At 37.6% G+C, this 141,539-nt stretch overlaps 1 protein-coding gene and 1 long non-coding RNA gene across 15 annotated transcripts; one reads left to right on the top strand and one right to left on the bottom strand.

The window, feature by feature from the left end:
* The first annotated feature begins 24,707 nt into the window (after positions 1 to 24,707).
* On the top strand, positions 24,708 to 126,174 carry EPB41L2 (erythrocyte membrane protein band 4.1 like 2). 14 transcript variants are annotated; one of them, XM_042815248.1, is made up of 24 exons: positions 24,708 to 24,795; positions 28,294 to 28,376; positions 66,658 to 67,130; positions 68,300 to 68,488; positions 78,147 to 78,251; positions 83,544 to 83,586; positions 91,464 to 91,539; positions 93,027 to 93,245; positions 93,669 to 93,756; positions 94,511 to 94,663; positions 96,240 to 96,337; positions 102,467 to 102,639; positions 103,040 to 103,218; positions 107,569 to 107,631; positions 109,780 to 109,926; positions 111,013 to 111,117; positions 113,672 to 113,815; positions 114,776 to 114,829; positions 115,026 to 115,586; positions 116,908 to 117,030; positions 117,535 to 117,633; positions 118,770 to 118,850; positions 120,690 to 120,828; positions 124,908 to 126,174. In XM_042815248.1, exons 3-23 carry the CDS (start codon positions 66,672 to 66,674, stop codon positions 120,795 to 120,797), a joined length of 3,267 nt encoding a protein of 1,088 aa, XP_042671182.1. In that variant the 5' UTR covers positions 24,708 to 24,795; positions 28,294 to 28,376; positions 66,658 to 66,671; the 3' UTR covers positions 120,798 to 120,828; positions 124,908 to 126,174. The 14 variants fall into 14 exon arrangements, with proteins under 14 accessions (XP_042671182.1, XP_042671085.1, XP_042671077.1 ...); XM_042815151.1 differs by lacking the exon at positions 113,672 to 113,815 and adding an exon at positions 40,413 to 40,580; XM_042815143.1 differs by lacking the exon at positions 113,672 to 113,815.
* Positions 126,175 to 131,236: 5,062 nt separating this feature from the next.
* Positions 131,237 to 135,032, bottom strand: LOC122158521. Its single transcript, XR_006168253.1, has 2 exons — positions 134,744 to 135,032; positions 131,237 to 132,035 (listed from the first exon to the last, which is right to left on the bottom strand). It is a non-coding gene; the product is annotated as an uncharacterized LOC122158521 (long non-coding RNA).
* Between the last annotated feature and the right edge of the window lie 6,507 nt (positions 135,033 to 141,539).

Genomic DNA, 141,539 nt, shown 5'->3' with positions numbered 1-141,539 from the left:
TGGCACACGCAGGATGGTGTGCTGGCAAAGGCTGTCCCTCTCTGCCTGAGAAAGCAGCGTGTGTGAAGCTCTAGCACTCAGAGCTGGGAGAGACCAGCTGGAGGTCTGGCACACATCTGGGAGGACCTCAGCTGGCTGGAGAAGTGGGACAACAGGTGCTTCTTGAAGTTAAACAAGGACAAATGTAAGATCTTGCATCTAGGTCAGATGTTTCTGGCAAAAGCATCTGGATGCATTTCTGCATTAGTTTAGGTCCCTGACATTTTTTACACGCTTGGATGAGCTCTGCACTGAATATTATTATTAGGGTGTAAACTCTAGCCTGAGCTCCTTCAACCAGATTGCCTTGCTGTAGCGTATTTCTGAAAGTAGCTATGCTTTACAGATTTAGTCTTACACAAAATTTCTTTACAACTTCAATCAGACCCTTTTTCTGTATAAAGATTACAGTGTTGTACTTGCCTACACATCTTCCCAGCACAGCTCCAAACAGCCAAAAGAGAGGAAATCCTTCTGAGGCCTTTAGGGCTTTGCAATAACAAAAGCAGCAGGAAGAACATCTCCAAGTAGCAAAAATAAATTTGTATTAGATATGTCTATTTAGGAGCTGACTAAAATATTTGTTTAATTTTGCTTTGCTGGATCAGACTGAAATGACAGGGTCATTTGCAGGAAGACATATACCCCTTAATGCAAGTGGAAGAAGATACATACCTCTGAGAGAACTAAGACTGCTGGATTACAGAATCACAGAACCACAGAATCACAGAACGGCCAGGGTTGGAAGGGACCTCAAGGATCATGAATCTCCAACCCCCCTGCCACAGGCAGGGCCACCAACCTCCCCATTTCATACTAGACCAGGCTGCCCAGGGCCCCATCCAATCTGGCCTTGAACACCTCCAGAGACGGGGCATCCACAACCTCACTGGGCAGCCTCACCACCCTCCAGCACCTCACCACTCTCTCTGTAAAGAACTTCCCCCGACATCCAACCTAAATCTTCCCTCCCTCAACTTAAAACCATTTCCCATTAGTTGTAGTGCAGAGAAACTGGCTTAGGACATAATTAACCTCACAAGCACATAGATATCTTACAGATCTCTTTCAGGATTCTATTACATCATTTTCAGTTTGCTTATGAATTGCATTCCTTCATGGATGGGGAATTGGGTGGGGATGCAGAGAAGACTAATAGCCCCTGTTAAAAGGCTACCAGTTGCTAAGCAATTCTAGTTATCCTTGTTCCTTCTACAGCTCTTGTTCCCTGAAAAAAAATGCAGTTGTATTTTTGTATATTGTTCCCTGGAAAAAAAAAAAAAAAAGAAGTCAGTTGTTTATCCATTTGCCCTGCTCATTGTATCTCACTGGCTAGTTTTAATGTTTCCTCTTAAATACTTGAAGCAGAGAGTACATGCTTTCCTAATCTAATTCTTCTTTCACTCCTCAGCACAAAATAAAATCCACAAGGAGTCATCTGAATAAACTCTCATTCTGCAGCAGACCTGTCATGCTATTGCTGACAAAACCAGTTTTCCCTGCATTGCTCCAGCGTCAGGTTGGAAGAAGCTGTTCTTTTCTTTACCTGTTTCAGAAGTACAAATTCTGTCACACAATTAAATATATAGAAGTTTAGTTTCAAAAATACAAGGTAACCATAATATAAACAATGTTATGGAATGCGTCTACTGATTTATATTTTACTATCATTAAATATTTATGCACCCACAGATGTAACTATAAAACATAAAATCAATGATTTTGATAGCTACGATCTTGTTTCTCTTATTCTTCACATGTACCATTCAGATTTATGCAAAAGGTTTTGTGCAATGGAGACCACTAATGACAGTCTGCAAAGTGAAGACAACATTCAGTTTGATAGGAAACTTCCACACAGTGTACATTGAAATCAAAACACATTTCTCTTTTAGAGCCTTTAATAAACCTAGTGGACTTTTTAACTCCAGAGGTCAAGTTAAGTTTGGTCTGAAGTCTCTGGAGTTGCTCTTATTTTCTGACTGAAATAGAAACTTAGGAAAAGTGTGTGGACAGAAAATTTAATCTAAAAAAAGAAGACACTGCCCACAGTTTTAAAAGTTTGATTTTAAATGCAGTGAATATTGCCAAAAGCCATGCGGAAGTCACGCAGCCGAGACACTAGATCCTGCATTCCTTGAGCAAAAGACACTTTACTGGGAGTCTTAGGCAAGTAAAGAATGCAGTTCTGAATCCAAAATGCATATTATTCCAAATGTGGGTGGGGGAAATATGTATTTACTGACTAAACTGAAAAATCTTGATTCTCAGCTGCCTATCTATTGTGTTTCTTTCTCTCTTCTCCCTTCTTGCTCATCTGTCTGTCCCTCTCTTCAGCCACAAAATTCTCCTTCAGCCCTGACTTCTTTACCTTCCCAGGCTCCAAGTATTACACAAACACCCTATGTATTTGTCACCACTGTGCAGGCTTTGTGAGTGGCATTGTATCTTTTTTCTCTTATTATCTGTAGACTTTTTATAAGGTTAGGGTGTCTGTGGAATAGAGGCAGTATCTTTCATGCATGTTTACTGAGCACAAAGTCCAATTTAAAAAAAAAAAAAATGAGCTTCTTGTTGCCAGCACATAGTGCAGCCCCTTGTGACGTAGAGATCATCACTCTTAGTCCAGAGGCATTTCTGGTGCATGCCTAAGAGCTGTTCTAGAGACACTCTTCTTTCTCCACAGATGGCACAGATGGCCAGAACAACTAGGAAGGCATCCTGCTGAGCATATCAGTTAAAAGGCACGAGTTGGGTGTAATGAATCCAGACCTACAGTTTGTGATAGGCTGGTTTAGAATGAGGAAAAAATCTTTGTGCTTTGGCTTTGTATTTCAGTCCCTGGCAAAGCCTCTTGGAGCCCAGACAATCAAATTCAGCATTTACTTTCTAAGTGGAAACACTCATGTCAAAGCAAATGTTTTTGGGATGTGACACTAAGCCTGGCTCAGTTGGAAGAACCCGATAAAGACTACTGCCAATGTTGCAAAGCTCAAGCACTCTGAAAACTTCAGGCAGTGTAGGCTTTGGGACTCGTCCAAGTCAGAGCCTATGTAGGAAGAAATAATTGAGTAGTGTTGTTTTGTATTTCATGCGAATTTTGAAATTGATTTACCCCTGGTGTGGCTGGGGCTAGCTGCACAAAAAAATCCCACCCACTGCTTTCACATCAGCAGTCTCTTAAGATGTTTGTTTATATTTAACTAGAAGAATTAAAAAAAAAAGAAAAAGAAAGAAAAAAACCCACAAAACAACTGTTGTTCAAAATACCTTTCCTGTGAGCTATTCAGGGAAACAGTAACTTACTGTCAGAAAGAGAAAAGGGTCCCTGACCTAAGAAGTGAGAGGGCTCAGTTCTAACGTTGTTTTAGCTGCCGTTCACACCTGGACCTGGCATCCAGTTTCTGTCACTGAACTCCCTGGCAGTTACTGGATGTACTCCTCCCCGGGTGACTGCCAGCTCTTTGCTAATGACGAGAGTTACTGATCCTCTACTGGAGGCTGAAGGTTTAATGCACAATTTGCAAAGGTGAACCAATTCAGAGCTCCCACATTTTACAGTCATTATTTTAAATTAGCTTAAGTGAAAGACTTAACTCATCTAGTGTTATGAAAAAGCCTGAAAAACATTTAAGGGGAAAAAACAAAAAAACAAAACAAAACAAAACAAAAAAACCCACCTATGTGCATTCTAGGTAATAGGAAAATAATGGATTTTAATTTTCCACCTTGAGCGTTAAATCTCCTACAATCTTGTTCAATCCCACAGCCTTTGCTGAGTCACTTTGAATTCTTATTCCCCATACTAAAATGCATTGCAAGATCTGAAAGTGTATGGAAACTATCAAATTTTCTCTGGTAAATCTGGCTTTGAGTCCAAACCAGAGCAGTATTTTCAACATGCCTATGCCCAGGACCAGATCTGGGTCTCTTTATCAGGTATACAATCTCACCCCGTAAGTCAGTACCGTGTCCTTTTGCATGTGTCTGTGAAAGTGAGTTCACGATTGTTTGATAGAGTTAGTATCTGGTGAAGAAAGTATGAGGAAAAATATCTCCTCAGCCTCCTTAAAAGCTGTATTTCCTGTAGTCTGATCACAACAGCTATTTGGTCATATTACAAGAACTTGTACCCATGAAGAAGGGAAAGAAAGCCTAATTTTAATCAGTTTCATTTCAAGAGCGGAATTTGCCAAACTCAATTCTATGCATGAAAATCAGTGTACAACTTAAAAATCACGAAACGTGGCTTACGTATCTATTTTGAATACTGAAAGGCAAGAGCTCAAGCATACATTCAAATGCATCCTGTCAAGACCCCTGCCTTTGGTGGATAGCCAGAGAAACAATGCAATCTCACACATAATTTGTACTCAGCTCGACGTTTTTCCATATGAGCTATTCATCCATTCAGTTTTGATCAAATGTATGATAAATTACCATACAAGAAAGCATTGCAGTATGGCTGCTCTCTCTCTGGCTTCTGCTGGTTCCTGAAAGCTTTGTAATCATTCTGAGCAAAACAGGTAAGCATCAATGTTGCAAATAATATGTACATTTAAAATAACAAACAAATAATACTATGAACAAGAAGTTGTGTCCTGGTGCAACAGTGGTGCTGTGGTTTAACTCCCCCAGGCAGCTCAGCACCACAAAGCCACTCACTTTCCCCATGTGGGATGGAAGAGAGTACCAGAAAGGTGAAAGTGAGAAAACTCATAGACTGAGATGAAGGCAGTTTACCAGGTAAAGCAAAGCTGCACACACAAACAAAGCAAGATAAGGAATTCATTCTTTACTCCCTGTCAGCAGGTGGGGGTTCAGTCACTCCAAGGAAAGCAGGAGCCATCAGGCCTGGCCATTACTAGGAAGACAGCATCACTCTGACAGTCCCCTCCCTCCCATCTTCATTTCCCCCAGCTTTTCTTGTGAAGCACATCACACGGCAGGGAATGTCCCTTTGGTTCTTGCTGTGCCTCTTTTCCAGTTCTTGTGTGCTCTGAGCCTCATCACTGGCAGAGCAGTGGGAAGCAGCAAAGACCTTGGCTCTGTGTTAGCAACAAATAAAACACTGGTGTGTTATCAACACTGTTCTTCATCAGAAATCCAATATGTAGCACTATGTGAGCCACTCTGAAAAAAAAAATTAACTGTCCCATCCAAAACCGGTATAAACAGTGCCTACAGTATTAGGAAGAGCATTCCTCACGTTGTGGCTAACTGAGACACGTCAGCTGCATTTGCAAACTGAGTAAAATCTACCTAGAAAAATTTGCATTATGCTTTTGGGGCAATTTAGAAGGCAATGATGGGATCCCTCACTTGAGGATCATTCAGTGGAAGAAATCTTGTTTTCTGTTGAGGCATAATACAGCCAGGACGTGTTCCTTCATGTGAAGAAGAGCAGGACCAGTAGAAGAACATGGAGGGAAAAAGGCAAGCTGAACTGACAAAGGAAAAGTTGAGTTGTGCATTAGTGAAATCTACGTGTGGATGTAGAGCATATGTTCCCAATTATGTGCTGTATTTGGAAGACTCCAAAGACTCATGGGAATTACCACTAATGACAGTTGACTTGTCATATCTATGTCATTAGAAGGATAAATTGGGAGTTTTCAGAGCAAGAGAGAGCAAGTGGATACAGCCTACTGACTTCCTCTGAGAACCCTTAGCCTCAGGGTCTTTGTCCCTTTGAAAATAAGTCAGTGTGTTTTTGTGTTCCTAGATGTGTTTTACTCATTCAGCTCTGGTCTCAGCTAACATGCTGTTTACATTCACCATCTGAATTTTGCTAAAATTGCATGTTGTACAGTTCAGTTTCTGCCATACGGCTAAAAACGTTTTCACCCAATTCTCAAATGCAATTCTCGAAGTTGCAGAGACAAGAGCCCATCATTATCCTCAGTGGCTTGCTGACTCCTTTCAAATCATGCAGCCAGACTTCTGCTGAAGTCTTGTCTCGCTTTTCACAACAACATTCCCTCACAATTCCCCGCTTTTTTTCAGCATTACCTTTGGGGGATTTATCTTACTCCTCTGTACCTCTGTGTCTACCCTTCACCTTTGCCTTCCTTCATCTAAAGCACAAGTTACCATTTTTATTGAAGTCCCTCCCCAGTCTTTTGCTTCTTCATGTGTGTTGTTTCTTTCTAAGGAAGAAAACAAAGGATCAAATTGAGGTCTCAGCCTGTCTTTGACATCTCCCTGTTAATGTCTGGATTTCAGCCCAGGTGCAACATCATTAAAGAGAGTTAGTTTTTCCACCCTCTTTATACTCTTATTTTTTCTCAGTCACCAGGGGCCACAGTTTCCTGCCTGTCAGTTAGTTCCTAACAAATAGGCTATATGTTTGTCTCAAGACTCTCCCTCAAAGCTTTTACATCAATCTGTGTTGTAGGATGTGTTATGCAGAAATTAACATTTTACCTAAGGTAGAGTCTTGTTATTGTACACTATGATACTTACTGTTTAAATTCTTGTCCAGATCTTCAACTTATGTGTCAGTAGTGGTACAAAATCTTTATTGCCATGACAAATGCAATTTAGTTTCCCTGTGTAGTCATCTAAAAAGTCTTCAGAAAGGTACTTCTTTTAGAATTTCAATATCAGTAATGTCACCTATCTTTTCAGATATATCTACAGCTTACTCATCTATATATTAGCAAATGAGATTTGGGTGTTGTGATTGTCACTTCTGATGTTTGACAATCACATTAATTATCTTTTATTTAATACTGACAAAGTTGATTTCTTTTTCTGAAAGGGTTGGAACTTAATTTCTGGACAGGACTTTCCAGTAATACCTGTATAGCTCATGAGAAATACAGCCTAGATCTTAACAACTGGCATTGGGTGCTGGAAGTTGCACAGCTGGGTTATTGCGTCTGTACATCTGGATGAATGTGTTGTGCTTCCTAGCAGGGTACAAATATGTTCCCTCTTACATACTGGAAAACTTTGCTGCCAAAAACAGCAAAACTACTTTGCTGTTCTCCTTTAAGCTGTTATTTGCTATTGATGTCACCAGAAAAAAAAAAAAAAAAACAACAAAAAACCTGAACAACAGCAACAATAATCCTTACAACTGCTGAGCTAGTAATACTAAGACAATCTTCTAAGCTGTTTAACACTTGTCTTACAGCTCGCCTGTATATGTCCTGGTCTATCTCAGATGGAGTTTGTTTGCTTTAAAAATAAAATGAAAACTCCAGAACTTTCTGGAATGAAAGAGATGGACAAGAAACTTCTCATGTGATAGTTACCATCTGTTCAAGACTCGACAGAAAAGATAATATCATTGTGTAAAAATTCATTTTAAAATCTAATTTTGAATTATTAGCACAGCACTTCAAAAAGAATCTGCAAGAATCTGAGTTTGTCACAAAACGCACATATTTCTAGAAAAGCATATTTCTGAATCTTTAGAATTATTATTGCCTGAGAAATTTTCTTTTCTCTATTATATTTGCTAATATTGATTTCTGAGTGAATCATTGCATCTTGTAGTGTTAAGAATTATATTGTTTAATTGCGCAAGATAACACATATGACAGCTATGTTAGTGGAAGCCCAGGATGAAAAGATATATGAAATACATACATAATATAATACATATATCAGAAGGTATTATGTAGATAATATATTTTTTATTTTCTTTGAGTTTGCTTTTTTTGAAAGCAACAATTTTATATTCTTTTTCTGATTTCTACCATTAAAAAAAAAGAAAAAGAGAAAAAAAGAAAAAAAGAAAAAAAGAAAAAAAGAAAATGTGTCTATTCCCTGTACTGCGAGTACACTGGAATACTTAATCAGTTCTTTGAAGATCAAAGGGGTGTACGCTGACAGTGATTCTGCTGGGCACAAATATTTTTCTGTGATTCCCTTCTTGCTGGAAAAGAGTAGTTAAATACCCCTGCTCCTTGCTGAAGTGTTCCTCTGAGGCAACCAGCACAGCGAGCAGACGTGGTAGCTTTTGGAATAGCCAAAAATACTGTTCCCCTTACATTCAGAAAGAAAAAAAAAAAAAAAAGAAAAAAAAAAAAAGAAAACACTGTTGCTGCTGTGTTCCTGCTTTCAGCCATATACTGTATGTATCCAGCAACAAATAAATGTTTAGCACAAATGCATTTAACTCAGCTTATTATAGTTTCTTGTCTGAGTGTCTGGGTATAAATCAGAAGACAAAATGACAGAATACATTGTTAGGAAAATGTATTTTTCCTTATCAAAAGCTGTATTATGCTTTTACATTACACTGCATTTACACTGTTACCAAGTTTTCATGGCAACTGATGGCTCATGGTGTACTTTCTCAGGGAAGAGGAATTTTTGTCAGAATAAGGTCTTGATGAACAGGTCCTGTACATTATGAACTGGCACACAGAAGGTCAGTGGGAACTGGCTGAACACTGAGCACTGACGCTGACAATTATCCTTCTCTCTCTGTATATCCTGCCAGATCCTCCTCTTTTTTCTCAGATATCTGAAAATTATATTTTTAACACTGCCGAACTGTATGAAATTCCAGGTTTCTTACCTCTCTGCACTGCTAATATTAAAATTTTGTAAAGCAGATCACAAACTGTGTTCATTAACACTGGTTTAAAAAAATCTCACCATAAAAATTTAAATACTTACGTAAAATAGTTGGATAAACTACGAGTGGAAGTATAGGCATAGTAAAATTAAAAGTCATTTGTATCCTTACTCATTTTCTACAAGTTCAGAACAACTAAGTCTGGGGCAATATTAAGTTTGTATTTTTGTCCTTTAGTAGTCTTTTTTGCTTAGTTATGATTGGAATTTGTGGTGGCAGGAGAGATACTGCCCACGGATAATGTTTCACAGGTTTTGCTGCTTCTCTAGCACAAAAAGAGTCACAGATTTTAGAGTTTAATCAGTGCCAAGACGTTGAATTCATTGGATATTTCACTCCTGATGTCGGTAGGGCCTGGATACTTGCCCTTGCCCTGTGGCTGCACAAGATGAAATTCTATCTGTTTGGCAATACAAGACAAACTTTCTAGTATCTTCAAGCCAGGACGGAATTTCACACTTCAGGGGTATCCCAGAATTACTTGCCTTTTGGTGGCAGACCCAGTTTAAAGCTGATCTCCTACCTCCTTTCCACACTGCAGCTGTGCACGTTTGTCCCTGAACCACTGAAGAGATGAGTAGGAAAACATTGGAATAATTTAGATTAACAATACCTTAAAGGATTTGATCTTTTTTTAGTTTTATTTTTTCCAGTTCTGGTAATTTCAGCAAGCCACCTGGCACCAGGTTTTGCAGCCACCTCTGTTGACACAGCTGATGTGGATGCAAAACACAGGGTGGAGCTGATCTGATCAGGAGCAGGCATGTTGGATGGAGCAGATAAATTATCTTGATTGGAGCTGTCTTTACTGCCCAAAGGCAACAGTATGTGGATCCACAGCTTTCATGTGTAATGTTGCTTGTATACAATGGGAAAAAATGCTGTATTCTTCTCATGGTATATTGAGAAGAAAGAGAGGTGGGCATTTTGGATAAGGAGATGATGCTTGTTAGCTTTTTGCTTATTACACTCCTTGTCTGTTCTGGGCAACACCAGAGAATTGTGGATGTTTTGAGGTCAAAAGTGCTGAGAATATAAGATATAAAAAAAAAACACTCATTGGAAGGGGTTTGTTTGCCCAGTTTCCTTAGGCTTCTGTCACTGAACTGCCAGCCATGCCCTTTAGCTTTTGAAGTCAGTGACAAATTTCAGCCATATGTGCAAGAGGATAGTGATCTTAAAGACAATTAACGTCTTACAAGCTTTGCAAAACAACAACAACAACAACAAAACAAAAACCAGTCAGCTAGAGGAGAAAGGGGAACGATTCTCCAGCAAGGGGGAAGGTGGGCAAATCAGCTGCCTGCCTTCCCCAGTCAGCCACAGCCTGTGCCCCCCTCCCAGAGGCACCCGAGATCACTGCCGCAGGGAAGCAGCTTTAGGGAACAAAAGACACAGGTCTTTGCTGGACCAGAATCTATTGCTTGTGCTGCTCAGCAGTGTTTGTTGTTTTCCTGTTAGCAGCTACTGAGCTTTTCTGACAGACAGCTGAGAGCTCGCTAGCTCAGAATTTTCTGGCAATGCCACGAATCTATTTGGTTTTCATTATGAGGTCAAAATAAAGCAATTGAGAAAGAAATTGAGCAATAATTTCCTAAATAGCTTGAAGGAAACAGGAGAAAAGAACTCTCCGTTTTCCCTCTTCAGCGGATATCAGGCTCCCAGTACCCTGGAGCACAACACCTATGAATGGATGGAACATGATAGCCTATTTTTAATTACCTCCTTTATTTGCAGTTCTGCAAAACAAAGGAATTTGAAAGCCTAAAGCCAAGCTTGCAAAAGGAAAACCTAGGTGTTCTCACAGCTGAATTCTCCACTCTTCATCCTCTCTCTGCGCTGGTTCCCTTTTTCATTCTGACTTTTGAATCTGCCCTGATGCCCTCATCTGACACAGCAACTACATCAGGGAGAGAGAAAACAGGATAGGCTTTCACTTTTGTCTGGCAGCACAAGCTTGCATTCTGTGCTTCGGAGGTTTTCAGAGGCTCTTTATTCCATGTAATGCTCCTGGAGTGGAGAAGCGTATCTTTTGTTCTTCCTTATAAAGGGATATTTTTATACACAAAGATATACAGTACACTGAATTACAAGAGTTTTTTATGTTCTGAATTGTGAGGCTTTAACGTAGAAATTTGTTGCCATTCTATAATGTAGCTTTATCCAAAGCGTTTAACTTCAAAACCTTTAAAGCACAGATGAATCAAAGCCTCAAAATCCATCCAACACATCAAGTAATTGTAGTGGCATCGAAAACATGGTGAGACTCTTAATTTAAACAGATTTCACTCCCAGCATGTTAAACATGCTGCCTGCGTCTATATGCTAAGCTGTATTATCTTGGCTTGTGTATGTATGGCTATATATACTTGGAAGTTATTAAGCTGAAGGAGAGCAGTTGTGTAGTTTCCCTGCAAATAGGAATAAATATTTTATGTTTCAGAGTATCTCTTGTTTTAAATGCCTTTTTGCTCTGAAGCACTTTCTGCCCAAAGTGTTGAAGCATCTGTAAATCTTCTGATTCCTTTAATATCGTTTCCACGTTAGATAGCCAGATGGCGGACAGCGATAATACGCTGTACTAATCACTTAGGAAGTCTACAGATTGGTGCTTTGAGATTTAGACCCACAGCTACTGCCATCTCTCTTTTGATGGGAAGCGGCAGATACTATTCCAACCAATTGAGTGTTTTAAAACATATAAACACTGAACAAATGATCTAAACAGGAAAAGGGCTGATAAATACCATTCAGTGCTAATGAACAGAAGGTTTTGTCCAGAGGAAATAATTCCTTTTACAATTATCGGAGATCAACATAAGCTTATGCAGTAGTGTATATAGAAACCTAAATACAGATTCTTGCTTCTCTATAACTGTCACAGAAAAGCGGGAAACGAAAACAACTGAGTTACTCTACAAAGAAAAAAGGAGTCTAAGAAGTAGACTAATTATCTCAATGAGTTGCTTAGTGTTTGATTTTTAATTCCATACCAATCTTCTGCCAAATTTAAGATTTTCTCAATCCAGCGGATGAATCAGCAGAAACTTATTTCCTATATCAAACTGGCATATTTTGGGGAATGTTTTTATACCTTGAAAACACTTGGTTTCCTCTCTGAACAATGCACTGTTAAACTATTGGATGCATTTCACAAAAACAAGATGTCAGATGTGCCCATTCCTAACATCATGGATTTTCATGAGTTTTTTTCAAAAGCTTTATTCTTACAATTTCTACATTAAAAGTAGTAGAAAAAAAGAACATTTCTCTGTGGTTTTTACTTTTATCAGGCTATTATAAGAAGCCACAGTGTGCTCCAGGCTGTCAATTGAGACTCTGGAAAAAGAGACTGAGGCAGCATTCAAATACGATAAGCAAGCAGACAAATCATGTAAACAAGTGCTATGGGGAGTGCTTTGTTTTGATAGCACTGATTGTCATTTCAGTAGAGGAACAAACAATCCACTTCAGCTTTTCTGGCTTATTAATTGTAGAACACTTCAAATAGTAAAGACAAAACACACAATCATGTGAAGCAGGAAGGTTCGTAATCCCTTTCTTAGAACTGGAGTGCTCTACCATCAGTTTTCAAACAGCAGCAATGTTTTATTTGAACCTTAGGGAAAAGTGAGCATCTTCATTGTCCTAATATTTGCACAGCATTGTACTAATATGGCAAAGATGGTAGCCTTCATAGATCTTACCAATTCAGGATTATTTTTGCAGTATTACTGAACCAATTTTTGGGAATCAGACTGTCTAACATTTCAGAATAGAAGACTGCAGATATAGTCATTATTTTAAAAATAACAAAGTGTCTTTTTAATTCAATATGTATTCTTCCTCCTAGTATGCTCAGTGAAAACAAGATAATCTTTTGGATGCTACTGTTAAATTGATAACTAGAGTAAAATTTTTCTCCTATCCTAAATCACTTGTGCTGCATCATAGGAGGAGCTATGAGATATGGCTTAGTGGCTTGTGGTAGCAATGGTAATGGAAGGACAGTTGGACTAGATGATCTTGTAGGTCCTTTCCAACTCTGTGATTCTATGATTCTATGATTCTATATCATTGTAGATTCATTAGTTACATTACCATGCAACGCGGTATTTCATGCTGCTGCCCAGTCAGCTGCAGCCAGAAGGCTTGATTTTAACCTTGGATGACTTCACAGAGTTATTCCTAATATACACCAGGATATTGAAAAACAAACATTAGGTCATCAATTGTAAAATAACAGCATTCAGCACGTACTGCTGTTGCAGCATGCATTTGTGAGTTATGCATTAGGAATATGAAAACTGTTTTTTCTTAAGAATGACAATGGCACATGCACATAAGAAAGAGGGACATGTAAACAAGCTGTGGAAAAGAACAGATGTGTGCTGTTTGGACACACAGGCAACTTGCCTGAGGGAAGTTTGGGTTATTGAGCTAACATGTCAAAGATACATAGTCTGTTCATGTCATAATTCTCTGTGTGCTGTGTGAAGAGTTCCTGCTATGCCTCTGAAGTAGTCTATGATTTCTTAGAGCTTGCCATAGTCATACACGCAGCTGATTTACAGTTCCATTTGTGTGGGTATTTACTCAGAAACACCAATACAAAATTTAACAGGCTGTTTATTTAGAGTTGCAAGTCACAGAAGCCTCTCTGAGATTACTTCAAGTCAGTAGCAAAAATGCTTCAACAAGTACAAAGATTTCAAAAGGCAAAAGCTTCAGATGGGGTAGGTGACTCTGAGCGAGTTGTAATGGGAACAGTGTTTCACAGGGGTGGTTGCCCTGGTTGGGCCCCAGAAGAGCAGATGGATGTGTTCTCCCCCAACAGCACCCACTGTAATATTTTCTCCTCTTAAGGGAGATTTATGATACAAGTGTTCATGACACACACAGGAAAATTTGCGTGCGTCTCTACATGTTGTTACCAGTTTAGTTACCCTTATTCCATGGCATAGGTGCTCTCCCATCCCATGGGATCCTGTCATCCAGTCAGGATTATTCAGGGCCACCTGTTAACAGCCACACTTGACACAAGACAATTTGTAGACCTTATAAAACCAAGGTGACTGAAGCTTGAGGAGAGGAGGCAAAAACTGCCAAGTCTCCTGTGGAACAGAGACTTGCTGGTCTTGTTCAAAGAGACAGAATGACTCACTTTGCTCAGCTGGTGCCAAGAAACTAGAAAAGGCCAAAGGGGACACCAGGCAAGTCCCTGAGTACCTCCCATTCAATTTGTGAGAGGTTGCCAGCATGCAAAGCTACAAATGAATATGCCATGAGACACTGGGTCTTCCTTTTGTAAGCTTATGAAAAATTTTGGCAAAAAGGTATGCATGCAGTATGCTGTGTAAAACTCTGCTGTAAAGCAGTAGACACCTATTTTCACACCTGTATTTTTTATAACTGTACTAAAGAAAGGTGATAGCACATGAGGTTGTGGTCTGTAATGCTTTATGTAATGCTATGGATTGTATTCCATAGGCTCTGCAAACAATGCACAGATGCTATATGATACAGCAGAACTTCACTAATCCACAATAATGCAGGGTGGCTCCAGTGCAGATTAGTTGATTTTGTGGATTAGGGACCAGGAGGGCATCCAAGGAGAATCCCTTGCTCTAGGGCTGTACCTCACTGTGGGCTCATCTGCTCCCTTCTCAGTAGGGAGAGTCCCTGCCAGGAGCATCTGAAGCTGCATACAGGGTGACCACATCTCCCACTAATGATCACACTAGGCACATCAGTTTTTAGAATCATAGCATCATAAAATTGTTTCAGTTGGAAGGGACCCTTAAAGGCCACCTAGTCCAATCCCCCTGCAGTGAACAAGTACACCTACAGCTCAGTCAGGTTGCTCAGAGCCCCATCCATCCTGACCTTGAATGTCTCCAGGGATGGGGCATCCACCATATCTCTGGGCAACCTTTTTCAGTGCCTTATCATCCTTACTGTAAAAAACTTCTTCTTTATATCTAGTCTAAATCTCCTCTCCTTTAGTTTGAAACCATTTCCCATTGTCCTGTCACCACAGATCCTGCTAAACAGTCTGTATCCTTCTTTCTTATAGCCCCCCTTCAGATACTGAAAGACTGCTCTCAGGTCTCCCCAGAGCCTTTTTTTTTTTTTTCTTTAGACTGAAAAGCCCCAGCTCTCTCTCTCTCTCTGCCTGTCCTCATAGGAGAGGTGCTCCATCCCTTGGAACATTTTTGTGGCCCTCCTTTGGATGCTCTCCAATAGGTCTATGTCTCTCTTCTACTGTGTACTCCACATTTGGTTGCAGTGCTCCAGGTGAGGCCTTTTCAGTGTAAAGCAGAGGGGCAGGATCACCTCCTTCACTATGCTGGCCGCACTTGTTTTGGTGCAGCCCAGGATGTGGTTGGCTTTCTGGGCTGGGAGGGCACATTGCTGGCTCATGTCCAGCTGCCATCCACCAGTACCCCAAATTCTTTTCAGCAGAGCTGTACTCTCTCTATTCTTATATCACTCAGCTTGTACTAATAGGGTGCACTCAATCCCACATCAACAATGTAGGGTGCTTTTACTTGTATGAAACTTAAGTAGTGCTAAATGTAACATAGATAACAGTCAAAATTAGTGTCATGACAAAATATTACTGTAGTAACTATTCTAATTAAACACTATAAAAGTGCAATATTAAAGAATTTGAATCTGAATAACCGGTCCCAGTATTGTTATTAGGTGACATTTTTTTCTTTTGAGAAACAAAACAAATAAATCATATTGGAAAATAAAAGAGTATGAGACTTTTGACTTTATATCAAGCAGGTTTTAAATTCACTGAAAATCAAAGTGTTCATTATTTTTGATGCAAGATATAACAGACGTCTCAGCAAGGGCATGACTACACATGGTAGGATTATTTTATGCCAAAAAATGGCCTGAGGCAAACACTTGAGATAGATGATTTTAAAGAGGTTAGCTCTCTCTGATGCATATGTTCCCCTCAGAACTCTGTAGGTTCAAACAATGAGTCTGTGCATTTTGAGTATATTGACCTTTGTGAATCTGATAACAGATTTCTTTGAAAATCAATGTCAATTGCAACGCTCTTTGTTTTCATTTTTTTTTCCTTGATTAAAAAAAAAAAAATCACGTAAAAGTGTAAAATAAAAATGTCTAAGAATGGAATTAGGAATTAGGAATGCCCATTCTTAATGGGCAGAGCAAAATGTGAAAGAGCTGGATGATATAACTGGATCTCTTTCAGACATACATGCTAATATTACTCAGCGCAGATCAATATAAAACTTATAATCAAACCTGCTCTTTCTGTGAGAAAAGATTGTATGAAAGATTCATGATACAAATAAACACCTACATACTACTAAGAAATATATAGCAATATCTTGCTCAACTTTTGATCTGAGTTCTCACAAATAAGAGTTCATTCATCCCCCTGGGCCATATTTTGATTTTAAAACAGACAAGACAAAATTCAGGTCTTGTGGCTGAGAATACAGGTTATTTTTCAGTGATGTGGCAGAGATTTGACCTTTGGTTCTCTTACAACACTAGGGTCTTATGTGGAATAGCAAGAATTAGACACACTGACGTAAGTAACAATTTTTCTTTTAAACATGCTTTTTTTTCTGACAACTTTGCTGACAACAGCATGCATGGGCTTTTCTTAAGGACTTTCCTATAGTGGAAACTATAGTAACTGCTGAATCTCTTGTGGGCAAACCTAGTTTCTAGCTCTGCAAAGCTACAAAACGTGAATAATGTACCTAAAAGGTATACATACATAGGCAGGACTGTGAGGTCTCAGCAGCCCCATCAGTACAAATCTGAAAACACAGTTATAGGATAACTTGTCAACAACCAGGTTCCCCGGATCAGATGTGGTTGTAATGTAGATGGGATCGTACAAGATACTCAAAGAAAACATTGCAAAAGCTGCTTGCCATTTCATGATTACATTAGAACCATTGTTTACTACCTAATCGATGCTGTGATTGACAGCTTTGCAAATCAGATTAGCTTTTAGCCTGTGTGTAAGAGTAGCATAGATGGCTAGGAATGGAAAATTTTGTGGGTCCTAGTTAATGGCAGATGAACAAGAGTTGGAGATATAAAACAGAAAGTTACCGATGTTGCAAACAAGTTGTACCAACTAAAAGCTGTAATATATTCAAACTGTCCCTGAGATTTATTCACATCTAACATTGCATCCCTCCCATGCTGCTTGCGTACAGTGAGGGGAAGTTCCCACCCAATGACATCATGGTCTGTCTTCGGCTACAGCCAGCTGCATATTTCTAAAGGAGTCCTGTTTGTTTCATAACTGAACTCTTCACCTTTTGATTGTATGTTTTGTTGGGGGGTTAAAGGGAAAAAGCCTGCTAGTAAAATTACTTAACTTGGCACTCAGAGGCTGACTTGGGTGGGCTGCATTCCCTCTTCTGGTCACACCCTACCTGAACCCATGTGTGTGTTAAACCGCTTGACCAGTTCAGCCTTAACATTGGGTCATATCCTGGTAAGCAAGTTCAGAGATACTGGAAGTGTGTGCTTACAAAAACACACATAATTGTACAAAAATATGTGGATAAACTACGGGAGGAACATTAGGACTTCACTGAGAAAAAGGCAGTAACTTGGAAGAAAAAAAATACGTATCTTGATTGTGATGAAATGCCTCAAAATGCATATAACATGCTGTGCTTTGAGTCACTTATTTTTAAGAAAATAAAAACAATAAAACCTTGCTAATCAGGAAAGTTGAAATCATTTTTATGTGCTAACACCAATCTGAATACTAGTTTCTTCTTCATCTGCTACAAATGCATTCCCTGCTGATTAGATTTTCTTGGCCCTGTGAAAGGCTTACACAAATGTGGGAACACTGTCACATCATGAGGGCTACAGTGCAAGGAACTGTGCTTCCACACCAGTAGTGATGTGAGAAAAAGATATTCCTGGAAGTATCTGGGTCTTCGTAGCAGTGGAGCTTGAAGTATTGGAGAAGCATTATTTCATGGTCAAGCGAAGTGGACTTGCAGAAACCCAACTTCACTGTGTTTCCCAACATAGCAGTCTCCGAGATGGAATGTGCAGACAATTTTCTGACCTGCAGTAGATAATTGATAGGATGCATAAGGCTGTCTTCTTGATTCCTGATATTTTGAGGAGAAGCCAGGAAAAGTCAGGGATATTGTTCAAGTGCTTGGAATGGGACAGAAATAAGTATCTTAGCTGCCTCTTGTATGCACTGTTCTCTCACATCAAGTAAAGGCCAGAACCACAGCTGGAGCAGTTAGAAATGACTCAATATTTTCTTAAAGTTACTATTCCATTGGAGCAGTTATGTGGTTGTTCCACAAATGAAATGGAAGATGACCCACACCAATAAACTATGTGGTCCTCACTATGGCTTGGGAAAACTTACTGTATAAGACTCACAGCATACCTCCTGAAGAAAGAAGTGTAGTAGCTGCATATGTTTTTTGATGTAAATTTTTGAAAAGCTTTAGCTTTCAGGATACAGGTAAGTGCTTGGATATGGTATCAAGTCTGTCTTTTTCTCTCTTTAAATGCATGAGGAGAAGAAATGGACGAGTACTTTTGTTATTTTTTTTCATGATTTTTGTTTTATTTTCCTTTTTTTAAGGAGAGTGTATTTGACTTTGATTTTGCCTGTGCCTGTGTTGTGAATTCCTGTTTTTAACTTTTTGCCTATGGAAAGTTTCAAAAATTTCACACAAAAATAAAGTCAGTAAGTTGTAAGAAACAGTTTAGAAAGCAGTAGAAAATGTAAATAAATTTTCTATTCAAAGTTCTTTCAGGAATTTGACTTTATTCATGTACAAATATTGTGGTACATATTCTAATTTGTCTTGTTGTTGAGGCCAATAACGAGGCCAAAACTCCTATGAGGAGTTGCAGGGTAAACGTTTAACTCATCTGATTAAGCAATGCACCCTTCGCTCATGCTGTGATGTACACTGCAATACCAAATGCATTCATAGTGGTTTGCCTTTCTACCATAAGAAACTGTGCTCAAGATCGTCTTTAAAGACTGTTAGGCAAACTGTTCCTCTGAATTGTTTGATGATTTGTATGAAATACAGCCACACTCTGTTTCTTCAAACTTAGTTGAGAGTTAAGATTGGTTGCTTCTTGGTTTAGCTGGGTGATTCTAGAACTAGGTATGAGAGATACTAAGCCGGTGAGATAAATATCCTTTTTACCATTGGAGTGGGACCTGAGCTAATTGGTATAGCTCTCATGGGGCTCCAATATAAATAAAAAAACATCCCTTCCAAAGTATAATTTTTCCAAGATTCTATTTATCAGCTGCATGAAATTTTCTTACAGTAGTGAAAATTATCCATAGCTTTGTCAGCCAAGTGGAAGATCTCTCACACAATCCCATCTGCTCACTCTGAAATTGCAAGGTAGAAGTCAAAACAAGAAAATCTTTACCGTCAGGAGGAGCAGATATTAGTGCGGTCTGCTGGCTTTTTTTGGTAACTACTCTTAAAGCAGGAGTGGAGATCAGAGTCCAAACAGGCACATAGAGATCTCCTGATGAGACAATAGCAACTATGCAGATCTCTACACAAAAAACATGGAGACTAATTCCTTCTATTATCTTAATGAGATAGCTGGAGGATGTGCCTCTGCAAGTTGTTATTATTGATGAATGTGCATCCATTTCATCTAATCTGACGTGGATGTCGCAAGCAGATAGCATTTTCTTCCAGTACTCTCTTTTTTCCAGTCCAGGATTGAGCCAGCTCTTCTGCCCTCTTTTTAAGGTGGCCTTTCTCTCATGCCAAATGACTTTCACCTTATGGCTTCATGCCTAAAAGTTGCAGCTAGTGTGTATGTGCCAAACATATCTATCTATCACAGTTTTTGATGTGCTGAGGACAAGCTCTGTCTCACCAGAGTCCAGAAGTTTTTGTAAGTAAATACTTAATAAAATTAGGTACAATCAGAAAAAGAACAGAGAGATGTTAAAAGACTATATTTAAATTCAGAATTATCAGCTTTGTCATAGAAACACCAGATATGCAACAATGATGCTGTTACTGAGTTAGAACAGACACATCCCTTGCTTTGTCAATGTATTTATTTTCTGGAGTCTCCAGTGAATGTTCAGCTATGAAATAAGTAAATTATTTTCTTTATTAACGGCTTCCATCCTGTCCCTCATTACCACACAACAGTGTTCCAACTACATTTCATTTTTCATAATTGGCTTTGAGGCCTGGTTGGTCTGCTAGGCTGGGTCTTTCTGTGTGTTGTGGATGTTTGCTCTACAAACAAAATCTAGGTCTTCAGCAACACTTGCCACTTACCCATGCCAATATGTGTTATCCGCTTCACTACCCTGTCTGTAGCAACGCCAAGCAGCAACATCGAGAGAACACAGGCTTTTCACATCAGCAGTCACTTTGTACTGCTTGCTTTTTGTGATCAGTGGAATTCATGTAGCGGGGCAGATTTTGACCATTAACAACAGCTGAGTAAAGGGATTAAACGAATTACGTTTACCCTACAATGCATAATGCTCATCTTCTGAGTTTTCTGTTATTTTGGAGGTGTTTTTTTTTTTCCCCCTCGCATGTAATACACACAGCTCTACAACTTCCATTGCTGTGAAAGATGCAGAAGCCATTAAGGTGTGCCTTTTTGTCCAGAGATAAAAGCAAGCTTCTTTTCTTTAACAATTTGATCTGCCAGTCAACATCTCCTTTGACAGAAGTGACTTGTACTAACTTGAGGTCCATCCTCAAGGGAGGGTAGCAGTAACCCAAAAGAATCTTAGCAATTCAAAAGCTGCGCTCACAGCGAAGAGGGCAGCAGTAGTGACTGCAGTATTGGAATCTTAATAATTTAACAACCCCACAATTAAGTTTATCAGCTTATAATCATCATGTAAAAACTGTCAGAGTGGGATTGTTGCATTTGTCCTTCCTGTCAGCACCACAGCTGGGCAATAAGAAAAGTCACGCCTTCAAACCACAGCAATGTAACCTGTCTCTTGTTTGGGGCATTATCTGATGCGTCAAAATGCAAGGCGGGAAGGAATCTGGCACTATTCTACTGCCACAAAGGCAAAGCAGAATCACACATTTGGAAATGACATTCCTTGATCAGCAATCGATAGCAACACCTTTTCCTGTGATGCTTGGGTACCTTTCCCATCCCATACTTTGTGTATGTGTGTAGATTGTGTAACCCTGAGACACTGAATGCAAGTTGTGCTGTTGCACATACGAAGACTCATGCCAATAGACAGAAAAGACTGTTACAGAATCACAGAATCACTGAATCAGACAGGGTTGGAAAACACCTCTGGAGATCATTTAATACAACCCCATGCAGAGGATTGGTAACACAGGTTTATCACAGAAAAGTTTCAAGTACAATGAACCTCTTTTCTTAGTGTGCATTTTCTATGCTGCAGCATATTCTCTAATAATTGTGAAAGATATTCTCATTGACTTTTCCTTGGAGCCTTGCTGAACACCAGCAGACATGAAAGCAGATTTGTCAGCAGACTCTGGCACGTCTATGAACAAAAAAGAAGAGATACACTTCCCTACCAGAGAGCAAAAGCTTATTCCCTCCTAAGATCCCCATCTATAAGAATACTTTGTGGAAGAAGAGAGAGATACTCTTTCAGAACCAGCTTTAAACCACTCAGGATTTTACTCAATAAAATCCACAATGGTGAGGCTTAGTAATTAAGTTTAAAATAACTAAAAATTAACAGTATTTACAATATTAAACCAGGAATAAGTTATGTGGTTTTATTACTACTGTGTTTACTTACTTCAGCCATTACTTGGAATTTTTTAAAATTTGTTTCTTCTTCAAAACCTTCAAGATGGAGAAATACTTCCATGCAACAAAGGTAATGTGTGTATTTATCCTTATGCCTTTCTTTCTTTTAACATTGAATAATTTATGGTTTGAAATTAATGTTATTTTCTCATTTATTTTATTTTATTGTTAATGACTATGTTGCCAGACTAACACGGAGTCTTTGCAGGACAAATATTATAAAGGAAAAGTTAAATTAATATTGTCTCGATAAAGCTAAGAAGCCAACTTGAACAAGCAGCCTTTTTGAGTTCTCATCTGTACAGACAGCTCCAGTATGATGTTCAAAATTTGCTGTTTACATTCAGCTATATTGCTGCAATCTCTATTTCTGTTAAACAGTATTTTGGTTGCATCAGCGCGTTCAAGAAATTTGGCAAATTGAATGCAACAAGAGAGTGCTCTTATCAATTCAGTCTCTAGATAAAATATAACTACAAATTTGGAAGAGTGAAAAGATGCTAGAAGAGAATACTTGAAACTGTATTAATGATATTACTCAGGTGCAAGTGCAGTAGAATACATCCAAAAATGAGCAGCCCAAGGAAAATGGCCACCTGTCATGCTGTAGATGGAATGGCATTTGGCAATCTGGATGCTTCATTACTGTCACTATGAAATTATCTGCACCCTTCTATTCCTTAGGCCATGTAAACCACATAAAAAAAGAGCGTACACCAAAAATGATATTAAATTTTATTTTCTATGTGTTTTAAAGAAAAGGAACATCACATTTTAAGCCAATGTCACTCTTAGGCTATTTACTTTCCTAAAATTATGTGCCAGAGAAGAAGGAAAGTTTGTTATACGGCTGCAGATTTTTCCAGAAACAAATGGCCTAAAACCAGCATGAGAAGAAACATCGGAGTGCACAAACCTCTCTGGGGGGAACACTACTAACTGGGCTTCTCAAGAGTTATGTCTGAGGCTGTCTGAGGAAAGATGCAGAAGGGTGAAAGTCAGTTGCTGTCTCTGTTACAATTTTTCTGACTTTTCTAATCTATGTAAACTTCACTACAGGCATTTCCATTGGTTTTAGCAACACTGGGAACCTTACTGAAAATAAGACTGTTAGAGGCACAGCTGCTTTTTTTTTTTTTTGTGTGTTGTGCCAATTAAACTTGCTCAGGCCAATGGCATTAAATACTGGCAGCCAGATTGTTGCTAGCAGTAATAAACAGCAAATGGGAGAGTAGAAATTCAGGTAGCATTAAAAGCTGCACAGACCAAGTGTCTCCCATTGTGTCGGTAAATTAAACCCTTAGGGATAGTTGCTCCTAGCTTTTTTTGTTTTGTTTTGTTTTGTTTGTTTGTTTGTTTCTGAAAGCATCAGAAGCAGCTGTATTATTTTCTCATGGAACTGAAGAATGTTTGGCTGTCTTTCCCTCATGTTAAAGCCCCTGAAGAATAAGGCAGAGAAGATGATAAATACAGCTTTGGAGATTGTTGTGTATATAAAAACTGTCCAGAAGTACAATCCTAAACCAGGCTGTGCTGTGATAACTGTAACATCTGCTATATCAAAGAAATAACCACACTGATGGATTCTCTTGAAAAAGAAAAGTGGTACTCCGTCCCCTCTTTATAAGAGTCAAAGGCTTTATTAAAAAAAATATGTTTTTGAATATAGATGGAGTCATACTGAAAAATCTTTAGTTAGATTTATTGAAATTATTTGCTATAATGAAACATGAAGATTACAACATCAAGTAATATTCCTAGTAAATACCAGAATTAAAACTGCCTGTGCACATGCATTATAACTCACTCTTTAATTACTGGTCTTCTTGACTGTGTGTAGAATGAACAATGCTGAATTAAGCATACGTATCAAATTTTACTTACACTCTGGTCATTGCTGGTGGCCTGTTGCTCTTGGGTGCTCACATTAATTTCCTTTAATAGCACTCCCATTTCTGAAGCATCAAACAGGACTTGATTCCTCCACTTTAAATATTATGAAATACTTACAGTATGAATATGGAAGTATTTATGGCATATTGCCTGTTGACTTCATTTCCAGTAGTAAGCTGTTATAATTGAGAACCTGGCGTGCTAAAAGTGTCACTGTGAAGGCATATCCCTCCACTTCCTCAAAAAACGTGGCTCAAGTGATGCATGGCGCATAGCACTACGCAGAAACTTTTGACAAAGAATGTTTAGAAATCTAAGGATTTTTTTTCCCTAGAATTCTCTAAAGAACACTCAGAGCCTTAGTCATAATACTTCTCTTTCTCTTCTTTTTATCTTTTTATTCCAGTTTTCTCTATCATGACACAGAGGTTACCCAGAAAACTGCTTACTTTACTGCACAGCTTGCTGCAAACCAGAAAATCTACTCTGTGTTCTTAGGGAGGTGAGGTGAGAAGCTTTTGGTTAACTTCAGGTCATAATAGGATGAATGGGAATGGCCTTAGGTTGCATCAGGGGAAGTTCAGGTTGGGAATTAGGAAAAAATTCATCTCTGAAATAGAAGCATGGCATTGGAAGTGGCTGCTCAGGGAGGTGGTGGAATCCCTGGAGTTCAAGACAGGTGTGGATGTGGCTTTTGAGTTACTGGGCATGGTGGCGATGGGCAGATGGTTTGGACTGGGCGATCTTAGAGGTCTTTTCCAACTGTAATGATTCTGTGATTTTGTGACAACGCATAAAAATGATGAAGTTGTACAGGCAGCAGACACTGCGTTCTCGGCTTTGTAAATTCAGTGTGACTGTGTGGTGCAAATAATTTTCTTAACGAGCAAAACAAAAAAGACCAAAGTTAGGAGAGGCCTTGTCTACTTCACAGATTTTATACACCTGTTACTGCTATGTTTCTCTCAGCCTCGTCTTTCTTGTACACACATGCACCAAGCGCAGGCCTGAGCATTACCTCTCTGCCCAAAGCTTAACTCGCCTTTCCTATGCTGGGAGAAAGCTGGAACGGAAAGATTAACACAGGCAATCAAACAACCACCGACCGGACAAGGCCTGGCAGCGAACACCGAACCCCCCCCCAGCCCAGACGTGCAGCAGCCGTGGCGGCAGCGCAGGAGGGGCCGTAGCGGAGCACCCGTTCTGATGATCGACGGGCGCTTCAGCCAATGGCGGCGGGGTGAGGGGCGCGGGGCGGGGCCCGACTCGGGGGCGGGGCCGAGGGGTTGGAAGGAGGCGGGGCGCGGGGACGGGCGGGGCGCGGATTGGCCGGGAGGCGGGGCCGGCGGGGGTTTCTCCCGGGCTGGGCTGACGACTGCGGTTGGGAACTTGGATTTCGTACGTGAGCGGCGGGCGCGCGGCGGCCGTTTGGCCGACAGGTACCGGTGGGGAGCCGCTGTGGGTCGACGCCTTCAGCTGGCGGTGGGGAGCGGAGCCGGGGAGGGATGGAGACGGGGGGAACGCGGAGCGGTCGCGGCGCCGTGTGCGGGCTGTGGACGCGGCCGGGGGCCGCCGAGCCCCGGACCCGCCGGCGCTCTCTCCCCGCTCCTCCCGCCGCGGGACGCGGAGGCCGCGGGCGGGGCCGGGCCGGCTGCTCGCCTCGGGGGCAGCGCTGCCTGTTTCCTCTCTCCTCGCTTCGCTCTCGGCGCCGGGCGTCGGCTGGGAGGCGGGAGGTCGGGGGCTGTCAGAGCGGGGCCCGGCAGGGGTGGAGCGGGGACGGCAGGGGGCGGCAGCGGCTCCGAGGAAGCGTGTCCGGCGCGGTGGCTGCTGCCCGGGGCTCGCCGAGCCCCCCGGCCCCTGTGGCGGCCGCTCGGACGCCGTTAACGCTCTTTCGGAGATTGGTTTCGAATCTCCCTCGCGGCGCCGCCGCTGCCTCCGGCCTCCCTGCCGGGTCCTGGGAGCCCGTCCCACCGCCGGCGGCCGGCTGGGGCTGGCCGTGCTGCCCTCCCGGCCCAGGCTGCGAGGCGGGGAAGGGGATCGGGTGTCGTCCCCAGATGTGTCCTCATCTCCATTAGTTGAGCTTCCACCCAGCCAGGGCTGCACGTAATGCGGGCATCTGGTGTGGATATGAAAGGGTAGGTGTGTGTGACTAGAACGGGCTGAGGAGCCGGTGTTCTGCAAGTGACTGCTGAGACGTAAAGGAGGTCTGTAAAAGGAGGTGGTTTGAGATTTTGGTCATCTTAATGATTATGATTTTCAGAAAGAGCTTCTGAAATAAAACCGTTGGTTGGGAATAAGCGACAGCTCGCCAGTGAATAAACTGGTGTTGAGGTGCTTTGATAATAGGAATGGCTAGTAAACAGGGCGCTTAAGATGGCTTTGCTTCTTGTAAAGCTGCCCAAGACCCGTTCTTAATTAAAAACATATCACTTATAGCTCTTTCATTGACATGTAGTGCTTTACTTAGCTTTTCTGCCTCATTTTCTTGTCTGCTAGCATGTGCGCTACCAGAGCATTAGTAATGCTATATGCCCGTAGCTCTGCAGAACAGCCTTCAGGAAATTCTCACAGGCTTGTATATTTCTAGACCTGGAGAGTTTGAAATGATGTATTTCTGTAATAGGAAATACTCAAAAAGCCCAGCTGCATCCTTTGGCGCGAAGTTTTAAAGTTTTGAGTAGGAAATGAGCTCTGTCCTTAAACTCCAGAGCCAACCTGTTGCTGGGCAGACGCTCCTTTGTGCCATCCTGTGTTACATGAAAGGGTATTCTGCAGAAGTGTATTGCTTCAGCTGCTGCTCTCCTTCTTCCAACATTTCCATTTCTGCTTACTGTGCTGTTTTCTCTATGGTGAGAAGTTGAGCTGCTCTCTTGCATGAATTACAACTTTCTGCTGAGTTGAGTTCCCTTTGAGCTTAGAATAGGCCTTTCCTTCCTGGTTTTCGGAGGCTGTGGATCTCAGAACTTGTATTGACAGCTTGTACCCGTGGCAGAGGATTTTGCACTGTAATAATGCATCTTGTAATGATCTAGACAGGACTTGCAGAAGTACATATCCCATGTGTGCATTTTGAAGTCAGAAAAGAGGGAGAGTTTAGATTTAACATCTAGGGCTGCACAGCGTAGACTTACAAGTTTCATTTCTTCAGAAATATACTTTTTGTTCCACCTCTGATTTGGTAAGTCCTCAGCAATTGCAGTTAATCCATAAGAAATATAATTCTTATTATCACTTTTTTATTATGGCTTTAATTGTAGGAGCAAATAATGGTTTTTCTCTGAAACCAGTCTGACCTGTTGGTGTCTTACTGGGATCTCAGTGGCAATACTGTAGTCTTAAATCACTCTCATTTGGGGATGCAACCTGAAGAATAACTTCATTTATTAATATATAACTTCATAGTATTAATTACTACATTCAGTATGATTTGACTCATTTAGTGAGTATAGATATAGGTAAAAATGTCCATTTTTTTTAAAATGTGGCCTCTTCCTGAGTCATGTATTTAAGAATGAGGAGCATGGATCATAGGGAAGTGTTCTGGGCATGTTTTAAGACATTTAAAGGAGGTATTGCTATAAGTTCTTATTCAAATAATTTCAAACTAGTTTTATACGCAGCATATAAAATGTGCCAAGGTCATATCATTCTATTCTGAATTTGGTCCTTACAGGATTCCATTATATATATATATATATTTTTGAATTCTGCTTTTACTTTTGTCAATGAGATATTACTCTTAGAATATCATTTTTGTATATAATTGGGAATACTTTAAAGAATTGCAAGAACTAGGAAATGTGTCAATCTGTTCAACTACGAAAAGGGGAGGAAGTAGAGTAAAGAATGATAGGTCATAGAAACACAGACTATCCTGATTTGGAAGAGACTCACAGGGATCAACAAGTCCAATTCTGAGCTCCACTCAGCAATCAAATAGTGTTTCTAAGAGCTGTGTCCAAATACTCCATCGACTCTGACACCTGGGGCCGTGCCCAGCGCCCTGGGCAGCCTGTTCCATGCCTGCTGCCCTCTGCTGAAGAACCATTTCCTGACACCCAAACTAACCCCCCAACCCAACACAATGTCACAGCTTTCCTTTGGGCCCTGTCACTGTCAGCAGAGATAGATGATGTACCTGTAACATGGGCAAGCTTGGGTAATGTGGCTATGAAATGGTTCACTGACTAGAAAACAAATCTAATCAGTTTGTGCTGCTTAGCTGTAGTACACAATACCACCCTCATAATTGAAAGAATGTGAGATTATTACTCAGTTTAGTGTATCTTAGTTTATCACTTGTAGATTTCAGTAGGGTAAAAATGTTATCAAAGATTGTATTATATAGTGTATATGATGTTTTTAGATATTTTTAAAGTAAAATCAAGTGCTTTCTAGAAAAAGATGCACTAATTCAAATGGTAGTTTTGTTCTGGAGCTGATTATATGCTTTTGGGGGAGATGAAGAGGGAGAGGTGAGTTTTCTTCCCTATAGAAGGCAGAATGAACCCAAGAAAAGCAAAGCTGAAAAGTTGCTCATTGTATGCTAGACATAAGGAAAGATGTGGAAGTAGGAAAGGGGCCTGTGGGAGTGTGTGACTGTGTTATGGCCAGCATTGTACACGTAATCAAACTGCATTTCGATTATTTGAAATTGTGAGGGGTTAGTTCTTTCTCTGTAGAAAAAGTCTCTTTTTGACTGAAGGAGTTAAACTGCCATGCAGTTTTTGAAGAGACTTTAAAAATGAAACTGCAAGTTAAATTTGTGGTTGTCACCTCCTTAGTATTTGCAGGGTGTTGAAGTGCTTAAATGAAAAATATCTTTTTTTTTTTTTTTTTTTTTTTAAAACAAGTTAACTCTTATGTTTTTCCAAATCAGTTGGTTGGTGGGAAGATGATTACTCTGACTAGAAATTTAAGTCTGTATTCTGTTTTAGATCAAGAAGACATCAGGCTGTTATCCAGTTGTCATAGTTGGATCGCATTCTACAAGTCTTCAAGACTTCCAGTGGTGTTAAAGGTAACTTGTGACTTTTGTTGTCTTTATTTTTAATACCAGAAAATTATCTGAGTAAAAACATTCTGAATAACAGCAGTTCTGTGGGCTGTTTAAACTTCTTATGAACTTGTTTGCTTTTAATGTGTAAAACTTAAACTGTTGAATGTGGCAGTACTGTAATATTTCACAGAAAGCAGCATATTAACAGTACAGTGAGTATTTTTTCTTCTAGCAAATATTGATTTCTGAATTACAGTGTTTGTGTTATGAACTACTGTGTGAAAGTAACTCTGCTAGCAACTGATTTCCATATTAATGCTCACTATGTGTTTGAGTACGTTGTGAAGATTTACAGGATGTGTGAAAGTCATATCAACAGAACATAGATTACTAACTACAGAGTAGTCAAAAAATAGCCATTCTGTCCTGTGCTTTGTGTTTGTTTTGTTTTTTTTTTTTGTCCCCTAGTTTTTGGAGCAGTGCTGGGTCTGGATCTTATCAGAGCACATCACTTGATTGTAGGGAGCCTTTGAGGTTGTCTGAGAAGTTCAGGTGCCTACCCTCTGCTCTGCACATCAGTTTTCTTTGGGGGTCGATAACAGATGATACCTGGACTCAATTATATGAGATGCTATGAAGGCCTGACTTATTAAGTTGACCTCTTGAGTAAATACTGATTGACTGTCTCTTAATATTCTCCAAAGCAGATAGATGTTTGTTTTTTTTAATTTTGGTTTCTTAGTTCTCTTTTTAGTAGAGGTAAGATAATGCTGTTCATTAACAGTAGCCTGGCTCTTCAGAGATCTTGTAAAGGAGCATTGCAGGAGTATTTCAGTAAAACTAGAGACTGTCAGTGTCTGTGGGGTTGTGTGTTTTACTTGATATAATAGCTACAGTGGTGCTCATTCTTCTGTGTTTTTGTTTCTTCCCAGAATTTTATTTCTTTCTGAAGAATGCTGTGATATAACTTTAATTTACCTAATTGTTATGAAGCGACGTAGCCTGTGTGCTCTGTAAGGTCACTGTTAGACTTTGGTGTTGAGTAGTAAAGTAGGGTTAGCTAAGGACAGTTCAAAAGCAACTATGAATTGCCTTGCTGCTCTAGTTTTGAATCTTCCATTTTGCTTCTGACATTGTCACTGTGGTTTTCTGTTTGCAAAGCACTGTTTCTAGAGAAATGTTCTATAGGAGAAGACTTTCAGTTACCAGAAAATAAAAATAGTCTCTAAAAGAGGAGTTTGGATTCTCTGGGTGATCAATTTCAGCTAAATTACTTGCACTGATGACAAAGCAGAGTGTAACCAAATATTTGTTGTTGAAATTACCCTGTGATTAGTAGTGTAATACAGCTAAATGTAACACCAAATTTTACTGGAAATCATGGCTATGCCATGACTGTGGCTTGAGAAGTACAGGGTATAAATGTGGTATTCTTTTTAGTGGGCTGGATAAGAATTTGACTACAACATTTTAAAAACATAGTTTTTGTATTCTTAATAACATTCTTTAGTGCATATTTAAAATCTATGATGTGATCTCTTACCACAATGGAAAACTACAACAGCTTTTTCCAATTTGAAATGCTCTGTTATCCTGTCTATGGGATTTAAAATAGATATTCTTGCAAGCTTCTGAATTGGATAATTGGGGGACCTTTACTCTGACTCTTGACTCAGTACGTGTCCTACTTCTGAAAACGAAAACAACTAAGATCTGAGGATAAAAATAAGCACTTGTTTCACATTTGTTCAAAAGCTTATTACTTTCAGTTACTCACAAGAGCAAGCATTCACTAACAGAATATTTTAGAATATAGGAAGTTTTTCTCACAAGTACGAAAAACACAGCAAACTCATTTCAGAATGAAAATTTCAGTTTTAAGATCTGAAATGTCATGTTCAGTTTTCAAATAGTGTTTTCTACTTTTTAAACACTGCTTGGAAATTACCTATTTGCTTCCTTTGAGAAATGACTTTTCTGCCCTTTTATCCTCTGCTTAACTTCCTTTTGAAGCTTTACTTAATACTGTAATTGCTGCTATTCTGTTGTCTTTCAGTTAGAAATGGCAAAATATTAAGCCTGAGTATCATTTATCTTCTCTTAGAGGACTGGATACATTTTTTGTATGGTGTTTTGGGTCTTTTTCCTGGTCGTATGTTGCATTATTAGGCCATGAATCTGAAGCAAATCCCACTTCAGAAGAGGGAGCAGGGCTGAAACCACAAGGAATGTCCGCACAAGCTTTATGGTCAAGTTATGATTTGGTCTTAAGGCTGCTTTGTCCTCTTTATAGTCAATGCTGCTGTGTTGCAGCAGTCTTTGACAAGAGGTTAGCTACATAATGGTCCAAGGCAGCTGCTTGGGTCAAGCTTGAGGTTCCTACAAATCAATACTACTATTTCATCCACTCCTTTCCAAAAAAAAAAAAAACCAAAACCAACAAACAAAAAAAGCCAGAAACAAAACAGAAAGGCAAGTTGCAAGTGATTTTAGTATTAAACCTTTTGTGGACCTCTAATCTCTCATGCTGATTAACTTAAGATGTTGGAAGTTTAGACTTGCTTTCAGAGAATACTTTCTTCTTTGTGTTGGGGAGGATGTGTTTTATAGAATGCAGTTATCATTTGTGGAGGTGGTTAAGAGCTGTGCACTGACAGATCTTTCTTTTTCTCCTATCCTCTTCCCACAACCTCCCCTCTGCACCTAAGTATGCTGTTTGTGCAGTGTATGACAAGATCGTAACTCTTTCCAAATGTTGCCAAGCATTGTCGTATTTTTAATTTGAAAGGGGAAAACGTGTCAATCTTTATTTCATGATTCCATGCTGTAGAAAAGATAAAACATCTAGCCATGCTAAAAGATTACTTTTTTCAGTCATGGTTGAATTTAGTTGTCGTTCCAGAAAGAAAGAAGTTAAGTTTCTTGGAATAACTGCAGAATAATGACCTGCAACATCACAAGGTGGCTAGAGTTGGAAGGGACCTCAAGGATCATGAATCTCCAACCCCCCTGCCACAGGCAGGGCCACCATCCTCCCCATTTAATACTACACCAGGCTGCCCAGAGCCCCGTCCAATCTGGCCTTGAGCACCTGCCGGGACAGGGCATCCACAACCTCACTGGGCAGCCTGTTCCAGCACCTCACCACTCTCTCTGTAAAGAACTTCCCCTTGACATCCAGCCTAAATCTTCCCTCCCTCAACTTAAAACCATTTCCCCTTGTCCTGACCTGACATAGACTGAATGCTCCAGGGAAAACATGTTTCTACTGTAGTAGAAATGACACTACAGAGGTGAATTTGGAAGTACTTCAGTGTTGTGTTGAAAATGAGAAAACACTTGTGGGAAAAAAAGGTGCATTCTCTATTATTAAAAAAAAGAAAGAGAGCTCTGAAGAAGGGCTTATATAGTACCAGAAGGGATTTATTCTTGAAAATGTAATACAAATAGAAAATGAAATCTAACTATGAAACAGTGTAGTAGACCACAATGTTTTGACTTGGAGAGGGCATTAATGTGATGTATCAAGTTTTAAGAATTGATGTGTAACAGGTAACTTGATACTGCATCTTCTTGAATTGTAAGACCTGATTGGGCTAAGGCCAGAGCTTATTTAGCACTGCACATGCATACTTGTTTTAGCAAGTTAACTAAGAGATGTGTAACTGTGCATCCTACTTTCATCCTTTGACCACTGTAAGCTCAGTAATTCTGACAGAAATGTTCAGTCTCAGCTAGAGGCTGGGTATTAAACATCAGGCAAGTCTTTCTGAGGAAAAAGCTTATATACAAAGGATGATGCCAGACGCTGCTTTAGTTCTGGTCTCCATATGTATCGTGACTTTCCACTGCTTGTATTTTAGAATGCCTAACGAAGCTCTAGTGGAAAATAAATGTATATTAGCTGAAGTATATCTTGTGGTGCTGACTTGTGGAAATCTTAAGTGATTTGATTACTGAGACATTGTGAGACTTTGAGTATTGTGCTGAGAATGAAAAGTGTTTTCACTTATTGCCAGTGAATGTGTTTTTGTTTTTTGAAAGGCTATGTGAAAAACAAAACGTGCCTGATGTGTTGGCAGCAGAACCACTTTTTGTCAGCTTCTTTGCATCTTTCAGACCTCTTGTTCAGTTTTCTCTAGTTTTCAGGGTTTCTTTCCATTATCGAGCAATCCCTGCTATGAAGATAGCTGGTATGCTGTAGAATTCACCATCTGTTGCTGCTGTTTACAGCATGTCTTAGATAATAGGCAGGACGTAACTTATGCAGCATCAAAAATTAGGAATGGGACCAGGTGGAAGTAGATGTTTGCTGAACTACTTAGTCTCTGAGCCCTAATTATCTCACTTGAAACACCAATGTCTGTATAAACGGTTGAGTGAGTGAGAAGATTAATTTCCCTAGCAAAAGTTTACTTTAAGACTAATATGTTGTCCTTTAAGATATTAAGTTATTGAAATTGAAATCAATTTGCTTTCTTTTACTTCTGAAGCATCTTTGCTTGCAGAGGAAAATGCATGAATCCTTTCTGTTGAAAAGTTCACAAGGATGTTCTTGTTTGACTGCTTTTAAAAAGGAGTCAGGTTTTTGAGTTTGAGTTTCTTGAGTTTCTTGTTAAGTATTTGATGACTCCATTTATGTAGTTATCTTAAAGATACTTTTCTGTAAGTGTTAGTTTTCAAATTCTAAATGGGTTTTTATTTGTACAGCTCCCAAGGTTAACAGCAGCAGAGGATGCTGGCCAAAAGGATCAGTATATAAGCTGATTTTTTTCTGTGCAGGACACTTAAAAAAAGGTGTATTCTGACCTTTGGTTATGTCAAGAAGGTAAAAGCATGGGCACTTGTGAAAGAATGCTCCTTTCCTCTGGTGATTTTCACTTTTTTTCTTGACTGAAGCTTTGTTTCAGGTAACTCTGTCAATGTGACTGTAGATGTCTTTTGTAAAAAAAAAGGACTCTGTCACTCTGATTGCAATTCAAATTTAAGAAACTTAACATTTACATTCTCTGAAATCCCATTCAATACAACTTTTTTTCTTTGTTTGAATCCAAACAAACAAAAACCACTTAGCTTCATTTAGAGCTACAGTGAAGTGAGGACAAGCTGTTCCTGCCTACTGGTTTTCTAGCAGGCAGTATTCTTGAGATTGACTTTTTGAAACTTTGTGAGAGATATCCGGACTCAGGGTTTCAAGAAGTTTGTGTTTCGGGAACATCTGTAGTGGAAAACAAATGTCATCAAGACGTAGGGTGGACAAACTACCTGGAGTTCAGAGTGAATAGGAACTTAAGGAAAATTGTCTGATTGACGTACTGTAAATGTACTGTTTGCTTATTTCATGGGTCACCACTGGAAGAGATGGCTAATATGTATATATAAGAATTGTTTAATGTGAAGCTGGTTTTGATTTAAAAACTTGTTATAGAAGATACAGGAAGCTGTATGCATATTCATATTGGAGGTCAGTTCCCCGTTCTGACCATGTTCTTTATATCGAGCTGTGCTTTTGAGCTAGCACTTCAGGGTTGAAGGAACAATATTTTGATAGATGATAAAAAATTAGAGCTGGACTGAAGTTGCTTGAGTGTTAGGATTTGTACGATTCCAACTTTTATAACAGGGGAAATACTTTGTTTTATTTATCAGAAACTAGTGCTAGAGAGTGGGACAGCACTGTGTGGGCAGTGCATTAGCCTGCTGTCAGATGGCTCTTCAGTTCTTGAAAGTAACTCATCCTGTTTTGAGGAGGAGGGCTTCTATATATTTAGGCATTTATGCAAGGGTGTTTCATGATATTACTCTTCAAGTTGTCAGATTTTGTTACACAGATACAGGAATTCCTAATTTCATGCATTTGATTTTTTTTTTTGTTGTTTGTTTTTTTCCTAGATGTGTTCAGTTAAAAGTTGTTCTCTGATAGTCGAAGAACGTAACTGGTACTTGAATAATTGTGTGGAAATTCTTTTCTTTAGGTTTCTTGGTGTTCTGGTGTTTTGAAGTTTGCCACACAAACAGAACAGTGTTTACTTGATTTTCTTCTGCAAACTGGAAGCTGCTTTTGCAGCATGTGTTTTGCTGGGCTTTTTTTGTAAAACGTAGGAGAAACAACCATTAAATAACTTTGCCTGTCAAAACAAAGCTTCATAAGTACTTAATACTCTTATTAAAACAGCAAGATGCTGCTGTAATGGAAATTCTGCATGTATCGTTTTTTCTAGTTGTTTGTTTGCTGTTGCTTGAGTAATGAGTCTTCTATTTTGTGTAAGACCAACTATATTTTGCCATGTTTTTTTTTTTTTTTTTTTTTTAAGGCATGAAGTTGTAGTTATTTCTACTTCTCAGTAGAATAAAATCAAATTGCAGCCTTTTTTGTTTAAGCGTATTTTTGCTGTGTGCTATCAGTCTCAAATGATGGATGAATTGTTTTGGCACAGAGGAAGTAGCCTTCTGTAGAAATGAGTTGGACCTGGAGTTGCTTGAGATGCTCCTGACTAGAATTCATTGCTCCTTACGTCTGACGTAATGTGTAGAGTTGTCTCTTCTGCAGTTTTAATCACTGTTTGTCTTGCGTATGAAAACACTGAAACAGCAAATTTGCCTGCTAACTGAATTGTAATTTTTTATCAATGCTGATTTTTAGCTTCGAGTAGTGATACGAGCCATCCGTGGATGGTTCAAGTACTGTGGTCTTGCTATTGGGTGACCTTGAAAATAAGAATAAAGCCTTAAAAATAGAAGGCTGAATATCTGTAGTGTATATGGAGGTTATGCAGGAGGTCTTTAAGTAACTGGCCTTTCATTTGCAGCAATTAGGTGTGTTGTTTCGAGTTGAATTTCTTTTCCTGCCCTTTTACTTCAGCTTAACCTGCAAAGGACTGGTTCTCTGTGTTTTCTCTTCATCCTTTCAGCTCCCAGCCTTTCATAACCCTCTTCTCCCCACTTCATTTTCCTTTGTTCGCTAGTCTTTCTTGTTGTTGTTTTTTTTTTTTTTTTTCATCCCTAGTGTTAACTCTGAAGTAAACATTACTACTGTTTGCTAAGTCCAAAGCAGCTGAAGAACTCAAGACAACTTTTTATCTTCTAGTTGTAGCTAAAGAAACACTTGTAATGAATTGAGTGGTCTGATGGTTATACACTGCAAAGGTTTGTGTAACTTTATGTCTCTGCTGTGAGCAGTAGTAGTTACCCGATTCACAGTTGCGATTTTCAAATGCTACACCACTCATGAATGAAAAACTGCTTGTTGCTTTACCTGAAGGTGATAACTTTCAGGTCTGAAAGTGTAGCAGCCAGCTCTGAATTCTTTTGTTTTGAAATAGGCAACATAATATTGCTGCAAATGAGGTGAGATAATCTGAAGTAGGTCTTTCATCAACAAGATGACAATTAAGATTCTTCTTTTGCAACACCAAGTGAAGATGAATGTGCTCTGGTCCAACACTTCTGATGTTTTGAAAACAGTCGTTCCCTTTACCTTACAAGAAGAAAGGAAGGCACCTTGTATGAGGTATGTTCTCCTTGCAGTTTACTGACCTGTCTCTTTGCTTGGAAAGCACTGCCATAGGCTATGCGTACTTCTCAAGAGTAAGCAGTTGTTCACATGACAAAACTGTTTGCCATGCCAATACCCTGAAGGGCTGGCAATTCTGCAAAGGGCTATAATATTCTGAAAGAGGTTTCTCAGCAGCTCAGTGCTTTTCAACCAAGAGAGCATATGTTCTATATTTAGTTCACTAGTTTAATATACTGATTGGGTTGTAATTACTTGTTTGAATCAGTTGTATGCTCTGTTGATTTGATATGATTTTTCTAAATGCACTTGCAAGCTTTTGTGTGGAAGTCTGATCCTCAAAACTTGTCTATGTAACGTGCTGCTGCAGGGGGATCAGTGATAGCATAGACTTCCACTAGCTTTCTATTTCTGACTGCCCTCTACCCTCCAGTCACATTTCCTGAGTAGATGCTGCTAGATCAGTTAGGAAACATCCTTGCTCGCTGTTGCTACTGATTTAGAGAATGCACAAGAGCTGCTTCAAAAGGCGACTTGGTGGTGTGGCAGTGGAGGTTGAACCTTCCCACCGTTACTCCATTAAATGTTGTTGCTGTGTGACAGATAGCAGCAGAGGGGCAGATGTGGAAGTGCATGTGAAACAAAGGTGTGTCATTGAGTCTCTCCATGTGGAAAAAACAGTAGCAGTTGACATTCACTGATGCTTGCTGAATGCTGATGGAAACTAAAGAGTGCATGTGAGCACGGTGTGGTGGCGGGTGGTGCATTTCAACACCATTGGGTCACCTCTGCTGGTACAGATTTTTACAAGCGTAGCATGCAGGCTCTTTTTCATTGCTGGTAAAAGTGCATAACTGATGGTGACTATGGTGAAAGCTAATGTTTTATAGCTGAGAACTTGTTTATCAAATAATGTTACTGTGCTCTTTATCTCTTGTAGTTTGCATAGAAATAAATAAGAGGCATAATATTTGGAGCAACCTATGTATAAGAAAAAAAGATTACTAACGAGCAGAACTAATCTTTCTTATTGTACCCTTATACTGTTTGACTTCTCAATTTAAGGAAGTTGTCTCATCATAGTGGTTTAGTGACTTGATAAAATCTTCTCAGCAGTTCATGTGTGAGAATGTTTGAAATACAGCAGTTGACAGGCAGGTAGAAGGTAATATTCTGGGGAGGAATTTCTTGCTGTGAAAACTGATATATTTTTTTTCCCCACATAAATGCAGAGACTGATGCATTAAAAGATTTTTTTTTGATGCTCTTCTCTGGTGTTATGACTATTTTATCTTTTTTTTCCATAGCTTATGTAAGCATTAGAGTAGTGTGTCGTTAAATATGAGGCATCTCCTGACCTTTCGGAAAAGGTTGAGATGCCATTATGAGTGTCCTAAATCAGATCTGCTGAGTTCTTGTAATAGGATGCCAAAGACTTTACTTTTTCTCTCTTCCTTGTAGAAAGTCAGGAGAATTTTGTTTGAAGCTCTTTTGTTTTCTTCTAAGGCAAGAAACTGAATTAAGCAACTAAAGACCTAGATAGGCTTCAAATGGACTTTTCTGAAGTGCTTTATAGTAGAAATCTCTAACATAGCCTACTGAACTTTATATGTTCAAGATAAAAATATTTAGAAGTTGGTATAGTCAGTCCCCTGGGCAGGGCTGAAGTGTTCACACTGTCTGCATGTGAACATACACATATGCCTAAACTATTGTTGCAGATTTTTAAACGGTCTGTTTGTGCTCAGATTAGAAGTTGATGGGCTGCCCAGCTGTGGGTAAAGGTCACCCTTTGATTCAGAATATGACACTTTATTGTTTCCATACACAGTGGTTATGATCTCTACTTCTGATCTCTGTGACACCATGCCCAATAAAGTGAACTGCAACAAATTCTCTTGCCCTCGTGTTGGGTAGGATAGAAATTATGCCATGGGTTATTTGTAGTCCGAGGAATTGCTGCCAAAATACCAGTGTGACCATCTGAAGTTGTCTCAGCTGCGGCAGCCGAGGTACACAGATAATCAGTATGAATTGATTCAGCCCATGTATTTGCAAAAACATCACCAATGTCTACCTAAATTATCAAGCTAGCATCTCAAGATTGTAATTTTTTACATATCTTTTTGTGTTATCAGTTCAACACCTGCAGCAATCAGGACTTTACAGCCTTCCATTCTTGGTCCTATATTCCCTTGTCTGTATACTTGAATTAGAAAGATTCTTGAGTTAAATGCACAGAACGGCATTTGTGCACTTTGTATTTTGAGTGTAACAGTGGTGGGATGAGGAGGAGAGCCAGAAGGCAAAACTCATGATGAGTCATTCAAGCTGAATAACTGGATTTAGAGGTCCTGTCTCTCTAATATCAGCTGAAATTGACTTACGTAGTTAGGTTTGTTTCTGCAAACTTCAACAGTTTTCAAATAAACTTCATAATGTGATAAAAGCAGAATCTGATGGTTGGGGTATCATGGTCTCAGTTTGCTTTGGTTATTAGCTGTTTTGAGGTATAGATTCTGATTTTATTTTTGTAGTAGATTTGGCATTTGTCTTAGGAGAACATAAGAGCATTCATTATTAACTTCACGTATTCTTTTCTTGCTTTCCTTAGAGAACCAGATTAGTCATTTTCATCTGTGCCAGGAATTATAGAATCATTGGAGTTGGAAGAGACTTCTGGAGATTTTTCAGCCCAACGTTTCTTCCAATTCCTGTGATCCCTAAAGTGGGGTCAGAGACGCTTGTCCTCTCAGATTTAACACTTCTGAGGAAAAAGGCTGTGCAACTTTTCTTGGCATCCTGTTCTCAGTCTGTGATGACTGTCAAATTTTAGGGGGGAAATGCCCATTGTCTCTTTTTTTTTCTTTTTTTTTTTTTCTTTTTTTTTCCCCACTAGGTATCACTGAACAGATCCTGGCTCTGTTTTCTCTACTAACCATGTCAAATAGTAATGCATTCTAATAACATTCTCTGCTCTGAGCCTTCTCATTCCCAGGCTAAACAATTCCAGCTTTTTCAGCCTTTCTTGATGTCAGGTGCTTTAGGTGCAACTATCTTTGCTGGGCTTGCTCCAGTAGCTCTACATCTCTTCTGTACGAAGAGCAATAAAGCTGAATGGACCTGCAAGTTATGTGCTCATAGACATGAGCCAGAACATAATGGCACAGAGTAATAATGGTAAAGAGACTCCAGAGGTGTCTGTTAAGAATAGGAGAGGATCCAACAATTTGGTTTAATGCTCTGCCATGTATGGTCTGTGTACATTTTGCCAATGATTACCTTGGCACTCCTTATAAGAACATAAGAGTTTATATTTGGTTCTAAAGTCCAGCTTGCAGGTTTTGTATAAGATTTTGCAGATGGTAGTAATAGGGTAGGGAAAGATTAGTCAGAAGAGAACCAGTGCAGAAAATGGGGTTTGCTTTTGTATGTGTGTACAAAGTTTACCTAGCTCACAACTTGCAAATCAATGGTTAAAAGAACTTACACAACTTAGCTGTTAAAGCCAAAGCAAAGGCAATATTTCTTCTATTTTGTTTTACTTTGATTGTTATTGGTACAGATCTGTCTTGAGCAGATGTCAGGTGGAGTTTAAACTCTGTGTGTGAGGCACTGTAGTTAAACTTGTGGCAGTTATAGACTGGGAGATGTTAATTTTTCCAGTTTCAGCTGAGGTTTCTGAATTACTTTACCACTTTTCCCCTTCAGTGAAATGGTTTATCCATTTGTCTGCTTTATCTTCCTCCAAGAATGGTTATGCTTTTATTAAAGCTGAGTATTGTAGACCTCATTTTGCTATCAGGCAAATATTGTTGCAATATGAACTTTGTGCATTGTTGACTTCTGTAAGCTTCTAAGTTTACTCAACAGAATATATCTTGTTTAGCAACTGAAATTTGTGACAGCTTGTCATGACTAAGAAGTCTTGTTTCCTCCTTTTTCTCCCTAATAGGAGAAGGTGTTAGCACTAAAAGGATGTTGCAAGATAGGGAAAATGCAGTCGTGATTATTGCCTTAGTAACACTTAAGCTGTGCATGTTTCAGTATGTGGACAAGTCTTCTGTCAGACCTAGATATCAATTGTTTTTCTTCTGTAGAAGCCAGTTAATTATTTTGAGAGGATTTTCAAGTCTAAGTTTTGACATGGCTATTGATATCCCTTTCATAGTTGTTCTTCAGTAAGATTTCTGAATTTATCATTACTTACCTTTGGGATTTCCTCAGATGTAGTTTATTTAGAATGTGAATGTTGCTCATAAGACATTAGATATTTTTCTAGAACACTGCCATGGCATAGTAATGAAGCAAAGTAAGTGCCTCAGGGCTATCCTATAATGCTGCATACTGTTTGGTTCCTAGAGCCACATGTTCTGCTTAGTATCTGTGTTATCTTTTCAAGCATTAGAAGAAATTCACCATCCTGCATGTATCCAGTTATTTAGTTAAACTTTCTCTTAACAGAGATTTTATAGTAAACCAAGTGCATGCTGTGACTCAAGTACGAAACTCAGTCCTTCACAGGTATTTCTTTTCTCTTCTAGATGAAGAGAGGGCCTACTAATAGATCACAAAGCAGAGTGAACCAGGCGACAGCTGAGGCTGTATTCACCAAATAAACTTAGCTGTCAAATGTTTTTGGGAGTGTTTCATGAACAGTGGGAGACAGAGGCTCTTTAGGAACCAAGGCCTGGTGGTGGTCATCTGAATTGGTAAGAAAATATGGAATATGATTGATCAAATGAAACTGAGTGTTCCATGCAGAGAACTGACTGAGCTTCTTTTAAGTGTGGAAGTGGTGCTATTTCTTCTTCTCTGCCTGTAAGTGTGTGGGAAAGAAGACTGTTTCTAAGCAAAGGGAAGAGGAAACTGTCCCATATTTATTAAGCTGGTTTCCTATCAGGAAGTATGCATTGAGATTATATGTTTGGCAAGCAGGAGTACATATTTTGGCACATACTTCTCACTCTGTAACTTTAACAGCTTGCCAACATTGCAGGCAACATTAGCAGCAGCCTGTGTCCCAGACAGTTTGGATTATAAATCCCAGTGTCTGCCTGCAGTCAGGGAGAAGGTTCTGTGGGGTTGGATAATACTTGGTGTCCTTGGTTCTTTTTCTGTTTCTAGTGCACAGGAGAGAGGGTGAGGAACAGTTGGAGGAGTGAAGGAAATGGTTACAGTGATAATAAACCTCTCTGTATCCTAGTTGAATATCCTATGAACATTTACCTAAATTTGAGCATGTTCCAAGCCAGTTGCAATGGAACCAGTCATCTGCAATCAAATTGTATCTGAAAGCTACTCTTTAAACCATTGTTTGAGTGCGCCAGCCTCCAGAAGTACAAATGACATTGCCCACACAAGCATTCCAGAAATTTTGTATGCTGTCTATTCTTGCTTATCAAATGCAAAATTTATCCCTATTTTTTCCACAAAAATACTAATCATATGCCTAAAACTTCTATAGAGCCAAACATCATGCCATGAACTTCAGATTTCAATTTTAAGGTGCGTATTTATAACTCATTTGACAAGAACAGGGATGAAAATGCAGTTAAGCGTAGGAATGTTTTTTGTTTTGACTTTGTGTGATAGTGATGAATGTGCTATTAAAGTAGGTGAGATATTTTAAAGAAAATAAAACTTCTGAAGTTTAAAGAAAAGAATCATAGAATTATTGAATGCCTTGGGTTGGGAGAAACTTTAAAGCTCACCCAGTTCCAACACCCTGCTGCGGGCAGGGTTGTCACCTGCCGGATCAGGCTGCCCAACCTTTATCCAGCCTGGCCTTGAACACCTCCAAGGATGAGGTAACCACAGCTTCTCTGGGCAACCTGTGCAAGCAGGTGAAAAGAACTGATAGAACTGCATGGAAAAGATTCAGAGGGAAGGACTGGATTCCAGTATCCTTTTGGTTTTTAGGAGAGTTTTCAGGAGAACTTAGTACCTCTTCAGCAGTTTCTGAAAACTCTAAATTGTGAATTTATGTTGAAAGCTTTAGGAGTTGGGGTAATTGCTACGGAGACAGGTTATTTTATGTAAACTGATGTACTCAGGTTTCTGAAGTTGCATAAAATATTCAAACTGCATTAAAGTGATCTTGTTCACTTCCTAAATTAGTTGAATACAGTTCTGAGGTTTTTCAAGAGTATTCAATTTACAGAACTGTTCTTTCTGTAAATAGAATGTTTTAAAAACTCAGATGCGTTTTATTATCCTTCAGTGGAATGAAGAGTACCAGATCATGGAATTGCACGCATCTTTCCAACTTCTATTTTTAAGCACTACTTTTTTTTAAACTCTTTATAAAATTTTTGATTGTTCCTTTTAATGTTAAGGATATGTACTGTCTTTCAAGTTAATTCTTTAGGAATACTGGAGACAAACGTGTAAGGAACGCTTATTTGGCTGTAGCAGTTAAATGGACTTTCTCTTTTTTTATTAGAATGTGGTGTTTGTGTTTAAGGCAGAAATTTTTTTAAAAGCCAGGAAGATTCATCGAATACTAGGAATATGTTTAGGATAGATTTGTGTCTTGAAATGAAAAGGAAACTTGTCTACTGATATTCTTTTTATAATACATGGCTAATATGAAATTGTATTTTTTTGACATGTAAATTCCCCTGTTTTCATATACGGTTGTGTGAAGTGTCTGACAGTAACAAATTATGGGTGCTCTTAGCTCAATTAGCTCAATCATGTCTGTTAGTCTGCAATTTGTTGTAAGATGTAGCTTTTTAAGTTTGCAATGAAGAAAGCTGCAGCTGCAAAGAGAAAAAAATTGATGACTGTGCATATAGGAGCTACTTGCTATCCTTCGAAGGAACTGGATTAATAGAATAATTTGTTTGTTTTTCTTCAGAGAGAGCACTGAAGTGCTGCCAGCAGGACTGCTGGAATAACTGCATAGTATTCTGTAGACTTGATTATATCTATCATATGTAAAGTGTTTCATATCCTATAAGAGTCAGGGTTTTGAATACTGCTTAGTCATTAAAGATAAAGAGGTGTTTCTTTTCATCTAGCATGAAGCCTGAAAACTAGCTTAACATCTCTGCTGTGTCTGTGCTGCTTCCTGAACACGTTCATAAGTCTAGACTTCCTCCACGTAGGGAGTCAAAAAGCTTATGAAGCTTGATGTTGATACCTGTAGCTGTCTCTTGAATTAAGGAATCTGAATCTTATTCCTGAGGACTCAGTAAGGAACAGTGTGCTGAAGCCATAGTTGAAGACAAAAAGTATATCACTGTGATACAGCTTCAAGTAGTAATATAGTTCATTCTTTTAAATTGATGTTAATTAGCAGGAAATGACATTATTTTCATGCTATAAAGGCAATACAGACTTAATCTGCAAAAACACGAACAGAAAGGCTATCAAAATGATAGGTGTGGAGCTCTTAGCTGAGAGCGCTCGTTTTGGTTACACTCCTTGAAGTAATGACAAAATGTTATGATGTTCTATTTTAATTGCAGATCTGTATTTCTTTGTTTTGATTTGTACGATGGTCTTGCTGGCTGCAAAAAGCCACTTTCCGAAGTGGCAACTCAAACCAAGAACAGCAATATTACATATCAGCCTCTGGGAGTTGTGCTGTGATTGCTGACCCTAGCTGTAAACAGGGTATTCGCGTTTTTTCCTCTGAAGGAAAGAAGCTTTAGCTCAACATATTTACTTCACCTGTTATTTACTTGAAGAAACACAGCTGGCAATCTAAAGAAACTGTTAGTTCTGTTAGGAGCAAATCTGTTGCACACTTGAAAGCTTTTATTTCTTAATAGTCAGGAGTTCATGAGAGTACAAAGGGTAGAACTTCTACAACAGGGTTCTATTAAGACAGTTCCTATAAATCTTTTGTTGAATCTTTGTCTGGGAGAAACTAGTACTTGTAAATACAGTGAATGTTAATGGGGAGAGTTTATTTTTTCCATCTTCCTTATGATCATGTGCAAGTTAGTTGCTTTAAACACTGTTTGGATGAAGTTGAGTTTTTGTGTAAATTGTGAAGCTAGTAATGACTGTTAGATTGTAGAGAATAGTTCTTAGACACTTAAGAATGAGCCTCTGGCTGAAAACTGCTGGCAACTTGCAGGTATTGCAGATACCAAGTGTGCTACTGAAGATGTCATACATGCAGATTTCATAAAATAACTTAAATATATTTATATTTATAGCCTAAGTGTCTGTAGAATGCAAGTAGCTGATGGCAGCTGTTCAGTCAAATGAAGTGTAACTGTAAACAGACAGCTGTAAAGGGATGAAGAATTTAAAGTGTAGGCTTGTATAGTAATTCCAAGCCAAACAGGAATGCTTCCTGAGGCACTTCTCTGAATTATCTTACTGGAGCCTCCTGAATTGAGCTGTAACTGGAAACAAACTTGTTTTATTTCAGAAGTAGTATTATACTGATTTTATTTTTTTATTTTATTTTTTTTTTTTCTTCTCTACTTCCCGTGGGGAAAAACAAAGTTCTACTTAAATACTTAATGTAAATCCCCTAGTGAAAGCTGATAGAAATGATTATACAAAAGTTTGCCAGACAGCTGCTTTTTTTTTTTTTTTTTTTTTTTTTTTTTTTTTTTTTAAGTGTCTTACATTAATACTGCAGACAAAGTCATGTCTTTGTTTATTTGAACGGAGAAGGTACAGACCAAGATTGCCTTTGTTGTATGCTTTTCTTGAGTGTCTTTTGTCCAGGAATTGATTTATAGGTTGGAGGGCTGGTAAGGTCAGTTAAGCTGCAGCCTGGAATGGAAGGAAGTTTATTGGGGTAGAGATTCTGTGCCGTGCCAGCTTTAATGGCTCAGAGTGCTGAGACTGATATTTGTAGCCTATTCTGCCTACCTATCTTGCCCCATCTTGTGCTTGCATTTATGATGGTAGCAGAGAGTAAGGTAGTAGCATGTCTTTGCAATAGATCTGTATTGAGAGGTGGAGGCAAGCTAGAAAAGCTTGGTTCCTGTAGTGTCATCACCTGCTTATTATTCTCCTGGCTGAAAATGGGTGGACTTCTGTGGTAGGTTGGAAATTGGAGCAGAGAGGAACCAGGAGCATGGTCTGAAGGCAGCAGGACAAGGGTCACTGTGCAGTGAAGCTAGGAAAGTCACCGGGGCTCCTCAACTGTGGGATGAAGGATGGAAGTGAGAGCGTGTGCTGTTGCTGTGGTGAAAAGAAATTGGACTGGAAAAAGTTGCACCTTATCAGTCCTGCTGAGTCCCTAAATTGTTCTGGTCTCCCTCTTGTCCCTTTGTGTGCTGCTCTGTCCCAATGAATGGTTAATAGTCTTACTCATGTGACTGGCAAATCTTAAAAATCTACGTATCCGCTATATTTAAATCTTTGTGACTTGCTTCTAGGAAATGTATTCATAGTAAGTAATATCATGCACCTCTTCTGATAGGTTTGTTTTTCTTTATATGCCAAGAATTAATAGGAAACAAAGATGCTAGAAATGGGAGTAAAGGTAGAAAGAATATTGAAAAGGCTTGATGCTTCAATAATGTGTACAAAACTTAAAGCTAAGGTAATTTGAGAAATGTGGTGTTTGACCTGTGAAAGTGTTCTAGCTTGCTGTTGAAATCAGATGAACTAGCCAAACCAGTAAATCAAGTGTGCAGAAAATGCACTATTTTGAAAAGTCCCCATTCAATACATACTTCATAAATCAAATAAATATGTTAACTGGCACAAACTTTAATTTTTAAAAAAGTAAAAGCAGAATTTGTTTAATACTGGAATGATGGGAGAGTCTTGACAGCAGAAAACTTACCTGCTATTAAAAATTCTACTTGTTAAACTTGTCTTTCCCAGTACTTTTGGAGAGCCTGAATGATTATCTTTTAAAAGTTTGAAGCTTTCTACTCATTCTGTAGTATAACAATTGAGATTTTTTTTAATGTTTGTGATGTTGCAAGTATGAAAGTTTTAAGGTTGTCCTGATAATGAATTCTGAAAAGTAACTGTAACTTCTAGTGTGTGCAGTGCCATAAAAAGATACCTCTCAGTTTTAACAACACCACATACCTGAAACTTTAGTTATATTTACTTCAGTATGTTTCAAAGGCAACCTCAGGTTAGACGTGTTCTCAGTGAAGTAAGGTGCTGTGTGATCCAAGATAGACTGCAATTTTCTTGAGTGCTCTGCTACTATGAAATGTTTTCACTGCCTTGCACAGTCCAATACAAAGGAGGTGTATTTGCTGTAGTTGCCTGTGACCATGTTGCACTGCTCAAATAGTGCAGTGGAGTTGGGCTTTTAGAAGTCTTATAAAAACTGTAGATTTTGACTTAAGTTTGACAGAGGCATTTCTGAAAAATCACTACAAATCGATGATTTTAATTCTGAGACTTACGACTACAGAAGTAAAAACTAGGAGTTTATAGTTGATATATGAAATAGGAGGTATATAGTGAGGTACAGAGTCTGGCTACTAGTGTTCCTTTCTAACGCAAAATGACCTTCTGGATCAGAGAAGTAGCAGTAATGCAAAATCAAGGTTTTCATTTTTATTTATTTATTTATTTATTTTTTGAAACACTGTTTTAGAAGAGAAACCTGAGAGCTTAATTTTGTGGATATTTGCTGCTTGCTTTTGTTTGACTTTTTTCTCTCATTCTTTCGTTTTCTTCAGAATTCAAATCTATTAGTCCAGAAAGTGGCAGAATTGCACTTTCAATGCATTAGTCCCAAATGTGTGCTGAATTAGAGATTCTAACCATGACAGTCTTATTGTATTTGCTAGTGTTTGCTTTTTGAGGCGCTAGCGTGGCTGACCTAATTGGATAGTAAGCTCCTGCTTTTGTTTGTAGTCTTTCAAGTTCTCATCAGACTTTAAAATTGAATGCTGATTGAGAAATTACTTCTCACTGACTTATTTCAAAAAAAAAAAAAAATAAATAAAAAAATAAAAAAAAAAATTAACAACAGTAACCCTTGGAGCCTGAAAAATTTCGCTGTAAAAAGCATTGGCTTGAATTAAAACAACTTCAGATAGTTGTTACTGCTTTGAAACCTGAAGATTGAATAGTATTTGTAGCTGTGTTTGTTGTCTTTTTGTATTAGTCTTTTTTACTTACAGAGAAATAACTTCTTTCAATTAACTGAAAGTAATATACTTTAAGTTATTTCATGATATCAAACACTTCTCAAGGATAAACCAAAATATCTTTAAATGCAGGAATAAATGTGATGCTACGGTTATCTGCATATGCGATTTGTTAGGCATCTTCTGGAAGTCCTTTAATTACTTTCACAAAAAAGTTTATAAGTTAAAAGCAGTATAGTTTTTTTTTCCTCATAGTCACAAATATACTTCAAGAATAAAATTAGCTAAATAGCTACCTACTATGTTGGATCTATTATTTAACTGTATTGTTTTAAGTGATTATCCTTCCATGTTAATTGTACTCTAGCTCACATTCATACCTTATTGCTCTAAACAAGGAACTTCCGTAGTATTTCTGTAAGGTATTTCTACAATCCCTGTGTGTTGTGAGAACTGCATTGCTGTTTTCATCTGATAAATTGTAGAGAAAAATCTCCTTTTAAAAATGGACAGTGGAACTGTAAGGAGTGGGATACTGCATGGGTGTTATGCATATGGCATATGTGACATATGATGTGCATATGATCAGAATTATTTCTTCTTTAATATTTGCTATAGTAGACAAAAATTTGTATGAAATCTTATGTAGGAGGCTATTTCCCATGAAGCCATTGGGTGGATGAGAGATAATGCAGCAGTATGCGTATGTGCAAGTCCTCTTGCGTATTTTAATTTAAAAGATGTGTGTGGATGTTGCTTTCACGTATACGGAGGATATGGAAATCTTCAATCTTTTGGTCACTGTTCGTACGTGAAGTTTTCTTGATTAGCCAAGTCTCAGTCTTTTCGTGCTATCTCACAGCTACTACTGATATTACTTGCATGTGTTCACTAACTTGATTCTGTAGGTAGGGTTTGTGAAATGCATGTAGTTGTATTGATTTGGCTTGCTATTTTGCAGCTTCTGACAGTTGTATAGCCTTGTAACTTCCGGGCCTTATTGTAGCTTCTGTCTCCCAACAACTCTTACGCTTCCAATGACTTCTGGTCTTCTAGTGTGGGCAGCTGTGCTGCTTCTATTAGTTGTCCTGCCTACTGTGAGCTGCTGTGATGATATCAAGATGTCGTTTTCTTCCATGACCACCTGACTTGAAGGATGCTGTTACTGTTATTGTAATTCAAGTTTTAACATTAAATTATGAGTTAACTTACTGGCTAAGTATATGTAAAGGCTTAAAGGCTTCCCTTCGTTTCTCCTTTGAAAATAGCATGAAGGATTGAGACTTGTAGACTCAGTCTATGGATAACTGGGGAAAAAAGCAACTTGGTTGTGAGACAAACTTTCCAACAGCTCTGTAATGGATCTCTCATGGCTGATGCATGTGACTGTGTTGCTCATAAATTGACCATGCCTGAGTGCACTGATGATAAAATAAATGAGTGGATTATTTTTTCACAATAGGCTATTATGACAGACAGTGATTAAATTATGAGAGATTGCAGAACACATTCTTTGAATGGCTACAGAGTTGTCTGTTCAAAGCTGCAGAGAGAGTACATTAAGTTTTTGTGCTCCTATTCTAAAAGAGTCAAAGGAGATGTTGAGTAATAGTGACAGCAGTGCAGGCTGACAGAGTGCTACTTTCAGTTTTGGTGGGAGTTATGATGTCTGAATTGTTAGCTGCTAAGATTGAAATAAATTCCTGGGTCATCAAGTATTTAAACACATTGGTTTCTCAAGGCCTTTGCAAGAGCCACTGTAAGTTGGGTTTAGTTTTCCATCTTAGTACTCATCTTGGAAAGTGGCTTCAAAATCTCATTTGTTATATGGGAAAACATTCTATTTCTGGTTTGACTGTATTAAATACGAGTTCATACCCATTCATCCACGCATCAGAATTTCTCACTTAAGCCTTTTACAACATCTTTCCACTGTTAGTGTTCTACTATGTTACTGTATATTTTCAGAGGGCATGTGGGAGAGAAGGCTTATCCAATGGTATGAGAATCTGAGCCATTTCTAGTTCTAAAGTTTATTTTGTACAAATAATGTTTGTATTTCAGTTAAAATAAAAATTGGAAAAGCTGGTATTACTTTTGTGACAGCTAGTGAAAAAGAAACTGTAACTTACAGGTTTCTAGAGGCCTTTTTTGTATTTTAATTTACAGGATATGGCAGACATTTATTTAATGCCCAAGATTTCTATGTAACTTATGCTATTCTTTAACAACGAATGTTTTATCAATAAATTGTGATTGACTTGATCTTGCTATTAAAATTTTTCATGATGAAATTAAACACCAAAGAAGTGGAGCCTACCAGTCTTGCTACGTAAAACCAGGCATTCTCCAAAATGTTTATATCTCTACGTAGCCTCATCCTCTGAATGCATATAGCCAAAGATTAGCCTGGACTACATAACAAACATCTTTGAATATTTTTAACATTCACTATTGCAGTATGTAGCAGCCTTAGTTTTGTTTCAACAGAAGCATGATAGATACCATTAATTCTTTTCTTTCTAGGTTTTTGTTCTTTTTGCCATCAACTTATGAATACATGGCAAATGGAATTCTGTGCAAAGTTAAATAATAATAGTAAATATTGTATTTTCTTAGTACTGAGTATGGGAGTGAGGGTGTAGTCATCTCAGTTGTCTGATACTTAGAGCAGTGTTATCAGCACAGATGTGACTTAGATGTTTTTCTCAATAGGCATTTATAAATTCCTATCTTTTTATCTGTTCTCCTATTGGTCTTTTTTAACTTAAGAAAATGGAGAGAGGGAAAAATGAAACAATGTCTGAATGAATGCATTTCTGTCCAAAAGTGATGCAGATATTGAAAGGACACTTTCCTTAATCTTTTTTTCCATTGTATTTTCTGTCAGGGTGGATCTTTGTTACATGCTGCTCACTTTTTCGCAGGCCTATAGCTGCCATCCTTGTAGATCTACTTACGTGTCAGGTTTAATGTGTTTACTAAACTTTGTGTGTTATTATTTTCACATACTCTATCTTATGCAGACTGACCTGAGATCTCCCTCCTAAAATGTTTACATTTTATGGCTATATATTAAATTCAGACAAAGGCAAATAATGTGGCTCATGGAAGCATGCAATACAAAACAATATTGCTGGTTGCTGCTTGAGTTCAGCCTATTTGGTCTGGCACAGTACCCCATGCACTAGCTTGTCTGCATGCCAGCCTCCGTTCCCTTGGGCCACTTGGCCTTTCACTTCCTGCAGTAAAAATGAAGCACTGAAGTAGAGAACTTTGGTCTGCCAGTCTTGTGAATTGTTTTATTAGAGTCAGTATGTCAAGATACTGAGGGAGGAAAGATACAGTAAAGAGAAAAGTTGCACCTTGTCTCATACATCTTTGTTTAATGTCATTGTTCTGGTGGTCTTGAGGTATACTTTGATACGGCAGATGAGAGGTATTTATGTTTTGCACACTGCTAGTAAACAAGGAATGATGTGTAGTAATCTGTGCTGTGCAGGGTACTGGAATGGCTAGGTTGGCTCTTTTAGCTGTTATCTGTTTTGTAGGGGAAAAATAAATCTTCATGGGTGGTACAATGTTGAGAAAACACTGACTCATAGTAAAGAGTTGTTTGGTCTTCATTCAAGTTCGTCCAATATAATGGGGTGTCTCCTGGTTGTGAAGTCTGTTGGTAGGATGGAAGTATCACATGCATTTTGAAATGCTCGGGGATGAAATTGTTCCTGTCTTACTCGTATGCTATTCAACTGCAGGCTTTGTATGAAAAGCTTCTTTGGAGGACTCAATATCCTGAAATGAGATTTGCAAGAAGGATACAGACTAGGGAATAAGAGTAAAAAACTTCATTGACACTCTAGCCTACTAATTTTCAGAATTGAAAACCTAAATTCACAAGACCAATAGCTTAGAGTTATGTTAGTGCATCTGTACTAGTGAATTTATCCTGTGTCAAACTTCTAGCAATCCTGGTAGAATCTGTAACAATACATCTTCTTAACCTTCATAATGGGGTGACCTTCTGATAGAGTAGCATCAAAGCAGGAGGGAATCAATGGAATTGTCTAATGGAGTGCAAGAGACTAGGGAGTAGAAGGGAAAAGAATTTTCAGCTTTGTTTACTGAAAATGGCTGTCTATTAAAATACCATCAGCATTTTCAGTGTTGATATTGTAAAAGTATGCTGAGAAGTGCAAGGAAGACAATTTTAAAGCTGTTACATAACAGTTTAAGGCTTCTGATCTGTGACTTTTCTCAAAAACTCGTTAATTCATCTTGACTTAATCTCTTGTTGGTTAATATGCAAGCATGTTAACTGATCGTGTGGACCAATGTGTTGCCAATTCATGGGAAGGAATGCTGTCCTCATCCTGGCAAACAGCTGGGCCTCTTAAATTAAAAAGTTTTGTACCTAGGACTGTTACTTTCAAAATCAGGTTTGAGGATAGTAATCCACTTTCTGTGCACTTTCTAAACAAACCATGTCTTCCCAAAACTGTTACCTCAGTGGTGTAGTTCTCATGTTCTATGTTATACTTTGAAAACAAATTTCAACTTCAGTCTTAATAGTAGGAGACAATCCCAAATGAAAGATCATCATCATTGAACATTAAGTGAAATGAATCCAAAATTAATGTGTAGAATAACTTGAATATATGTGAATAATTGATAATCACAAAAGGAATACCAAAACTAATGCTGATGTTGTGTTCTGCTGAAATCTGCTGATGTCATTGAGAAGGAATAAAATCTTACAACACTTATGCAGGCGTTTGTACACGTTTGATTGGAGCATTACTGCCAACCCATTGAAATCAAGGGGCAGGCTTTTATTTTTTTTTTGGCCTTACAAGCTGCAGCAATTTAAAAGGTGTGTTTAGCCAGTCCTGAGGGATAATGCTCTTTCACAGAATATACTCACTTTCAATGATGGATGTAGTCAATGAATGCTGGCTACGGGGCTATTAGTTGAAAAATAAAGTTGAAAAATAAAGTTGAAAAACTAACATATTGTAATACCTGTCTTTAAGAAATACAACAATAAATTGTTTCAGCTGATGAAAGTAGTCCTACTTCTATTTAAAAAATAAAGTTGGTGTCTAACCTTGAAGTTTTTGTTGCTTTGCCATGTATTGAACTTCATGGGTTTTGGTTATCCTTTATGGGATGGGATCAAAAACCAACAAACCTTTAGTCTTGAAAGATTAGACTGCAATACTTTGGAAAGGCTTTCTAGATACGTTACATGACAACTCTACACTTTTCCTTTGGAAAGTGGCTTTACAGAAGTTTTTGTTCACTTCATTAATAAATTTGGAGATAACTTAAAATCAGCTGTCAGATCTCTTGAGGTTGCCACAAGAGCAGCCTAAAAATTAAGTGATAAGCAGTTTTGTGAAGAAATAACACTGTTTTCTTTATAAACAGCTTAGGAACTTATAAATAGTAGCTATTTTCCCATCTACTTAATTTTTAAACATTAGGAGTTTTTCTTGGATTGCTGTCTACAGAGTGCTAGAAACTAGAGGAAGAAAAACTTGCTCCAGCACATCTTCTTAAAATTTGTTTGCATTCCTCTTCTTCTTGCTGAGTTTCCTGGAGGGATTAAATGCTAAGATGTAGAAATATTGCAGCTTCCAAGTGACTTCAGTATTCTTTCTTTTTTCACAGTCTTGTAATAGTAAGAATCAGTGAAAAGACAAATGGCATCTCTTCTGTTAGTGGTTTTTTTTTTTATTTTTTTTTTTTTAATTGATTTTCATTCCTGCTGGGTTTATTTTCTTTTACTAAAGGATATGCTAAAGATTAGTCAGAGCCAATTCTTAAGATAGACTCATAGTCAAAACGGAGAGAGAAAGAATGTGATATTTCTAGTATCTCTGCATGAGGTCTGCAAACAAAGCCAGCACTGTGTTGAATAATACAATGTATATTTTCCCTGAAACTTCTGGATTTGTTCTTTGAACTGGAAGTGTTCCTCCTTGAAGGTAGTCCTTGATTTTCATGAAGCTCAGGACTATTCTTTGTTGACAGGCAGGAGCAGATACAGCTCTATGTGTTTTGGTTAATAGACAGATTAATGTAGCCTGTGCAGCACAGTGTGCTGCTTAAAACCTGGCTCAGATTGAGCAGTCAAAATGGATTGGTGACTTTTGCTATTCATCCCATCCGAGACAGTTTAAAGGAGGTCACTGACAGTGCTGACAGAGCGTAGAATTCTTTTTCTTCTAGATACGCCTTGCCTTGGATTTTTTTTGTCAGGCAGGTTCTTTCAGAGGTAATTAGGCCTTCCATTTTCATCTCTATTCATCAGGGGATGATGCTGGAGGAGATTACCTAAAAAAAAAAAAAAAAAAAGGAATCCAACATTGGATTTTCATGCAGCCTCTTCAGTTATGGAACTCAGAGGGCTTCTCAAATATTAATCAAGAACATAATCTATCCACGTTTTTCAGAGCGAGAGACTTGGGAGTGTAGAGCAGAGAAATTTGGCAACTTATACCATTCTCATATTTGATTATCTGTTTTAAGTGGATTTATGTTATTTTCTTCTAACTATTGAATGCATTGAGAACATCAATAGGGATGTATGTCAAGATGCACAGAAAAAGAACAAAATTCACTTTGCTTCAGCCTCACTGAAAATATGTATAGTAAATTAGTTATGTTGATTTCCAGTTGATTTGGGTGGGAACAAGATCCCTATACAGGACTGTAGTGTAATTCTCTTTGGAAAAATTAGCTCTGGAAATGCATTCTGTATTTCTGAAACTCTGATTGATATTGAATACTTAGCTATGACATAACTTAAGATTACTTGGATAGTTTTTCAAGTACTGTGTGTGGATTTACTTATTTTAATCCCTGTGACTTAGCAAATAAAGATATTCATATAATTTCATAAATAGCTTTGCTTGCTCTCTTGTGAATGTATTTCAAATAAAATCTACTTTGCAAATTGAATCACTTATTTTCTTACTGTTCAAGTGAGATTCTAAACTGTCTGGGTGCAACCCAGTCTTGATACAGTTAGGCACCCTGACTTTCTAGTAATGTTTATGGAATTAAGAGGGGAAAGCATGGTGCTTAATTGATAATTGGGAAGATATTAAAAAAAAAATAAGATTAAGTTGAGAAGAGGATGGCAGGTGTGTGTGTGTAAAACTGAAGTGAGAAGAGTGTTGCAAATGGTGAAGATTAGATATCACAGCTTAAAACATCACTGTTGCTTTGCCTTGAAAATTTTAAGGAATCCATTTCCCATGGCAGTATTGTAGAACTTTGTACTAAAATATAATTATGGTTTCTCATTTCCATCTGAATGTTTTTATGATATGTCTTTCTTCTATGTAGACTTAAGAGCATCTTAGCATAGGGTAATACAAGATGGTAATACTTATTTTGCTTCTTCACAATCTTTTCCCAGGTGTTACAGTGTATTTTCTAGATGCACGCAGTGTAAAATCCTTTCTTCTCTTTTAACTGGCATAAGAAATGCAGTGTTTTGATTTGCAGAAAAACTACATTCATTTTGCTTCAAGCATTGAGTAGTATGTAAATGTAGTGATTTGTGAGACTGCAAGAAAATGCTTAATGATGGTAGTACCCCATCAACAGCATCTGCCAACACAATTTTTTTCACCTGATGTTGCTGGGAATTTTGGTTCACTCTGTCCCAGCTGCAGCAGCTGATGTTTCCCTTTGAATATCATTTCGTGTTTCAAACCATTTATGTTTGCTCAGTGCTCCAATCTATCCAGATCTCTACAAGGCCTGTTTCTCCCTCCAGAATGAATAGTGTCTCCCAGTGTAAGTAGACAAAAGAAAACTAATGAAAAATTCTGTCATTTCAGAGATGTCAAGGTATAACTCTTTTTTTCACCTAACCCGTGTGTCCAATCTTTTGGCTTGCCTAGGTCATGTGGAGTGCAAAGGAATTGTCTTGAGCCACATTATAACACAGTTAACGTATATGGGTAACCAAGCTTCCTTTGTTTTATTAGAAGTATTTAAAAAAGGATTATGAAAAACAAAAGCACAAAAAAATCTAGTGGTATTTGACTTTGCTTCTGTGAAGCTAATGTGTCAGTCTGATGCAGTGTAAGTGGCTGCAATTCTTTGCAATTCTTAGTGTGTTCTCATGGTGTTAATCGGATACTTTTTTGATGAAATTTTACTTATCCTGTTCTTCATTCTTAAAATAGTTGTTCACAAGTATACATACTGCCAAAAAGCAATGACACAAATAAGGTGTGACTGAAGTGAGGGACGTCTCTTTGGTAACACTATAATATGATGGAAAATATAGCAATAATGGCAGAGTGGCGAAGTCTTTAGTTGCACCAAATGAGAACAATCCCAAATGCAGCAGCTGTGGATGCAGGAATGAAGGAAGAAAATTTCTTTACCTTTAGAAGGCCTCCGTTAGGCAGGGATCTCCAGCAAGATACCCTTTCCTCCACTGCCCACCTTTAACTGAGGTCTGGGAAGGTGTGGATGTTGGCTCTTCCCTTTCCAGTCACTCAGGTGCATTGCATGCAGATGAGTAACCCTGGGTTGGCCCTGCCTTCTTACCAGGTGCTCAATCACTGCTTCAGGTTGTGACTATTTCTGCTACACCAAGATATCAAAATGCATATAATTATTTGCCATAACTTGAGCTTTCCATAATTCAATTTTCATTTTGAATACTGTTATTATTTGAAGCATAGCACAGGTAACTTGTGAAGACATGTGTTTACCTCATTCAAAAGAGCAGTCAAATCTAACAGAACTGCTAAATTTGTGACTCATTTTTAATCTTCATATTCTAGCACAAATGTTCATTTTGATTCTGTGAGCAACTTGATTTCATCTTGCAAGTTATATCTTTTTTGCATTTTTAACCTGACTTATCCATCTTCCTCCAGAAAAGTAGATGACAACCACATAATCAGCATACATACTTTTGAAGAACTCCTGGAATTGGGGGTGATTCACTCCCTTGGACTTCATGAAATTCACAGCTTTGACGATTTCAATAATACCCAGTTCTAAAGCTTGATGTGCAATGCAGATTTTTTTATCAAATGTGAATTGCTGGCAACAATTGCATTTTCTATTAATTTTATACTTACCTCTTTTTTGCCAACCATCTCTGGGGCACCATCAGTAGCTATAGCAGATATGTTGACAAAGGCTGAACAAAATCGCTTTAATGTAATTTTTATGACTTCAATAGAAATCTAATTTTACTTATCTTTTAATGATACCAAAGAAGCCATTTCTTCAATGACAGCACATTCATTTTCAATATAGCTAATAAAAATGGTAAGTTGAATCATATATGTAGCATCAGTACTTTCACCTATTGTCAATGTCTAAAATCTGAAATTAGCAGCCTTACTCTCCAAATATCACTTGATATTTTTTTCAATTGTTTCTTCAATTTGCTGGGTCACAGGCTGCTGAGACTGATTTTAGTTTTTTTTTTTTTTAGAAGAATCTGTTATTTTATCAGGACAAATTTTATCTGCCATACTTTCCATATGTTGCTTAATATGCTTACCATAAGTAAATGGTTTTAATTTTTTTGCAGTCAGATTTGCTACCACATTACTAGCTTTTTATAATAAAACATTTGAGCTATAACTTAAAAAAAAATAAAAATAAAAATAAAGTGATGACGAACTTTCAGTTCTGCTATTTTGTCTTTACAAAACATTTCCTTGATGTACATCAAATTTGGCAGCATGCTTTTACAATTTGAGAAGACATTACTAGGTTCTGTTTTCTTTTGATACTACATTAAGTAGGTTGAAATATTACTGGTAACCAGCAATGTTTTACTCACCAAGTGGCGCAAGTGCACGTAACACGTAAACGTGCAGATTTCCATTAGACTGAGTGTATATGGCAGACATGAGAGGTGGAGTTAGCACTTGTGCTGGCTTCAACAGAGACAGTAAAAGCCAGTGAAAAGCATGCATTCCCTATTTGTAAACAAATGATATTAAGAGTGTGAGGGAAGGATCAGTCTATTTACATCTTATGCTACTGGAACAAGTCATGAAATAAGATGAAAAAAATAATAATGGAGGGGGCAGTATTAATGTACTGGCTTTTTAAGAGGCATTTGATTGTACACTATTTCAGGCACGCAACAAACTTGTTCTGTGCGAGCTGTATCATGAGGGTGCAGAATCTTAAATCTTTGCTTTTCCAAGCCCTTCATACATTTGCCCTTTTTTACATGAACTTCATGTTAAAACTTTAACTGGGCAATGTCTGTGCAAGGATGAAGTTGCAGTTGCTGTATCCACTGTGAGCATTCTCTCTAGAAGTTGCAGGACCTGCATTTGGAGATGTTGTGTTCTATCCGCTCGCTGACCATACACTGTAACCTCACCCATATCAGGATTTGTGTCTTTCCCACCCTGCCCCCCTTTCTGGCCTCACTGTAGTTTTTTGGCTATTGCACAAACATGACCTTTTTTCCTGTTTTGTCTTCAGCGGCTGTTTCCTGTTTTCTTTCCCTCTCCCACCCCATTTTTTACTCCTGACTTTCTCTTGTCTTTACTTTTTTTTTCAACATTTACTTTTTCCCAATTATTTCTTCTTTGTAATAAAAAGAGAGAATAGCAGCATTCCTCTACTGTGTTTCTGTATCCAGGCTTCTTGCTGAATTTGTGTTCAGTGTCAATTAGGCATCATTCATTCTGCATCCCAAAAGTCAAATCTGTTGCATGCGTTTCCTATCCTAAGAGATACGGATGTACATGCTTGAAGTGCTAAAAGCTTAGATTTGTTGATGGTATGCTTTCATAGCCTTTTTGAGGCTAGTTTGTGCCAGGTTCATCTGGATCTGAACTTCAGTTCTTAATCTTGCTTATCTTGTTTCAGGATCTGCTGTTCAAGTGAACTGATCTGTATTGCAGTCACTATTGTCTTTTTTATTTGTTGCTTTGTACTTAAGTTTTATGGAAGTTAAGGATTGGTTAAAAAGGATGGAGCACCCAACCGAGAAAGGATATGGAATTTTTGGAGAAGGTTCAGAGGAGGGCCACAAAGATGATCAGAGGGCTGGAGCACCTCCACTATGAGGACAGTCTGGGAGAGCTGGGTTCTTTAGCCTGGAGAAGAGAAGGCTCTTGAGGAGGCCTTATAGTGGCCTTCCAGTACCTGAAGGGGGCCTGCAGGAAAGCTGGGGAGGTACTTCTTTTTCTTTATAGGGGCAGATAGTGACAGGAGAAGGAGAAATAGTTTTAAACTGGATGAAGGTAGGTTTTTAGACTAGATATTAGGAAGAAATTCTTTACTGTGAAACTGGTGAGACGCTGGAACAGGTTACCCAACGAGGTTGTCAATGTCCCCTCCCTGGCAGCATTCAAGACCAGGCTGGATGCGGCTTTGAACAACTTGGTCTAAATGGAGGTGTCCCTGCCTATAGTAGGGGGGTTGGAACTAGACGATCTTAAAGCTCTCTTCCAACCCATACTGCTATATGATTCTATAATGGGAGAGATCTGCAACTGTGCGCTTAAATATGGACTTAGATCCGAGATTAAATTCAAAATGAGCTGCATACTGGAAGCTGAAAAACAAACAAACAAAAAAAACTTTTGAAACATGCGTTCTGTCAGCATCTACACTGTTGAGCCTCAAAGGAGGAAGAGAAACCCTCCAGATCTATACAGACTGGGACTTCCATTCGACTAAATCTGTCTTCTGGTGTGTACCTCAGAATGTTTTGCTATGTGCTTTTGTAATGAAACTATTAGTTAAGTTGCTGTCAGCTCGGGTTTGTGTGTGCTTACAATTGTTCCCAAACTTTCAAAGTTATCTTGCTGTATAAGATCACTGTTCACAACACACCATCTGCATTTGTATATGTTCATTAAAAACCTTTCTGCAGTGTCTGCTCTAGTAAACTGTACTTTGTGATACATATTTATATGTAAATGTCATTGCAAGTCACTAGCTTTTTTTTCCTTGTCTGCAGGACAGTCATGAATATTTCTCTCTATTTCTTGATGTGTAGGGATTATTTTTTATCTTTTGCTAATTCTCCAAAAAAACCCCTTTGTTTAAATAGTTGCTCCCTTGGGGATTTCCTGCACATCCTGTTATCTGTTTTATATTACAGTCTTTCAAGCTGGGAATGTCCTTCCAGAAAGCACAAAATGACTGAAGCACTTAGATGACTAACAAATGCAGTAAGTGCTGAAGTATGGACTCAAACACAGCACTATTTGGGTTAAATTCTTTTTTGCATTTTTTTTTGTTAGTGTCGTTAGCTTTATTTTGACCTCTAGAGAATCGTTTCAGTTTATCTAGCTGAGATGTTGTAGTGGTTGAAATACTGTTAGTGGGGAAGCCATTGCCACGAGAAGTGGAAGCCTTTTAGAAAACTGCTGATATTTTTGCTCTGCTAATCAAATACCAGCGTTCAGAAGAGCCTATGGGACTGAAGTTTTGGCTGCTGGTATCGTTTGCTCAGCTAAGAGGCATCTTTCTCTCTTTTACTGTTTTTTTGTTGCTTTGGAGTTGGATGTGTTATGCTCCCAAAGGAGCAGTAGATGCATGCTTTCTTAAAAAGCAATACTATCGGCTAGTTGTTATTTACTACAGTAAATGTAAGTATGTAAGAGAAAGTTTGCTGTATCCTGCTTTATGGATATCACTTTATGTGCATTGTAAGTATTCAGGGGGAAAGAAAGTAGTGCAGAGTAGTTCTGCTCTTCCGAGAGAGCACTTGTGTTCTGGCAGCACATGAAAGATGCGTTGGGTTTGTTCTGGCTGCAAAATAAAAATGCCATTGCAGGACATCTCAGGTGACTTGCTTGTGAAACTTGAGGAATATAGGATAGCTGGGAGAGGTTTGGAATAGTATTTTACTCATTGCAGCAGCAATGGTTTTAACTATTGTTTATATCTGTAGTCAGTTCTGATTTGTTGTATCTTTAGTATGTGTCAAGATCTCTGAAGGTTCTTCAGCAGTTAATTCACATAATGGCAGCGGCACGGCAGCTGCAATATACCTACAGAAATCTATAATTACTTCACTGTGAAGCTCAGATTAAGATTACTGGAGGTTAATTATCAGAGATGCTGAGTATTAACCAAGTATTTCAAACTGTGTTCACTATTGGTAGGAAGTGGTGCTAGTATCAGTTCTGTATTTCGATTTGCATCCTGATTCAGGAAAAAAAAATGCTGAAAAAATAGCAGGAGAATCTTACATCTGTCATCTATATAAAGTCATTTATAATTTAAACGTCACTTTTTTTATTTCCTTCGCTAACATCAATATGAACATCCATGAGTGTTATTGAACCAGCTTGCTAAAGAGCTGTGTAATGTATATATTGACAGTGGCAAAAATTTTGAAGTGTACATTCTATCTGAAATACAGAACTGCTGCCATAGAAAAAGCACTTCTGTGGTGTTTATGACCCGAAGTTTTGTGAACGATGTATGTTGTATTTCATTCTCACACATGGCAGAGCAGACCATGTTAATGCATTCTCAGAAGGTTCCTACTGCTGCTTCTAAACTAGATTACCTGAAATAAGAAGCTAACAGGCCATATTAGTGTGATCTCAGAGGTGTCTGTATCTGTGATACTCAGTCTTTATGTAGTGATGAAATAAAGTTAATGGCTGCATCTGCTCGTGAAAGTTACTTGCAAATCTGTTCTGCTTGTGAGATCTGTCACTAGCACTATACCAAAAGCACCAATTAGTCACTTGTCATTTCTTTTTCCTGAGTTTGAGTACTGGTATTGTGGTTATTTCCCTTTTTTTCATGGTCTTGTACATTTCCTAAACATTTGAAATGGTAATAATTCACTCTGTGGTTTCCAGTTAGGAGGAAATAGGTAATTGTCAAAATAATCATATGTTTGGAATTCAAGCACCTAGGGGTGTTACTGCACTAAGGCTTCTCAATGTGCTTGAGGGGAAAAAAAAAAAGATCTCAGGTATGAGTAAAGCAATTAATAATTTTGTGAATCGGGCAATGCTTTGATTAATGAAGGTACTGTAAGTGTCCTGAAAGCATACTCACAACAAGAGTAAAATTAATGTTGCAAGTGTAAAAAATAAACTGTTTTTAATCTTGCTAATGCATTAGAAACTGACTTGTGTTGTAGTGAATGTGTGCCACTCACAGAAATTAATTGGTGGTGTGGAATGAGGCTGAAGGAAGGGAATGGAGATTGGAGAGAAAGCATTCCTCAGAGTGAACAGCGTTAATTTCAAAGATAGGGAGAGATTTCTCTTAAATTGTTGTTCTTAGTTTGTTGGACAGATAACTGGAAAACAGAGCTGTCTCTTGACCCGTGAGCATTTTCTGGCTGCTGGAATGAAAAGACTTGGAACTAAGTCCTGGTTTTTCCACTGAGCGTGCCCTTCTCTAGCAATGTCAGGGCTTGGGTGGGGTCACTCTTATTCAATAACTCTTTTCAAAAAGACTACTGGATTCTCCTCAGCTTGCAACATGTTTTTTAGTGCTAGGGAAAAGCACAATGCTAGCTTGATAAGCAGATTCTGTATGCACATATGTATTCTGGCAAAGAAATGTCCTGATTCACATTCAGGACCTCTTCTTGAAACTTGTAGCCTTGATATATTGCACTATTTGTAGATAGTAAATACAGGCGTGAGAGACTCGTGTTGCCTCTGGGTATGGTATGGATAGCATTGGGATGAATGAAAGATGTTCATTTGCTGAAGTTTAATTCCAAAAGCATTTCAGTGTTGGCTTCACAACTTGCCTTTTTATAGCACTTCAGAGATGTTTAAATTCTTGTTTGTTGAAAGCTTTTGTATAGTTTGTGATGCAAATGATGCAGTCTTCAGTGCTTTTCATTTAATTTAAGAAACTGTGTTTCTAAATAGTTTCTATTATATGCTTTTAAGACTGTTATCTGGTGTCAGTAGTCCAACTTTAGCAAAACAGCTTGCGTTATAGTAATCTTTGCTTTCTGAGGAGTTGCATCTCAATACTATTGGCTTTAAAGGGTAATTCAGTTTGGGTTGTACATGGATTGCAATAGTAAGTTACTCACCAGAAAAATGTGAGCTGATGGCCTGCAACAGGTGCGTTTCGAAAAGATGGGACACCAAAGTGATTGGGAATAAACTTGGTCTCTCGGAGTGAGAGAGAAGACACTGAGAAATAGTGTGATAGCTGAATCTATTTTGACTTCACAAACAGGAATTGAAGTAACTTTTTTTGAGTTGCTTTGGGTCAGAAACTTGTCAGCATGAGTTTTATTGTGAAAGTATTCTATCTAGACAGTAGGTACACATTGTGCAATTTTTGCCAGAAATAGCTTTCTCTCTCATTTCATTTACTGTCTACATCCTTGATGGTTCTGTGCCAATGGTTTACAGGCTGGTTCAGCCCGGTTCCGTGACCAGCGGGGCGGAGGGATCCACGCCTCCAGAAAAGGGAAACAGGAGACCCCAAAATAATTGAAAACAGCAGCAACGATCTGAGGTGGAACAAACTAATTTGCTAAATATACTGTCGGCAAAATATAATGAGACAGAGAGCGTGTCTGAAAGGTGGATCGGCCTCACCGCAGCACTGAGGTGAGAAGTGCAGTCCAGTTGAGCAGGCGGAGAAGAGCAGGTGAAGAGAGCATCAGGTGACCTTGCCGGGAGTTACATCTCCTTGCTGACAGCAAAACCCCCTGGGGAAATGTTGTTCTTCTTCTCCTTCAGACAGGCACTCGGAACTTGAGCATCAGCAGTCAAAGCCCCAGTGCATTACATGATGTTATGGTGTGGAATACTGATAACCAAAATCATAAAACCATGATGTTCTGTCTTCAGTGGTTTTCGGAACTACTATAGCACTTGTGTAAATAATAGATTCAGAAGTGTCTTTTAAGCTCACAGCATCTTCTGTAAGGACTTCTCAGTTTTCCTGATGAGTTCTGAGTATTCTATGAATATGTTTGCAGTATTTTTCCTATACTATACCACTTGGTTCTGCAGACTTAAACATTTTTATCCCAACATAAGTATTTCCTGGTAATTCAGGTGTTTGCTATATTTGAAAGGAGAGCATTGTATGCATGCAGGTAGCTGTACGATGAAATGGATTTTAACATGAAGAGTAACAGGGCACCTGTTATTTTGAATAGTGACCTCAGCAAGAATTCTTGCAGTATTATTCCTGTTAATTTAGGACTGATAGCCACTATGCATGTGTCTGGAGTTCTTTGGAAACTGGCTTTCGTAGAAGACCTAATATCCTTTGGGGAGATGCTCTTCTGTGCTTTTTCTGATCTTGGAGATGCGTATGCACATAGCTTCCACATGTGTATACTTAAACATCCACCTGCTCATGTGCACAGGTAAATAATTCTTAGCATCACCAAGTGTAACGCACTGTGTGCATCTCTGAAATGCTGTGTATTAAAAACAGTTCATGTTAAGACTTATATGAAAACATACAATTTCTTGCCACAACTCATGAACCATACTTGAAACTGGAATATCGTTGCTGTTTTCAGTTGGACCTGTGAATTGTTCTACTGATTTTTAGAACTATTATGGCACCATCTGCTGACCAATATAAAGACTGGCAATGAGGGTTTTCCACACCTGGCTACTGCACTGAAAATGAGCTGACAGTATTGAATTTGAAGGCAGTTTGGGTGGAATCGTAAGGATAAAGGTTGATTATTATTATTTTTTTTTTTTCCCAGTTGGCTCATGTTTCTAAGAAGTATTTTCAGCAGGGGATATCATTACAGAGGCTAAATCATAACATAGTTGTAATTGTCTAATCACCAGGGCTATTACAGAAAGTTTTTCTGTAAACTGTTACGCTTTCAAATTATTTCTTTTTTTTTTTTTTTTGTCTGTAAGATGGAGGGTTGTTCTTATTATTCTGCCCATCAGTACTTTATCTTCTAGGCTTACGAAGGAAAGAGTTAACAGCTTAAGATCAGTTTAGCCCCAGTACTCTAGTGGTCTTGTTGTGGCATAGGAAGTGTTTGACTCAAAGAACTCAGAGTTCTATGTCATGGGACTGTTGCTGAGACAAAAAAGTAGAATCTGCAGCAGTCTGTCCCTTTAGTCTGTACAGTTAACCTCTTGCCACCTGCAGTATGTGAAGGCTGAGGTTTTGGCCCAATTGCTAAAAATAGTCTAAATTGTTTGAAAATAAGTAGCTGGATTTCATACATGTGGGCATTTTCATGTGGCTTATTTGCTCAGAACTTTAAAGAAAAATTGTTCAGTAGTTCTCCATGTTCTCCATCTTTAATTTCCAATATCACCAATTTCTGTGGGAGTGTTTTTAAAAATGAAGTCAATCTGAGCTTTTTAGATTCAGTAATCAAAGTACATCTGTTTATATGTACAGTCTTCTATATGTGTAAATACAGAGAGATACAGATTTCAACAGGATAACTGTTTTGTTGCTGGTTTTTGGTTTTTTTTTTTTTGAGGAGTTGTTTTACTACAGATGAGTGCTTTATTGGAAGCTGCATAACATAAATGCTATGTGATGTAATTAAAAAGATTTTAGGGATATTTTTGCTTTCCTAAGGATCGTAGAATTAAACAATGAAATGGCATTCTCTGGTTCCTGATTTCTTTGAGTTCAAAGAATTCTTTTAGTTTTTACAATTATTGTTAAACTATGCTAACAGTGACTGAAAGTGTATCATCTCCTGAGATTCTCTTGTTCTTCAGACCTCAGTAATCTTTCCACTTGACTGGCTGCCTAAGATTCTACTTTCCCTTCTTGCTGCAAGACTCTTAAGCTCATTCATATTGGTTATTTCAAAATAAAGTATATATTTAACATTACCTTGTGGTACGAAGGTGGTATGTTAGGGAGAAATCTGCATCTTATGCGGCTTTATGATTAGGGAGGGGAAAATATTTAGTGCAGTTGTGTTATTTAGTAAGAGCAAATGCAAGTTCACAATGCCTCTTTGGGAACAGGAGGGAAGAAAAGATGCAGTTGATGTTCAGACAGGTGAATTTTGAGCATAAATGGGTTCATTTTTTTCAGATCGTACTTCTGAGAGAAATGCTGTCTGGCTCTTATCTCTGTTTTCTCCAGATACATTGTTAGCCATTAAGAAACAGGGCTAGATGTGATCTTGTAAGTTCTTCCCTCTCAGAACAGGGAGGGTATGAAGAATAAGCAGTTACTAAATAGTGGTTGCTTGCACTGCTTGATTGTAGCAAAGGTAACATCAGAGGTTTCACAACCTGCAGCACTAGACTTCAGCTGCAGATCTTCAGAATTCTTGGAAAAACATTTTAGCTGTTTTCTTAAAAGAAATTTCACCATTCTTAATCAGAAATGCACAGAGAAGAAAAATAATAATCACCACGTCTACTAACAATGAAACCTCTGATTTGACTTCTGTAAGTACAGTGGTTTATTCTATGACTTTTATTCTTTCAGGAAAGTTGCTTTGTTTTATATTTGGAAAATAATAAATTTGGAAAACTAATTATGTACAAGCTTATTATATGATCAAGATTGATACCTGTCAGTTTTCTATAAGATCTGAAGGTATAAGCAAAATGTAATTTGGCTAGTACCGACTAGCATACCAATATGTAGTTTTAAATAGCAAATCCTTTGATCTCTATGGATAATCAAATGGAAATTTACCTTTTAGAGACCTGTTACCGCTGAGAAATAATAGAGTGCGTAAATATTAAAACTTTAATGCTATTTATAAGCTCTGTTACAATAAAAGATGAAGTGTTTCATAATAAGTAAACAGCTGTGTAAATAATACTAACACTTGAATTATATTCAGAAGTCTCTAATGTAGCAGTAGAGATACTAAATCTTCTTTTGATTTTCCTAATGGTGATTATTTTTGTTTTAGATATTGAAGCTGATTAAAGTAATGAATAAGAAAACACTTTTTCCATATAGTTAAACTTCTGGTCTTGAGATGCTTGCTTCGTATGAATCTGCCTGTGGATAGTTCAGAGCTCCTATCTCTAAGCTTCTTAGTGCAGTAACCATCGGGTTTGCTTCCTTTGACTAAATGTTGCCCAGCTCATCTGCCAAAAGGGCTTCTCTTAGGTATGTTCAGGCATCTATTAACTTCTGTATCTTTCATTAAGGGTGGTCTGAATTAGACTTCATTTTTGACTACTTATGAATGTTTGAATGTTCTTTAGGAGTCTGGAGGTACTGTGTCTGCTTTCTTGTGACCTTACTGGTTTCTAATTGGCTTCCATTGCAATTTGTAGTTGTCTCCTCACTAGTAGCCAGTATTTATGGAAGTTGATTTTAATGCAGAGCATTCAAGTTATAAATATGATTGTAACTAATTTGCTAACTCTCAGAGAAATGAACAGAACGTTAATTTTGAAAGAATAGTTTGAAGAAGGTTGTGAATCAGTCAATGATTTCTAATAGGATCTAGTTATTTTGATCTGATCTTGTTAGGTCCTTTGGGGCTTATTTTTGTTGGTTTACTTCAAAAAATTAGAGGGAAAAAATGATCATGTTACACTTTCAGAGTAGCAAAGCAGCAAAATCTAGTACTACACACCAAGGGACAAGAGTGTTGATTTTAGCTGATTTTTGGAGAAATAACAAATGTTAATAATAAAGATTATTTTCATGTTCTACTACAGTATTGTTTGTTTTCAATTTCATCTGTTGGCAGACTATTGCTACAAGTTACTGTAAGTCAGTAAAAGTAGTGATGCTACATAGTGCTATTCTTATTGTTGCACTTTTATTTGTTTTTTAGTGTAAGCTGTGACAATGACAACTGAAGTTGGCTCAGAGACTGAAGTAAAGAAAGATTCTGAGCAGGTGGGACCAGACAAAGCCAAAGGCAAGCCTGAAGAAGCCTCAGAAACTCCAGGAAATGATAAGTCCAGGAAAGCATCCTCCGAAGAAACTCAAGATTCACCGGTCCCAGCACCAACTAGCCCTACTAGCCCAAGGAGCCAGAAAAAGGAAAAAGATTCATCTGAAAGCAAGGGTATTTCTCGCTTCCTTCCTCCCTGGCTTAAGAAACAAAAATCCTATACATTGGCAGAGCCCAAAGATGAGGCCAAGAAAAGAGTAACAGGGGAAGAACACGTAGCTGAAGAAAGTGAAAGCCATCCATCCGAGGGGATGGCTCAACCAAAAAGGAGTTTAGAAATAGTGGCTGAAAATAATGCTAAAGGAGATGACAAAGAAGAAAAACATTCTGTTAGTAGTGCAGAAACACAGGTAAGTGTGTATGAATGTTTTGGAGCAATTCTGAGGGGGTGGGGAACTACTTCATGATGTATATAAGCCGTGTAAGACTTTGTTGGTATCACATAAGGAAAAAATGGCAGTTACAGTCACTTTGTGAAATTGGGTTGATATGAGTAAGCTCTTCAGCACAATAGTTACTTATTTGTCTCAAGCTGCTTTAGCTGTAACTTTAGCATAATATCATCCTTTGGCATAGTCCAAAGGGATATGAACTGACTGTTACAGTAGCAATGAGAAGGGATAAGAGGAGAAGCTTCTTAACCAGATTTGCCTCGGAAGCCTTTGTATTGCACAAATAGCTCCTTAGTGAATTAACTCCATTTGTTATCTGTTGTAGTTATCAAAGAGTCCTTAGATGTCAATCTTTTGTTATACTTAACCTTAAACCATGCTTGTAGCTATTGCTCTTATTGATTGGCTCTAGGAATCTGGTACTGAGTTTGAAAGCAAGCACCATATTCTGCAGTGTTTCTGAGTCCTAATGTACACAAGTTATGTTTCAGTTCTTAAACCTCAAATCTCACATTCTCTAGGGCCACAGTGGTGATTAAGGACATAAAGAATCTTTCATAGGAGGAGATGCTGAAAGAGCTGGAATGCTTCAGCATGCAAAGGAGAAGAGTAGGGGAAATCAATGTATCTGAAGGGAGGAAACGAAGGGGCAAGACTCTTCTCTGTGGTGTGCAGAGAAATGGCAAGAGGCAATAGGTGCAAATTGGCTGTAGTAGTGGTCTGTCAGTGAAAATACTGAAAACCTACCTGGAAGCACTCCTGGGCAAACTACTGTAGCTCACTCTGCTTGAGCAGGAAGATTGGACTAGATCACAAGTTACTTTCTAACCTGGAGTTTAAAAAGAAACTTTTTTAGTTTAAAAGAAACAAAAAACCCTAGTGTATTAAAAAAGGAAAAAAGGCATGTTCTATGATTTCAGAACAGGAGCAGAAAACCTTTTTTCAGTGTCTGGCCCCCAAATAGACCTCAATGCTTACTCAGGTTGTGGTTCTTCTAATATATGCATAAATTTTATTAAAGCTTAATTTGCAAATTAGTGGCTTCTAAAAGAAATGAACAGGATTAAAAAAGGTCCTCTTTCATGAGCTTGAATTATCACAGAATTGTTTAACTGTATTTTATATAGCCTGCCAAAGAAGATGGGAAAGAAGTTGAAGTAGAAAAGGTTGCAGAAGAAAAAGAAGAGAAGGAAAAAAGGGAGACAAAAGAAGTGCAGACAGCTGAAAGTATTCCCCAGAAGCCTCCTAAGAAAATTAAAACCGTGCAGTGTAAAGTGGTGCTCCTGGATGGCACAGAATACAGCTGTGATCTAGAGGTGAGGTATTAAGTCTTTTATATAGAGCTCTCTTTCTTTATAGAGAAAAAGAAAATGCTTTCATTTCATTCTGAGTTTAGCAAGTATATTTTTGTGTGTCTAATTAGCACATTACAAGGTTGCGTTCCTGTTGCTATCACTAAGGCTCAGTTACCTGTTCCTTTTTGAACTTAATCTCTATTTTGTCATTAAAAAATGTACACTGTGTTATACTAGCAAAGATAAAGTGCAATTAATAAAACAATTTGAACTGCCCAGAGATCACCTCTGAGCAGTTGTGTTTTCTGTTGTATTTGTGTTTTGCAAAGGTTGAAGTTTTTCCACAATGTGATGCCACATATATTAGTAAAGTTGCCTTGAGTTCATTAGTTTCAATTCAAATAATAATCTCAGCTGGATATATATATGTATTAAAAAAATTTGGTTCAAAAGAGAATTCTGTTGTAAGTTTAAAATACATGCTTTTTTATTTAAAATTTTTCTAGTACCAAATCTTCACAGCTGCATGGACTATTTACAAATATAAATTGCTGGATTAGACGTTGTGTACATTTGTCTGTTAAATCTGACTGAAGATCACTGACAGAAAGAGTAAGCTTACTGGAAAACAGCTTCTTGCTTTTTATAGCTTTGACATCCTCTGAATATTCTTTCAGTCTGATCATAGTGTGCGAAATTTTAAGTCCAACAGAAGTTGTTTAATATTTTAGATTGAAGTTTAGTTGCGAAACATAAAATTATATGAAAGGAAGAACAAAGTTACACTCCAAATTTTCTGTCAGTGAGATAATTTGAAGTGTATAGTGTATAATTTGAAGTGTCCAGGTGTGGAGCCCTCAGTACAAGAAAGACATTGAGATTTTGGAAAGGGTCCAGAGGAGGGCAACTAAGATGATCAGGGGGCTGGAGCACCTCCCCTATGAGGACAGGCTGAGGGAGTTGGGCTTGTTCAGCCTGGAGAAGAGAAGGCTGCGTGGTGACCTCATTGCAGCCTATCAATACCTGAAGGGAACCTACACCCACGAGGGGAGTAAACTCTTCAAAAGGGCTGACAACAGCAGGACTAGGGGAAATGGATCGAAGTTGAAGGAGGGAAGATTTAGGTTGGATGTTAGGGGGAAGTTCTATACAAGGAGAGTGGTTAGGCCCTGGAACGGGCTGCCCAGGGAGGTTGTGGATGCCCCGTCCTTGGATGTGTTTAAGGCCAGGTTGGACAGGGTCCTGGGCAACCTGATCTGAATGTGTGTGTTTGGTGGCCCTGCTAGGCAGGGGGGTTGGAACTACATGATCCTTGAGGTCCCTTCCAACCCGGGTGATTCTGTGATTCTGTGATTCTGTATACTTTCAAATTTAACAGACCTTAAAATTTTAAAGATAAAAATGGCTATCTATGACTGGGTTCAGAGAATGTGAATTCAGAAAATAATTTTTTCCCCTCAGTGCATGACTAAGATTGCAGATGCTTGATCTGTTTATTTCCTTTTTGCTCTGTGTATTTAGTTTTACTGTTCTTCATTCTACACTATGATTATTTAGAATGCCTCAAATCAGTCACTTTTTCCCTTTTGTTTCTTTCCACTCAATACTCATTTTGGTCTGCAGTGCCAGAGTCCAGTCAAATTTTCTTCATTTTATCACTGTTTTATTGCTGCCTTACCATAACTAGCTGTAAGTCTTACTCTTTAAAAAATAGCTTACACGTGTGCTTTGGTGATTGATAACATGACAGTGCTGTTCTGTTTACCTTTCTTCACTTTAAGTGGTAAAGGAAAGGATGCCATTTATACTCATGTTGATAATTATCATATGCTCATACTTGATTCTTTTGAATATACCAGTTTTCTCTTTAATTCCTTGAACTTGTTTTAGTGTTGAGCAGATGTTATTAGTTTCTCATAGTTGTTGAAATATCAGCAGTGACTGAATCTCCAGATCTATAAGCAGCAGTACATGCATTCAAGAATTAACAGGGCAAAAAGCTCCTATGTGTATGAAAAACAGAACTTGCAAAGGCAGAGGGAATGACAAAGATTTTAAGAGCAAATCTTCTCTGGAGCAAGTTGTTGGGTTCACCTCCCACTTTCTTCTTCACGGTGGCTTAAGGACAATGGATAGAATGATCAACAGGATAGTAGATGCACTCCTAATATTTCTAAGGGGGAATTCCTCCGTGGAATTTATAGTAACTTGTGCCTCCTATACTAGTTAGAATAGTTCCTCTCAGTTATGTTCTTCTAGAGTTTCCTTAGGTTGTGGCTTAAAGAACATGTTTGCTTTAAAAACACTCTGGCTTTAAGAACTGTTAAACTGTCAGTGCAGGGTGTGTGTGTTTATTGTTTTCTGCCTGAAGGGATGGAAATTCACACTTAAATTTCTGTACGGAAATAGCTACTTTTGAAGCAGGCAACAACTATTACAAACATGTTCCCAGAGCAAACAATGTTTTTATTCAGAAAAATTCATCAGTAAGTCTGTAGTTCATATTTGGTGCAGCAATGCTCATGGCTAAGTCTAGTAGGTTTTCCAACTTTTCCAGCTTGTTCCTTACTTCTTCACTTTATTAGTGGGCAAATTATGGATGCTATTGATGGTTTGATTTAAGGGGCAGATTCAAACTAAAATGCTTGTTTTTACACTAACATAGATGCTGTAAAATGCATTTGTATGAGACTGAAAGATTCCATGACTTCAAAAAGTGGTTATATATATATTAAGAGGAAATATCTGTACAGGGATGTTAATCAGAAATACATCTTGGGCTCAGAAGCCTAGAGCTGAGGATTCTAGAGATTTAGAGACTATGTAACTATTTCTACATGTGATACCTATTATCCTATATTAGCTGTGGGGTACTGGTCTAGACAGACCTTTTAAGTTTGAGATTCTTTTATTTTACTAAGTTCTGCTTGAGTAAGGTAGCAAGTAGGTCTGATCAGCGGATTCCTTCAGGCTAATGCTGTCTCCCTGAAGATAGCAGTTGCTTTAGTGGAAAGGCTTAGAAGGCTATTTTCTGACAAACAGGACTCTAGCTATTTTCTGCAGTTTCTGTATGCAAAGCTACTTGAAATCTGTGGAAGAGAACTAATCCTCCATCTTTGATTAGTTTTGGTAAGACTCAGGGTTCTTGGGAAATCAAGCAGGCTTTTTTGGTAAAATCAAACCAACCTCCAAATGCATGAAAGATGGGCATCTCTCCTCTCCGGTAGGACCGACTGCAGGTAATGTGTGAACTGCATGGCCCATGCCATGCAGCTGGAACTGTAGATACACTATTCATCTCTTAAATAGATGCAAATTAACCAGTACTCTTCTTCACAAATATAATGGAGTTGTTTCCATGTAAAACAATGTCTGCAATTCACTGGGATGTTAGTTTGAAGCAGGAGTGACTATATTGAAGCCTTTAACTACTCACAATTTGCGTATAGGTTGAGCATTCTAGAGCCATGCTCACAGGGTGGCTTTTGTATAATCTGCAGCTAGAGGAGTTAGTAAGATCATCAGTCACTGCCAGTTATGTTGGAAGATGCATGCATCCTTAACCTGAAATTAACTGGTGGCAGGTTGGTACAATACCCCAGAAGGTCAATCCTATGAATAGGTCTGGGAACACTTCTGTTGTTGTCTTTGCAGGTATACAGTTTGTCCCCTGCACTGTATAAATAGCTCACAGGCTTATCCCTGGCCTAATCAATTAAAACGTAATAAAAGCATGAAGAAATTAAATGATTTTAATGTTTTGAGTTTGAGCAAATCTGTGTTATAGTAGGGCAAGTATTGGGCAAGATGATGCTGGGTTAATTTTCTTCACAGGAGGTTTCAAACTTGATTTGGCTTACTGTGGTGTCTTGTTCCAGAATGTCCACCTGTCTATTTTCAGTTCCTCTACTTTTTTGTTCTGGGTCTGTGTTTGCAGGGTTGATCTCCCTTAGTTTAGCCTACATCTGCTAGCCTTTTGCTTTCTTTTCTGCTGCATCACATTCCAAAGTCTTCAGTCAACTTCTATATGATGGTTTTGTGGGTCTCTTTGAACTGTGCAGTCAAAAGCTACATCCTTTCCCCTGTATCCTCCCTTTTCATTAGGTTTCTTAGTAGTTTAAATACATACATACACAGGTTTTACATTTTGTTCTGTTTTCTTTGAACGTATTAGGTAATATGCAAACTTAGCCTTTATGGAGCGAATAGAATTGTGATTTATTACATTATAAAATCTTGTTAAAATTAAGTTGGTGTAACTTCTGCATAAGATGCTTTTCTCTTGAAATCTGTAATTGAACCAAAGGATTATTTATGTGACGTGTGGAATGCATTGAGAGAAACCTTTAAGTAAAGAGAATCCTAATTATTTCTTGTTCTGTGATAAAGTGCTTCTGAAAGCTAATTTCTCCGTGTCATCTCTAACACATTGTCATCTGCTGGTGAGAGCCACAAAATAGAAATTGACTGGAGGTGTTGAGCTAGAAAAAGTAGAAAAACTTTTAACATATTGAGAAACCAAGCTTATATTAGAAATTGCTTATGGAAAGAAAAAAGTTCACTTTCAGCAAATCAGCATATTTTTACTTTTTTTGAAAGCTGCTTAGTGTTTTTACTATGAAATTATTTCTTCTGGCTTTTTGGCTTGTTTTTACATGTCTTTCCTGTTGCCCAGGGCATGCCTGTCATGAAAGTTGTTTGGTTTCTAGAAATATCAGAGTACTTTATGCTTTTTTTGATGGTTGCTTTTTAAATTAATTCGTCGCCTTTGTTCTTTTGCCTTTAGAGCTTATTTTGTCTTACAAGACCTTCTGACTGGTATCAGCTTGCCAATATGACCTTAGCTGAATCTGCAGTTCTTTTTATCAAGAACTTCTTAAACAGATATTTCAGCTTCTTTGGTGATGCTTTCCTTCATTATTTTTTCTAATCTATCTTTATACTTGATTACTTTGCTTCCATAGATGCAAATTGGAAGGACATGGTTCATAGCTGGTTTCTTTAGCATAGCTTCTAGAATTAACTTGTCTGAACATTGATGTAGATGCGCTGCTTACAGTACGCCACTGTCCTCCAGGAATGTAATGAAGATAAGCCTTGTACCAAATGAAATCTATTCTTCCATTCATTTTAGTTTGGTACTCTTGCTGTGGTGTTTTGTGGTCTTTTTTTTTTGCAAAAATTAAACTGTTGTCAATTCCAACATCAGCATCTCTGCTGTCTAATCTGAGATTTAAAAACTTTAAGCAGCGTTAGTGCTCTAGTGTTAAAAGCTTTGACACCAGGTACTCTCCAAACCTGTTTTTATTTTTTTGAATGTGGAACTAGAAAAGTGGCATAAGGAAAAACATTAACCTCCATTGAAAGGGTATTAAAAAATCCTTTAACTTTTAGTCTAATGAATGAAATTGGTTAAGCCTACGGACTCCATAATAACACAATAGATCAGTTTTGTATACTGTTACTTAAAAGTAAAAATATCCAAAGCTACTTATCTCTAGGAAACTTAGGAAGTATATGAAGGTATCAAGTTCTGGACTGCATTAAAATAAGGGGTGGCCAGCAGAGAGAGGGGAGGTGATTATCCCCCTCTTCTCGGCTCTTGTGAGGCCCCATCTAGAGTACTGCGTCCAGGCCTGGGGCCTGTTGTTCAGGAAGGATGTGGAGCTCTTGGAGCGCGTCCGGAAGAGGGTCACTAAGATGATCAGAGGGCTGGAGCACCTCTCCAGTGAGGAAAGGCTAATGGAACTGGGCTTGTTTAGCTTGGAGAAGAGACAGCCCCAGGGAGATCTCATTGTGGCCTTCCAATACTTGAAGGGAGCATATAAGCAGGAGGGAGAAGGGGGGTGGATAGTGATAGGACAAGGGGGAATGGTTTCAAACTGAGAAAGGGGAGGTTTAGGTTAGATATTAGGAGGAAGTTTTTCACTCAGAGGGTGGTGATGCACTGGAACAGGTTGCTCAAGGAGGTTGTGGATGCCCCATCCCTGGAGGCATTCAAGGCCAGGCTGGATGTGGCTCTGGGCAGCCTTGTCTGGTGGTTGGTGGCCCTGCACGTAGCAGGGGGGTTGAAACTGGATGATCATTGTGGTCCTTTTTAACCCAGGCCATTCTATGATCATATTGTGAGGAAACACTACACTAAAGGAAATGAATTATGTGTACATAGTATATGCATATATGGAGAATGTGAGCAAATTATTACGTTATTTTAACCTTAGGAATATCACAGCTCTTAAAGATAACATCCACGTATCCTCAGATTCTTAATAGATAACTGTGAATGACTGCAGAGGAGGAAAGAGGAAGAAGCTATTGTTTGACTAGTTTGGGAGTAGCATGACTTAAAAGAACTTTCATAGGTTCTGAACTGTTAGTAACGTTCAGCTACCTTTTATTATTTCCATCATTGTGAGTTAAGTTCACTCATAGGAATAGCAGCTTGGGACAGAGGTTTGTGAAAACATGAGGATGAAGGATGTCTAGCAGAGTTTGTCAAAAGTTACTGAATTGTTGTACTTCCTTGATATGGGAAACATATGCGTGGCCATAGCATCATAAATTCATGTTTAATAGTGTAATATTTGTGAGATGTAATGGTAGTTTAATTTTAACTTGAGTGAGCAGACTGCTGTAATGCTTGAGATTAGGAAACTACATGATCTAGGGAACGTTTTTTATTTTTTAGCGTAATACAAATTATCTCATTTTGACCAACTCCTTTCTGATAATTGACATCTTTGAGTGCAGGTGCAAGTTCTCAGACTTTTAGGGTGACATACATGTTCCTCTTGCTTAGATGAAGTGAAAATAGAGGAAAATAGGCTTTTTCTTTCTTCTACATTACCTTAGGTAGTTGCAAGGAAACTTCTTAAATAGATTTTGGATCTGTGATAGTTTTATTCAGATTTTCTTCTGTAAATGTAATGTGGGTTTTAGTACAGGAGTAGCAGTTTATTTAAAAAGAAATGCTAACTGAACAATGGCTGCTAGTTAGAAGGAAATGAAGATCATTCTGTGTTTGTTTACTGCATTCAGCCAGCAGTCTAATTAAATATTTACAACAGAAAGCATTTAAAGGATGCCAGCACTGACCGCATTTTATGCACGTATGAACAACTGAAATGTATTGGAGTTGACATACGGGTTCTATGGTTACTTAGTTTGCTTATATAAAATAAATCTGTGTTGCCTTAGCATACAGTTAAGGTAATGTTTTCACCCCGAGTAAAGAAAGGTATGATTGAATTTGATATGTAGTAGATGTTTAATTGTTGTTGGGTTTTATTTGCAAATCTTTATTTTTGGCCTGCTGTGATGCATACCCTAGCATTTGAATAAACCTAAGTGGTCTGCCTAAAGTAAGAACATCTTTTATTTAGGAAAAGAAAAATAAGAATGAAATAATTTTGCATGTTTTGCAAACTTTGCTCCAGATTCAATGTAATGTTTTCACGTGAGCTATCTCTAAGCCAGAAATGTACCTTGTGAGATCAGTCACCAGCACAGACTTTCAGGTCTGGTTTCCTTGACTCCAGTTCTTCCATCTTTCTGAGAAGGGGGAGTGTGACAGCAGCTGGGAGCACCAGGCACCTGGCAGCTGGCTGGGGTCAGCCCACCACTCTTGATTGTTACTAAGCTGAAGGGGAGGCTTAGAGAAAAGTGGCTACTTCAAACTTCTGGGGAAATAGTTACCTGTATTTCTGAAGGGTAAAACCTGTGAAAGTACCAACCAGCCTTGAGGTTCTCAACTCTCATTTTTCAAAAGTGACTTGGACTTGTACGATCCCCTGATGCTTTGTAACACTTCAGCTACAAATTGTGCTTGTTTCATAATTGTATCTTTTGAAAAATTTCTGATCTTCAAGACTGCAAGGTCTGCTGAACAGTGCAGTCTTTAATTAAGTAGGGGTTTGGATTCTTGGGGAATAAAACAACGCCTTCACTATTTGCTCTGCGCATACCGTTTTCTCTGCCCTCCCAGCCTTAACATTTAGCACAGCGCCATGGAGCTGCAGTGAGAGGCGCACTTGAGGAGCACTGTGAGCGCTCTGTCACTGTCTGCAGCATACAATCACTTCAGTGTCACCAGGGCCTACACAGAGGCAGTTGATGGCGTTTCTTTGGAATTGTAGTAGTGTATGGCATCTACTGAAATCTGTAGGATAAGCAAATGCAGAAATTCCTTTCAGCTGCCAGGCCTCTGAAAATGCCATGTTGTGGCCTCGCTGGTAAATGCCACAAATAGCTGAACAGTCATGTAGGTTCAAAAGGCAAAGCTGCATGCCGTTCATGTTCAAATGTTCCACCAACAGGCTGTATTTTAACTGCGGAAAGAAATTCTCATCTTCCCTACCCTTGATTGTTTATTGTAAGCCAAGTGATCTAAAATGTTCTGCTTCTTGTAGGCTGCTATCTCCAGTACAGTTCTTTTCCCCTAAAACCTAGTGCACAGAAACAGGATGTGGGCCAGTCACTACTAGCAATAGGAAGACACGGGGTGACCCTGTTTACATTTCCATTTTCTAGTATGGAAATAACAAATAAAACTTCAGGACTAACTGCAATTTACTTAAGCTGTAATTCTTCAGAGCTGTAAAAAGCAGATGTTTTATAAGTAAATTTAAATTATATCTTTCATTACCATTATAAAATATCAGGCTGCAATATTGAAATTAACATAAAATGAAAATGATTTTCTTTTTTTATTTTTAATTCCAGAGATTTGTTTGTTCTTGAGAATAAACTTCTCTAAAACCTTGTTTTTTAGTATTTAATGGATTGTTTTGGGTAAGGAGAGTTAGATAAAAGGCAGCCCTCTTCATTTATTTTCTTCTCAAAATCTCTATACCGTTGTTAGTTATGCTCTGCTTGTTCTTGTATCTTGTTTCTACTAGTTTGATCACCTGCTTTTATTGGACTACTCCATTTTTTTGTTTCTTGAAGACAATGAAGGATTTTGGTTTTCATAAAACCATAGAATGGCTTGGTTTGGAAGGGACCTTAAAAACCATTCAGTTCCAATCCCCCCCACCATTCCCGTCCAGCCTGTCTTTGAACACCTTCAGGGATGGGATCCACAACTTCTCTGGGTGGCATATTCCAGTGGCTCGACACCTTCGTATTACAGAACTTCTTCATGATATTTGATTTTTCCCTTTTCAATTTAAAAGTGTTATATGTTTTCTTGGAGTTTATATATGATTCAGAAAAGTCATTGAGATATAATACAAAAATGCTAGAAATGCACAAATTAACTAAAATTAACACATTGGAAAGCTTCTTGATATTTACAAGATATTAACGTAGAAAAAGTTGTCTCACATGAAGTCTTTGCTTATTTAAAAAAATGAAGATCAAGAAAAACTATCTTAAGAACTATTTAGCAACAACTAAATGTGATAAGTAGTTAGAATAAGAAACGGTACTTAATTTTCCTTGTACTTGCAAGTCAACTTTGACAGTGAGTTGGAAAAGAATGGAAATTTTACAGTGATATTTATAGTTTTGAAAATATTATAAAGTTTTTATCTTAAGAAAGCTTACAGCTTTCTAACCTATTTTACAGGTATTTTAAGTTGTCCTGACTAATTGTATCTCTTTATTCAGCCTGTTTTATCGATGTTCATAAAATCAAGCATTTACTAATAGTACTTTTTATTTTATTTTATTTTTCCAGAAAAGAGCAAAAGGACAAATTCTATTTGACAAAGTGTGTGAACATCTCAATTTACTGGAAAAGGACTATTTTGGGCTGTTGTTTTATGAGAATTCAGATCAGAAGGTAAGGCTGTATTAGAGTTTTGTTTTTCCTCGACGTTGCTACTGACTGCAGTAGCTCAGTAAGGGATACAATATTAAATATATACCTTTACAAACATTTGAGCAAACCATTTTTAAACTGTCAATTTTAGTCCACTGTAAATTTGTGTCAGGTACAAGATAGTCTGTGTATGTTAACGAAGTTTCTATTTTTTACTTTGAAGTGGTAAATAAATTAAACAATTCCTGGGCTTTATTTTGTTATAATAAAATATTTTACCCTCGGTGCCAGAGAAGATAGGAAAATGTTTTGCATTAACAGCCTGACAAACCTGCCAGAGTTTTGAAGACTTTCATTTGTTAGCCTTTTTAAAAAACAGATACACAAACAAGCCTATGGATGATAAAATAATTAAAAAAAACCCTGATCTTCTGCCTACCTTTCCAAGAATTTCACTGCTGCTTCTCATGTATACTTAATAATGCTCTGACAAATAATAGAAAGGATATCTTGGCCCAAGGTTCAAAATGCTAGGCCTTTTAGTTACTTTTCATAGAATGATAGAGTGAGTTGAGTTGGAAGAGACCTTAAATATCATCTAGTTCCAACCCTTCTGCTGTGGGTGGTATTGCCATCCACTGGACCAGGCTGCCCAAGGCCCAATCCAACCTGGCCTTTGAATGCCTCCAAGGATGGGGCATCCACTGCTTCTCTGGAAGAACTGTTCCAGTGCCTTACCACCCTCTGAGTAAAAATTCTTCATATTATCTTATCTAAATCTCCCCTCTACTAGTTTAAAACCATTCTCCCCTGTCCTATCACTATCTCCCCAGGTAAAAAAGTCAGTCTCTCTCCTGTTTATAAGGTCCCTTTAATTACTGGAAGGCCCTGATGATGTCTCTCTGGAGCCTTCTCTCCAGGCTGAACAAGCCTAGCTCTCTCTATCTTTCTTCATTGGAGAGATGCTCCAGCCCTCTGAGCATCTCTGTGGCCAACCTCTGGAGCCACTCCAACAGTTTCACATCTTTCTTGTGGAGGCCTCAGGCCTGGATGCAGATACTCCAGATAGGACCTCAGGAGGGCCCAGTCAAAGCATCAAAAAAAATTTCACCTGAAAAGATGAGACTGGAGCTAGTCTGTCTCCAATACTGTGTGCTAGTTTCAGTAATGAAGAGGTGTTTTGACATCAATATGTTCAAATAGGTTATCTTAAGTTCCTTTTGGTAACGTGTTTTCTTTCATCTTTTTGTACTTGTTTTTGGTGAGCACATTTAGATTGATGAGTTGAGGAACATCTTAGATCAGCTGTTGGCAATCATTCCACTAATTACTAAGAGCCAATTTAGCTTTTCCCTGCATCTGAATGTTTGTGGTTAGTAATGCACCAGCTGTTACTCTGTCCACAAACTAAAATATACCTGCAGTCATCTTTTCCGTCATAAAGAACAGACTAATAATTGCAGATTGAAATGGAAAAAATGTAATTCTTTTAATCTTAATCTCTGTTTTCATGGCAGGAAGTATCATTACAGGAGTATTAATTAGTTCAAGTGAAGCTGCTTTTTTGCTTTTTTATTTTTATTACTTTTCATTAATTCTCATTTAATTTTTGTGTTTGAAATGAAATCTAATTTAGTGATCTGAATAAATCTGAGAACTTCAAAAACATAGTTGTTTTCTGGACTTGCTTGCTTTGGAGGTTTTCTGTAAAGCATTGAACAAAGCACTCAGGTCCTCTGTGTTAATGATTTCTGTGTATAAACTATTTTTACTTGAATATTGTATTTTTTGTTTCTGATTTTTAAGCCCTTTATAGAAATATGAGTTTTATCAGTGTAACAACAAATAGTACCTCACTCGATCCTCTGAGCAATACCATAGCATCATTTATTTTTTGTTGTAATCACTTACAGTCCCTTTGTGTTACTCAGTATTCTTGGAAATATATGAATATATGAAATGTATTTCAAAAAAAGAATTTTAAGCCCTAGTTGAGTATGAATTGGCACTTACTTAAGTGCTTACAGTCTCTTGTAGGTTGCACAGTCTGTACTGCATCATGTGCCTCAGTCGTATATGTTTTTTATTTTCACTGCTATTGTCACTCAGGTTACCAAACTTAAAGCTGTCATGTTTGTACAACACAAATTATTGCATGTTCTAGTCCTACTTATGGTATAAATACACCCTGACAATATGAAATGCAGTTACTGCAGTGTCTTAAGTCAGAATTCCTAGTTGCATGCTGAGAGATTTGTCATTCTCCCCCCCACCCCCAAACCAATTGATGTTTCTTTCATGTCTGTAGATTTGAAATAGTACAGCCTTACAGAATGGAATCAGTAAGATAGGTGCACTTTTGTTTTTAAAGGATCTTAAGATTTTCACACATCTCATCATCCTTTCATTCTTCCCAAAGAAAAAAAAATTAGCATGTATTGATTTATTTAATAGGAGGGGGTGGTGATGCTGATGAGTTCTGTTCGCCAATATCTGCCACGGAAAGCTTGGAGACTTGGAATTTTCACTGGTTTTAGCCTTCTCTTTTTCACCTCTCTGTATTAAAATCAAGTTTGAAGTCTTTTTTCATCTCAATACTCGATCTTCCTGATATATTTTCCTGTTATGAATATTTCCTCTTGAGATTAAAATGCCACAGATCTCCATCCCTGTCAGTACTAAATACTGAATGATGTGTTTTTTTTCTCATTCTTGTGTAGTCATCACAGCCACCCATTTAGGAGCCAGCTGTTGAACTAGACAGCAGCTGTGGGGTGTGGAAACTCAATGCCAGACACTCTTTTGAATTAGAGCTGCTCCCTAATGCAACATCAGGGTACCATTGGAGGAGGAGTTCCATTAACTTTCCTCTATGGGTGTTCTGTGCAGCTGGCAGAGATGTTATGTTTTCAAATCATACTGATTTTGTTAGCCTTAATAGACATGTTAAAGCTATTTAGATAAAGTTACTCATTAACAATTTTTTTTCATGACTTTATAAGCATTAAATTTATTGGTCTAATGTGTATTTCATTGCATTACGCCCCCCAAAATTTCATGAATGCTCCATTCACACTGTAAGCAGGCTGCAGAAGCGTTAGGAAGCTTGCGCTCTTATGTTGTGGGCACCAGCTGGAAATGCTGCTTTTCTGAATTTGGACAAAATACTTTTGTACTGTTAGAGAATGTTTTGTTGTTCTTTGACAATTCATTATTTTGTCTTATCTGTAACCTTACCATTCACAAACAAATAGTTTTTTGCCTACTGGAGCAATGTAGTATACATACGCTTTGTCTTTTGTATTGAAAGACAGACCTGCCTATTCTGTGTTAAGGGGTGTATTTCAGGGGACTTTTTTTCCATGGTGTTTGTTTTATCCGTAACAAAAGGCACAGATGCAAACCAAAAACAAACAAAAACAAAATCCCTGTAATTATGCTTGTAAATGGAAAACAAACATTGATTTTATCTGATGGAACAAAGGAAAGTTGACAAAGTTTGCTTCCAATAAACCTGAGACTTCAAAAATCAGAAAATGAACTAAATAATTTATTTAAAGAAATTATTATTCTTCTGATTTTTCAGCACATTCTGTTTTGTGTTTTTTTCTTCCTCTCAGCCATAATGAAAGGTGAAATGTTGACACAAACATATACACATGTATCCTAGTTTTCTGCTGTAATTATGCCACACTGTATAATTTATATTTATATTGCTTAATTTATAGTATACTTTGTGTTAAGAGTTCACGGTACTTTTAATTTTATCCATAATTTGATGAAAAATTGGGAATGGAATTAACAGCAAAATTAAAAATTTAGCATGATAATTGTAGCTGAAATTAATTTCAGCTAAAATTATTCTAAGACTTCTAATGTATTTCAAGGCTTTTCTTTGTCAAGATTCTTCCAACAGGTAGTATTTTTTTGTGATTTAAGCAGAATAAGTGTTATGCAGATTTTTTTTTAGGAGCGTTTTATATGCTTGTCTTCACAACAGTGTTGTGGACTGTGCATCTCTGAAAGAATTGTGATTGTTACAAAATGCAGATGTTGTGCACTTCCTAAAACTGAATGAATATGGCATTATCTTTGTATTTTAATTGCAGGTTAAGCATTGATTAAAAAGGTTTTTCTTGCATTTATTTGTAAATAGTATTTGTCTAATGTAGATGCTCAGCATCAATGACAGAACTAGCTTGGATCAAGGTCATTTGCAACAAGAAGCTTAGTATTTTGGGTTGTATACACAGAAGCCACGTCCTGTAGCAGCAGAGATCTACAATAAGGATTTGCAGTAGAGTAAAAGTGTAGTGTAGTTTACATTCTTCATAGAGAACCATAAAAGGATGATATAGCATGCTTTGTTTGTTTGAAATAGACATTTTTTTAGTGGTAAAGTCTGTTTAAAAGGACCCTACGGTATTGTAAAACAGTTGTTGGGGTCTACAGTGTGGCATCAAAGACTGAAAGTTGACTCATATTGTACCCAAGACTCGGTACTTAGGTAGGTTAGGCAAGCAGTGTTGATAGAGTTGCATCTTTAGAAATGTTAGTGCTGGTGCTTTGGTCCCATCTGATCTTGAGGCTGCTACTGTCTGCAGTGGGCTACTGAAGTGTAAATGCTCTCCAGAGAAGCAGGCTCCATAATGTCTCTAGGCAGCTTGTTGTTGATATGAACAACTGACTTGGTGTGCATTGTCTAAAATAGAGCCAGGCATCTAGTTTTGAACGTTGCCACTGTGTCAGTGTTAAAATCGTGCGTGTTCATAGAGAACTTTGCATTGGGGAAACTCAGAAACTTGAGTCATTTTTCAAAGCACCTTTGAATATTATCAGAGCTAGAATGTATGCTCTTTAAGAAAAATGATGGGAATAATAAATCTTCAGATATCAAGAGAAAAATCTTGTCTTAAATAGCTCTATACAAGTGTGTAGGGACAGGCATGTAGGGATTACGTAACTTTCCCTGAGAAGTCTACTTATATCAATAAAATGAGAGAAAGCGGCATTTGTCAAATGTAATTTGCTAGGCAGCCTCTACCTTAAGAATATCCACTTAGCATAAATAGTCTAAAGCAATTAGACAACCACGAAGGGAATGGCATTACACAGTTTCATTTATGTACAAGGGTGGGGAGGCTTACTACCAAATTACAACTTCAGTTTTAGGATTGTCTGGGAAATTTTAAAGAGAACAGATGTTGGAACAATACAAAACTTAATTGCATTGTATGAAATCGTATGGAATTACTACTTCCTCTTGCTGATAGATGATTTTAAATGCTGTTTATTATGTTATTATTTTTCCAGAACTGGCTAGATTCTTCAAAAGAAATTAAGAGACAAATTCGAAGTAAGTACTTCTGTATTTGGATGTTATGCTCCCATTTTTTTGCTCACAGAAACACTTTCTGAACTCAGTAATATGGATGTTGCTTAGAATGCTGTAAGAATTTGTCTGATAATGATGGATTCAGCCTTAGGACAGAAACCAAGGCTTCTGCGTCTGTCTGCTATCCAAGGAGTGAAACAGACTTGTGCTGTAGAAGTTAATCATTATACTGGCTGCTGACCCAAACTCTTCTGTTTTATATTTGACTAATCAGTTGATATTTTTGCATCTCAAAACAGTGAACGTTATTCAAAGGTTGCTGCTATTTGAGCTATGAGGTGGAGAATGTTATCTTCCAAAATAGTCATATTTGTTGCCATAGGGCTCTTTAACTTCAAAGACTCAACAGAAGAATATGAAACTACAAGAAAATATATCTTACAGAAAGCATGTATTTGTTTTCAAACCTGACCAGTCCAACGTTGGCTTTTTTTTTTGTTGACAGTTGTGGAACTTCTGAGTACTCTTTACAACGTGTTTCAGATTGAATGCCTGTGAGAAGTCTATTTCCCATACTCAAGATAGAATCAGAGAATCATAGAATGTCTTAGGTTGAAAGGGACCTTAACAATCATCTAGTTCTAACCCCTATACAATGGGTGATGTATTTTCCTCTGTTCCCATAAAGTTCAGTCAAGTATTTAAATAGCCCTGTAACTTTTACAGTAGACAATAAATTCAGGAAATACTCTTCCTGACTTTAAATGTCTCAAAATAACTACTAAAAAGGGTTAGAACAGCTCTTAATGAATTTCTTCTTGTTGCATTACATATTTATGACCAACATGATTTCCTTTTATTTTTTATTATTATTCAGTGGAAACGTTCTTTTGTTAGAGGCTGAAGGTGGGGAGATAATGCTAATTTTATGAGGAAGTAATGATAATAAAATGTGCCTACTCTTCCAACTCAACAAGAATATAAGTTACTTAAGAAACCTGACTTTGATCTATTTTGAGGTATTTGACCCAGTTGGAACACTTATTATTAAGAAAAGCAGTATGTTAATTAAACCTTTTGATAATCATTACAAATGGATGAAATCCCTTATGTTAAGGAAGGCATGTGTTTTTATTTTCAGTGAAGAAATGAAAGTTGCAGAAGTTTCAGTGGAGAACTATTTTAATTTAATATTCTGTTTAAATCTACTAATATGGTTATATAAGTAGAAGCCATCTACAATTATTTTTTAAAGGAAAAAAAAAATTATGTATAGTAACTTCTTATTCTGAAGAAATGTCAGGTCTTCAGTAAAAACCTATTATTTGTGTGCTGAAGAATGTTTTGTTAGATTTTAATATTTCAGAAAAGAATGAAGACATTGATGCTTTGTGTTCTTGTCTTCAGTAGTGATCTGCTTTCTATAGACCCTGCTAATGTCACAATTCAGAAATGTAAGAAATGGCCTGCAATTGTTTTGGATGCACTACATAACATTTTTTAATACTATCTAATATGTACTCCAAAACTACTTTAAGGGAATACGATTTTTCACACAGCATGAAGACATATGCTCTTATGTAGGAGATCAAGTCCAGTCTTAAATTAGGCATCTCAGTTGGATTTTTTTTCTCTGGTCTGTAGTACTTCAGAGTTGAGAGGCATGGTGTATAAGGTAAACAACCAAAGTTGCTTATGCTGATTTGCAAGTAATTAACATACTGGTTTATTCTTCATAATCAAGGTATTAAAATTTCCAGATATCTGAATGTCCTGAAAAAGCAATTTTTTCTTCCCAGCTAGGTGGGTATAAAGAAAGGAAGGCTTTTTGTGTTGTTTTTTTTTTCTTCTCAGATTTAGTTATAATTAGGAATAGGTATCTTACATATTAAAAATATTCAATTATAATATATTTAAAATACACAAATTGCTACCTGTCTTCTTACAGTTGTGAAGGTGACAGAAAAACTTGTCTGGCTTCAATCAACCTGAGCTCTTCAGAAATTTTTTTTTAAAAACTCCTATAATTGTGAAAAAACTCAAATTAATCCAGTTAGTTCAGGTGGGATAATTACATTTCTGTCACTGTCTTGAAAAGTGGTATATCCAAAGTGGATTCAGGCTTTTGCAAAATTCAGACTTTGGCTCTTGGGTATAGTAAAGGGACAAACAGTAGCTGCTTTTGGAAAAAATAAATCCTAAATTTTACAGAGGGTATGATGTTTACAGTTACATAAAATTTAATGTGAGAATTTCTGTGCAAGACATTGTACGTGCAGTGTGTAAATAACATTAAATTCAGTTTTGAGTTTTTCTGGACTCAGTCTCACAATTGAATGAGTAAGCTACATAAAACTGTTTTCATCATGGTACTGTGACTGAAGATCAGTTGTTTGTCAGCAGTAGAGTTTAGATGTGAATGTATAAATTGTATGTTCTAGGAAACTTATTTGCTCATTTGTGTAGTTGAAGTATGTGAAAGTGAGTTATAGACCCGCTTATCTCTCCCTCCATACAAACTTTGAAAATGTCACTGGTGTGTGTCCTGCTTTTGCTGCAGCTATAATTCACGATTTTTGAAATGAAAGTTAAAATTGTAGGTAGTGTTGAATAGTTGTTTAAGTCCAAGGCACTGTTACATCAATTAATTCTTTTAAACTTGCTGCACTATTAGTATTTTTTACTGTGAAAATTTTAAGTTCTACTATGAAATATAAAAAAATCATATTGCATATCATGTGTTGTATATCTGATAAGGCATAGAGAGCATTTGGAAATGCTGAGGGCAGAGGAGACTGGTGTGGGTTTTTTGTGCAATCTCACCTTGTATACCATATGTTTGAACTATTGAAATTAAGCATTACTGTTTTTGTCATGAGGATACTTTTTTAACAGTAAAGATTCTAGAAACTCATGGCAGTACCCATAGTGTAATTAATCTGTTCTAATTTTGCTTAAACGTGTGCACCTAAGTTAACAGCAGTTGTTTTCTGAAGAAGTGGATGCTTCTTCAGAAGGAGGTGAGCAATTGCATTCTGAAATAGGTACCTGAGAGGCAAACCTCTTGGCTATACAGGGAGACAGTAGTGTCTTACATAGATGATTAAATTTCAAGATTGAATGGAATCATGTCCACTAACATCAAAAGAGATAACAGTTACTGTGACAGAAAAGATGCTTCCTTTTTCTAAAAGGGAATGATTGGCTGATGGAGGGAAGGCAGTAGACTTAATTTACTTGTTCACTGTTTCAATTTAATTATTGAGGGGAGTGAGGAAAACTAATTATCTGGAAGTGGATTAGAGCAAATACAGTAATACACCTGTTAAGGCAGCTGGTGGCAAATCATGGGCTATGCATTTATATCTTTCTTTTTATTCATGCTAAAGTCTATTTACAGCATCTTTATTGTTAATGGGCATCCACTCATTCAGGCTGGGGAACTTAAAAATGGCCAGACATAATACTGACCTTGAGACATGTATAACCAGTAGTTAAGGTATAGGTAATTAAGGACTTTGGGCATACTTGGTTCTATGGTATATTCTGCAGATAAGACTAAACATCTCAACTTCTCAGGATCAAAGATAAGAAGGAATAATGATATGATTAAATATGTGTACTTTCAAATTGCACAGTAGACCAAATAGTGATAAATTAATAAATAGAGTTCTGACAGAATTGTGTAGTGCAAATTTAGAATTTTGCAACACTGTGTATTACAGTATTTAAGTATTTTCCAATTTATACATTAAGTGCTACAGGAAATTATAATTTTTTAAGGAAAAGGCTAGGATTTTAATATACAGCTCTAGCTGTTGGATTTTATTGCTAGCAAAACATATAGCAAGCTCAGGTAAAATATATATGCCTAAAATGACTCTGCATATGTATATATATAAAAACATGGTCAGTTGTATGTATGTGTAAGGTCACTTTATTTTATACCCAACTCTTTTATGTAAATAAGTATATACATGTGAAATTCACAGTTAATACAGATCTACCAGAATTTAGCATTGAAGAGGAAGAAACACTTCTGCTAAAGGAAGAGCTGTCCTGTGGAAGTGTTCCTTTACTCCTCTTAGTTATAAAAATGATTTTGCAGTGTACAGTTGAGTTTGTGAGCTGGATCTTGGTCCAGAAAGGACTGGCTGCACTCTATTTTTGTTTGTTGGGCTGGTTACAGATCTTCCCTATTGCTTTTCTTAACTTCATGGAGCATTTTTTATCTCTCTCTGAACAATACACCAGTCCTAATTGCACAGTATACTAAAAATTGTTGTCTGAGGCACAGAGAGGAGTGGGCAGGCTCTTCAGAGGTATCTGGACAGGCTGGATCACTGGGCTGAGGACAGTGGGATGAAGTTCAAGATAACCAATCTGTCCTGCACTTTGGCTACAACTCCAAGCACCACTGCAGTCTTGGGGCAGAGTTAGCTGGAAGACTGCGTGGAAGAAATGGATCTGGGGGGTGTTCATTGGTGCTCGACTGAACATGAAGGTGGCCAAGAAGGCCAATGGCATCCTGGCTTGTATCAGAAATAGTGTTGCCAGTAGGAGCAGGGAGGGTTCCCCTGTACTCTCAGGTCTGGTGAGGCTGCGTCTTGAGTGCTGTATTCAGTTTTGGACTCCTCACAACAAAAAAGACATTGAGACCCTGGAGCATGTCCAGGGAGGGTTAACAAAGCTGGTGAGGGGTCTGAAGCAGATGTCATACGGGGAGCTGCTTGAGGGAACTGGGATTGTTTAGTGTGGAGAGGAGTGTCAGGGGAGACCTTATTGCTCTCTACAATGACCTGAAAGGGGACTGTGGCATGGTGGGTGTCAGCCTCTTCTCCCACACTAGGACCAGCAATAGGACCAGCTGTGCCAGGGGTGGTTCGGGATAAATGTTAGGAAAATCTTGTCAGAAATGCTGGTAAGTGTTGGAACAGACTCTGCCATGGGAGGTGGTGGAGCCACGATCCCTGGAGGTGTTCAAGAACTGTGTACATGTGGTACTGAGGGACACAGGTTAGTGGACATGGTGATGAGTTGGTGGTTGGACTAAATGATCTTAGAGATCTTTTCTGACCTTTATGGTTCTATGAGTAAATGCTATAAAATGTGTTGTACTGGAATAAAAACTCACTGATTTAGAAGTTAGAATGAGATGAATCATGTTAATTGTATGTTGCTAGCTGCTTAGTTATATTGCACTCTTTTTCTCTAAGAATGTGCCTAAAGTTTCCACAGAAGCATTTTTGAGTTATCAAGCTGTCTAGAAATTTTTTTTTGACATTTTTATAGTTTATATTATTAAGACAGAGTTTTGTTGGAGACAAATTGCTTAATATCATTTTAAATACCCTTTATTTTTATATTGGCTATCAATTCACAGTGTTAGTAATAGCATGCATTGTTGTGTGAAGACAATTGTGTGTGTGCCTCTGTGGTGTGATGATCTGATTATAAACAGCTTGCTGTACTGAGAACTAGAAATGTAGGTTGTGTGTGTTGTAGTATACTTGCTGGTCTATATTTTGAGGATAAATGTGTTTTCAGTATTCAAAGTATAAGGTTATCAACTGTCCAGAAATTTTTTCGTAGAAAGTCAACTACATTTTTTTCCTATGAACTAGTTATGGGAATTAGCATGAGCAGACGTGGAATTTTTCACGTAGTCTGTAGATTGAGAGGATTTGTGCTCTATTTAGCTTTTAGAAGCATTTTTTCCCCGTTTCTCCTCCCCTCCCCATCAACAATGTCTGGATTCCTAGTTAAAGAGCTTTCTGAAAGAGAAAGGTAAACGTACTGACAACAAAGAGGTAGAAGTTAAGCAGGAATTAACCTGTGACTGGTTTAACTGTAATCTTAGACCAAGAAGTTTCTTCATGCCAAGAAACATGGCTTCATTCCAGGAAAGCGTTGTCTGGTTAGCACCTGTGTGGAAGTGCAACTTTTTCCCCATAGCCTCCATTATCATTCCAATTCCTAACTACTGTTAGGAAGGTTAGCATAGGTATTTTTGGCCCAACTGTTTCTTATTATCAATTGGATTTACTTAATATTAGCATTAAATGATGTCTAAATTCCTGAGAGATTAGTCTATTATTAGTCTATTTCCACTGTATCATTTATTTCAGGTTTCGTTCTATTTGTTCATCTTACAAGTTGTTGTTAGAAAATTTCTTACAGTATTTTTGTCTCAATTCTGTCTTGTGCTAGATTTCAGTAATTGATGCATTGATGAGGGATATTTTACCCAATTCAGTATTATGTGTCCATCACACAAATTAGGCTTTCTTATTTAAGGAGATGTCCCTCAGTTTGTAAGCAAAGCTATCACTATCCTAACAAATGATTACATTAAGATGCATTTCATTGCTAACCTCTCTAAAGGAAATAGTGAGTTAGCAGCCAGCTGAAATTCAAAGTTCTACCTAAAGAGAATTATGCAGAAATTAAAGTGCTCTGGTGAGTTCTCGTGTCAGAAAATCTGAAGTAATTTTTGAAATGCTGGAATTTTGACACAAACACCTTTTCGCTTTAATAGCTTTGAAATTTTAAAGCAGTGGGTTTTTGATATCTAGGAAGACAACCTTAAAAAATGCCAGCGTTCATAGTATTATGTTGGAAATGGCATTTTGGTAATTTCTTTTGCCATAATAGACATCTTTTAATGTGATTTATGTTTATATTGCAGCTTTTAAAAATTTTTACTGGAGGTTCAAAATTCATGGTTGACCAGCTTTATAAAATCCTTGCATTTTTGCTTTTAAAGTTATTTTTATATCTTTCACCAAAAATATTTTTTGTATTAGGAGAAAAGGAATGAGAGACAAATACTCTAGTTAATTTTATTTATATTATTCTTATTTTTATCTTTCATCATTGTTTTTGGCAAATTACACTGTAGTTTTACTCTATGTCTGGCAAGATATGATAAAGCTTAGCTGCTTTGAAACAGCGTGCAAAAATAAGCTATTAAATTCTTTTTCTGGAGTTTTATTTTAGTACTTTCTTTTATATGTACATGACTGCTGTGCCAATAAAATTTGTTTGAATTTGTAAAGTTTTATATTTTATCAAGTCATTAGCATATTTCAATGAGCATGTTCTTCTTGAACATGGATTTACTAAAGTGTGACATTCTGATAATGGATTTCCATTATTTGAGTGCCTCACATCTTTAAGGTTTGAAAGCTGTTCTGAAACTAGAATTATGATTAAAGGCAGCATATTATGCTTTGTCAGAATATTAGCCTAGTTTTAAGAGTGCTTTGGCATGTAAGGTGAACATGGTGTTAACAGTTTGACACATGTTAATTAAAAATTTAAGCACAATTGTTACAGTTACTAAAGGTATTCTTGTTTGAGAAAACTTTAATGATGTTAAAATGGCTAATGTTTTGTCTTCCATGCATTCAATAACAGTTTAGTTTTCTTTCCGTTGTATGCAACACAGACCTTATTTTGACATCTCATATTAATAACAATTGAATAGTCCATCAAAGTACAATCAATTTAAACAGGGAGATTGTTAGCCCTGGAAGTGTTGGTAATAAATGCAGACTTAATGCAAACAGTTGTATGTATTTGAACAGAATACCTCAAAAGTGGTAAGATGGTATGGTTGTTTTCAAATGAAACATTTGTGCTGTTTACGTAACTTGTTGTAAAACATTATAAAAAATAAGTTTCAACGTATTAATATTTCACTATATGAGTTAACTGATAATGAAAATAATCTGTGATTCTTCATAATATAAAAAAGGGAGAAAGTACATTCAAGTATTTTCTTCAAGCTTTCATTAATCTAAGATTTACATGACTGCCTAAAATTTTTTTCAGGAAGGCAGCTTTTTTGCTTGCCTCATCTGTATTTGAGCTTAACAGCTGTTTCCTATGTCTAGGTTTACCTTGGCTGTTTACTTTTAATGTGAAATTTTATCCTCCTGACCCTTCTCAATTGACTGAAGACATCACTAGGTATGCATAGTTCATAATTTTAAATTAAAAAAAAATAATGTTATATAATCAAATTAGACTTCTTTGGTTTCTGGATGCCATAGCAGGTTTGACTTTTACTATACAATGCTAAAGTTGTTCTTATGTCAACTACTCTTAGGAATGTTGATACAAAAGAGTTCTTTGGCATGGGAGAATTGTGAGATAACAGAAATTTCTAAAGAGGTATTTTTTAATAAGAATGAGAGGCCAGTGTTTATTCAGGAAAAAAAGAATATAATGATAAGCAGGAACATGATCTGGGAGGAAAACAGGAGGGCGAGGTAAATGAAAATGATCATGTCTGAAGGAAATCTGTGGCTTATTTTGGGGCTACTGCTTTATTATAGAATAAGTGAGAGTATGGTTGTATTGTACCTTGCACTTTCAAGAATACAGCCTTAAGACATGGAAATAATTATCTTCTTAGATCTTACGTCATATCCACTGCCTTTTTAGTGCTTTCTAGGCACCTAAATTTTACAGAATTTTAAGACAAACAACCAGTGGATAGAGTTTGTTCTATTTACTCATTTTTTTCAGTAGTTAAGGAAAACGTAAGCACTTGCTTTTAGTTTGGAATTATTTAATTCTGCTGAGATATGTTATTACATATCTTGCATCTGATCAATCTTCTGCACAAAATAAGATAGCTTTACAAATCTGTAGTTGATACATTACTACAAGTAACTTAAGACCTTCAGTATGCAGTATATCTTAACTGTCTTGTGTTTACTTTGAAACTTTTCAGTAAGTCAGTTGGCCTTTGAATTGCACAGTCAACTGAGAAAAGAATTTTAATGATAGCTTAAAGCTAAATTCCTTAAAATTTGGGATTCACTTGTAAAAATTTTTTTAATTAAATATCTGTGCTAGGGCACAATGTCTGCTGATTATTAAGTTGCTATATCTAAAAAAAAGATCGTCTGCAGTCCTTGAAGTTAAATTCTAGTCTGTATGTGGTTTAAGGGAGACAATTATGAGTTCAGTATTAAAACAGATTTGTACTGTACATTACATGGTTCAGTTAGCTAGTGTGAACTATGGGTATATAAAAGTTACAATTTTTAAGCCAAAGGGAGATTCAGTAGGAAATGAACAGGAAATCCATATTTGTAAACCGTAGACAGTTGTAAGTCAAGAATGTGAAATGAAGTCATTCCTAAGTCTACTTTTGTTACTAGAGATATTTTTTCATTCATTTATACATTGGAAATCAGAATTTTTCCTGCTTTTCAGATTATTTATGAAAGTGATACTGACTCTTGAAAATTGAAGACATTACCTCATAGTAAGCTGACTCTCAGATAAAACAAGGTGTAACAAATTACTAATCACTTGCTTTAAAGTGCTTCTATGATGACATGTATCTGGAGAAATTCTGCAATATGAACTTGAGTTGGTAAATTGGTAACTTTGTCTGTTGTTTTTTTTTTTTTTTTTTCTTCCTCCTTTCCTTTGTCTTGCAGATATTTCTTGTGCCTACAGCTTCGCCAAGATATTGCCTCTGGTCGACTGCCATGTTCTTTTGTGACTCATGCCCTCCTGGGTTCATATACCCTGCAGGCTGAAATGGGTGATCATGACCCCGAGGAGCATCGGAGCGACTACATCAGCGAATTTCAATTTGCACCCAATCAAACTCAAGAAATGGAGGAGAAAGTAGCTGAGTTACACAAAACACACAGGTCTATCAGATATAGTGGGACAAACGCTTTGTTGTGCTTGTGTCATTTCTCTTAAGAGTTTATGTAAAACAATTAAACTGAAGTTTATTGTTGCTCTGGAAGTCTTTTGCAATATAACTGGAGTCTCTTAATTCCAAGCATTTGAAAATCTTAACTTCAGTAAGATATCAGAAAAGAATAGTTTGGAAAAGCACTTTTGTCAAAGCCTATGAATTAGTTTGTTAGGAAATGTTGACCTAAAAATGTTGAAACAGTGAATTAAAAAAAAAGGTATTAGAAGAATATCATATACTCTGAGAGAACAGTTTCTCATTAGGGCAAATGTGCTATTGATACCTTTATAAACTCATGTTTTTCTATTCCAGTTAGTTTTGATTGTCAGTACTTTTGTCTGTGAACTCAAGGTTTGTTCAATGGTTTTAGGGGCCTGACTCCAGCACAGGCAGATTCTCAGTTCCTAGAAAATGCGAAGAGGCTCTCAATGTATGGAGTGGATTTGCATCATGCCAAGGTATTGGGGTTTGGTTTGGTTTGAAGACAGTGCTTGATATTAAAGGGTGTAGCATATACAGATTACTTCATTTAAAATTTCTCAGAACTTCAGTGATTACATATATGCCTTTTGTAGTAGTTCATTTGTGCTTGTGAGGATGTGAGATTCTGCTGTGTTAGTATGCTATAGTATGGCTTATCCAAGTCTTATCAGTAAGTGCTTGGTTCTGTAGCCTCCTAAACAGACATCAAATGCCTGTAAATGGCACAGAATGCTAAGATATATTGCCTGACAGTACTTTGATTGAAATTATTACGTTGATGTTTTCATTTACTTATCCGCTACTTCCTGTATATTGACTGGAACAGAAGGTGAATATAAGTTATCACCATCATCATCAACTTGCTCTTAATTTCATTCACAAATTGAAAGGTCTGTTATTAATTTCTTTTCTTTGTATATTAAAAATTATTGAATGTACTCCTACCATACTTCTCCTAGTTGCATGTTGTTGACTCAGTTCTTATCTTCAGAATATATGAGTTTCCCAGAACTGTGGTATATGCAGATAAAGTAAAGTCATTACTGAAGTTCAAAATATTTCCTCTAAAATTGTTTTACTTAGCTGTTTCTTCCTTAAGTATCTCATTATCACTGTCTTTCTGGTTTGGATATGAAACAAAATTCTTCCTTCAAGGTTATACCAGGGATAATTATTCTTTTTTGGAATACTATTAACCTGATTTTTATGAAACTGTCTCATATATGTTAGGATTCTGAAGGCGTGGATATCATGCTGGGTGTATGTGCTAATGGACTGCTCATTTACAAAGACAGACTGCGAATCAACCGCTTTGCTTGGCCAAAAATTCTAAAGATTTCCTATAAGAGAAGTAATTTCTACATCAAAGTCAGGCCAGCGGAAGTAAGTAATCGCTTTCTACCTTGCCTTTTTTTTTTTTTTTTGTCCAATCATTTCTATCTAGCAACAAAATAACATCATTTTACCAGGCACTCTAGCAGGTTTATGCTGGAATTGAAATTAGTTGGATTTTTCTCTTCAAAGTCTATGGCTTATATTAAACACTTTTTTGGTTAATGAATGTTATCTGAGCAGAAAATCTTTTTTCTTACTAGATGCAATAGTTTTACAAATAAATCTAGTACTCGGCCCTTGTTTTCCTGTTCATAGAAACTTGCAGCCTTAAGGGAGAAGCCAGACTCGCTTCCTCTTTGGGTATAATTGTTCATTAAATGTCAGTGCTTTTAGTTTTATGAGTGTAGCCAAAGGCCTGAATTGTCCCGTAGGATGCTCGTTTTGCTAGCAGCCATGGAAATACTGAATTCAACTTTCTTTTCAGTTACCATTGTAAGTTAATGAAAGTTGATAAAGGAAGAAGGCTTACATTTTGAACACATTTTAACAGGAAATTCTTGGTAGAATCATGTTGAACTTTATGAATTTTACTCTGAGATGTTTACGGTATCTCTTATTGTGTGAATAAATAAGACAAAAGATGTTAGTGAAATTGCAGAGCTAAATAGAAAAAAGGCTTAAATTTATTCCTGAATTATTCTAGGCAAGATATGTACAAATATAAATTTGTAAAAAATTTTCAGTGGCATGCCAACTATTTTTCCACAGTCTCATGTAAAAGCAATATTGCTACTGTCTGCTGATGTGAAATCAATTGTGTTTATAAACAGTGAGACAGGTTTTAAATATATATTTTTCAAGATGTCTTGTTTAAATTTCCATAAATTATTAGCACATGCAGTTTTATAAAGCAACTCATCATTTCCCAGAACAGTTGTGTTTCCTCACCTAAACATCAGAGTAATTTCCAGACCCTGTTCTGTTGACATACTGAAGTGCAGAACAGTGTCAGTTTGAAGTCACTGAAGTATTTTAGTGTAAATAGACTTTAAATGAAGTGATGGAGCTATAACAATACTGATGGTTCTTGCATTTCACAAGGTGAAGTAATTTACTTTGAAGACTAAATGCCAGCAATCCAATACAAACATTGTAGTTTTGTAAGTTCTGGAATACAGATGTATAAACATAGATATAATATTTTTTCTATTATTGATATATATTGAAACAGATCAGTCAGAATGGCACTACAATATGGATTTCAGATTGGTATTAAATCCAATGAAAGCATACATCACAACCTGCAGTACAATTACTTCCTGTAGTTTAAAAGTACGTTGGGCAGATTGTCAGAAAACTAGCAAGAAAAACTGAAGTATTATTAGATTTCTCAGGATGCATTAGTACAAATAGGAAGTGATAAAGTGATCATCACCTATCGTGACTAACCTACCCAGTATCATTATATTAAAAGATTAGAAACTCTGGAGTTTTGTGTTCTTTTCTTTTGAAGTCTTATGACAGGAGAATTATTGCTTGTTACAGTAATGGAACTATGTGAATGGCCTTCTAATTAATAAATAGCTTAAGGAAATTGATTAATTTACTTGTGAATTTTTTCCAGCTGGAACAGTTTGAGAGCACTATTGGATTCAAACTGCCAAACCATCGGGCCGCTAAGAGGTTATGGAAGGTTTGTGTGGAGCACCATACTTTCTTCAGGTAATTAATAATTCTCTGTTTCCTCCAGTTTGCCAGCCAAACTCATGTATGTCTTTGAAAGAATATGAGAAAAATAGAGAAGATTTCTCCCCTCTTTTACCTTATTTTCTCCATCAATTGGCACTCTTTAGACAGAAGACATCCTACTGGTCATTGACCACAAATTACCAGTTTCAAAGATTTCAGGTACAATTGACTGTCATTTAAACTTGCAGCATGCTAACAGTATGGAACTAAACTAGTAATCATACATTGTGCTAGCTGAAAGATTCTCATTTCAAAATGAGAGTCTAGAAAGCTGATACATGTCTTCAAAAGAAGCTCTGAGTGTTTGACAGTAAACTTCTGAATCTGGATTCTTGCTTGTTTATAAAATAGGCTAAGTTCACAGTCATTCTTTAAAGTAAGAGTAAGAGAACAAAAAGAGTGCTATTTGTTTACATAATAAACTTCTCTCTGTTTTTTTTTTTTTTTTTCAGTAACTAGTGAATATAAAATTCTGAATTGATCATTGAAACTTTAGACTATTTGTAAATGACCACTTTAACAATAGAGTTGTTTCTCTTTGTGTTTTCACCATTGAAAAGTAATTTGATTTTTTTAATAGCACAACCTCCATGAGGGAGTGCAGCTACTCTTCTAACCCAGGAGTCATAGAATCAGGGAATTGTAGAATGATAGAATGACTTGGGTTGAAGGGACCTCAGGGATATGAAGTTCCAACCCCCCGACCACAGGGGGCTGCTGACCTCCCCATTTAATAGTAGACCAGGCTGCCCAGAGCCCCGTCCAACCTGGCCTTGAACACCTTCAGGGATGGGGCATCCATAACTTCTCTGGGCAGCCTGTCCCAGCACCTCACCAGTCTCTTGGTAAAGAACTTCCCCAATATACAACCCAAATCTTCCCTCCCTTCCCTTAAAACTATTTCCCCTTGTCCTGCCATTATCTTTCCTTCTAAAGAGCGGGCTCCCCTCCTGTTTGTAGTCTCCCTTTAGCTACTTGGAATGCTGCAATTAGGTCACCCTGCAGCCTTCTTTTCTCCAGGCTGAGCGAGCCCATCTCCCTCAGCCTGTCTTAATAGGAGAGGTGCTCCAGCCCTCTGAACATTTAGTGGTCCTCCTCTGCACCTTCTCCAACAGCTCTCTGTCTTTCTTGTATTGGGAGCCCCAGACCTGGACACAGTACTCCAGATGGGGCCTCACGAGGGCAGAGTAGAGAGGGACAATCACCTCCCTGTCCCTGCTGGCCACCCCTCTTCTGATGCAGCCCAGGATACCATTTGCTTTCCAAACTGCAAGAGCATACTGCTGTCTCATGTTCAGTTTTTCATCCACCAGGATTCTCAGGTCCTTCTCTGCAGGGCTACTCTCAAGGATTGCTCTTCTCAGTCTATATATAGGATTAGGTTGAACCTCTTATGCATTAAATAGGCATTGTACCTTGAATCATAGCTTCTCATGGTACCATGGGTAAGCTTTTTCTTTCAATAGCCTGTTTCTTACTTTAAAAAAAAATATATATATATTTTAATATGCTTTCAATCCTGTCACTGCATGCTTGGTATTAACTAAGCACACGCTAAACAGAGGACATGAGGAACATGACACCTAAGCAATTCATTAGTAGAACTGTCTCACTGGGCAGTTTTCAGTATTCAGATTTTCACTGAATCCAGAATGTACTTGAATTGAATTGAATGTACATGTGACATTTATGTATATATTGAGAATGACAATTTAAGTCCTTACTTTAGAAACAATAATTTCAAAACACTTGTTTTTTTCATGCTTGATAGAATTCATTAGGTAAGTTTATTAAGATTAATAGCCCACTATTGTTTACTTCAAAAATTTGAAGTCTCCTTTGGTTTGGTTTGTCTGTTACTCCTAGTGGTATGCAGATCTTTTCTGGAATAGCAAGAACAAAAGTGCTCTTGAGATAATTCACGTAGTGTTTTGCTTTGGCAAGAAAACTGTATTTCCTAATTTTACAGTAATAAAACAGATGTAAATGGAGAAGAAAAAAATCTTATGGAAGTAAAAGGTCCTGAACTGAGAACTACCATTTGCAAATAGAAAAATTATCAGAAGCATTAATATGTATTAGATAATCTTACTACAGAAATTCTGACATAATAAAATCAATTGGATTTCATTCCAATCAGAAATGAATTTTTCTAATCAGGAATGACATGATGACAAGAATTATGTAACAAATACTTTAACCATTCTGTAAAATCCATATTCTCCACTGATGTCATCAGACTCAAAATCCTCAGAGCCTCTCATCCTAATTTAAAAGCAGTAAAATAAATCCAGCTCTGTTTGTCTCTGAGGATAAACAACAGAAGCAATCACTGCAGTGCAAGACACTATAGCTTTTTCATAGCATGTATATTGCTTGTGTATACCTCAGTAAATTGCATTAAATCTAGATGTACATTTTTAGCTTTTAGATCTCTCAGCATGCCCTATGTGACATTGAAAATTCCTTACAGTATTTCATGATGTTTCAGTTTTTCTCAAATAGTAATTACGTTAAAATCTATTTTCTTATAAAATATTAGAAATTAATTTAGCATATAAATTTGTTTATATACATTTATCATGAACTGTGTTGTAAATTACAAATAAAAGCCACTGGATTTACTTGTGTCAACTCGGCCTTATAGGATTTCAGTAACATTTTCACAGGTCAACAGCCTGCTTTAAGAAAAATAGCTAGACTGTATAGCAACATTAATCTTCTGAAGTAAGCTTGGTCTGCAACTCTGGATCCTAACTAAAATGAGCTTATAGTTCTGCTTTATGAAGTTTTATTTGAAGTTTTGAAGATTGTTTTAGCGTTTTCCCAGTGTGTCTTAAAATGGTGCAAACATAGTGTTCAGTTATCTTATGTAATTAAACTTGTAATACAAAAAATACATTTAAATGTCCTTAAATGGGAAGTAATTAGTTCTCTTGTTTTTTCCGTGTTAAAAGATTAAAAGTTTATCTCAGCAGGGTGGAACATAACAAGTGGCTGTTAATACTGTATGCTTGCCAAGACTAGGAAATCCAGAACAGAAAGGAACTTGGAAAAACACTCTAGCCTGCTTCCTCTTAATGCATAACGTACTCTTGAAAAAGATGTGGAGAAATAAATCTGTCACAAATATTGCTTCAGGATGTTTTTATAGAAGCAATGAAAGTAAAGTTCCAGATACATGGCCTTAGTGCAGAAGAGTGGATTATTACGAGAATTGCTTTCTTTAAAAATATATTATGATGCATTAGGATTCAGGTGCATGTTATGCATAATAGGCATGCAGGATTGGATCTTTATGGCTAGCATTCTGATGAAGCCCTAAACTTCTCTTAAAGAAAATGTTAACATTCTTCCTCTCTCACCATTGGTTTTGCAAAGTATCTGAAAACTACTCAGTGCTGTTGAAATATCTTCAGAATAATTTTAAATTTTCAGAACCCAATATTGGAAACTGTCTTAAAAATACTGGATCTGATTCCACTTACATAGATATTCCCTGTGCAAGTGCTTCAAAAATGTAGAACAAAATCAGCATCCATTGTCTTACTTGTCCGTTTGTGCCATTGTAAGTGCAATAGATATAGTAATGGTTGGTTCTTCTCGAAAAAAGATGATGTTCAGAGGGAGAATAGGGCATGGAAACTCCCATGCAGAGTGTGTGTATTTGCAGTACCATGTTGTTTCAAAAGGCAACATCAAAAACTTTTCTAGAGAAGCAGAAACTAAGAAGAATTCTTACAGTGATGACTATTGATCCTATCACTAAGGATGTTACTGTAAGAAATAGTACCCTCTGTGCTGAAGCTGATGACTCAGATTATGAAAACAGAAAGTATAAGCAGTGAGAAGATAGAAGTAGGAAAGGGGAAACAACCCCCATTTTCAAGAAGGGAGAAAAAAGAAGATCCAGGGAATTACAGGCCAGACAGTCTCACCTCTGTGCCTGGCAAGATCATAGAGCAGATCATCCTGAGGACCTTACCAAGACATGTGGAAAATAAAAATGATGTGATTGATGGCTAACCCACAGGGCTTCACCAAGGGCAAATTGTGCCTGACAAACTTGGTGGCTTTATATCATAGAGTTACAGCATCAGTGAATAAAGGAAGAGCAGCTGACGCCATCTACCTGGACTTGTGCAAACTGTTTGATGTTGTCCTGCACTACATCTTGGTTGCCAAAGTGGAAAAGCATGGATTTGATGGATAGACCACATGCTGGTTAAGGAATTGACTGGTTGGTTGCTTACACTCAGGGAGTTGTAGTCAACAGCTCAATGTCCAAGAGGAGACCAATGACAAGTGGCATTCCTTGGGGATCAGTGCCGGGACTGGTGCTGTTTAACGTCTTTGTAGGTGACATGGACAGTGGGATTGAGTGCAACCTCAGCAAGTTTGTAGATGACACCAAGCTGAGCAGTGCAGTTGACGTGCTACAGGGAAGGGGTGCTATCTAGAGGGATCTGGAAAGGCTTGAAAGGTGGGATCATGCCAACCTCATGAAGTTAAACAAGGCCAAGTGCAAGGTCCTGCATCTGGGTCAGGGCAATCCCAAGCGCAAATACAGGCTGGGTAGAGAATAGCTTGAGAACAGCCCTGAGAAGAAGAATTTGAGAGTGTCAGTTGATGAAAGACTCAACATGAACCAGTAGTATGCGCTTGCAGCTCAGAAGTCCAACTGTACCCTGGGTTGCATCAAGAGAACTGTGACCAGCAGGTTGAATGATTCTGCCCCTCTGCTCTGCTTACGTGAGACCCCGTGTGGAGTACTGCACAGTTCTGGGGCACCCAACTCAGGAAGGACATCATGCTGTTAGTGTGGGTCCAGAGGGAGGGCCATGAAGATGATCAGAGGGCTGGAACTCCTCCACTACAGGAACAGGCTAAGAGAGTCGGGGCTGTCCAGCCTGGAGAAGACTAGGCTGCAAGGTGGATCTTATAGTGGCTTTCCAGTACCCAAATGGGGCCTACAGGAAAGCTAGGGAGGGACTTTTTATAAGAGCATGTAGCAATAGGATGAGGGCAAATTGCTTTAAACTGGATGAAGGTATGTTTAGATTAGATATTAGGAAGAAATTCTTTACTGTGGGGATGGTGAGACAGTGGAGCATGTTGCCCAGAGAGATTGTGAATGCTTCCTCCCTGGAAGCATTCAAGGCCAGGCTGGATAGGGCTTTGAGCAACCTGGTCTAGTGGGGGGGCTGTCCCTGCCTGTAGTAAGGGGGTTGGAACTAGATGATCTTAAAGCTCCCTTCCAACCCATGCTGTTATAGGTATATAGGTTGAATAAGAGCTTGAAGTTTTCATAAGGAAATTAGAGAGCTTGACATTTATCAAATACCTTGCAGCAAGGTCTGCCAAAATGTTAGCTAGGACTTTCTCTAACACTGACTGAACTCTTCAGTGCGAACATGCATATCCAGCACAGAACCCAGCATTGGTACTACTCATAATTCAATCTTTTTTACCCTTTTCACTGTAAGCCTTTTTTTCCCATTCTTCTTGTATCCAGCATCAACTATATCTATAAGCCACATTGTAACTAAAATGGCATCTGAATCTAGCTAGTTAAACTTTTTAAAGATGAATGACAATTCTACAGTCATCTTGATTTTATTTTTTTTTCCACTTGCTACAGCCTTCTACACAGCTTTGAAATACCATTCCCTAAATTTAAGGAACAGCAGCTGCCTTATGGGTACCTCAGAATATAAGAAAGACAGTGAAAGTGGGTTATATAGTTTCCCCTATAAGTAATATTCGAACGAGCAAGATTAGAGAGGTCTTCTATATGGATGTACAATGGCCTCAACTATCCAGAAATAATAACATTTAATAAAGATAGCACCAAAAGATAAGGACCCCAGATGCTTATTTGTACTGTGGAAAATGTGTTAATTAACAGCATCACTTCAGTTCCAAATGCAAATAATAAATAGTATGTATTGTATTAGTTCATCTCAGATCTTATGGTAGAATCCTTTCTTGGACTGCACAAATCATGCCTGGTAAACTAAAGTTGCAATATAATAAGTAGCATTAGAAGTACCTGATTAAATACATAAAGTGTTTTTAAGTGTCTTTCTTTTTACTTTTTAGACTTTTATCACCAGAACAGCCTCCAAAATCAAAGTTTCTAACCTTGGGTTCCAAGTTCCGCTACAGCGGGCGTACGCAAGCACAGACACGACAGGCTAGCAACCTCATAGACAGACCGGCTCCTTACTTTGAGCGCTCTTCAAGCAAACGTGTTTCCAGAAGCCTTGATGGTGGTACGAAATTGATGTATTTATTCAGTACAATGATTGTATTACGTATGGTCACCCTGATATGAGTTCATATTGAGAGACCTTGGAGATACTCAGAATTCAACTGGACAAGTCCCTGAGCAACCTGGACTCACTCTGAACAGGTGGCCCAACTAACTAATCTCAAGATATTCCTTCCTAAATTATTTTGTGATATGTCAGAAATTATGACAAGAGTGTTATTGCTGTTCACATCAGCGCAATAAGAATCATAGACTTCGTACACAGCAAAAAGCTGAAAAATAATGTCACTCAGTAACAGGCCTGTAATCCTCTTTGTTGATATTACTATAAAATCGTTTTATGAAGTCTTTAAAATGTTCTACTTACTCCAATTAACCAAAATTATTTTCTTCTTTAACAGCTCCTGTGAGTATCTCAGACCAAAGTCTAAGAGACTTCCATACTACGAGAGGGCAGCCTGGAGGAGACAAAATCATTGACCTTGAAGCTGCTGGACAAGCCAAGTTGAAAGAAGGTGGCAGAGAAGATGATGGAAGCCCACTCAAAACTCCACAATTAGAGTTGATTCAGGATGGAAAGGTATGGATGTCTTTCACACCAAAATTATTTGTTCATATAGTGCATGTTTGCTTATTTAAAGCCCACCACCTCTGAGCATCATACAGAACACCATATTAAATATTTAAAGAAAATTGTCAAGTATTTTCCGTAGTTTATCTTACTGTAAGCGTATGCAAAGAAAAGTGAAGGTAAACTTGTGTTTAACATCAGTTTTCCCAGGGTTTCTTTTATTTCTATAAAGTTTATTTGGATTTTCAGTGAACTTGAGTGAATTTTGGAAAAGTATTATTTAAAAGGGTAAATAATATTTTAATTTTTTAGTTTACGTAGACTTATTTGTTCTATTGTAGTATATGTTATACAAAGCCAGATGTATTATGACTGCATTCAAATATTTATAGGTAAAAATAGTATTGTTTTAGTAGTAATTTAGCAGAATTATTTATTCATTTAAAAACTTCTGTGTTGAACTGAGATACAGATTTCTGTGGAAATTTTTGTTGACTTCTGTTTCTTTCTCTGGTGAACAACCACTTATTTGTTGAAGTTATTGGTGAAATAGGTAAAAAAAAATTCAGAGTTTGCAGGATTTTGTATAAAAATTTCCTTCCACAGTTTTGGCTAAAACTTTGGAGTTGTGTGATTATTATCTCTCTCTGGGATGTTACTTATTTTTCTATCAGTTCTTCAGAACTTACTTTCATATTTTAAAAGTAATTTTGTTTCGAAAAGTTTTTTGCCAGTTAGCTACCCATTTGAATCTTAGTGGTTTGGACTGCAGAGATTCTCTGTGCAGCTGACATGTTCCCACTGCACTGAAGTATAGCAAGGGAACAAATACCAATGTTTTTTGTTGCTCTAACTACTTGAAAGCATTTCTAAATTAGCCTAGGAAAAGGCACACGTGAACTTCATTGGTGGGAGAAAAATAGTTAAATTACTATGTTTTGACTTTGGGCTTGATAAAATGATGATTCTGCCTTGTTTCTGAAGTGGTAGTATCTTTCAATCTTTTAATCAAGAGAAGAAAAAAAGCAGCATTTTGGGAAGTTTTTCCATGAAGCTGATTAGTAAGGTTTTGTTGCACATACCAACTCTGTGAACAGCTCTTTTTTCCCCCCCCTAAAGCACTCTTTAAATCTTAGAGGAAACAGTTATAAACCCAAGAATCAAAGTGCTGGCTTGTCTTTTGTGTACTGCACTGTCCCCTGACCTTTCTGCCAAAGCTTTGAATGTCTGTCTGCTTCCATCTGATGCAAGTGACTACTGCAGTTCAAAAGTGCACAATTCTTAGCAGCTGGAAAACAGAACATTCGTAATGGTTTTGATTTCATAATCCGTAGAAGTAAACAAGCTGGCTGCTTGTAAAACACAAGGGATTTCTATTTTTATTTGGCATTTCTATTGCGTTAATAGAGCTATCCCTAAATAAAAAATTTCACTAACAAATAATTTCTTTCTTTCTCCCTCTTTTTGTACCTACAAACTTGCATTTTGTTGTGCTTTCATTTTCCACTGTGCATAGAATTTATTTCTTCAGCTCACTCACATACACCCGCCATCACTACCCATCCATTCTGCATCATCATATCTCACAAATTTGTCACCCATCCCTGAGATGGACATGCTTTCAGATATTTCAGAGGAAGATCCTCTCTGTGAGCCTGTCCTTGCCATTTCAGATGTCTTAGAATTTAATTCTATGAGAGAAATTCCAGATCATAAAGAAAATAAAATAGCTCCACCAAACAGAAACTTTGAATCTACTAGAGCCCTAGCTAGTCAAGGCCCTCCTGCCACGGAGGGAAAAATCTGTAGAAATGAATACAAAAATACTGAATTGTGTGTCTCGTTCAGCTTTGTCAGATGCTTTTCTTTTTGTTTCCGATCGCTGCTTGATGAAGATGGTTATATTAGTTTTCCTAGCCTTCCTGATGTTTGCATCTCTTTCCTCCCACCTGGTCTTCAGCACTATGTTCCTATCACCTCTCCTTCCTTCATCCCCTCTTTTCTCCTTATCTTTGTGCTGCTTCTCTCAGCTTTCCAGTCTATTCCTCTTTCACTCACATTTTCCCTTCCTCTCGCTCTGTCCCTCTGCTACCTGGAGCCTAAAGCGACTTCATTTAGTGCCTCTTATGACAATGACCTGAATGACAAAGCAGAGGAAGAGGAGGTGTGTAATTCTGTTGCTTAAATGTTGACTCAATGTATAGCCATTATGCCAGTTCTCCCAGAGGCTTCCTCAGTTTTGCATACTGGCAGGGATATGTGTATGTATCTTTCTAACTTTTTCTGTTTTTGAAAAACTGCCATTTGGGAATCTTTAGTCAATAGGTTGGGTTTTTTTGCTTTTGGTTTTTTGGGGGGAGGTTGGTTGATTTTTGCCTGAATTCATGCAGCATGCATAATTTTATGATCTTCCACTCTACTAAGGTAGAGTTGCTTTGTAGTTCAAAATCTTTAGAAACAGAAAAAAACTGAAAACTGTTGTGAAATAACATATCTAATATTATTATTTCCTGATAATAATTGCAATTTGTATTACTTGCACTGTCAGTTTGTGTGTTAAAATGCATATCTCAGTGCATTCACTTTGCAGTGCACATCTCAGAAGTGCTGTGAAGATCTGAAAAGTGAAATTCCTAAATGCTAAATTCAAAAATGATTGTGATTTCTTTAAAAGTAGCTTTTGCTATTATAGATTTTCAGATCTTCTACAAAGATATGTTCAAAATTGAGTCTGAAATATTTTTTTTCTGAAGTGCTTTCATTAATTGTTAGCAGTAGTTAAGGCGAAGACTGATTTGATTCCTTAGCTGAGATTTCAGGTTTTGTCAGACATTACTCACTGAACTCTGAACTCTTTGAAATACATTATTATAATTGCTATACAGAAGTCTCTTTCACATCAATATGTTGCTCTGATCATCTGGAGTGGCTGACAGAATACCTTCTTTACTGTGCATGTTAGAGCAACAACACCATGCACTAGAAAAAGGTGGTTTATTTTGATCCTCAAAGTAAATATAAAGCAATATAATGGAATCAAAAGTGGGGAAGAGGGTCTGTTTGATGTTACATTTAATAAACTTACTTATACCAATTCAATCAATAGATACAGTATATATTAAAAACGTGCTAAATAGGACACACAACTCTAGTTTAATAAAGAAAAAAATCACTTTAAAGATTTTCTTATTTTTTTTCGGTGGCCTAAAGCAATCCATGATAAAATAAAGTTTCAGTCAGAATCATAGATAAGTGAGAAATGAACAATAATGTGATATGTACCACATCACATGTGCATTCACACAATCTAAAATGCAACAGTACATGCAATAAGTAAACCACTCTTCAAATGTGCATGTTTGCACACACTGACTTCTCAAGATGGTTGGTATTTGTACCTGTAGCAAGGCTGAGATGAGAGGTGTGGTTTGCTTTTTAAAAGATGCCTTTCCTTAGACCATTCAGAATATTTGTGAGTAAGATGTGAAAATCACTTCCAGCAGAGTGCATTGCAGTTTGAGGAAGAATATATTCATCTAAAAAGGAAGTTGAAACTCTCAAAACATCAAAACGTCAAACATCTCAAAACAACAAAATTCCTAGAATAATTAAGACAAATTCTAAGTATATTATTTAGGTGTTTAACTTGAGTTCTAGAGTGTTTTACCAAAAATAAGTCATGCATTATATTCCATTTTCCCATCAAGTCACTGCAGGGCTTAAGGTTTTTATCATAGAAATTATACATACCATCTTTTTCTGTCATTCATTTTTTAATATCCATCTGAGATAACACTGAGAAGCAAGTGGGACATAGAGTGAAATTTCCATTTTTTCATGCCACGTACCAAGTATTACTTCAGCCATTCTGCAGCAATGTAGGTGAAGGAAGACCACAGTCGCTAATAATTTCAACAACATCTGGGGCCGAAACAGTAAAGGTCTGTAAATAACAGCACGCTTTGCAGCATTTACAAAGAGATGATGCCTCTGTTATTCTGTAAGCGTGTGTTAATGGTTCCTTTTCTTGATAATTCACAATGTGCTTACGTAGATGGAATCTGAAGAGGAGGAAACGCAAAAGAAGGTGCATAGGTTTTGTTTGGTTTTTATTTTTACTGTTAAATCTGGCTGCAGTTGCCTGATTTTTATTTTTCTTTTTTGTTAGGACCTTTAAGTTTCTATGTGGTTTTGTCTGAATAGTGCCTTTTGAAAATATCATTTTATTTCCTGTATTTGACTGTCTTTTACCAAGTCTTTTTTTTTTTTTTTTTTTTTACAAAACAAAAAAACTTGCTGGTACATGTTATGTTAATTTTGATAATTTTTTTTTTGTGTATGTGTGACTTAATTTCACAGAGCAATTCGTTGAGAGTAGACGGGGAAAATATTTATGTCAGACATAGCAATTTAATGTTGGAGGTTTGTATATAATACGAGAAACGCTTTCTTTTCTCATGGGCTGCCAGGCTGCGTGGGATGGGAGGTCACCTGCAGGCTGTTATGTACACAGTGCATGAAGTGCATGGGGAAAAACAGCTTGGAAATGTTGCATGTTATACTTCTAGTTTCTGAGTTTTTAGAAGTTTTAGAAAAGAAAAGAAAACCCTTAGCTTGAATGTTTAATGTGTATTTTTGCTGGATGTTTTCAAGGTGGCAAGTGGGAATAATAGCCCTATTTAGATATATGCAACACATTAGGCTGATTCATCAACATAAATAGGATTTTTTTATACGTTACTACCTAAAGCGTGGATTTGCTTTGTTGAGTAGAGTTTCCAATTCTCACCAGTTAGATCAACTTTTTTCAAACTGTAACCTGAATTAATGGAGCTAGTAAGGCACAAGTAGTGGTGTAGGGTATAGAAAAACTAATTCTGGCTTTGACAGGTATTTTTGGAGCTTTGAGAAATGTAGGTAAGTATCAGATTTTTAAAGTGAGTGCTTACAAATGCTTATGAAATTTTTGTTTTACCTTTTCATTTTTCAAATGGAAGCAATCTTGCTCCCTGAAGGTTGACTCTCATTGATAATGAGCAACAACAAAGAGCTTTGAACAGTATTTTACTGTGTAGTGCTATTATTAGACACTGAAAAGGAGATTTTTATTTTATTGTAAGGGTTTCCATGTAGTCTGTAGATGTGTATTGATCTGTAGTTAAAATCAGCATCATTTAACACTGTCATTAATAACATAAGCTAGTAACTGAAGAAAATCCAGAAAATCCTACTGTTGTCTTTAACTTATTCATCCAAATGGGGCTATAATTAATTCCTTTTGTCACAAAAACTGTCTTTTTAAAAATAATTGGTTTTGTTAGTTAATAAGGTGGTATGTGGATCACAGTAACATAACTAATACTTTTTTTGGCTTTTCGCAGCTTTTGGTCACTATTTAAACTTTGCTTTTGTAACTTACTAAAGCACTGAAAGCATACACTGCGTAACTTTGCTGTGATCAAGTCTAGGAAACATGCCTTGTGTCAAGCAAAGACAGTTTTTAAAATCATGACATGAGTATTGTCACTAACTTCATTTGTGTAGTGGAATGCCCTTGGTGTAATGTTTCAGTGTTTCAATCTCTCTGAAAATAAACACGTAAGGAGAACATATTTAATACTCCCTGGTTATTCGTCCTAGATGAAAAGTGAGGCGTTGGTCCTGTAAAAATATTAACCTACTGCATTACCAAAAAAGGGAAAGGTTCTTAGTGTTCAAAGTGTCTATCTGAAGAATTGGAAAATAGAGAAATAGATTTGCAGCACCGTTGATGCTGAACATACAAGTGAAAAGACATCAGAAATGTAAGAGTTTGTATTGGGTTTTGTATTTTATATTACTTGACAAGTTTTTTGATACAAATTGCTGTATCTGAGACTCAGTGATTCATAATAAAATGTAATTTGATATTGACACTGGTGCCCCCTTTGATGCTTGCCTGTGAAGATCCAGTTTAGACAAGAAGCTCTCATGGGTTTTGTGCTTATCAATATATATACTTGGCAGTCATATCCACAGTCAGGTTCTTAAATGTGGAGAAGACTAATAACAGTCTTTAAGTACTTACATCTGATTCTTCCAGTACATTTAAGCCTACACAACAGGCACAATGAGTAGTCGCTCTAAAGTGAATGATGCAGGTGTTAGTTGCTTGCATACTTGGCCCTGTGTTATCATGTTCACAGAAATATATGTCTTGCATGAAGCTGGCAATCCCCAAATTTTTCCTTCTCTGCTTAGAAATTTCAGATGAAAGTAAGTAATCACTAGCAATTATTGTTTCAAAGGGCGTGTAGTTTCTTAATATGGATGAAAATGGCTCTGTTAGATAACTGTGCACAGCATTATCTTTTCATTGCATTAAAATGTGGTAGCGTTGTAGTATATTAGTCACCAAAAAATTAACTTTGTTCCATTATGGCCTTGAATTTTTAAGGCATTCCAAAGAACAGCTCTTCAGACACAAGGCACTTTCCTTGGTTTGATTCTTTTTTATTTTTTTTTGTAACTGTTAAGTTTGCTTTTGTTGTCGTGTTTTGTCCTACTTTGTTTCACGTTGCGGGTTGCTAGGACCTGGATAAGACTCAGGACGACTTACTGAAACACCAGGCTAGCATTAGTGAGCTCAAGCGCAATTTCATGGAATCCACACCTGAACCACGCCCCAATGAGTGGGAAAAGCGGCGTATCACACCTCTGTCCCTACAGACACCAGGGGTATGTCTTGTAGACACTTGTCCGCATGCGTTTCCATACAACCCCGTAGACAATGTAGTAAATGCCCTTTGTGCTTTACACTAATTCGTCTGGCTAATGTAATACTTGTTTATACTATGTGCACATTAACTTTTTACTGCTTATCATTGGACGTGGCTTTAAATAATGTGTGGAATTTTGTTCCACAACAACTGGACTAAAGTCAGTAGACGAAGCTGGAAGCAATGGCAGTATTTTGTTTGTGTTAACGGCAGCTTAAACTCCACTCTGAGAGATACAAAGAGTTAATTTTTCAGTGACAGAAGTTTTTACTCCGTGTGCCTTTTGACTCTTCCTAGGCAGCCTTTGCAGAAACAGCTCTGACCTGTGTTGTTTGCAAAGGACCTTATGTGATTGGTTAATTTATGTTGTTGGCTTTTTTGATGCATATTTACTGTGGTCGTTAAAATTTATTCACCTTAGGCTCCACGTGTATATAAAATGAATTTACCTGCTTTTTCACTAAATGTTCTTTCTGACTAAACATTAAAACAGCAGTTTGGAAAGCGATTTTCCAAAAATCATATCCTAATTATTTGTGGCAGAGAACCTGCCTAGTCAAATTTCTGTCTGCTCTTGAACTTCTAAATTTGAGGAGTTAATTGCTGCTTCTTTTATGGAGTAGAACAGCCAATCAGTCTTCGTATATCCTCTGTCTTTCCCTATTATTTCTACCACTTCCCAGTGCAGGGAAATTACTCCTCTAATTTTTGAGTACTGCGCTAGAATCTCTGCATAGTGATACATGCACAGGTACAAATTGACAAAAGTCTGACACATTGAAGCTATAAATATCTATTTGGTTAAAATAGGCATTTATGTGAAAGTATAACTTAATTTTTATGTGCTTGTGTGCATTTTTTTATGTTGACTTCTTCATGTTGAAGCTAAGGCCCTTCCAAGTATTGTTTGTTTCTCTTTTGTTGTTGTTGTTCATTTAGTATGTTCTGTTATTTTCAGATGGTTTGGTTATATGTTTATGAATAGTATGTATCTGTCTCATTGCTTGTTGATTTACACTGGTTTTACAAAATGAAAACTAAATAGAAAAAAGGAGACCACATTTTCCAAGTGAAAACGCTGCCTGGAAAGGAGAAGCAATGGACTGCAATGCCATCAATTTCTGGAACAAAACCAGAGGAAACTGATAAGGTGGCTGCCCTGAAATCTACTGCCTTTTTGCTGTATCTGCTGTGGGCTGGCTTGGGCACTTCCTTCTCTTTCTTTCCCCTCCCTCTCCCCCGCTACCACTGCTGCAAAGAGAAGTTTGAGTTTCAAACCAAGATCTGTATATATGAATGCCAGCAACATTCTGCTTAAGCACTAAGCTGAATATGAAATTGAGTGGTTCCACTGGAAAATTACTGTATTTTATGTGATTTGGATGACAGCAAAACATGTATTTCCATTCTAGGTGGAAATAATTGCTTGCTGCTTGCAGTTATTGTGTAAAGTGTTACATATCTTTTATTTTGTGTATTTACTATGTAATAATTTCTCAAATCAATAATGCTAGAAATGCAGTCACGTTCTGAGTATCTCCATGCTTCAGTACTTTTTGTTAATCCAGGAAAAGGGAAAATTTTTTCTTTCTCCTAAGCTGATTAACATCTATGCAGTGAAAAGCGCTATATAATAAGTGGGACTGCTAGCAGTATGGTAGTGATGATGGAGGTGGCAATTGAGATGTTGGCTTTTTTACATTACTTTTGGACTGTTTTCCACCACCTAGGAAATGAGATGAAAACAGATTGTAAAGCTGTCAGTCCTATTTAAGTAACACATATAAATATCAGGATTGGGATAAAGCATATTTTCATCCCAAGTTATTTGTTGATGTTAGTAGTTAGAATTCAAGCTCTTTGTTACCTCTAAATTTAAACTTCCTACGGTTAGTACACATTGCTCAGTCTTATTCCTGAAAGATACATTTTCCTGCCTATCTTTTAGGATAGTTGGATAATAGTTGAGAATAAAACAAGGATATCACTGCTAATATTCTTCCTTTTCTTCCTTCTTTTGCAAAATAATTGCGTATAAGAAATGTTGCATTGAATATATCTCATTTGTATCCCTGTACTCACACAAATGCACAGCATCTGTGACTTAATTATAATAGAAATTGTGGTGCAATTATATGTGTCATATACACACACACACACACACACACACACACACAAAAAAAAAAAAAAAAAAAAAGTATTATCATGTTATGGTTATCCAGAATCATTACTCTGGTTGTTTGTTTTGTTTTTTTTTAAACCTCTTTTACTTCCAAACAGCATCAGTGTATGTGTCTGTGTGCTAGAAGATTGTTTGCCAGGAAATTAGGCATCTTCAGAGACTGATGCATTGTTGTAAATACAGTAGTTGGTTCAAGAGTGCCAGTTCTATCCATACATCTGGTTACTTGTACCAAAGGCCTCCTCGGGGAGCAAGGGTTACATTGTGAAGCAAATTGTGCTAATGGAGTTTTCTTTTTAAAATATTAGAAGGCCAAAAATCGTTAACATTGTTTGCCTTTTTATCCAAGCCACTAATAAATTAACATTCATTGGATACAGTGAATAAGAGAAAGAAAGTGATGGTGAGGAATACATTGCCCTGATGAATATCAAACATTATACGAAGGTAGATGTAATCAACTTGCATTTTCTTAACATTTTCTTGGACGCCTTTGGGATATAATTCAAATCTTAGTGTAGGGAAAAAAAAATAGTTCTTTTTCCTTTTCTGTTGTTCTGCATGCCAAACGTACAGCACTATATGCATGGTAGCATGGTGTAACATAAGTGTTCAGATTCTGTGTTGCCAGTGCACAGTAAGCCCACTCAAACAGCAGTTATCTGCATGGCATTTTGACTTTCCTCTGGCATGTGCTTCTGCCCTATTACCTGGCAAAGCGTATGTTATGTCCACGTTAGGTATCTGGTACGCTACTGCCTTTTTATTTTAACTGTTCATACTTGTAATATAAGAGCATATGAAAGTAAAGCTGAACTTTGCTTTTTCAGAAGCTTGTACCCACAAGAATTTCAAAAGCTTGTTTTACCATATGGCTTTATAGTAGTACCAAAAACAGATCAGGCTATAAGCAACTTAGGCTTTAAACCTTGTAAGCTTCTATGTACGTTTGAGTAAAACAGATTTTACTGATACAGTGGGAAAGTTTTGGAAAACAGATTCTTTAGTAAATGCAAATTTACTCATTTTAAGTAATTTAAAAACAACCTTTATGAGTAAATTCTTTTTAGCTTTGTGGAAATGTATTGTTTGAAGCAAATGTGTGTGGCTGCCTGAAGCTATGAAACATAGAAATTACACAGTACTCAGAATAGACTTTTAAGTGAGAAAAATCCCGATAGTAATAGTAGTACTTCAATTAAAAACTATTTTGTTAGGAAATCCATGGAAATATTTAATGCTTTTAATTTTTACAGTGTGAAGTAAAGAGCCGAAGTATATGCTTGATGGGCACAGCGCATTAGATGGCTGCTGAGCACTGATTACGGCAACGTTCTGTCGCGTTCCTCTTTCTCGCCTTCCCTGACGCACACGAGGTGTCCCCTGAGCTCGTACAGAACGCTCCGGATCAAACGCTTGTCTTCGTCGTGTTTTCTCTCTTGCCGACCCTTTCCTTTGTAGGCTGCTGCCGCTTTGTCCGTCGCCGTCTAATTCTTTCCTTTCCCTTCTCTAACTCGTCTAGAGCCTAGAAGAAGAGATAGCGTCCATTTTATTTAGCCAAGAGCGCTTTGGCGCCGGCCCGGACCGGCCCTTCGCTGCCGCCCGAGCGGGGCCAGCAGAGGGCGCTGCGGGGGAGCCGACCGCCGCCGCGGCCCCGCCGCCCCAGGTGCTTCCCCGCCCCGCCCTGCCCGCGGCCGCTGCCCTGCGCCCAGACGGCCGAGAGGGGGCTGCGGCTGTGACGTGCTGCTGGAGCCGGCTGGCTGCTTTGGGTGGTGGGAGGGAATCGGTCAAAGAGCTTAGTTACGTACTTGCTAGGCAACGGGAGTAATAACTGGCTGCTGTTGCAGCATCGCCAGGCGTGCTGGCCTGCGCTCTGTTAAGTGCTTTTCTTGGTTAGCAGCCATAAGTGTTAGGATTAAGTCACAGATGGTGTGTTGGTTTTGTATTGTTGCTGCTTGAATTCAAACAGGTTTTCCAGAGATAATTAGATAAAAATTATGTAATACGTAGTGTTTAGTGGGCTATCAGGCATATATATCACAATTCATTTTGTTGCAAAACAAATACTAACGTAGTTGCCTTAACCTCATCATTTGGGACTCAAACTAAATCCTAATGGGGTCATCTTAGCAGCCACATGTTGCTATTTTGACAAGATACAAGCATGAGCAGCCTCCCTCCCAAAAGTGAACAACTAATAAGCTCTTACAGTAGTTTCTGTTTCTGTTCTTTTTATTATTATCTTCTGTGATGATAAGCCAATACCAGAATGCATTTTTCATGTATTTTCCCATGGTATTTTTTATTCCTAATTCCTGATTCAATTGAGATAAATAATTGCCTCAATAGCATCACTGACCTGTAAATTCAAACTTTTATTTTCAGTCTTTCTTAATTAAATTGCTTTATTCTGCTTAATAATGTCCATAATACTTACCTGATTTGGAATGAAATATTGGAGTGAAGTAGAAGGAAAGGAGCATAGTTCTAAGTGAATCTCACAGTGAATACACAGTGCCTGTTCTGTATCATGCATATGTATTATTAAAGCTAGCTTGAGGAATGTTACGCTGTTTAAAAGTGTTATGCATTGATTTTTGTTCTCTGATTGCTTTTCGTTTCACAGAAACATGCTTCCAGAGCAGAAGGACCTTGCACTGAAGTCAGCAATGCTGATAAGGTTCTACTGATTTTTCCATAGTTAAACTTGGCTCTAACTCTTCCAGTCCATCTTCATTCTTTCTTTTCAGTTAACCATCACAACCATCTTTTGTCTTCTACATGACATGAACCAACCATCAACTAATTTTGTTTCCATCATTTTAATTTATTCATATAATCTACTTTTGTTTTTCCTCATCCATGTTTTTGTGCAGAGTTCACATGAGACTCTGGACATAGTGGAGGAGAAGAAGCAGGCAGAGGTTGGGATAGAAGAAACACTAGTCATAGACGAAACCAACAAAGGGAAAATACAAGTTGCCACTGATGCTGGGGAAACATGTAAGGTGGAGCACTTGACAAAAAAGGACTCTTCTTCTTTGCCATCAGATAGTAGTAGCAGCAGCAGTAGTAGTGAGAGTGAGGATGAAGAGGTGGGAGAATACCAGCCACATCACAGGGCTGTTGAGGAAGTCATCAGAGAAGAACAGGAAGAAGAGGAAGATGTGAAAAAGAAAGAACATGAAGAAAAAACACAGCACGTGGAAGCCACACCAGAAGGCAGTCAGCTAACTGTACCAGCTGAGCACACACAAGTTGCAGCTGAAGATTTGGTTCAGGAAAATGCAACTACAATACCTGCAGAGGAGAAGAATTTGTCAGAGGAAATTAAGCAAGACCTAGGTGAAGAAAAGGAGGAGGAACAGCTCAAACTCAATGGAGATGTGTCTCATGTTGACATTGATGTTTCATCACAAATAATTTGTTGTTCTGAGGTAAATGGTAGAACAGTTTGACAACTAGATTAAGCAGAGAGATTTCTTTGGGTGAAAATGTACCTGCCTTTCTTCTTCTCCTATTCTTCCAGCTGTTACGGCATCCAACAAGATTCAGATCGTTTGGAAGGGGAAACCACTGATGAGCAGTGAATTTCTGTCTCTTTCAGTTATGGTTTCTGGCTGTTTGCTGCAACTGGTTGAGAATCACCAGTGAAGCAAGCCTTCCGAAGACTGACATCTCCTTTTTATACCCCCTTATTTTATATATGTATACATAATGTTATTTATTATTTGTGTCTCTTATGTTTTAAGTCTTGTCTTGTCTATTTGTCAGTTGTTTTTGACACGTCCATGACACACAGTTGTAATTGGAAAATTATTGGTAATTGGAATTAGAAAACATCCATCCCAAATTTTAGTTTCTTCTTTTCCCTCATTATTCACTGCTTTTCTTACATTTTTTCTTTTTAACGATGTGTTATGAAATTACAGACTTGAGTTAGTATTTCTTTCAGTGTGTATGTATGTTTGCTATTACACTATTTAGGGAAGCATAGGTTAGAGAGAGAGAGAGAGAGAGAGAGAGAGAGAGGAAAAAACAAGTGGAAAAAACACAAGTGTGGCTATGCATGTCTTTGTAACGTGAGCATGATCTTTTACTGAGGTTTTCAAAAATTGGAAGTTATTTTTTTCTTGCTTGTGTTACATCAGTGGCTCCTTCTCCCCACGCACACTTAAACAACTTTTTATGTTCTTGTCTTCTAAATGTATAGTCTCAGGTGTTCTGACTAATGACCTGAAAAAAATAGTTTATAATCCCTTAAAATCCAAGAGTCCAAGTTGTTTTTCTGTTCCAGTAGTGCATATTCAGAAGTTAAACTTTTACATTATTACTGGAATTTCTTGTCCTTATTTGCAATTGGGCTAAGTAAAGATATATTTTTCCAGTATTAATTTTGAAGTGAAGCATATCCACCTGAGGTAGCTATCAGTTTCTTATTTGATGGAACCTTTACAAAAACAGATTTTTTCCTACTGATGCTTCTTTACAAATTTTAAATACCTTTCAACTGGGTTTTATCAATTACCTTCTGTGATATTTACCATTGGCTGAAACATGGAATATTGGCAAAGCTTATTAGGAGATAGGTATTTCCTGTCGTGTATGTGCATTTATTATATCATTTCACTGTGATTATTACATGCTTTACAAATGAGAAGAGAGGCAAATACTTATCTTAATCTTTACTTTCATGCTCCATTTTACAAACTTCCTTCTTAAGTCTTTTGAGTTGATTGCTTGTTTCTTGCACCATAGCCTCCAGTAGTGAAAACAGAGATGGTAACCATTTCAGATGCCACACAGAGAACTGAAATCTCCACAAAAGAAGTTCCAATTGTTCAAACAGAAACTAAAACCATCACATACGAATCCCCACAGGTACAATGGCAGGGTGATTTGTTACACTGTTTGAAAGCTAAGTTTTGTTCCAATAATTTGTAGCTCAAAATAAATCATATCAAATATATATGCTTTTCAAAAAAACTGTACTTTCTCTTGCAACTAAGATTATAGTTTGGCTATGAGAAGTTAAGTGAAATGTGTGTAAATAAAACAATATTTCTACTAAAGTTCTGGAAGTATTTTTTGTTGATAGAAGAATTTAATTGTCTGCAAAGGTATAACTCATTTAGTTTTGAAAACTTGGTTAAAATAGCAACATTGCTTCTGAAAAAAGCACTTAACTTTGGTCATAAAGTTTACACTGTAATAAACCTTAACAGTCTGCACAGACTGTAAACTTGGTGGCTTTGGTTTAAAGTTCGGTGTTAAATTTTCAAATTGAACTAAAGAATAAATGTATGTTTAGTAATTAAAAAAAAAAAAAATCTCCTCTGAAAACAAAGCTTTTAAATGTTAAAAATGTCATTTCTCTTTTTACAGTTTGATGGCAGTGCTGGTGGCAGTGCTGGTGTGCTGCTGAGTGCACAGACAATTACATCAGAGTCAATTTCTACTACCACAACTACACACATCACAAAGGTAAGACAGATAATCTCTCTTAACTTAAACAAAAGTCTAAGTCTTACATGAAGCCTCTTTTAGCTTAATATATGCTAAACTATCAAAGAAAACTGACTTGTGATTAGATTCATTCCGGGCACATGTGGGAGTTGTTTTTTTTCTATACTCTGATTTTGAACAGAAGAGCCTTAATAAATAAACAGGAATGTCTGGGAACAGGATGGAGAAAATTAGAAAATGTGGTATTTAATTTTTTAATTATTTTTTGGCATTTCATGTTGATCTTATTTCTGCGTTTGGTCAGGAAAACACCAGTAAGTTCATCTCTTCTGTCACATGGTGCTGTCTTATAGAATCTTTGTTAACATCATCTATTTGTCTCAGGTCTGCAGAAACCTTGCTCATGGTATGTCTTGTAACAGTGTGCTGAAACAATGTTTCCTTAGCCTCTGTGTTCACTCTCCTTTGTGTACTGCTAGGTTTAGAGCATACCACTACTCTCCTTTGCAGGCAGATTTTGGTGTTGAATTATGTGTTCTGAATTCCATGCTTGGAAAGGAAAACTAACTGTTAACTGTTAACATTAACAGGACGTGACACCTATTTTGGTCTCCTATACTGTTTCGTGTAAGGCAGAACTACAGAAATGTCATTTTTATTCATCATTTATGTAAATACCTAATTTTGGGTGTTCCCTCAGCAATGTGAAATAATATTGAAAACTTGTTGTCAGAAGAGTGCAGAAACTAGATATCGTGTTTGAATTTAATGTGGGATTATTTAGAGAATGAGAAGCTCATTGCTGGATAGATTGAAATCAAAGAAGTGACTCCTGGAATTCTTCTTATTGCCAGATTTGTATAATGGAAAAGCCCAGAATTCTTATTTGTCTGCATATTGAGTTCTATTCAGACCTGGACTCCAATAACAAAAGGAATTCTCCATTCCTTGTTTTCTAATCAAGCTTTTTTTTTTTTTAGCAGTGGCTAGCATGTAACGAACTGCATAACTGAAAAAGGAAAGGATGACTTAGTACCACAAATACTTACAGTTAACTGCAGCCTAGTGACACAAAAATGTACAATAAAGTAATGCTTGTGGCTGTAAGAACTAATTACACTAAGGTGCTTTCTTGTTTTTTGTGCCATCTGTAGATGGTTAAAGGTGGTGTATCGGAAACAAGAATTGAGAAACGAATTGTCATTACTGGAGATGCAGATATTGACCATGATGAGGTGAGTATCTAAACTATTAATGCTTAGTATGTTACTAATAGTTCGGTGAGATCTAGGAAGTGTTTCAAAAAAACAAAATAGGAGAAAGGTGGAGAAGCTGAATGTGAAGACATAAAAGGATCCCAAGATTGTTGATTGCAGCAAACTTTTTAGGCTCTGGTGTTAACTGAATAGAGTATGACTGAGAGATATAATGCAAAGACACAAATGCTTTTAGGTTATGTGAGTAGATTTCATACTATTTTTAAAGGGATTGCTTATTTTAGAAAAAACTCAATTTGTTTTGTGCTGCTTTTGCCATTTGGGAGGAAACGCATGACTAAAATCTATTTTGATACATTAATCTAGATAGATAGAAGTCTCTGCTGCTTTATGTCAGCAACATCTGAATGTGGAATTAATCTCAACTAAAAGCTTTGAAATATATTAAAGCATAAAATCTTGAATGTGTAAAATAGTTTTTTGCTTCTATTTACAGAATTCTGTACAACAAAAAGTATTGTATATATATATATTGTGTACATATATATATATATATATATATATTGTATATATAGGTGCTTTTGATCTCTATTAGCACCAAAGTTTTGTTTTACAATGTCTTGGAAATAAAGGTTAAAATTACTTCTATCTGCCCAGTTGAGAAGATTGAATTTAAGAAGTACGCCAAATTATTTGAGAAAGAACTGTGATTATCTATTCTTTGTAGAGACAATTGCCCTTTTTTATCTCAGAAACTGCAATGAAAAAGTCAATCAACAGTCACTGCATAATACAAATGAAAAAACTTACCTTATACGTAAAGTTGCAGTGAATCCAATTCTAACTTTATGAGAGCTGCACAGTTCAGCAGAATTTAATTTAACTTCTTAGTATAATATAGTGAGAGCTTTCAGGGAATTTAATTTCAGATTTTGATCTGCTGCTAGAAAGTGGCTCTTGACAAGTTCAAGCTCTTCTTGAAATTTGTAATTAAATGATAGGGTTGTTCAGCATTAGGCGTTGCTCTTGTCTGCCTTGCACAGTGCTCTTGGGACATCTCAAAAGGTCACACAATACCTTTAGTATAGTAGGCAGTGCTTTTAGTAAAACCATTCTCCAAGCCGTCCTTTGTTTTGAGATAAGTAGGTAATGGAGCAAAATAAATGAAATTATTGTTTATATATATTTAATCACTGGAATGTAAAGCAGTGAGCAGCTCTTAACAAATTTAAGAAACCTCTATTGCAATTTCCTCAGTAGATACAGAGCTCTTGAATCGCAAAGTGTTTTGTCTTCTTGCCCCCTATATCACTAAAACAGTACTCAGCAGTCCCTTCCTTTTAAATCATTGTTTGTAGTGCAGAGGTTACATTTGGTATGTTGTAAAATACAAACCAGTTACAAATCTGTAAGATTATCACATGAGCAAACGTTGGTAATTATACACACTGCATGCACTGTTCCTTTATTAGAACCAACCTCATTTTGTCTTTATTTGCCCAATGTGTTGTAAAAGTTCTAAAACTTCTTATATAAAGTGCTCTGTCTTCTGGATTAAGATGGAAACATGACAGTGAGAACCTTATGGTTATGTGCTACTTGCTGTAAATTTCGAAGCCTGACATTAGTGAATTTTGTAGTTGTTGTTTTCTGTTTCTTTTGGTTTTTGTTTTTGTTTTCCCCCGAGCCCTCTCATGTTTAGGAATTTTAGATTTCTGAACAATTATTCCTGAAATTGCTGATGCTGCACTCCTAGTCTCAGGTCCCTTAAGAGCTGCGTTCTGTTTTCTCGTCCCTGAAGGCCTTCTTTAATGCTTCTTCCTGCTGTTAAGTTATGTATTTTGAATGTGTTGGCAGGCTCTGGCACAGGCAATCAAAGAAGCCAAAGAACAGCACCCTGACATGTCTGTCACAAGAGTAGTGGTGCACAAAGAAACTGAACTTGCTGAGGAAGATGAAGACTAAAATGTAAAATGCCCTCAGGCAAACATTTCAGGTAAACTTATAATAAACTCATGCTGCAATTTCTATCTGTATTTTCTACTACATTGTCTAATAAGTTGGCTTGAAAAATGATACAGTATTTGCTATATATTATGAAATGCTGAATTTAAATGGCGTTAGTAGAAGACAGTTAATGTAAGTTTTATTTTAAAGTCTAATCTGACATTAAATTCACATCTCCCTGAAAGTGTCTCCCTGGTTTCTCATAATGCTCTTGTAGTATTTCCTATGATGTTTGCTCAAGATATGGTTTTCACATTAAGGGGAGTTTGGTCTACGTCTGCAAAGCACAAAGTTGAAGTGATGACTTTCTGTTTATGCTACAATGGAAATGTACAATTGCGGTCCTTGCCTTACCTTTTGCTTAGTTAGTAGGAAGACTGCAGTTATCAGTAGGGAGAGGGCCTGCTCTGACACCTCAATTCAGTCAGTTTATTCTCCATCTTAACCACACTGAAATATTTGCCTTCTGTTATTTTCTCTGATGAGAAGGGTAGGTACTTTGATAGTTGAAGTTTTTAAGCCCTTTTGTCAGTTGAAAGAGAAATTTGAAGAGGTGCCGATTCAGTAGGCTCTCATTTCAGCTGGAAAACCATTGTACATTCTTTAGTTTTAGAACTGTTTAATATGGGTTTGGACTTTTTTTTTCTGTTGGAAAAGGTCAAAACATATCCCATTCTTACTGAAATTCAAATATCTATTATATTTGCAGTCATTCAATGCTTTAAAACTAAAAGCTAAGTTTAAACAAGGAAACTGATTTTTTTTTTGTTATAGATGACCTACTTACCACCAATTTCCTAGTGCAGGCTTTTCATGTAAAGATAATCTAACGTATCTTCAGGTAAATTAAAACATGTTAGTTAAGACAGCTGGTTTTCACTGTATCTAAGTATGAATGAAGTTAATAAATAGAAGGTAGTTTTTCTTTACTGATGAATGTGATGCTCGTCATATACCAATAACTGTGCTTTCGTTGGATGTTCTATAAGTTTTATTATACTTAAATATTTATTTTAGAAAAATAAATGTAATATGAGGTACTATCTTAATTTTTTTCTACTTGAGCAACGTAATCGAGATCTGGATAGACCAGTCACCCTGAGCTATTTCCAAAAATCTGTGACAGTCAAATAAACCATAATGGCCAGGGTTAAAACTGTAGTAGTTTTCCTTACAGAAAATTTGCTTTGGTGATCAGCAGAATTCACAGTGCAAATTTTATAGATGCAAAAAGAATCAATATTTTGGTCACTAATGATAAAGTGGTAGAAATAAAATAAAAAAAAAAAAGCTGCACTTGAAGTATTTAATAGAAAGATCACAATAAGCAACTGAATAAAATCTGCTGTTTCTCTGGTAAAAAACAAATGCTGTGAAGCTCAGTATCAGCTTTGCATTATAAAGCTTCAAGTTTCTTCAGCTTTGTCACACTGATGGATATCATGAGAACTGAAGCTTCAGTGTTTTTGAACTTGATAGGTTGCGTTTGCTGTAGAGTCAACTTCAAAGAGAAGATACTGTTTGGAAGGAGTAAATCACAATGAGAGAGATTTAAAAATAAGTAAAAATTAAACAGCACTGTCGTAATCCTTTATTTTGTGGGAGAACTCTGAATTTTTACTGATTAATCTCCATGTTTAGCTAGCAGAGCAGAAGGGTTGCTGGCTATTCTCAGGTGGGGAAACTGTTAATATAGAGAGAGACGATAGAAGAAATTTGTCTTGTATTTTTCCAGTAGTTAAAGTTGTTTTTGATTCTTATTACCTTGGTAATTTATACAGTGGTTGTGTCCTCCAGAAGAGAGCTTCAGGTTTTGCACATGCATGCAGACCCTTAGTATTGAGTGAGAGAGTTCCAGTTGCCTTTTCTGGCCTCCTACAGATTGTACTCAAATGTTGTTGTTTTTTTTTTTTTTTTTTTTTGTGATGAGAGTTCATAAATTCCTTTTGACTGGTTCTTCTTTAAGCTCTCTGAGAATCTGGAGGCTTTATGTCAGAGTGGAGCAAGTTTGAGCTGCTCTCTTTAAAATATCTTCGGTATTGGTTAGGTTAATGTGTATTTGAAAAAGGAGTGAATGATTTTTGCTTGTAACTTATGCAAACCAAAACCAGTATAGGTCAGATTTGGAAGTGCTAGGTGAATGTTCTATCACTCAGTGTTATTGTTAAAAACTGGAAATAACAAAACGTCTTTTGGTGGATATAGAAGAGTTCTTGGAAATTCTTGGAATATCTTCAGAAGTTGCAATGCTCTCAGACAATTCCAGCTGTCAGTAATTTAAAACACACACTGCTGTTCCTCCAAACATTTGTCTTCTTTTGCTATATATAATAAAGATGATTCAGGCCAGAAAGGAATGGACTTGAAGGGCCACAAATCTAGTGCATGTGTGGTGGGATTTGGGGTTTCTGGGGGATAGTGGAGAGGAGTATGTTGTTTTGTTGAGATATTTTGTATGCTTGGGAGCAAGTGACTAAATGAGGAACTGTACAGGAAAGTTAGTTTTACTAACTTTTCTTGGTGTTCCACCTTGTAGCTTTATTGCTTAGTGACACTGGAAACAACGAGCATGTATGCTCCAGCTTTCTTTTGAAAACACAAGAGACATGGAGCTGCGCTAACTGTGAGATAGTAATATTATAGAAGTGTTACACATGACCCAGAAAGGCTTGGAAAAATCCACACTGTTTTTGAGAGCTGTTAGTTTGCAGTAAGGAAAATGTCTGTGTTCTAGGTAACTTCTCCACCCCCTTGGTACAGGGGGGCACTGAACCCACACACTAAAACCATCCTTCTCTTATTTTCAGTATTTGCATAGAAGGATCTAAGGTAGAAAAATGCACTGGGAGCAGAACAAATCATTTTGATTTGTAAGAATTTGTTATTACAGTATGTACTGTAATCACAATACTTCTATTCAGCATGAATTTAAGGATTTTGGGAGTGGGGACTGCTTCTTTTGCTATATCTATGCAGAATGTGCTAAATTTTTCACACTATCTCAATCCACAAAATTGCCTTCCAAATCAGTGTTCAACGTAATCTGTCCCATGTAAGTAATCGTAGCATCTCTTTTGAAGGGACTATATCATGGAAGGAAGAAATAGTCTTCACAGATATGCACTATATTTCTGCATTAGTGACCAACTGCAAACTTGACTGTGTTCTTTAATCAAATATTCTACTACTTGGTAAAAGTTTTATTGATGACAAAAACTCAAAGAATTGTTTATATGTCCGGAGGGTGTGCTTTACTTCTTTGAGAAGTAAATGGTGTTTGTACAGTGTACATTGTACAATGGTGTTTGAAATATTATCAGAGTGTCAGGTGTTTTTCTCCAAGTTTGCCAATTGCTTTACAGTTTTTTGATCTGGGAGTAAAAAAGGACTAGTTTGAAGACATTTCACCACATTTCTCTTGTATTTCAGACATTGTGATTGAATGATGCCTTTCAGTTAAACGTTCAGGAAAACTTCAGTTGCCCAGACACAAGCACATGAAATGCTGTAAATGTGTCTGCAGCACAGACTGTCAGAAGACTTATGCCCTTCTTCACCAAGTGAAGGCCAGATGTGAAAATACATTTAGACAACTGTATTTAGGCAATTGAATCACACCATGAATCCACGTTATATTTTTTAGTTTTGCCCTGGCTACAACTATTGAAGTGTTTGGTTTTTTTATGTAGGCTTGTTTTCTCTAATGAAAGTGAAACGTTGTACTCTTAAGGATTATTAATTGAGCAAATATCTTCATTTCTCTTTATATTAGATTTTGGATTTTGGATTAAAGTTTTAAATAAGGGTACAATAGATAACTGTTGAAATACCATGAAAATTCTGAGGAGGAAGAAATACACTAATGCAAAAAAACATTGACAGAAACTGAATTGCTGCCCACCCTAGAGCCACAGGAGACTTCAGTTCATGTAACACTCTTTTTTGTGAAATAACCCTCCCCCAAAATAACTTTTATGTGAAAAATGACTTATTGAATCTGATGCTGTGTAAGTGTCCCATCGTCTGCTATGCATGCTTATGTAATCTTCCCCCTCCTTTTTCTTCCAGAAACAAAAATTATGCTGGCCATGATCATAACCTTGAAGAACTGTGATCGTCACTGCTCAGCTGAATACACCAAGCCTACCAACGATGACCAGAATTTTAAGAATGAGTTGCCAATATCAAACTCAATTTTAACATCTTTGGCCTATAATCCCTTACAAGCTTTCTTGTTTATTTTTTTATAACCACTTCTTAACAAGCTTAGTTTTTTTAATGACACTGTAAAGGGTATTTCACAAATATTTGCATTTCTGAAGCTGATTCTTGAATATGAAAGTGAACAAAAAAAGGGTCTGGAAAGTACTGTTCACTGGAGCAGGTGGTAACTGTGCAGAAAAGGGGTTCTTAACTAATTTAGATGTAGGTTTTTCCCAAATATTTCAATGAAATCTCTTTTTGAAGTAATTTACAGATTTTTTTTCTTTTTTTTTTTTTTTCAGATTATTCAGGTAAATATATGGTGTCACATAACAAAGCTTTTTTAATAAAAATACAACCTTTACTAAAATTTGAAAATATATATTTCTTTGGATAAATTTTGTACTGGTATCTCCTGTAACTCCTTCTGTTCCAAGATTCTCCTCTCTGTGGGGCAGAGATGGTGTGGCAGTCTGTAGAGGAGAAAGAGTTACAAAGAAATTTCTTTTGACTCAGCACTGTGTTCTCTTTGCACTTTGGTGCCAATGCTCAACTTCTTGTAGACGTTTTGCTGTCTGCAACATTCCAGATAGGGAGAGAAAGAATATCAAAATATCTTCTTCCAACAAGAGATCTAGGCAGCTTAAAACTTTAGTGCTTTTTTTTTTTTCTTACTGTGTCCAAACTTCAACACTTCCATTATTTGAATACATGTGTAGAATGCTTGCTTTCTATTAAATCTCACTGCCTACATGTTAGAACTGACATTTGTTATTGAGAAGGTATATGTTTCAGATACTTTGTCTAATGGTTAACACAGGTTTTTAAGGACACTGAGTAAAAGTATGAGGTGGATTCCATTCATAAAGTAGTAAGACAGAACCATCATTTGAGACTGCCATTGAAAAAACCTGTTAATTATTTTGGATTTCATTTTTATTTAGTTCTTGGGGAGGGGGGGAGGAGGTTGTTTGTTTTTTGGAGTTGTTTTTGTTTTGTCTTTGTTTTGCTGTTTGACTCTGTGTATAGTTAAAATGCCAAATTAGATTTATAGCAGCTTGAAGTTGTATTAAGTGATATTTTTGCTTTCTGTAATTCTGTTATAAAATAAAGTTGTTTATTCTCTGTATGACTACTGGCACTCCAGCATACATTTGGTAAATATTTAACATGAACACATCAATTTTGAAATAACATTCTAGAAGCCGAAGAACCTTAAGTATTAGGGGCTAGTACAGATAGTTTCCAGGCTTAATTGAAGATTAGCACATTTATTGTCTTCTATTAATCTATCAGTGTGTTTCTTTAAGTGTTTTCCAATTAGCATCTCAGTCTGTAATTTGTAGAACTCTTAAAAACTCCAGAAAAATAAGAGATTTGGACAGCACTACTCAAGAGGAAATGCCCAGTCTATGAGCTGTTCTACTGAGTTAACTGAGTAAGGATGTACTGTGATTTAAAATAACAAAACAAATCATAAAACCTCTCAGTAATATTTTTTTCTCACTTTCTGAGTGATGTATTTTTTGGTGCTGTTCTCAGTTTAGACTGCTGCCATCTGTTGTCAGCATGCTTGGTTAACTGAAATTCTTTCTCATTTTGGCTCTGGTAATTTAGATAATATAATACAACAGTAGCCAAGATGTTGATTTTTATATACACAGGTGTTCTTAATTGCATCCCACATGAGCCTGAAAAATAGCAGATAACAGTCCTGCGTTTTTCTTCAAAAAACAAACTGTCTTTAGAAAAGAGAACCTCATCCCATCTAATAACTTAAGAACGCTACCACAACACTGTGCACATATAGTATTTTTGAACACTATAACTTCCACCACAAGCTGTATTTTTTCAGATACCAATCGGAACCTTATGCTAGGGAATAATTGCTACTACCTTCAGGTCAGCATAGCTTGTGCACAGCTATCACTTCCATTGAGCAAACATGTATTAATTAAACAGCCTTTGTCATGCAGAAAAGCTTAGGCTCCAAGAGTGCATTGTAAAAATAGTCAGGTTTTAGATATTTTGGTTGTGTGCATTTATTCAAATGTTCTGGAAAACTCTGCAATTCTGATTAGTTTTCATTGTTACTTTTTTATATATCCATAGCAAAAACTTCAAAATGCAACAAAAGAAATTGTTCTCAGGACATTTCACAATCTGGCTTGTCAATACCTAGGCGATTTCAAATACAATTATAGGACCATTTCCTGAAAATCTGGAGAAGATATTAGATTAAATAATTCGGCTTAAATACTGTTAGAGAGAAGTGATTCATGTGGATTCTATACCAAAACACTTAATAAATCTTTTAAATTATGGTCGCCCAAGGGTTCAGAGTAAGTGTTAGTATTGTACTCCTGGAGTTTGCTAGATTAAGATAAAAGATTAAGGCTTCATAAAGGACAAGCAAGCAACTCTGGCAACAAGGTAGTTTAATTATACAGATATTGCTCAATGCAGTAAGCAATTGCAATACAGTGTTTTGTAAAATATCCTGAGTTGGAAGAGACCCAGAGGGATCATTGAGTCCAACCCCTGCTCTGCACAGGACCATCTAAAATCCAAATCCTATGTCTGAAAGCACTGAATTCCAGCACTTGGGGCTGTGCCCACCGCCTGGTGAAGAACCTTTTCCTAACACCCAGCTGCTTCTCCCCTGGCACATTCCTTCAGACCCTGTCGCTGCCACCAGGGCACTCAGCACTGCCCCTGTACTCCTCTCATGAGGAGCTGCAGGCTGCCGTGAGATCTTCCCTCAGCCTCCTCTGCTCTGAGCTGAACAAACCAAGAGATCTCAACTGTTCCTTGTGTCTTGTACTCCAGACTCCTTAGCATGTTGGGTGCCTTCTTTTGAACACTCTGTACATGTCCTTTTCCTTGCTCACACAGCTTGAGGTGGGACACCACAGTGGGACAAATTCCTCTCCCTACCAGGCTGGCAGTGCTGGGCCTGGTGCACTCCAGAGTACAGCTGGCACTTTGGCTGCACACTGCTGTTTCAGATACAACTTCTTATCAACCAGAGTCACTGGACTGGCTCCTCCAGGACTGTTCTCCAGCCTCTCACCCCCAGTCTGTACCTACATTCAGAGCTGCTGTATTCCAGGTGCAGAATCTGGCACTTACCCCCATTAAACTTCGAGTGGTTGGTGATTGCCCAACCCTCTCATTCATCAAGGCCTCTCTGCCCTAGAGGGAGTCAGCTATTTACAATTTGTTGTTTTTCACAAGCTTACTTAGTATACATTGAAGTTGTATATTCAAGTCATTAATGAAAATGTTGAAGAGAATTGGCCGTAGAATTGAACTCTGTACAGCTCCACTAGTGGCTGGCCACCAGCCTGCTGTAATCCCATTTACTAGAACTCTTTGAGTTCACTATTTACATTATGTTTTTTCTAAGTATATTCTGGATGTTTTCTCCAAAAGAATGCTGTGAGAAACAGTGTTGAAAGCCTTGCTGAAATTCTAAAATTTCAGCAGACTTCCCTTTGTGGACTAGATGGGTAACATTTTGATAAAAGGAGAGTAGGTTAGTTTAACAGGACTTTCCCCTCATAAACTCATGTTGGCTGCAAGTAATGACTGCATTGTCTTTCAGATATTTTTCAGTCACTTCCAGAATAATTAGCAGCATATTCTTCTCCTTAACAACTTAGGCCGAACAGCAACTTTTAGTTTAGACTAGAACAAATCAGCTAGATGGAATAAAATATAATAGAGATCAGAGTGATGATTAACTGTACCCTTGCCCAGGATGCATCAGGAGCTTCCTAGCTTTTAGGCATGTTTACGATGAAAATGGGCTACCTGGAGCAGCTGATATCCCACACTGCTGCCTGACACCACTCCAGTTTTGAAACTGTTTTGATTTTTCAGGCTGCTTTGTTGTATATTTGCTTGATTTCACTTCTTTTTTTTTTTTTTTTTCCTTCTTATATTATACTCGGGAAACCATACACTTGAATTAGTAATATTTGTATAATTTAGGTATTAGCAGCATTGCTAATGCTTGTATAGCATTAACTTATTCTGTTTAGCATGAAGGAAATCCAGTGATATTTTTGGAGGTGTGTGTATATGAATGGCTAAATGACTGACTCTCCCAGAACCCTGCTACTGATTGTTGCCTATGGATGTGTACAAAAAGAGAAGAAGTACTGTACTAGAAAGTAGTACTTTTCCTAAATACTGTTACAGCTTTCATCAGTTTTCAAAGACCTATTGTATTTCTTTATCTGCCTCAGTGTATTTTTTGTTCTGTACATTTGCTATTTGCTTCTTAAAGATTTTGCTCTGTAGTGATATTTAAACGTATATTTTTCTATTTTCAGAGAAACAAAGTAAGATATAATGACATTTCTCATGCCAATAGCATGAATACAGTAGGTTCTTAACACTATTCAGTAATGGAACTGAGAACAGCAAGACCTGAAGATTTTCATGGCTTGTTACTGAGTCTTGAATGACAGATCCTCCTACATGTTAATCAGCAATTGTGGTGAAGGGATCCTAGTGGTTTTCTGTTATAATCCTCATTTAATATATATATAATATTTTCCTTAATAGCTCTAATAGCACTTCACTGAAAAGTACTCTTTAAGAGTGATATATATATATCATTTATCATACATATTATTTTAAATCTCTGACATTTTGTGAATCAGCAAAATTTTGAGTTGTAATAAGGCTGCTTACTGAACTTTGATTCTGTATCTTTACATGTGGTCTAGGCAAGTCATTCTTTGGGTGGGGTGGGAATGGGTGTTTGAAATTAAAGGGTTGCAGTGGAGAGGGTACAATTGCTTTAATCTCTGATTTTGGCGTTAGTCACTGCTTTTGTACCAGCAGCATGTTTCTTTAATGTAAAATAACAATTCTGTGTGGAATTGGCATATACATAATGCTGAAGAACCTGATCTCTTTGAATATCCAGGGAACCATTTGCATTTTTTATTATCTATTATCTCTAAGCATGACTTTTGTCTGTCAAAAATAAATATATCTTATCAGGCGTTCTCAGTGAGACCTATGGTGAGGAGCACTGAGTAAGAACACCAAGCAGGATATGGTTCTTATTCTATATCCACTCAGATGACAACTATTCCTGACCCACACCATTTACAACCTGAGATCTCAAAAGTGACCAAGTGTGTGGACCCTGCCTATGAACCTACCAGATAGACCATCTTTCCTACCAGATATGAACCTACTTCTACCAGATAGACCATCTTTCCCTGCCAAGAGAAATATGGAATAAGGATTACAACAGGGAAGAATACCCAAAAACTGGAAGGCGTCCTCTCTCCTTTGAAGCTGTTACCCTCTCTCTGTTTTTGTAAGCAGATCATTAGAATCAAACTTTCAGATCTCTCACCTTAGACAGCACACCTGACTCTAACTTTGGGATCTCTACTGATTGAGGTGTGTTTCATCTTCACCTTACAGGAACACTGTCCTGAAGACACCGTTATCTGCGTTTACCAGGAGAACAGAATTTAATGTAGGTTCATTTAGATGACTGTGTTCTTTATATGGTCAGTAATAGCTGTATGAGTTAATATCATCTTCTTAAGAATATTTATGTATTACACCTTAGTCTCTGAAGCTTTGTGTCACATAAGTATTCATAAATACAGTACTGACACTGTGGTAACTATCTTAATTTATCTTTAGTGAACATTAAATACCTAATGACATAAATTCAAGTTTAGAAGCATTAAAGTTAAATGAAGCATCACATTTTTTTTCGTCATCTGTTTTTATGGGGTCAGGATGCATCTTTTGAGGAAAGTAGCATTATTTTGGCTACTTAGTGCCAGCACTTAACAACAGAGTTTGTTAAAGGTAGGAGCAGGCCAATATTGAGAGCTCTTTGGACTCTCTGCTTTTATAATCTGGATGTGCTAGGTTTTAAGAAAAGCATACTCTACTTTGGACTATGTTGTGCTATATCTGCCGGGTAACGTAAAAGCCCAGGTCAGAGAGGTAAGGAAGAATGTGTTCCTTAATGTCCTGATATATCAGTTTGATGTTGTGAAAGTAAGGTCTACTTAACAACTGGGTGATAGAGAGCATATTTCTGGTTTAAGAACTGCCTTTGGAGCATTATTCTCCAGGAAGGGGAGGGGGATTTCTGAGTATGTGAGACACACACGTCCACATTTAGAGAGTTCTTTTTTTCGTTATTTCTTTTTGTAAGAATTTATTCAAGATTTGTTCTCAGGATAAAGTAACAAGTGTTTGGAAAAATACTGATTACAACATTCTATTTTTTCAAACTTTGGCAAGATCAGCGATGTCCTTCTGTTTCCCATCATTGTCATATTTAATTTCCATACTTTAAAAAACCTACGATCTTTCACAAAGTATACAAGCGGATAAAAATAAGTCAGTTCCCCCCCATCACCCTTTTTCAATTTCTAGATGTCATTGCTTGGTATGATCTTATTATTTTTGCATTTTCAATTTAATATGACGGCCTTCATTGTATATGTAACTCAGCTCTCCTGGTAGCTTGTTAAATATTGAATGTACTTCTCTGTAGGCTGGTGAAGGACTGGTGAGCAAAGTGCTTTCTATCCCACCGAATCCTGCGCCACATAAACAAACTGATGCGGTACATTGCAGGAGGTCTCTGGTGGCTGATGAGCTGATGAAAGTACTGATCACTTGGCCACAGGTGAGAGAGCAAAACTGCTATGAGGTCTTTTTGAATGGCAACAACTGTTTGATTTGTACTGCATGCCACTAGCTTCTCTCCATTTTGTTCTCCTCTATGATATTTATCTACAGCTGGTTGTATTTAAGCCTGAAGAGCTGAGCACTGATTGTAACCTTGTATCCTGAGGCTTGAGACTCCCTTTAATGTCATTCAGTTCCCCTATTTGTTTGCATTTTTCCGAAATCTCCATGGTTTCTGCTGATTGATGTCATAGTTTGGGAGGGTGTTTCTGGGGTCATACAGCATGGCCAGCTCCTTATCAACTGAAAAATAAATCAAGCAACAAACAATTACATAAGATGAATTTTTAAAAGAAAAGGAGCTAGCATTAATTGTAAAAGCTTACTAAATTGAAGATGCATGATTGGCACACTAGTATTGATTTGCATATTTCTGTAAGTCTTCTGAATGCAAAACAGTGACCATGCCTATTTCCAATGAATCTCTGACATAAACTCTGTTGACACTGAAAGAAATACACTATTCTCATTTACCTCTACCACCTTTCAGTCAGAATAAAATCTTTCAACAGCTACAATAAAGCATAGAATCAGTATGTCCTGAGTTAGAAGAGACATACAGTGATCTCTGAGTCCAACTCCTGGCTCAACACAGGACAACCCAAAATTCAAGCCCTACGTCTGAGACTATTGTCCAAATGCTGCTTGAACTCCAGCAGCTTGGGGCTGTGCTCGCTGCCCTGGGCACCTGTTCCCTGCCCACTGCCTTCTGGTGAAGAACCTGTTCCTAAAACCATCCTGACCCTCCCCTGACACAACTCCGTGCCATTCTCTTGGGTCGTTTTGCTGTGACCAAAGAGCAGAGTTCAGCGCTGCCCCTCCGCTCCCCTCATGAGGAATTGTACGCCTCAGCCTCCTCTTACTTGGGCTGAACAAACCAAGGGACCTCAGCAGCTCTTCACGTCTTGCCCTCTCAACCCTTCAAAATGTTGGCTGCTCTCCTTTGAAGCTCTGTAATACTTTTATATCCTTTCTATGTTATAGTGCCTAAATCTACACATGCTGGTTGATATGGGACTGCACCAGTGCAAAGCAGAGTGCTAGTTAGTGTCTTCTGAATATTTGCTTTCGGTTTTACTGTAGCTGTGTCAAAACAGCCTTTTATCATTGTCCTGATCCTTCCTACATTGCTTGTGGTACAAACAGAACAGAAACACAATCTCCACCCCTTGCTTTTTCAGAACAACACAGCATCATGAGAGGCCTGGAGAATATTTAGGGACCAATAGAGAAATTAAGGGGAAAAAAGGTGGAGAGGAAAAAAAAGTCTAGTTAGTATAAAAAACTTTGTCACAAGACAGTATCTTTCCTTGTCATTGCTAATTGTTCAAAGTATTGCTGTTTACTTTGTTAGTTTCAGTTTTAAGAAGTCTTAAGGGGATGATGCTACCTATTTTGATAGGTTTAAATAGATACTCTCGTGCTTCATAAGAAGAACAAAGTGCTCATTTGGCAATGAAACAAAGCAGCCTTGCTTGTAACAATGCAAATTTGGGTCATTTATTTTTAACACAGCCTAAATAAATGTGTACTGAGGCAGAATTTCTGAGGCTTTGCTTAGAGTGGCTGCTGGCACTTAAAGGAGTCTCTTCCCAGGCTTATCTCTTTGTTATGTGGCTTGCCTAATGATCTGGAGCTGACTCAGCTCATCTGCTCAGGGAGAACTGCTCACCACGGTCCATGTTAGCTGTCTGAGACTTGAGCGATGGGCTGGATTCTGGCTGACTCAGAACAAGCAAAGGAAGCGCTTGGTGGTAAAGCTGGGACAGTGATGCCCAAACAGATTAGGCAGACAGGAATTAATCTTCCACTCTACTAAGAATCCCACCCAGGATGCCCATGAGAATTTCCTTCCCTGGATCACTGGACAGTCAGGGGTATCTTTTCTTTCGTGCTTCTCATCTAGGAATCACAGAATCACAGAATCACAGAATCACCCGGGTTGGAAGGGACCTCAAGGATCATGTAGTTCCAACCCCCCTGCCTAGCAGGGCCACCAAACACACACATTCAGGAAACGGAGAAGGAAGAAATATTCCTTTGACAAATTAGTCTGCCAGCCAGATCATTCACCTCTCTTGAAAACTTGATTGTTATTCTTAGAAAATTTAGGAAATTATGATCCAAAGCTGAAGGCTAGGCTGTTTCAGTGGCTGATCACACAGCACGACCAGGAACGTCTGTGAGGTTTTCCAGGTGGTTTCTTTTGATTTAATGAAAATATTTTCTGAACCTCAGCAAAATACCCAAACCCATGGGATCTGTATCCCATCTCCTCTTCCTATTTTGGTCAGTCTTGGCTGGAGTAGGAAAGCAAGAGAAATGTCACGTAAAAATAAGTGCAGTGTTATCTCAGTATTGTTTCATAACAGCTGATGTCTAACTGTCACCTGGTCTTGATTTGCCTGCAGAGCCCTGTGGTCAGGATTGACCTAGCCAAGTCCACATTTGAGATCATGAGGGAGCTGCTGGATCTGCAATCCACAGCACCTGCCTCATGAGTGTTTGTCCTACACAGGTTTTGCATCAAGCTATACCAAGAAGCATGTGAAGTTTACTGAGGGAATCTAGGATATGATCTGATCTCCTTCAACACTCTCTGAGGATGAAAGGTCAAAATGCAGCTGATTTCAGGAACGAGCTTAGCCCAGTTTCTGGAGGAAAGGGTTTTGAAAGGGTTGAAGGAATGAGTTCTGATATGACAGATATGAGCTCTGTGACAGGCCTCAGCATAGGCAAAACTATGGAGTTTTAAGTGAGGGTTGAATCAAAATTCTAAAAATATTCTTACAGTATTTTTCAAATTGGAAAATGACCCAGAGTGCATACAGCTTCAGAAAATTATGATCACTGTTCTCTTCAGTTTAGTTAATAGTACAAGCCTGAAAGCAGACTGTTAAATGAGAAGTTTTGTCTGCCTACCCACTCTTTCTGCCCAAATTCTGACTCACCTTTTGATAGTTGGATCCTGAAATAGGCAATGAGCAGCAGTAGGAGTAAAGTCACAGGCATGAAGATCCAGCCAAAGATAAAGTATCCAGGCAGCTCCCTTGCGAACACCGAAATTATGTAAATTATGCTCATTTCTTCTGCAACAGCCTAGCTGAATACGTTCCTTCAGATCTCTAAGTGTAGAACCTATTTATCCTGCTTTCTTCCTTTTTTTTTTTTTTCTGTATCCACATTCTGCCCTTTGCTCAGACCATTATCACTTTTTGGACTTTGGTTTGTTTGCATAGGCCTGTGATTCCTAATAGGACTGGAGTTCACTTGCAAAGTTACTCAGCTGTGGAGTTTAAAAGTGGTTCTTAAAGTAGTGCTGGGCTTCCAAACCTTTACATATGTTGGGGTTGGCTCAGTATGTAAAGCTGCTTCCTTTTGAGCCTCATAGACTATCATCCACTAAAACTGTACAGGTCATTCTGAATAATAAGCATCTTCTTTACAGACATATTATTGATTTTACAATAAACCTAAATTACTCAATCAAAGTGAGAACCCTGTCCCACATACGGGTCGAACCACACAGGCACACAGGTCGAACCACATGTAGTCACTGCTCTGAAGAGTTTTCAAACCATTGAGGCAGGCATAACTTCAGAGAATGGATACTGCAGCAGCAGATTTTTTTTCTGAAGTGCAGCTGCTGAACCATGACATTCAGGAATGATTCTTTTTTAGAGAAGTCAAAATTATGTGCTCTTTGGGGTTGAATGTACCAAAGAATTCAGTAACCTTTTAAACATTTCAGTGAGTCACTGGGTTTGGGGTGTTCTGTGTATTCAGTTTTTCCTATCTGGTCAGCAGTTTATTGCAGAAGTGTTATGTAGGTTGCACTGGCAGGTTTAAAAAGAAGAGTAGCTGTAATACATCCTTTCTCCACACTTTCAGGTTTCTAAAGCCATCGGCTCAGTAGACTTGGCATCTTGACTTCACCTGGGAACACTGCAGGATCTCACTGTTTGACTTGCCTGTATGCTTAACCCTGCAGAGACGTGCTTGTCAGAGATCAGGTAAGTCTAGCAATCTTCCAGTTTTTGGCATATCAAATCTGATGACTATTTAAGGAAGGCATCAGGTAGCATTAAGCATTATGGTATTGTGTCCTCAGCAGGTTGTTATGACGGGGACAAAAAAATCTGTTCTGTCTCATGTACATTTGAGAGTTGCAAAGGAATTTATTTCTTTAATACCTACCAAATCTAAAATGAAACTGTGAGCTCAATGTGAAAATTACCATTTTAATAGCATCTCTCTGGATGCTCTGCATTGTGGAATAAGATTTAGGCTGGAGTTTATAGCAGTTAGGCTGGAATTGATAAGAAATGCAGTAGAATCATGAATTTTCAAGGAAAATAAGTATTTCTGTGTTCACTTTGTATTCTTCACGTGCTGTATCAAAAAGGCAAACAACCTCAAATAACATTCATTTTAAGGTTTTATTTTATTTGGACTGTCGCATGTCTAGCATGAGATCCTCCCTTTGTGACAATAACTGATGGAAAATGTCATGTTTCAGACAGATTCCTTATTTTATTATTCATCTGCTGTTTTGATAAATAGAACAAATGGAGAGTGACTTTTTGCTTGTATTTGTTTGGTTTCAGCTTCTAAACATTATATCTGATTCTGCCTCTTCCTACTACATTTGACCTCATTCATAAAGTGCTTTATGATGAAAAGCACAGAGGATATTAATATTATTGTAGGGCCATCTGTTGCCAGATAACTCTCTCCTTACATACATAGCTGTCAGCTGCTATCAGTAAATTCATTAAACTCTTTTTGTACACGCTGAGTTAATTCAGATTTTTTTTAGACTATTCTGAATGCTGGTGTTCCTATCTGCAAAACAATTGCAACATTTTGATCATTCTGGATCCTTTTTTTCTTAAGTGTTCTTAAAAAATAATGGTAATAATTACTGAGCAGGCAGGAATTTATGGTGGAATGAGAAAAATCTGTGACCTAATTCTAAGTGCTATGGCATTGCAGAGTGAGCCACAGGAGTATTTCCGTTTGATACACGTGCATGGCTCACAAAGAAGTAAATGGCAATAAAATACCTGCATACCAGGGCAAAGCAGTTACTTGGATTATTTAATTGGTTTTCCTTGTGTGCTTGAGATATAAGTTCTATCAAACGCACAGCAGGCACAGAAGATGATGGAACACGTAGTTACCTTGCTTGTTGCAGCCAAGGGCTCTGGAGCTGTACAGATGATGGACTGCAGAGCAGACAGCTTTTGACTGGTTACCTTCTGCCAAGGAAGAATAGGAGAATTATCTGCCCTCTGCATTTGTACAATCTCTTTTTCAAAAGACGACTGTCACCTTGGATCATAACACTTATAGGAGTGGTAAAACTTTTCTAATGGCAGCTGACATGAGAAATAAGCTGCTATGTTGAGGGAGCACAAATGTAGGCAGAAACAAGGTTAAATATATTTTTATAGTGAGGGTACTTCATTTTCAACAGGATCTCTGTCATCAGCAATTCCAAAATCTGAGTCTGGATGACTTTTAAGATACAGGTTATGCCCCAAAATTAAGTGTATTTGGGCAAGCCAGTTCAGTTCAGGCCATACTAGTTCACTGCAAGCAGTCTGTCAGAATGTCTGCAAAGTCACACCAATAAAATTCACGCTTCTGCTGTCAGCTGCCTCTGCCCAGACGGTGTACTAAAAGCCTCCATCATGTAACACCACCCATGCCCCCTGCCTGCAGCAGCACTGCCTCACCAGGGCTTTGCACCTGGGCAAATCCTGTGCTGGAGTGGTAGATACACTGTGTGTCCACTGTGTGCAAATATGTGGGCATATTTGTCTACCACAGTCAAAAGGAAAATGGAAAATCTGCCAGGCATGAATCAGTCAGTTAGGCAGGGACATATGCTTTCCTGGATGATCTGTGAAGCTTGGGTGTATTTAGGGAAATGGATGAGTTCCTCAGAATCGCTGAATGTCCCCCTGCTTCTCTAAAGCCTGACAGAAGCGGCTGATTCATCCCCCTGGTGGTGCTGCTGGCCCTGCAATGCCAGCTGAACTTCTGGAGGCTCGCTTTCTGGCTCATGGGAAATTCTGCCATTTTAAAATTTCCCTTTTGACTTGCACCAGAACAAAAATTTAATTTTCCGTGAAATGGAATTTAAGGAACATTAATTTTAAAGCCACCAGAAGTCTTATTTCATCTGTATCATTTTGATTATTTACATAAAATATGACCACAAATGAATTCTTGCAAACTTTAAATGACTCTTATTTCCAAAACCTGCCAAGTAACATTAGACATAATGAGCATCACATCTGCCTTGTTGAAGAAATTCAGCTTCTCATCTTTGGAGATGTGTGTGTGCTAATCAATATTTTTTTTGTTGAATGTTTTAATTCAGTCACCATTTCCAGAAAAAATCTTTCTGGATAGCTCTGCTCAGGGATAATTAAAAGCAGTGTAACACCACTGAAGCTGAGGAGGAAGGAGTAAGGTTTGCCTGTGAAGACTCAACCACAGTAAAGAAAAGAAAGGAGTTACCACAGATGTTTGAGAGCCTTTTGGGCACCAACCAAAATATTCACATGTTCCATGAGGGCAAACAGCCAACCCTCATGGTGGCTGCATTGACGGAGCTGAAATTGTTCTTTCCCAAAGAAAACACTGAAAAGATTACAGCAAAACTTAGACTTGGCATTTTTAAATAAATAAATATCTGTAATAATCATAGAAAGGAGGTGGCAGTTTGCTCAGGGCATGGTGATGATGACAGAGCCTTCCAGAATAGACCAGCAGCTCAGGTACAACCCTTATGTTTCTCCCTGATTCAGGGTTGAAATCCTGTTAAGTCGGTTCAAGTTATTGAACCATCTGACAAGACACAAGTTTCTGAGCTTTGAGAGAAGGTAGTAACTAGGTTATTTCTAAACTGGATCCGTTTTCTGATCAGCTTTGCTCTCGGGGCATCCACAGAGGGTGCAGGCGCAGGCTATGTGTTACACAGGGTGGTGGTGAGCACTCATTGAGGAGGGCCCTTTCCCCAAAGTTTTGGCTGTGCTGCCAAAAGCCAAGCTGCAGCTTTGCTCAGAATGCTGTGAGCAGCCAGTCCCTGCGGATGTGACCTTTTGGATCTCTGCAGCAATTCCTAAGTCATTACTCATGTGCTTGATTGATAAAGAAAAGTGATTACTTTTTAATAAGCATGTTGTGTGTTACTAATCCAAGAACCTTAGGAAGTCTAAGTGTATTGAAGCTGTGGTTGCTTTTATCAAACAAATTGTAATCTCATTAACAAAGTAATAGCTATTTTGCATAAACCATGCTAAGTAGCTTATTTATATTCCAGCTCTCTATCTGACTGAACAATCTTTCCATTCTCTGCCTTGCATTTTTTCTTTATACTTACAACTAGTTCAGATTATTTGAATTTTGGCATGACAATAATGGATTTCTGATCTCCTGGATGTTAAACTTTATAAAAAATTAACATCAGTGAAATAAAGATGTGCTTGGTCAACTTGTAGTCCTCTTCCAGGATTCTTGATTGCCAAAGTTTTTCTGTTCAACACTGGTTATGTATGTTTCTGCTTTGTTCTTAATCATCTGTACAGATGAATGTTAATCTGCCCATGCAAAATCTTCTGGCAGTAGTAATAGTGCACAGACCTTTCCAATTATGAATCAAAATATTTACTGAGTAGTAAGGCTTCCTATCCACTGTTATTTAAACCATCAAGATATGGGCTACATACAAAGTGGACATTTCTCTTGTCTCTTGTATAACTTTGAAAGAATGAAAAAAAATCTGATTATTGCTAAGTCCCTTGACCACAGCTTTTCCATGGAAACAGGAGCTGTTAGTGCCACTTTTCTGTCTCCATGGTCAAGATGTGCTGATTGCAATCCTGGCTGGGTTTTTTTGGTGGTTAGTTGTGTGCTTTTGTTTGTTTGCATTTTTGTTGTTGTTGCTTGTTTCTTTGTTGTTGTGGTGGTGGTTGTTTATTTAATTTAGGAAAGACCTTTGCCCAATAAATAAGATTTCCCAAGAATGTGATTGTACAGTTGCCATGTTGCCCTCCTTGTCAGCCAACTTCAGGTTCAGGTAAGAGGTACAGGGAGCTCAAGTCAAGTCCCTCTCTAATACTGTGGTTCAGCAGGAGACAGGCAGGAGGTAGGACTCAAGACAATGGCAGCAGAGCAGAACTGGCATCCAGCTGGCAGCAGGACACCAGTTGCCCCACCTCCTTCACATTTGCTTGCTGTGCTATGCCAGTATGTTGTATGTCCCCGTCATACAGCAGGATCACACGGGGCGTGTCTGTTCGTGGAGTTGTGGTGATAAGGAGTCTGTTGACAAAGGATTCAGAGAGGATTGGGCTTTGTTAGTCCCACTGCTTAGTGAGGGAAAAATCATTGCTGCCTGCTGCCTTTCCTGTTCAGCCAACAAGGACTGCAGTTCAAAGTCACGCTTGTCCTTGACTGGAAATGTGACTCTAAAAAAGACAGTAAATATTTCCTTCAGAGCTTTCACTTGCATTTCTTTTAAAGAAATACAAAATTATCAAGCCTGTTAGATTTTTTACTAACAAATATTTAATCTTTTTTTACTAAGCAATTTTGCTGAAAAATGTCTTCGGTTTTGGGAAATAGGTTAATTTTGTGTGTGAGTCTGTTCTTTCTAGAGTGGCCCCAGCTCACCTCTGTCTGGACTGGATCCTGATCACTGCTCTGTGAACAGGTACTCTGTCCTGATTTCAGCTGGGACAGAGCTGATTTTCTTCATAGTGCCTGCTGTGTGTTTTTGATTTAGGAGAATCCATGGAATTGTGGAATCATTTGATTTGAAAGGAACTCTAAAAGGCCATCTAGTCTAAATTCCCTGCAGTGAACAGGGACATCTACAGCTAGATGAAGTTGCACAAAGCCTGGTCCAGCCTGACCTTGAATGTTGATAACACAGTAATGTTTTACTTGTTGCAGAACAGTGCTGCACAGTGCTAAGGACATTTCAGCTCTTCACACTGCCCTGCCAATGAGGAGACTGGGGATGCACAAGGAGATGGGAGAGGACAGACCCAGGAGAGCTGACCCAGACTGGCTGAAGAGATTTTCCTTCCTATGTGGCATCATGTGAAGTTATAAATTCGGGGGACTTGGCCAGGCGGGGGAGCAGCCATGGCTTGGGGACGAGCTAGTGGGTGGTGAGCAATTGCATTGTGCATCACTGATTTTGTAAGTGTATATATAGACACACATACAGTTACCACTACTATTGTGTTTGGTTGTTGTTTTTTTTTTTCCCCTTTCCTTCTCTGTTTTAGTAGATAATTTTTATCTCAACCCATGGGTTTTAGCTTTTTTTCCAATTCTCTCCCCCATCTCACTAGTATGGGGGAGTGAGCAAAATGGCTGGGGTGCTGAGCTGCTTCTGGGTTAAGCTACAACAGCTGCTTTCCACCAGTCCCACTACAGTGGTTATTGCTCTTGTGCCTGGAACAACCCAATCCCACACAGTGTCTCCATTCAGCTGAACCTCATTTCTGGTAGAAAATTGGGAATCTTCAGAAACCATATACTCTCATCCTGAAACTTGGAATAGAAGTGTATTTAAATGGAAGCGTTTGTTCTTTTAAAACAAACACTGCAGAACAAATCCATTCTTTTCCCATCCCATCGCTTCTATGGCTCACAGCTGCCTCCTGGTGTGCTCTTCTTCTTGATTAGTAACAGAGAAGTCGGTGTAACATATAGAGGGTG

Source organism: Centrocercus urophasianus, unplaced genomic scaffold, assembly GCF_019232065.1.
Source record: "Centrocercus urophasianus isolate 14NV4802_14NV808 unplaced genomic scaffold, USGS_Curo_1.0 seq_10, whole genome shotgun sequence".
Taxonomy (NCBI): Eukaryota; Metazoa; Chordata; class Aves; order Galliformes; family Phasianidae; genus Centrocercus; species Centrocercus urophasianus.
The sequence above is the reverse complement of the archived record's forward strand: the minus strand, read 5'-3'. Positions and strand labels throughout refer to the sequence as shown.

Coding starts and splice junctions, on each gene's coding strand:
- EPB41L2 (XM_042815248.1), top strand. CDS start 66,672: ATGACAACTGAAGTTGGCTCAGAGACTGAAGTAAAGAAAGATTCTGAG. Junction 111,118..113,671: donor AACCAGAGGAAACTGATAAG/GTGGCTGCCCTG, acceptor TAACTCGTCTAG/AGCCTAGAAGAAGAGATAGC. Junction 118,851..120,689: donor CAGATATTGACCATGATGAG/GTGAGTATCTAA, acceptor ATGTGTTGGCAG/GCTCTGGCACAGGCAATCAA.